The sequence below is a fragment of the Sturnira hondurensis genome, unplaced genomic scaffold (assembly GCF_014824575.4).
Source record: "Sturnira hondurensis isolate 20B ecotype Veracruz unplaced genomic scaffold, ASM1482457v3 Scaffold0009776, whole genome shotgun sequence".
In the NCBI taxonomy this organism is placed as follows: domain Eukaryota; kingdom Metazoa; phylum Chordata; class Mammalia; order Chiroptera; family Phyllostomidae; genus Sturnira; species Sturnira hondurensis.
The window spans coordinates 1-102,279 of record NW_028082407.1 but is presented as its reverse complement, the minus strand read 5'-3'; the positions used below and the strand labels follow the sequence as shown (position 1 = coordinate 102,279).

The 102,279-nt window shown below is 47.8% G+C and overlaps 3 protein-coding genes and 1 non-coding gene across 11 annotated transcripts; 2 read left to right on the top strand and 2 right to left on the bottom strand.

Moving 5' to 3' along the window:
• Positions 1 to 252: 252 nt before the first annotated feature.
• On the top strand, positions 253 to 1,962 carry CBY3 (chibby family member 3). The gene is made up of 2 exons (XM_037058001.1): positions 253 to 266; positions 1,273 to 1,962. Exons 1-2 carry the CDS (start codon positions 253 to 255, stop codon positions 1,937 to 1,939), a joined length of 681 nt encoding a protein of 226 aa, XP_036913896.1. The 3' UTR covers positions 1,940 to 1,962.
• A 19,533-nt stretch (positions 1,963 to 21,495) lies between these two features.
• On the top strand, positions 21,496 to 30,826 carry HNRNPH1 (heterogeneous nuclear ribonucleoprotein H1). Of its 8 annotated transcripts, XM_037058006.1 has the most exons (14): positions 21,497 to 21,603; positions 22,074 to 22,205; positions 23,491 to 23,646; positions 23,849 to 23,992; positions 25,501 to 25,639; positions 26,590 to 26,768; positions 26,848 to 26,919; positions 26,975 to 27,108; positions 27,251 to 27,386; positions 27,971 to 28,030; positions 28,131 to 28,220; positions 28,852 to 28,944; positions 29,392 to 29,441; positions 30,037 to 30,826. In XM_037058006.1, exons 2-13 carry the CDS (start codon positions 22,109 to 22,111, stop codon positions 29,439 to 29,441), a joined length of 1,350 nt encoding a protein of 449 aa, XP_036913901.1. In that variant the 5' UTR covers positions 21,497 to 21,603; positions 22,074 to 22,108; the 3' UTR covers positions 30,037 to 30,826. The 8 variants fall into 8 exon arrangements, with proteins under 8 accessions (XP_036913898.1, XP_036913900.1, XP_036913902.1 ...); XM_037058003.1 differs by lacking the exon at positions 29,392 to 29,441 and having other exon boundaries at positions 21,496 to 21,603; XM_037058004.1 differs by lacking the exons at positions 21,497 to 21,603; positions 29,392 to 29,441 and adding an exon at positions 21,617 to 21,711 and having other exon boundaries at positions 30,037 to 30,155.
• Positions 30,827 to 33,963: 3,137 nt separating this feature from the next.
• RUFY1 (RUN and FYVE domain containing 1) lies at positions 33,964 to 83,929 on the bottom strand. Its single transcript, XM_037058002.1, has 18 exons — positions 83,410 to 83,929; positions 72,946 to 73,119; positions 71,212 to 71,329; positions 68,620 to 68,721; positions 67,216 to 67,339; positions 62,223 to 62,284; positions 59,702 to 59,767; positions 57,159 to 57,228; positions 54,739 to 54,840; positions 53,254 to 53,370; positions 52,293 to 52,460; positions 45,315 to 45,412; positions 43,479 to 43,598; positions 42,570 to 42,699; positions 39,617 to 39,711; positions 37,006 to 37,054; positions 35,430 to 35,507; positions 33,964 to 34,452 (listed from the first exon to the last, which is right to left on the bottom strand). Exons 1-18 carry the CDS (start codon positions 83,681 to 83,683, stop codon positions 34,306 to 34,308), a joined length of 2,094 nt encoding a protein of 697 aa, XP_036913897.1. The 5' UTR covers positions 83,684 to 83,929; the 3' UTR covers positions 33,964 to 34,305.
• LOC118995114 (U6 spliceosomal RNA) lies at positions 77,166 to 77,272 on the bottom strand. Its single transcript, XR_005068203.1, has one exon. It is a non-coding gene; the product is annotated as a U6 spliceosomal RNA (small nuclear RNA).
• Positions 83,930 to 102,279: the final 18,350 nt, after the last annotated feature.

Genomic DNA, 102,279 nt, shown 5'->3' with positions numbered 1-102,279 from the left:
TCCCTGAGGGATATGTCCCTAGAACAGTGCCTCAACCCAGCAGAGCCCAACACTTGGCAGGGCTTGGCAGGAGCACCCCTTCTGTTCTGGGCTGATCTGGCCTGGAGGCATTGTGAGTCGTACTGGGTGGGCATCATGTGAGGGGCTCGTAGACTGGGCCAGGCCTGGGACAGCAGCTTGGCACCTGCAGCACATCCTCCAGGTGAGGGACGACATGCAGCTTGGATTCTCAGGGAAGGGTCCTCTGGGAGGATGCCACCTCAAGGGTGAGCCTGGTTGCACCTCTTGTGTCCTCTGCAGGCTTCCGAAGGTGTGTCCCTGAGACGCACCCAGGGGAGAGCACCACCCAGCTGCTACCCAGCTCTTTGTGAGGAGTAAGTGTATGTGCAAGTAATGAAGGCACAACAAGGGCCCTGCTCCAGGGTTCTTTCCCTTTTCACACTTCATGGGAAGAAGAGGAACTTAAAACAGAGCTCTTAGCCCTCTTCTCACACACAACAGAATCGGCACTCACAGGGGGTGAGCTCCCTGAGGAGCTAAAAGCACAAATTTAGCACAACTCCTGTTACCTCGAGTCCTAAGCAGAGTTCTAGCCCCTAGCATGTGCCCCCAGGATGTCGCTGAGCACACTGGACTATCTGTAGACGCCCCAGTTTCACCGACAGCATCTGGAAGGCAGTCACAGGCTGGGACCCCCCTGCCCAGATCGGGGCTGGCTCGGAGGTGCCAGTTCGAGGTTGTAGAATAAGTGAATGATGAGGGCAACCGTGCTTTTAGTTACACTAGACCGCCTATCGGACACTCTGCAGACCCAGATGCAGCCCTGGCCTTGTAACCCTTCGGCGGTGCCCTTATCCCCCTGTCCGGCTCCCTCTTCTGCTCTTCCCAGCTGAGCCCTAGGTCCCAAGCCCAGCTCAAGGTCCTCCTTGCCTCTAGAACACTTAGCCTTGCCTGGCTTTCCACTCTGCCTGCAGGCTCTCCCTTACCCACACCCAATACACCCAGCAACGTCCTGCGTGTCTTTGAAGGACCTATTTCTACTATTCTTCCATCCTCCCAGCCCCATAACCCCTCCCAGCAGCCGCCCAGTCTTTAGAGAGCAGGGTCTGACCCAGAGTGGTCTTTGGGGAAGGTGGCTTCGGGGGAACTGCTGCTAGTATAACTGACAGGGATGGGTTTCTCAGTGGCCAAGCCCTGCCCACCACCAGGCCTTGTGGTCTGAGGGGACAGCAAGCACTGAGCGAGCTGCTCATCCGGGTCCTTGCTCCCTAGCAGTGCCCCTGGCTCGCTTCCATCATTCAGAACATCAGGGGTCCCAAGGCAAGGGTGCAACTCCAGCCACCAACGTCCTAGAGGCTCCGCTCTGGGCACCCACGCGCCTGCCGGGGCCCACCTGGCCCTCGACCTGGAGGCCTTCCGGTGGCCGGCCGCGTACCAAGCCAGTCGCCTGTGGGAGCAGCTGCGGCAGTTCTGGGCCGACCACTTCTCGCGGCGCTTCACGCCGCGGCGCCCGCCTCTGCGCCGCATCTCCTCCATGTCCACCTTCTACCTCCTGGAGCACAGCGCGCGCCAGGCAGAGCTGGGCCTCAGCTACGACGCGCCGCGCACGCGCCTGGACGACCGGGCGTTCGTGTTCCGCGGCGGCCGCTGGGCCTCGGAGGGCCCGCCGGGGCGCTCCGGGCCGCCGCCGCGCCCACCGACCGCCCGAGGCGGGAAGGCGCAGATCCCGCGCGTCCGCAGCCAGGAACTGCTAGAGGAGAACAACTACCTGCGGCTGCAACAGCAGGTGCTCATGGACATGCTGACCGAGACCACAGCGCGCATGCAGATGCTGGAGGAGGCGCTGGACCACGAGGCCCGCTCGGAGGGCCCGACGCGCGCCCAGCAGGCGCGGAGGCGTGGGCGGCGGGCTCGCGCTGCAGGCTCCGTGACGCAATAAATCCGTGCGGCGCACGCGCGCCTACCTCCGCCCAGTGGTATTGGCGCGATCCGGGGCTCCTCGCGATTGTGGGAGGGCTGCGCGCCGGTGGGGTCCGTCTCCCGTTACCCGGTGTGGGCAGATGACTCGGACGGCAGCGGTCTTGGGTGGGGGCTATAGGGCCGTGGAGGAGGATTTTGCGTGACTCGCTGGGAACGCGCAGTGGCTATCAGGCTTGTAGCGGGCAGTGCGGCAGTGTGGGAGGTAGGGGGAGTGGGGTGGCAGGCGATGACATTCTTGGCCCTGGGGATGCAGGGCGAAGTCCGAGAACTTGGGGCGCTCAGGGGTGGAGGATGTGGTGAGTTGGACGGGGCCGGACATCTTGCACTTGGCAGTCAGCCTCCAGGCTAGTGGGAGAGTTTTCAGTCTGAGTCCCGGCTAAGTGTATTTTACGACCAGGAAACTGTTCCAGTAAAGAAGCTGTCTGAAAACTTGGGGCTCTGCCTCCCCCACTTGGCTGTTTGGTTTTGGGCGAGTTGCTTCTCCGCTGCAGGCCTCCTTTTCTTCTCCTTGGAATGCATTGGAATGCATTCTCCAGGGATAATCTTGTACACAGACAGGATTTGCCCAACCCGCGTTGTTTTACTTACTTATTATTTGTTGATTTGAGAGGAACGGAAAAACATCGATTTGTTGATCCAGTCATTTATGCATTCACTGTTTGCTTCTTGTATGTGCCCTTAAGGGGGATCAAACTTGCAACCTTGGTGTATCCAGAGGGCGCTCTCACCAACTGAGCATCTTGGCCAGGGCCCAACCCACCTTATTTAAAATTTTGCATTAGTTGCCAACATTTAAGAATCTAGAGTTATTTAATAGTTAAAACCCAGATTTCCTGTGTTCCCTGGAAAATCCAGAAGTCCTGGCCGCCCTGGACCTTCATTCTATCCAGGAGCAGGTGGTTGATCTGAATCGTGGCTGTCCTCACCTGATCCATTTCACGCCTCTTTCCTCCTGTGCGCTCTCATTTGGATCACGCTGTAGAGCCGTTCTAGATTGCTGTGCGCTCCCAGGACATGGGGCTGTCCACAACCCCAATACACACTTACACCCAAGGTACAGGTGCCACGTGGAGTGCCTCATACTTGTGAGTGAGTGGTTGCACAGCAAAGGTGATAACACCGGTCCCTGCAATCTGCAACCTTTCTTTTCCCTGGATTGGAGGCAGGCCACTTTGGGTCCCACCGGTAACTTGGGTTGATAGGGCTCAGACCCATTTCCCTAGGGCCATGTGAAACCCGGGAGAGTAGTGGGTGTCCTGTTTTCAGGAGTAGACTAGAGATTACGAAATCCTATATTGTCGGCTGAAGGTCAAAGGTCATTGGTGCCAATTCAACACCAACAGGCACCCCCAATTTGGGGTGCAGTGAAGGGAGAGACTTTATTCAGTGCAAAAAGCTCAATCAGTGAGCAGCACCGCCGTGAAACGCAGGGCGGCTCCTGGGAGGCAGCCCACTGGTAGATTTACAGCCCAGGAGGAGCTCCTTTGTAAGGGTGGGCCCACCTGGCGGGAGCGCAGGGCAGGAGGCGGCTGCTTGGGGCAGCTTTTTCATGAAGTGCAGAGAGCATGGGAAGTCCCTGTTTGGCAACGACTATAGGCAATTTATTTTTTTTTATTTTTTTTTTTTTTTAAATATTTTATTGATTATACCATTACAGTTGTTCTATTCCCCCCTTCAATCCCTTCCACCCGCACCCTCCCTCCCCCACCATTCTGCCCCCCTTAGTTTATAACCGCGTGTCTCAAGTTCTTTGGATTCTATATTTCCCCCACTATTCTCACCCTCCCCACTACCTATTTTCTACCTACCATCTATGCTATTTTCTGTGCCTTCTCCCCCCTTCTCCCCCTCCCACTCCCCTGTTTCTAACCCTCCATGTGTTCTTCATTTCTATGGTTCCACTCCTGATCTAGCTGTCCTCTTGGTTTGCTTTTGTTTTAGGTGTGGTTGTTAATAGCTGTGAGTTTGCTGTCCTTTCACTGTTCATATTTTTCATCTTCTTTTTCTTAAATAAGTCCCTTTAGCATTTCATATAATAAGGGCTTGGTAATAATGAACTCCTTGAACTTGACCTTATCTGAGAAGCACTTTATCTGTCCTTCCATTCTAAATGAAAGTTTTGCTGGATAAAGCATTCTTGGCTGTAGGTCTTTGGATTTCATGACTTGGAATACTTCTTTCCAGCCCCTTCTTGCCTGGAAGGTCTCTTTTGAGAAATCCGCTGACAGTCTGATGGGTACTCCTTTGTAGGTGACTGTCCCCTTATCCCTTGATGCTTCTAGGATTCTCTCCTTCATTTTGGTCTTGGCTAATGTAATTATGATGTGCCTTGGTGTGTTCCTTCTTGGGTCCAACTTCTTTGGCACTCTCTGAGCTTCCTGGATTTCCTGGAAGTCTATTTCCTTTGCCAGACTGGGGAAGTTCTCCTTTATTATTTGTTCAAATATGTTTTCCACTCGTGGTTGTTTCTTTCCCCCTTCTGGTACCCCTATAATTCGGATGTTGGAACGTTTCAAGATGTCCTGGAGGTTCCTAAGCCTCTCCTCATTTTTTTGAATTCTCATTTCTTCATTCCTTTCTGGTGGGATGTTTTGTTCTTCCTTCTGGCCCACCCCCTTGATTTGCGTCCCAGTTTCCTTTCCATCACTATTGGTTTCCTGTGCATCTCCCTTCTTTTCATTTAGTTTAGCCATATATTCCACTAATTTGTGACTTTGTTTCACTAATTTGTGACTTTGTTCCTCTAATTTGTGACTATAATCTACCAGTTCTGTGAGCATCCTGATAAATAGTGTCCTGAATTGTGCTTCTGAGAGGCTGGCAATTTCTTGGTCGCTGAGAGTTATTGGCTCTTGGACTTTGAGTTCTTGTGCCATCTTTCGGGTTGTTCTTGCCTGTTCCATAGCAGGATCAGAGCCCTAAAATGTTCACTAGAACGGGGCAACTAAATCGCTGGTTTGTGTCGTTGTATGTGGGGGCGGAGTCAAAGAGCAACAATGGCTCTCACCGGTATTGCAGGGAAACTAAGTCGCTGGGTTGTGACGCTGTATGTGGGGGCGGGGCCAAAGAGGGACTCTGGCGTCCCGTCTGCCGCCTGCCGCCCCGGCCCTCACGGGTGCCGAAGGGCAACTAAGTCGCTGGGTTGTGACGCTGTATGTGGGGGCGGGGTCAAAGAGGGACTATGGCGTCCTGTCCGCCGCCTGCTGCCACGGCCCTCACCGGTGCCGCAGTTGCTGCCGTCACCTGGCCCACGCGTTTCGTCCCACTGCTCGCGAGTGCGCCACCGCCGTCAGCCCTCGCCCCCTGGGGCCTGCGTGGTCTGTCTCACTGTGCGCGAATATGCGCCCGCGGTCTGCCCCGCACCCCAGCTGGTTCTCGTCCGCCTGCGCGCCTGGGTCGGGGGCCCTGTCCTGCCCGACCCCGCTCACTGCTGGCTCCGCCCCTCTTACCGTCCCCGTTGAACGGTTAGATGTAGTCGGACTTCCGTATAATTCAATTTTCTGTCCTTTGGTTGTGTCTTTGTTTCTCCAATCCTTTGTTTTATTCAAACTTGGTTGTGGGAGAAGGCACAGTGTTTCCACCTATGCCTCCATCTTGGCGGAAGTCCGACTATAGGCAATTTAAAGCTTTCAGCTCAACCCCCAGAAGTCCGTCTTAAAGGGCCCATCATTCCCGGGATCCACACTATAAAAATGCCCTTATTTAGTAAATTAGTAAAACAACACAAAATGTCATTAGACATTACCATAAAAATACTTCTATCGGACAGTGCTCTTTTATATTTTAATTCTGATTCTGCATATTAATATATATTGAATAAAAAAATTAAAATTCTTATAATTGTGAAATAAGATTTCCTTTTATTTATTTATTTATTTATTTATTTTCGGAGAGAGGGGAAGGGTAGGAGAAGGAGGGAGAGAAACGTCAATGTGTGGTTGTCTCTCACCCGTCCCCTACTGGGGACCTGGCCTGCAACCTAGGCATGTGCCCTGACTAGATTTCCTTTTAAAATAACTAAGGAAATAGCCCTGGCTGGTGTGGTTCAGTGGATTGAGCCCCAACTTGTGAACTAAATGGTTGAGGTTTGATTCCCATTCAGGGCACATGCCTGGGTTGAGAGCCAGGTCCCCAGTAGGGGGTGCGTGAGAAGCAACCAACCACCCAGTGATCTTTCCCTCCATCTCTTTCTCCCTCCCTTCCCCTCTCTAGAGATAAATAAATGAAATCTTTTTTAAAAATTAAAGAATAAATAAGAAAATAAAAAATATACTGAAAAGAAAACGGGAAGGGAATCAAAATGGTGCACTAGAAAAACAAAACACAAAAGAAGGCACAAATGGAGCAACTCTATTAAGTGAAAGAAACCAGACACTAAAGATGATCTGTGATTCTGTTTCTATAAAATAAGCACATCCACAGAGAAGACTGGTGGTTACCAAGAGCTGGGGGAAGTGGGGAGAAGTGTTGTACAGGGTTCCTTTTAGGGTGAACCAGCAGTTTTTGGCACTATAGTGGTAATGGTTGAACAGCATCATGGCTGTTCTGAAACCCACTGAATTGTACACTTTAAAATAGTTTTCGGCCCTGAGCTGGGTAGCTCAGGTGGTTAGAGCACCGTCCTGACACCCCAAGGTTGCTGACTGAATCCCCAGTCGGGGCACATACCGAACTCAAACGATGAATGCATAAATAAGTGGAACAACAAGTCGATGTTTTTCTCTCCCTTCCTCTCTCTAAAATAAATAAATAGAAAAATAAATGAAATAGTTTTATGTGAGTTTAACCACAAAACATGTTTTAAAGGAGGAAAGTGCTTTACAGATAAACATGAAGTGAGAACTACGTGTGATATGGAGGCCATCCCAGAACGCCTGGAGTTCAGGGACTGCTGTTTCGGGGACTGGAGTTCAGGGACTGGCCCCAGACCCGCAGCAGGCAGGGGCCTGCAGGTTGATAAAGGCCCCAATACAATGAGGCAGAAGGATATGTTGACATATCTTTGTCCTTTCTGCTCCTGAACGTTACCCCCCGACTGAGTTGACCAAGGAAGGATGTGACAGCAAAAAGAGGAACAAAGGACTGTGACTTTCACTGCCTACAACGCACAACCCTCTGGGGAACACACTTTGCAGAAATATTTTTGGGCCTGAGGAGGGAGGGCAAAAAGGCTTCAGATTTGTCTGCAGTGAGAGGAAAGATGAAGGGAAGCAGGGGCAGAGGTCCAGGTCGGTCTCCCATCTTGGAAAAGCCCTTCTCAACTCTGCATCAGCTTCCAGCTGCTGCCCTATTTCTCTGCTTCCCTTTACAACTAAACTCCAAGAGTTGCTTTTACTCACTTTCTTCAGTTCTTCCCCTCCCTCTTTGCTCTTAATCCCCCTCGGCTTCAGACTTCTCCCCCTCCTCCCACTCTCTTCAGCCTGCTGAATGCCACTGACCCCCAGTGCTGCCAAGTCCCTTGGCCAGTTCTCCAGCCTCATATTGGCCCACCCTCAATGAGCAGCACTGCGTGCAGCTCACTCCTGGAAACGCTGTCTTCACCTGTCTTCTCAGCCCCACACCCTTCTGTTCTGTGTGCCCTCCTCCCTTGGCGGGGCTCCTTCTCAGTGTCTTGCTGATTTTTCTCACTTTCACTTCCTTCTGCTGTCTGCTTAAATGTTACCTTTTCAGTGGCATTTTCCCTGATGACTTTATTTAAAAGAGTATGTCTTTGCCCCACTCCCAACCAGCACAAATTACCCTCCTTCCCTGCTTTGTTTTCTGGCATCTGTCCCTATTTGATGTGCTCTATATTTTATTTATTACCCCCCCCCATGCACACACACACACACTAGGATGTAAACTCCATAGGGCTTTCTGTTCTCTTCTCCATCTCAGTGTAGAAAAGTGCTTAACACTTACTAGGCCCTCTCCAAATATTTCTAGAATGAACAAAGGCCCACAAGAGAAAGTACCTGCATCCCAGAGAGCAGAAAGCGCTTGGCCTTTGGCCTTGCCGCAGATTCCTGATCCGCTGGGCATGGGGAAGGTGTAGCAGGTGCTTTGGAACTTCCAAATTCATCTGATCAGCCCACCTCTGATTTTAGCTATGGCACCGGCTGTGTACACAGTCGGTGCCTCATTTCCAGCCTCTGCTGTGGGGTCTCTGTTTTTCTGCTCCCAGGCTTTCCCCGAAGCTGCAGGGGCTCTCTCCACCCATGGGCATAGCCTGGAAGTGCCTTCTGGGAAGGAAGGGACACAAGTCAAAACCCACTTTGTCGAATTTCACCTCCACCCTTTGTCATTCTCATCTTTCTCTCTCTCTCTCTCTCTCTCTCTCTCTCTCTCTCTCTCTCTCGTTTCCTGGAATCAGCCACCAAATAAAGTGCACCCAAGCTCCAGGCTGAGGCTCTGCTTTCACGAGGATCCAAGGATCCCTGGGAAGACAGCATGAAGTCCCACCTCAGAACCCCAGCCTATGCTGTTCTGAAACAGTTGTGAGGGATCCCATTGCCCACTGCCGAGAAGCATGGCTTCCAATGCCAGAATTAGGTGAAAAGGAAAAATTATTTATTTAAAAGTTATACAGATGTAGACTGTACCACTAAGTCCCGCTCCCTTTAAAACCCCCCATAAACACATGGTCCTGACCCCTTTGCCAAACTGGGCTGGAAGTCCACAGCTCAGCACGCCCAGTCCCAGTTTAACATTCAAGTGTCTCCCCTGAATCCAGCTCGGCTGGGCAGGCCCCACAATTCCCAGAACCATGAGCTGTGCAGCCATGTTCTCCAGCTCTTAATCCCAAACCACACAGCACCTCCTTTCACAATAGATTTCATGGTGGGCCAGTGGGGCTCCTTCTCGGCAGACGCCCTACTCGCTCTCGAACTGCATGGCAGAGAGAGACAGGGAGAGTCTGCGTGGGAGACCACCCGCCTCATGGCAGCCAGGCCTAGTTTAAATCCTGGCCTGGAGCTCCTGGCGCGACGCTATTTTCAATTCTTCCCACAGTGGGTTATATCTCCCTGTTCTTTGTACAGTTCATTTGTTTTCGGCTGCCATTATCAGTCCAGGCAGATATGGCCTGGTGACACAGGTCAAACTGCCTTCCTGCCTCTCGAGCAGGCCCCCTACATCACAAGCCCCGCCCTCCTGCCACCCCCCACCCCCCATAAGTCAAAGTCACACTCATCTGCCTGGCTGCCACAGATATGCGGAGCGCCTGTCAGTGGCTATCCTCTGCTTCCCATCCCCCAAACCAGGTTCCTGGGGGGCATCTAGCTCAGCATCCCATAACAGTAGTGCGAGAAGGCCAGCTGTTGGGGTGGAAGGTGGGAACTAGATGGCCCACTGTTCAGAAGGCAACAGAGGCCTCTCCTCGCTGCTGGGGAGTGAGTGGGGTGGTGAGACTTCCACTGTCCAGAAGCAGGAGACCATCTCCAGTGGGCTGCAATGAGAAGTTGAAGGGAAACCTTGGCTGGTGTGGCTCAGTGCATTGAGCGTGGGCCTGGGAACTGAAAGGTCGCAGGTTCAAACTCCACTCAGGACACATGCCTGGGCTGCCAGCCGGTTCCCCATTTTGGGGTGCACAAGAGGCAACCAATTGATGTATTTCTCTCCCATCAATCTTTCTCCTCCTTTCTCCCTCCTTTCCCCTCTCTCCAAAAATAAATAAAATCGTTTAAAAATAAAATAAATATACATCTTAGCCATTTTAAAGTGCCCAGTTAGGTGGCATCAGGCACATACATACTGCTGTGCAGCCATCCCCACCGTCATCTCCAGAACGCTTCCTCTCCCAAAGCTGAAACTCTGCACCCATCAAACAACAACATCTCATCTCATGCATCCCCGGCCCCTGGTGACCACCACTCTGTTTTCTGTCTCTCTGAATTATGCAAGGGGAATCATACAATATTTGTCTGCAACTGGCTCATTCACTTAGCATAATGTCCTCAAGCTTCATTTGTGTTGCAGGATCTGTCAGAATTTCTGTGTTTTTGAGGATGAATAATAATCCATTGTGTGGCTAGCCCACATTTTATTTATCCAATCATCCATCAGTAGGCTCATAGGCTGCTTTCATCTTTTGACTATTGTGTGTAGTGCTGCTATGAACATGAGTGTGCAAAATTTCTTTGCAAACGTACTTCCAATTCTTTTTTTAAAAGATTTTATTTATCTTTAGAGAAGAAAGGAAGGAGAAGGAGAGAAATATCAATGTATGGTTGCCTCTCGTGGATCCCCTGCTGGGAACTGGCCTGCAACCCAGGCATGTGCCCTGACTGGGAATCGAACCGCGATCCTTTGGTTCGCAGGCCCGTGCTTAATCCACTGAGCTATGCCAGCCAGGGTACTTCCAGTTCTTTAGTGTACATACCTAGAAGTGGAACTGCTGGATCATACATTAAGTTTTTTTCTGGAACCTCCACACTGTGTTCCACGGTGGCTATACCATCTGACATTCCCACTGACAGCGCACCAGGGTTCTAATTTCTCCACACCCTTGTCAATACTTGTTTTTAATTAATTGATTTTAGAGAGAGGAAGGGAGAAACATCAATTTATTGTTCCACTTACTTATGCATTCATTAGTTGATTCTTGAATGTACCTTGACAGGAGATAGAACTGAGTTGATGCTCTGGGCTACAGTTGTGTGTGTGTGTGTTTTTAAAAATCTCATTTATTTTTAGAGAGATGAGAAGGGAGGGAGAAAAAGAGGGAGAGAAACATCGATGCTGGAGAGACACATAAACTGGTTGTCTCTCGAATGCCCACAACTGGAGGCTGGGACTGAAACCCGCAACCTTTCTGTTCATGGCTGGTGCTCAACACCGTGCGCACGGACTTGTTTTTTTTTTTTTTAAAGATTTTATTTATTTGTCTTTAGAAAGGAAGGGAAGGAGAGAAGGAGAGAAATATCAATGTATGGTTGCTTCTTGTGAGTCCCCTGCTGGGAACTGGCCTGCAACCCAGGCATGTGACCTGACTGGGAATCGAACCGCGATCGTGTGGTTCGCGGGCCCGTGCTCAATCCACTGAGCTACACCAGCCAGGCCCGGACTTGTTTTTTTTAATAGTAGTCATACCAATGGGTCTGAGGTGGTATCTCATTGTGACTGTGTTTCCTGTCATTTGCTAATATAGTTAACACTCCATTGAAAATTCTTGTGCATAAGATAGGAGGCTCACTTTTGCTTATAGCAGAAATTCAAATAAAAAGGTACTAAGATGTCATTTCTCAGCTAAAACCTGCAGGTCTGCAGCACACTCTGCTGGTGAGACTGCAGGGAGCTGGCATTCACACACGTGGCAGGGGAAACGCAGATTGGCACAACCTGCTGTTTACGGAGACTGGACAACGTGCAGCAAAGTTGCATGTACCTTCACCTCTAAGCAGGTGATCCCACTTCCCAGAATCCCTCCCAAAGCTTTTTATTGTGGGTCTGCATTTTCCCCCACCCACCCCACCTCCCACCTTCAATCCTTCTCCCCTTTGTCTGTTTCCCTGGGTCCTTTATACATGTTCCTTGATGACCCTTCGCCCTCCTTTCCCCCTTCTCCCGCTTCTCCCTCCCCAAAGCTTACTGTAGTAGAAGCGGCCCTGAAATGAAGAGCGCTGTCTCAGTCATGAATGGTTCCCTAGGTCCCCCGTGTTTCCCCCAGGTCCCTTTCTCAGGGTCAGTGTTCTGAGGTCAGTGTACCTCTTTAGACACCCTTGCTCACCTTTTCTCACTTCTAGTTCCCCCTGGGAGACCATCCTGGGCAGGCTGTGCAACTGGACAGACTCTCCCCTCGGACCTGAGGCCCGTTACAAGGCACATTGCATATAAAGTTCCCCCAAGGGTCCTGGGGACTGTGTGGGAGATCGCCTTGGTAACCGTGGGGGCTGGTGTTGGCTGGCTCTCTTCCACTAGTCACTTACACTACTCACTGTCACCTCCTAAATCAAGTCCCCCCCAGGGTCTGCTTTCAGGGGAAGCAAGGCCAAGTCAGACATACAGTGCCTTCGATCCAGTTAACACAAATTCATAAATTTGTCAATCAGTATGTTTAGAATTTAAAGAGCAGAGTTTAAAACGAAAAGCAAAAATCCTTACCCTGTCCTAGTTCAATTCCACACGGGAATCTGTGATGATAGTTTTCAACCCCAGCCTGAATCACCTCCCCATTTCCGGGCCACACACAGCCTTCTCCTGGCTGGCGTTGTAGGGCCGGCTGGAGCGCCCCCTGCTGGCCATGCGGGCCCGGGCCAAGCTGCGCCTCCTGCGGGGGCTCCACCTTTCCTGAGTGGGGCGGGCTGGCGGGTTGCATTGGTTTGTTCCAATGGGCCGCTGAGGCACTTTGAGAATGTGGGTGACTGCTTTTCCTTGGGTGTCTCGCCAGCCAGAATCCCAGGGCTTCTCCCCTAGATTGTAAATCCTCTAGTGCTCCTTTTGGCCAGGTGCCCTTGGCCATCAAACTGGCTGGATTGGTGAAAAAGGCAATGGATGCAGACATGCCTGCAGTCCACTTTTGCTCTGCCCACTCGCTGGCTTTCTGTGCACGTCTCTGTCTCGTGGAGATGTGGGATTTCTAAGAGGCCCCACTGAGGCAGAAACAGTGAAGTGCCCAGTTTTGAGGTCTGGCCCTGAAACAGCCACTGAGAATGCCTGAACTTGCATACCCTCCCTCCTCTCTTCCTCAATCTGGCTCTGCAGCTTGTGACTGTCCTTCCTTGTGGCCCTGACTGTCACTGTTTGGTTCCTTCGGCTCAGCTGGAAGGTGCCTTCAACGTCTCCCTTCCACACCACTTCCAGGGACTTTGCCCTGCCCTTCAGCCTGACAACTAGCTTTCCTTTATCTGTTGTACTAGTCCAGGGTTATAAACTCATTTGACTCAGTAATAACTCAACTCTGAAATAAATACTGAATTCCAGGACCCAGCACTGGTCTCACCAGACAGCAAGCTCAGTCCTGAGTGGGGAAGCCGGGCGGGAGGTGGGTGGGTGAGTGTGGAAGGTGAGGAGGCCAGGACCCGGTGCAGCAAGGGTGTGGGCCCCGCCTGTCTCTTGACTGGCGGATGGATCGCACAGATCGTGACCGAGGTGAACTGTTCAAAGGCTAAATCAGATGTTGGGGTGCTACCAAGCTGTTTCCTACTTGTCAGCTGTGAGCCCCATTCATATTAAAGGGAAACAATAATCTTGCCCTGTAACAGTGGCAATCTGGATTTAATTTAGCATTTTGGCTAATTCCTCCATCTTCCAAATTTTCTTCTTTTTTCCCTTCTCATTCTGTAGCAGACACTAGGTTCCCTGTGTAACCCTAGTCCTTGCTCCTTTGCCAACAGATCTGTGACTGGGTCCCACCCTCAGAGCTGTCCCCTGTCTGGTTGAGGGATAAATCCAAATCTTAACTTCAGGTATTCTTGGCAGAACCATCTCCCTGGCCTTGGTTGGCTGGGGCTGACCGTGTGACCAAGTTTTGACCCAGGAGACTAGACTTGGGGCTTGTTAAAAGGAAATACAAGTAAAAAAGAAGAAATAGAGGTAAAAAAAAATTGATTTGGGCCCTGGCTGGCGTAGCTCAGTGGATTGAGCACGGGCCTGCGAACCAGAGGATCGAGGTTCGATTCCCAGTCAGGGCACATTCCTGGGTTGCAGGCCGGTCCCCTGCAGGCCAACTCCCAGCAGGGGATGCACGAAAGGCAACCATACATTGATGTTTCTCTCCCTTTCCTTCCCCTCTAAAAATAAATAAATAAATAAATAAAATCTTTAAAAAAAATTTTGATTTGTTACCCACACCTTCCCTCCCGACCCCCCCCCCCAAATCCAGGCCCAGATGGCTTCACTGGTTCATTTCATCAAGCAGAAATACATATCGGTGTCACACAAACACTAGTGGAGAACAGAGGAGGGGGCACACTCCTGGGTCGGTGCCTTTGCAGAGGCCAGCATTGCCTGGGACAGAATGTGGCAAAAATTATTACAAAATCTGGCAGAAGAAAATTGCACACCAACAGCCCTTGTGCATATAGACTTACACATTCTGATAAAACATTAGCAAATCAGATCCAACATTATTGTATGAAAAGATAACACATCACAACTGAGTAGTATTTATTCCAGGAAAGCAAGGCAGCTTAATATTTGAAAATCAGTCAATGGATACTTTTCTCACTTTCTCATGTATCCTTGCCAGGCCTAGAGATCATAGATCTATAAACAATTAAAAAATTTTATTTATGTTTCAGGAGAGGGAAAGGAGGGAGAGAGGGAGAGAAACATGAATGTGAGAGAGAAATATCAATCAGTTGTCTCTCTCACATGCCCCAACCAGGCACCTGCTGTGACTGGGAATAAAATCTTTTGCTTTGTGGGACAATGCCCAACCTCTCCACACTGGTCAGGGCTGGATCTATAAACTCGTGTTCAAAACCCTGCCCTTGCTGGTGTGGCTCCGTTGGTTGGAGCATTGTCTGCTAACCAAAAGGCTGTGGGTTGGATTCCCAGTCGGGGCAAATACCGAGGATGCAGGTTCAATCCCCCATCTGGGCCAGGTGATCCTCAGTCCAGGTGCATACAGGAGGCAACTAATTGATGCTTCTCTTTTGCATCAGTGTTTTTTTTTTTCTCTCTTCCTTCTTCTGTCTCTAAGAACAATGAAAAATGTCCTTGGGTGAGGATTAAAAAAATCATTACAGGTATTCCAGAATGCAGAATTTCCTGGATTTTAGGAAACGCTATGACATGCAGTGGTGTCTGAAGACGCACTGGCCAATTAAACATTCCTTCACAGTTCTACCGGAGAGTATGAGAGCATTCTCCCAAGCAGGATGAGGCAAGACTGCAGATGTCCCCAGACTAGCTCAGGTAAAGTCTTGCTGCTCAATAAATTGGCCTGAAACTTACCAAAGTCCAGACAGCTTTCTAATATTCAGAACTATGAATTTGGGATTGTGGATAAGGGACTATGGACATGAATCATCCTTTATTTTTTCCAAGGTTTTTATTTATTTATTTTTAGAGAGAAGGGAAGGGAGGTAAAAAGGGAGAGAAACAGCAATGTGTGGTTGCCTCTCCCATGCCCGCAAATGGGGACCTGGCTCACAACCCAGGCATGTGCCCTGACTGGGAATCCAATTGGCTACCTTTTGGTTCGAAGGCCAGCGCTCCATCCACTAAGCCACACCAGCCCAGGCTGAATTATCCTTTAATCTTTGTCAATCTTACTACTGCTTTCATTTGCATTTCTCTGAATACTTGTGAGGTTGAACAACTATTCATAAGTTTTAGTCATTTATGTCCTGTTTTCTTACTGGTCTGTTAAATTGGAGGTACCATGGTATCTATTAAAGTTTTTGGCTCTTTTTTCCCCCACATATTTTATAAATATTTTCTCAGCCTATCATTTCCTGATATATTTTCTTGTTATATCTTTTCCTAGAAAAATAAAAAAATTGTGTGTAGTCGAATATATATTTTGGTTTTTAACGTCTTGGCTTCAAGACGTTTGTTTAGGGAGCCCTGGCTGGTGTAGCTCAGTGAATTGAGCGCAGGCCTACAAACCACACAATTGCGGTTCGATTCCCAGTCAGGGCATATGCCTGGGTTGCAGGCCAGTTCTCAGCAGGGGATTCACAAGAGGCAACCATACACTGATACTTTCTTCCCTCCCTCCTTCCCTTCCCCTCTAAAGATAAATAAATAAAAATCTTAAAAAATTTTTTTTTAAATTTAATTTATTTATTTATCTTTAGAGGGGAAGGAGAGAGGGAGAGAAACACCAATGTAAGGTTGCCTTTTGTGCATTCCCTGCTGGGAGTTGGCCTGCAAGGAACCGGCCTGCAACCCAGGCATGTGCCCTGACTGGGAATCGAACTGCAATTGTCTGGTTCGCAGGCCCGCGCTCAATCCACTGAGCTACACCGGCCAGGGCTAAAAAAATTTTTCAAAAAGACTTGCTTAGGGAGGTTTTTCCCCACTTCAAAGTTACATAAATATTCTTTTATTCTTTCCTTTAATATTTAATTTGCTTTATGTTTAAATGTTTATTATGAAATCTTTAACACATTAGAAAGGAATTTCAGTGTTTTATTTAAGAGTAGGGTTTCTCAATCAAAACACTATTGATACTGGGAGCCCAAAATTTTAAAAAATATTTTATTTATTTATTTTCAGATTGAGGGGGAGGGAGAGAGGGAGAGAAACATTGGTGTGTGAGAGAATCCCCCAGTTGTCTCTCTCACACTCCTAGCTGGGAATCAGCCTGCAACCCAGGCATGTGCCCTGACTTGGAATTGAACCAGTGACTTTTTGGTTCTCAGGCTGGCACTCAATCCACTGAACTACACCAACCATAGCAGGGGCAGATGATTTTTTGTTGTGGACGCCAGCTTGTGTATTGTAGGATGTTTAGCAGCACCCCTGGCCTCTACCACCTACATGTCAATAGCATCCCCCTAAAATCAATGAGTGTATCCTCAGAGGACACACACACACACACACACACACACACAGATGGGCAAAAGTACGTTACAGTTGTTTGTATGGAAAATAATACGATAACCAGTAAATAATACAAGAATAAACTTTGTGTTTTGCATACTCAGAACTGCAATACTTTTGCCCCACCCTCTCTATATGTGTTCATATATCTGGAAAAGATGTAATTCAAAATGTTTACAGGGACTTTATCTTTAAATGGTGGGAGCATAGGTAATTAATTTTTTCTTCTCGGTATTTTCAATTATTTCAGTGGCAAACAAACATTACTTGTACATACAAAGCTCCACAATTCTGACCGGTGGGACTGAGAACATCAGGGCGGGACATTCCGTCCCTCCTCCAAGCACCGTGTGAAGCTGCAGGCTGCAAAGAGAGCCTCGGTGGACTAGCGTTAGAGCACGGGGTAGGGTCCCAAGGCCACCGCAGCCCCCTGCGGCGGGGCTGTGTGATCCTGGTAGCGCGAGGAAGAGCCTCCTGAGGGCTCTATAACCATTTAACCAGTCCCTGTTTATTCGGATGCTTTGAGGTTGCGAACAAAGGGCCGCGCCGCTCCGCGCCCAGCAGGCGGCACTTCCTGGCGGAGGGGCGGGCTCTCCCGGAGCGGAGGTTTCGAACCTTCCAGGGACCGGCCCTGGTGCCGCAGGCTTGAGCCAGCGCGCTCTCCTTGGCACGCGTTCAGTAAGTACTGGTGGCTAAATCACTTCGAGTTTTTTTTTTTTATCATGGTAAATAAACATAACATAAAAATCACCATTTTAACCATTTTGAAGTGCACAATTCAGTGGTATTAAGTTCACTTACAGTGTCGGAAATATCGGCACTATCCACCTCCAGAACTTTTTCATCTTCTCCGACTGAACATCTCTACCCAGTAAACAGGAGTTCCCCCCGTCTCTGGTTACCTCTGTTCTACAATCTGTCTCTAGGGATTTGCCTATTCTAGGTCCCTGATATAAGTGGAATTGTACACTATTTGAGCTTTGCTTTTGTGTATGGTTTCTTTTACTTAATGTCTTAGAAGTCTATCCGTGCGGTAGCGTGTGTCAGAATTTCATAGCCTTTAAAGCTGAATGATATTCCGTAGCTTGCACATAACTGGTTTTCCTATTGACAGATAGTTGTGTTGGTTCCGCCTTTTAGCTGCTATCAGTAACACCCCTTTGAACTTCGGGATATAAGCGTGTTTGATTCCCAGCTTTCTATTCTTGCACGCAACCAATGGAGCCACACCACATATTGAAAATTCTCCCCGTTCTGATATGAAATGTTACCTCATTGCACATTGGATTCTCAAATACACCTTGGACCTCTTTCTAGATTTTTCCCCATTTAACGCTCTCTTTCTGAGCTACTGCCACAGTATTTCAATACAATATTAACATAGTTTTACATGGCTGATGCGCCGCTTGTTAGTTTTGTATTCTGCTCTTTTCCCACATAGCATTATATCACAAACTTTTTTCACAACATTAAAAATCTATAAAAACATAATTTTAATGAGCTGTGATGTGTCATCACAAAAATAAATAAAAAAGTAGAATATACTAGTTTCCAAGTCTAAGCTGTCAATTTTAAGATATATCATTATTTTAAGTACCACTATGAAAAAAATTGCTGCCAATTGAACTATCTCCTGCAGTTGGTTTTTAAGACACATCTCTATTTTTTAAAAATATTTATTTATTTATCTTTAGAGGGGAAGGGAAGGAGAGAGAAAGAGAAATATCAATGTATGGTTGCTTCTCGTGCATCCCCTGCTGGGAACTGGCCCCTGCCGGGAACTAGCCTGCAACCCAGGTATATGCCCTGACTGGGAATCGAACCGCAATCCTCTCGTTCGCACACCAGCCAGGGCACACATCTCTATTTTAAAGAGGTTAAAATGAAAAAAAAAAAGGTTTTTACAATTGCTAAAAAAGATCAATGAATAAATGTGCTTCATGTCTGTATGGGAAAGGGCTTTCAAAATTAAAGACAAATACACTAAAAGGAGCCCTGGCTAGTGTGGGTCATAGGACTGAGGGCCGGTATGTGAACCAAAGGCCAAAGGGTGCTGGTTGGATTCCCAGCGGATATGCCGGGTTTCAGGCCAGGTCCCCAGTAGGGGGGCTGTGAGAGGCAACCACACATTGATGTTTCTGTCCTGCCTCCCTTCCTCCCTTCCCGTCTCTAAAATAAATAAAATCTTCAAAAAATAACCTCAAAGGAAAGTATACCTTTCTTTGACTTTCTTAAAATAAAAAAAACTTTAGTGTGTTTAAACATTAAAAAATCAATAACAGCCCTGGCTAGTGTGGCTTAGTGGATTGAGCGAAGGCCTGCGAACTAAAGGGTCACCTGTTCCATTCCCAGTCAGGGCACATGCCTGGGTCCCCAGTAGAGGGGGTGTGAGAGGCAACCACATATTGATGTTTCCTTCTTTCTCCTTCCCTTCCCCTCTGCCTAAAAATAAATAGATAAAATATTTTCAAAAAATCAATAATAATAAAAAGTGAACAGAAAAATGTTTGTGAACAGAACTATGGCCATAGGTGAACAACCTTAGTAAAGACCAAAAGCTCACTAGAGAAAGAAGTCAAACTGACTATACAAGAAAATTGGCTATAAATGTGTAGTATTATTCTATCTCCTCAGTAATCAAACAGATGTAAATTTTCTCAGTATTAAATTAGCAAAGAGTAGAGGAAATTAACAAAGAGTTTAGTTCTAGCAAAACAGGGGTACATGGAAGCCTCGCACGTCAGAGAAGGTTGTTCATACTCTACCCTGTCATTATTGGTAGCCCTAAAGATACTGATAACTTTCACTGAAAAGTTTTACTTCTAGAAATTCATCCTGAGGAAATGATCTAGTTTTTCTATGATGATTCTACACTTACTTTACAGAAAACAACAGAATAAAATTAGGAAGCCCTGGCTGGTGTAGCTCAGTGGATTGAACATGGACCTGTGAATCAAAGGGTCACGGGTTCGGTTCCCAGTCAGGACACATGCCTGGGTTTCTGGCCAGGCCCCCAGTAGGGAACACATGAGAAGCAACCACACACTGATGTTTCTCTCCCACTCTTTCTCCTTCCCTTCCCCTCTCTCTAAAAATAAATAAGTAAAATATATTTAAAAAAAGAAAATTAGGACAAAAAACCCCAGAAGTGTGGCCATGTTATTAAAAGGTAACAACATTTTAATATACTACCAGGAGAACAGGGTTTTTTCCTCATTTAATCAGGAACAGTGTTCCTAGGTCATTTAATAGTACCAGAGCTCTCGAATGCTGTCCCCTATTATGAAGACACCTTCAGGCCTTGGCCTAGTTGGTCGGAGCATCGTTCCTATATGCCAAGGTTGTGGGTTTGATCCCAGGTCAGGGCACATACAAGAAGCAACTAACAATGGATTTCTTTCCCTCTCTCCCTACCTCTCTCTCTCTAAAATCAAATAAATTAAAAAGAGGGAGGGGGAGGAGGAGGAAGAGAAGGAGGAGGAGGAGGATAGAGAAGGAGAAGACGACGACGACGACGACGACGACAGCACCTGCAGGATATATGATGTCCTGGAGAGACAGAACCTAAGAACAAAGAGAGTTCTCCTGGCTTTTGAAGTACCCAGACATCGATCTCCTGTCTGGAACACTTGGGAGTTCCACATCTTGATGACTTCAGCAAAACCGTCTTTCCTCTGGCTCCACTTGCAGCTGAGGGCAAGCAACATTATTCACCCTGCCTCTTCCATTTGCACCCCCCTCACAGTTTGGCTTAAAAACAGCTATCGCTTTCAGCTGAAGACCTGCCCTGCACTTGGAGTTAACGCCTTTGCCATGGCCTTTCAAGATCAGGCCCTGCAACTTCTGGGATCCCATCTGGATCACCCTCTATTTATTCCATGGAGGTCCTCTCCAATTTTCTCAAACCTGTCAACACTGTTTTGGCCTCTAAACCGTGGCATGAGTGGGAACATGCTTCGCTAGCATCTCTCCTTCCCTGTTAGGTACCGCTGTGGCAGTGTCCAACACTGCCTTATGGTGAATTTATTGCCTGTCTCCACCAAGCCTGGGGTGCGGCACACAGCCAGGATCAGACAAGGGGAGGCCTGGGAGACTACGAGCATTGTCCGTTTCTCGCGGTGCCGCTGGAAATCCTCATCGTCATTAGTACCTGCTATATGCGCACAGGGTGACCCCGGGGGCTCGCAGAACTCAGGACCTCCACCCGGTAAACGGACGTAACCGTTTAGATAGCCTTGGGAGCATTCCGAGGGAATCCGTTCGGGACAGCTGAGCTCGGCGCGCACCTGCGGCTCGTCTCGCGGTCGCGCTGCGCGGCGGAACGCGACATCCCGCTGCACCTCGTGGGAGACGTCTGCGGCGCGTTTAGGGCCCGCGGACCCTTGGGCGGGGCAGCGGAGGTCGCAGGGTCGAGTTCGTTAGGGGAAAAGCGGGGTACAGGCCCGAGGCAGGGGCACCGGGACCCTGCGCGGGCCGGGGCCCCAGGCCCATCAGCGGCAGGTAAGGGGAACTGGAGGAACGCTTCCTAGGACTAGCTCCAGGCTCCGCGGGGGTGGCTTTGGGTAAGGAGTTAGCGCAGCTCCGCAGCTCCCTAACGGGAGGCCCTGGGGGTGACAGAGGCTCTGGAAAGAAAAAGGGTACAGGGTGGGGAGCCCCAATCTTTCCGAGTTCGCCAGGACGGCAATTAGCTGGATGAGGGTAGATGTGGAAAGACCGCCATCTCAGCCCCACCCAGAGCCGCGGATTATCTTGCAGCCCCGGGGAACTGACTGCCGCCATTCCCCTCCCCCACTCTGGCGGGTAAAGAGAGAACGGTTTGAAGCAAGACGCATGCGCAGGAAACTGGATCATAAACCGCTGAAGTTCGCTGTTCACTAATCGCAACAAAGCGCAGGCGCAAAGCAGCTCGAAGGGTTTCTGCGGGTGGGAGGTGGGGCGGGAGAAGCTGATGCACGAACGCTCGGGCTTAATAACTTGCTGGCTGGAGCTGGGCGGCTCTTGAAAGTACGCCTGCGTCTGAGCTCTGTGTGACGCAAGGGGGCGGGGCGGTAACGGGCTGCGCCTGCGCAGAGCTCGCTCAAAGGGCCTTATTTAGGTTGCGCAGGCGCCCGCTAGCCATTTCGCTCAGCCACGCTGAAGTCGGGTGATCAGGTAGGTGTTTGTTGCTCGGTGTACGCCGGCCAGGGGCCCCTGAAAGTGCCGCTCTTGTGAAGATCGCCCGCCCCGGATCTCTGTAGAGCTTGGGGGCGCCTTCGCGAGGTACGGGCTGCCGCCGGGAGCGGGGAATGGCGCGTCGAGCGGCGGCAGGGCCGTTGGGCCTGCAGGCCGCGCCGTCTCTATTGTGTGAGATGTCTGAGGAGGCGGAGCGGAAGCGCGGCCGCCATTTCCCTGCCTCCACGCTGGCGCCCGGCCGGGCCCCCTGCGGCCAGAGCCCCGCGTAATTAGCGCCCAGGGCGGCTTGCCCGCCCGCGCGAGAGGGTGTTTGGTGTCAGACTGCCTTCGGCTGTAGTTTGCGCGCGGGTCTGCTCTTTCCGGGGCGCCGCGGACCCGGCGGTCCCCGCGGGCGGCGGGGAGTCCAGTTCGAGCGGTTCCTGGGTCTCACCCTCCCCCACTCCCTGCAGTCTGTGTGGACGACGCCAAGACCCACCGGGAGACGATGATGCTGGGCACCGAAGGCGGGGAGGGGTTCGTGGTGAAGGTCCGAGGCCTGCCGTGGTCTTGCTCGGCGGACGAAGTGCAGCGGTTCTTCTCTGGTGAGTTCGAAAGGGAGGCGGGAGTTCGCGGCCCGGGCCGCGGGGCAGCCGGGCGGCCGCGCGGGGAAACGGCGGGGCGGGGTGGGGCGGGCGGGGGGTGGCCGGGGCGCCCCCTGGCGGGGCGAGGGCGCGCAGCCATTCCCGCCGGGCCGCGAGCTCCCGGGCGGCCGCCGTTGCGCAATGGAAACTGCGGAAGCCCCGCCCTCCCGCCTTCTGGCGCTCGGGGACGGCGCGGCCTCCGCGCACTTTTTCCTTCGCCTACCTGTAGTCACCGGCCCTTGTGTGGATGTCTTCGAGAGGAGGAATTGGGGTTTTCCTTCAGCCTTGAGAAAATTGCCGGTGGTTGGGCAGATAATAGTAATATTTTGGAAAACCTTAAAATACAACAACGTTGCTGTTTTCGCCCTCAAAAGGGGGCGTTTTAGTTGGTAGAGTTAAACTTTCGTTTCTTAATTTCAGACAATTTTCTAATCGAGTTGGGGTATTATTGTTTATCTGGTTGTTGGTATGGCTCACTTGACAGTTGAGGACACGGAAGCCTAGGCGGCTGTACTTGTCTGCTAGTTTTTACCCCTCAGCACGTAGGTTTTCTGAATAACTTATGTGGTAATGTCCTTGTTCCCACTGGTGTAAGACTAGACTGATAAAAGATTGATTTGGAAGAACTCTGCAGGTTTTGGAAGGAAACTTGTAGTATTGACTTACTATCTGAATTTAGTGTTGGTAACGGAAAACGACCTGTAAAACAAGAACCAAATACCCTGGAAGCCACCTTGCAGTGGGCAAGACTGGGTTTGGCTTCAGCTGTGCAACTTGGAGCATTTTAGCTTTGTAACATAGATCCCCTTTCAGGTGAGTATTGGCTATGAAATTTGGGTTGTACTGTTGCTGCTAGTAAAGTAAAATGATCAGCGGTCTCAGACCAAAAGTTGACATTGAGTATTCAGAAAAATGCATTTGAACTACAAGGTCTAAACTTAATGTTACAACTTCTATTAATGGAGAAAAATGGGTTGTGAGAACTTGGGAGATTTTTGTTAAACTGTTTTGAATGTTGGATTTTACTGATGGATGGGGGTTGTATCATTTAGCAAATACAGTTTGATATGGAGAGGATAACGGTCTAATCATTACAGAGAGTCTGGTGTCAGTAATATCTGGGTCAACTTAGTGGCCTTTGCATGGGATGTACTTTACAGTAGGGGCTTGAACAGGCATTTCATCTGTGTCACCCAGAGGTGGTTTTAAGTTTTAAATTCTGTATTAACGGATGTTTTCTTTCCAGACTGCAAAATTCAAAATGGGGCTCAAGGTATTCGTTTCATCTACACCAGAGAAGGCAGACCGAGTGGAGAGGCTTTTGTTGAACTTGAATCAGAAGAGGACGTCAAATTGGCCCTGAAAAAAGACAGAGAAACTATGGGACACAGATATGTTGAAGGTTTGATTTATGTTGCCCTAGTAACAGTAAAAACGTGAAACAGATTTATTTTACCCCTTCTGAATTTTAGGTATTTGACCGCATGGAAATGGTCACCTAAGGGAGTTTGTGGCAGCTCTTCCTAGATTATCTAAAGACCCAGGAAGTCTGAACTTTGTTTTCTAACTTTCCAAAATTGACTAATTCTAAGCACCTCTTTCAGTATTCAAGTCAAACAACGTTGAAATGGATTGGGTGTTGAAGCATACTGGTCCAAATAGTCCTGACACGGCCAATGATGGCTTTGTGCGGCTTAGAGGACTCCCCTTTGGATGTAGCAAGGAAGAAATTGTTCAGTTCTTCTCAGGTATGTAGTCGTGTTTGTTGCTGAGCAGTGAATTTTGGATAGCTCTGGCAACATGATTTAATAGACCTTAAAGTTGAGTAGCTTAGATACTGAAACAGGTTGTGAGTATATGCAGATGAATTAATGTTTTCTTCTTCCTGGAGACCTTCAAATAATTTATGCCCATCTTAATGGTGGAAATTAAGTACTTCCAAAATACTAACTTTGCCTATATTTAGTGTTCTTTATAGTTCAGAGTAGATTTTTGAGGATTGTCCTCAACAGGTTAACTACTTTCCTCACAATGCTGTTCAGCAAAGTACTTCCAGGTAAAGGTAAGATCCCTTAACATTAGATCAGGGTGAGTTAGGTGATGTAGTTCCTGGGAAGTGTCTGTTTTAAGACACGATGAGTCCTAGGACTAGAAATGTCTCTAATGGTCTAATTTTCATACAGAAAAACTGAAGGCAGAATCTGGTTTAGCCAGAGAATTCTAAACTTTATTGAAAGTCAAAGATCAGGTTGGATGTATAGTCTTAGAATCTGAAATACAGAAAGTATTTTTAAGTTGTTCTGGGCCTAAAGTATTTGAATGTTTTTATGCTGAAGAGCTGATAAAATTGTGTGTTTAGTAATGTTCAGTCGTATATCTTAAGTACTGTTACTTGATATTCATAATGTGATAACCTGGAATTAAGAACAAGAAATCCTTTCATGGTTTAGGGCAGTATGTTATTAAAATTCTGTTAGATATGTATCAAGTCCTAATATTTTGCCAGAATTTTTTAAATGAAGTTTGTTTTGATTGTTTTGTCTAAATTGGTGAGAATTTAATGCTGTCAACGTTAAATATGAACATAATTTCATATCTTCTAGGAAAGTGCTTTAAGCCCTTTTTGTAAGCTTGGGAATGTATCCACGGAAAGGATTTTTCATAGACGGAATTTCCAGAAGTGAATCATGCTACTGTTAGAGCATAAGCTGCATGCCTGTGCTGTCTAGAGCAGTTGTTTGTTGCAAGTTTAGATCATGTTTGTCGATGATATCTACTTACTTAAGCAATGTTTCAGTTTGTGTGTAAAATGTTTAAATGTGTAAATTTTAAATTTTTGAAGTTCCACTAACTTTTAAAACATTGAACTATAAATATAAAGTGAGGTGAAAAGGTGTTTCTTGAATTTAGTAAAACTGTTGTATTTAATGCTTAAAACTTTATTAAATTCTTGTATAATTTTCAACATTAAGTTAAATAGATAAAAGTGCTTGTAATTGTTGAATTCTTGATGCATCCTGTGTTCAAGTTTTTTTTTTCTTAAATACTGTGCCATGGGATGTGTTAAGAATTGTTATACTTAGTAATAATGGAACTTCATATTACTGCAATGCATATTTTTAAAAGTACTTGTTGAAAGCATACCGTTCACCTAAAGTTAAAATTCTGGTTTATTTAAAGCTATAAGAAGAATCATTTCTGGGCTTGTGATGTTAATATTGCCCCCCTACTGGGGTTATTTGTCCTTGGGTTGAAGGGTTGGAAATCGTGCCAAATGGGATAACATTGCCGGTGGACTTCCAGGGGAGGAGTACGGGGGAGGCCTTCGTGCAGTTTGCTTCACAGGAAATAGCTGAAAAGGCTCTAAAGAAACACAAGGAAAGAATAGGGCACAGGTGGGGATGGATGGTTGGTTGGATTTGTCACTTTTCTTATGGTAAACCATTAAATCCATATTCTCTCTGCTTAGAAGAAATTAATCTATTTTCTGATCCTAATTAATTGATGTTTGGCCACAATTGTAACACTTTACGTATGTCAAAGTCCCACAATGCAGTCAGAGTACATTTTAGGGTTTGAAATTGTCCTCAGTGAATTTGGTCTACTTCACAATTTTGTATAATTCCTACTTAACCCCAGTCAATTGAGTTGAGAGACTATGGCTTTAAAAAAAATGTAATGCAAATATGGCTTTAGCTGTAATAACACCCACATAGTAAATTAATATTACCATAAGAAAATGTGATACTTTCTGATCTTGTTTTTAAAGTTGAAATGCAACAATCTTTTCTTGCTGTATAAATATTCTGCATATGTATTAATAAGCATAGCTTTCAAGAAATTGTCACAAAAGGTTTTATTCTCTTTGCTTGTGACTATTTTTCATTGAAGCATGCGCTTACCTATGCTGATTCCTACTAAAAGCATAGGCTGGGGTATTTGTTGGCGAAAGGAAATGTGTAGTGTGGGCTAGACTGTTGGCGGAGGCTGACTGTGTAGCCTACTTGCTATACATGCTGCCAAAGGATTTAAAACATGAAATGTTGAAAGTTGAGTGGAATTCTTTCCCTCCTGAAACATTTACAGTACTCCTCTCTACCCCTAAGGGTGGGCTCTCTGCCACAGAGGAGTGAGTTTTCTATAAATATAAAGTTTACATGAAATAATCTTACAATTGAGTGAATTTTTGGTCATTGCCTATGCAAATATAAGAAATCTGGCTTTAAATATTAGTCAGTTTCATGGCTATGACTACATTGTTTTCTTGTGTAACTAAATACCTGTATGAGTGAACTAATGTTTTCTCTCCCCTCCCCATTCCCTTCCCTCGTGAACGATGCTTTAGGTACATTGAAATCTTTAAGAGCAGTCGAGCTGAAGTTAGAACTCATTATGATCCACCACGAAAGCTTATGGCCATGCAGCGGCCAGGTCCCTATGACAGACCTGGGGCTGGCAGAGGGTATAACAGCATTGGCAGAGGAGCTGGCTTTGAAAGGATGAGGCGTGGTGCTTATGGTGGAGGTACGTGAGAATACGCAGGTGTCACGGGGGTGGTTCTTTGTGATTTTTATTTGATTTGATTGTGCTTTTTGTCTTTCAGGTTATGGAGGCTATGATGATTACAATGGCTATAACGATGGCTATGGTTTTGGGTCAGATAGATTTGGAAGAGGTAAGGTAAGAATTGAATTTCCAATTGAAGGATACTTACACTCTTTTTCATCTAGACCTCAATTATTGTTTTTCAGGAATGTCTGACCACAGATACGGGGATGGTGGCTCTACTTTCCAGAGCACAACTGGACACTGTGTACACATGCGGGGATTACCTTACAGAGCTACTGAAAATGATATTTACAACGTAAGTTAACTTAAATTCATAAGCCAGCTATTGGCATGGCAGTAAAAACTGGGTCCTTAACACTGCTCAAGTGAAACAGCATGTTACAAATTTTTATAGCATTAGAAAGTTGACTTGATTCTCTGAAATACCTTGTCTTTAGTTTTTTTCACCGCTCAACCCTGTGAGAGTACATATTGAAATTGGTCCTGATGGCAGAGTAACTGGTGAAGCAGATGTTGAGTTTGCAACTCATGAAGATGCTGTGGCAGCTATGTCGAAAGACAAAGCAAATATGCGTAAGTGTGATTTAAATGTCTTGGGGACTCTAATTTGGATTGAAGAAAGAGACGTCTGTTTGTTATTTGACTATGCATCCAATGGTTGATTCTCATATGTGCCTTGACTGGGGATTGAACTTGCAATCTTGATGTATCAGGACAATGTTCTAACTGAGCTACCCAGCCTGGGCTTTTGGGGACTCTATACAGGTGGTCAAGCGACTAACATTTATGATAGAGGAATAGTAAGGATGTGTGAGAAACGTTTCCTGATAGTAGGTTAGCTCTTGGAGATGTGTTTAAAATTTTTTGATGGATTTTTAAAATTGCTTGACTGAAAAATATTTGTGATACAAACATTGACTTGAAGTACATCCTTAAATTTAAAGCAACTTAACTGACTGCTTAAAACAAAAGGTTACTTTTTGGAAAGCTGCATAGTTAATCACCTGAGTGAAGCAGCTAGAGTTTTTAACAAAAAAAGTATAAAAGTATTTGAAGTTCAGGTCTTGTTTTAAGAATTTAAACAAGAACATTTTAATTATTAAAAGTTGATAATTCTTTCACCAACAAACATTTTCCAACTTTTTTTCTCGTTTCAGAACACAGATATGTAGAGCTCTTCTTGAATTCTACAGCAGGAGCAAGCGGTGGTGCTTACGGTAGCCAAATGCTAGGAGGCATGGGTTTGTGTAAATACCACTTTAGTGTCTTTTTTTTTTTTTCTTAAGCTAACCTTGTATACCTTTTCTCTCATTTCAGAACACAGATATGTAGAACTCTTCTTGAATTCTACAGCAGGAGCAAGCGGTGGTGCTTATGGTAGCCAAATGATGGGAGGCATGGGCTTGTGTAAATATCGTTAGTTTTTTTAAAAACCAAAACATTTGTATAGGTTAATTGTATGTTAATGTATATTAATCAGTTTAGCAAAGAAAAGTTGTGATTTGAATTTTGTGTTAGTTAAATCCTTGAGTTACAGTGAAACTGCTTAGAATAGACAGATAAATTAGTTTTTAAGTACTTTTGGGGGAGGGATTATAGAAAGAAACTAGTGGGATTGTCTACAAAGTATAAATCTAACAGCAAAAAGCACAGAATCTCAAAATAACTTAAATTTCTGGACATAATTGGTTGGGCATAAATTAGGTGTACAGTGATACCTGTTCATTGACATAGCCTTAATATACCAAATTATGGGGAACAACCCCACTAAATCCAGTTAAGTAGTTTCATAAGTTTTTCTCAAAATGCCTCTGTGGAATGTGGATTTAGTCCTGATGTGTATATTGTTAGCCAGTTGGTTTATAAATGTTTGACTAGCTGAAATGATGGATAGAAAGGTAGTCTATTCATAGCAAATAGGCAAAAGTTATAGTGTAAGATTAAGACTGAAAATTACAGATTTAGAATTACAAGCCCGGTACCACCAGGTACCACATTACATAGCAGGTAAGATTCTAATGTTCTCTTAACTTAACAGCAAACCAGTCCAGTTACGGTGGCCCAGCTAGCCAGCAGCTGAGCGGTGGTTATGGAGGCGGCTATGGCGGCCAGAGCAGCATGAGCGGATATGGTAAGTGTGTATCTAATATACTTACATTAAGTTTTAGGTAGATTTCTTTAGTTGGGGGAATATGTAGGCTCTCCTTTTATGGGTGAAATTGGATTAAGCATGTGCTTTTGATCCTATTATAAAATGTTTTTAATAGTTTAATTTTCAGAACCAATCATGGGGGGTGTTCTATAAATTAAATAAGCAACTTGAAATAATGTCAATCTAGAAAACATCTGCCTCCACTTACTAAAACACTAAGTTAACTATTTTGCTTTTTTTTCTTTCCCTTTTGGTTATCATTAAATCCATTTTAGTTGGAGGGAGAATTTAAAAAAGTAAAATGGTGGTTGGGTTTAGGACTGTATTTACTAGTCAGTTAACCTAGGATTGGTTTTATTTTTTTCAATTGGTCTAAAGAATGGTGATTTTGGTATTATAGTCTTACCCTACAAAATCCTTTTGCAGACCAAGTTTTACAGGAAAACTCCAGTGATTTTCAATCAAACATTGCATAGGTAAATATTTTCTCAAAAAATATAATTTAAATTCCCAATAGCAAATACTGATATGTTGTACTAATACTATTTTTATAGCAGTCAATGGCTCTGACTTAACTCCATGGAGGCTGCCATTTTGGGCACAGTGAGTTGCTGTTAGTCCCATGTTGTTGTCTCACTTCCTGCCCACCATGAATAGGAAAAGCAAGAGACTGCCCCGTGCTCCCTATTCATACACATGCCATTTGATGAACACATTGTGAATGTTTATAGTAAATTTTTTTTAAAGTGCCTTGTTTAGCTTTAAAAACATGATGTAATTTTGCAATTTTTGAAAAACACTAGTTTTCCTTTAAACTTAATTTTCCATGTTGATCCTGAAGCATCTGTTCTAAATGGTAGCACAAGAGTCTGGCAAGTTGGTACTACAGAGAGAAGGGATTAATTGAGACTTGTTTGGAGTCGGGAGCCCCCTTGCCCAAACATGCTTCTCGCCACTTGGACAGCAGCCATTTGTACTCGTATACTTTTTACACTTTTTCCTGGAATGCTTTATTTTACTTGACCGATTATGTGATACTTCTCCTGATATGTCAAAATGATCTCTTTGCAGGCAGTCAAGAAGCAGTGAACAGCAGCTACTACAGTAATGGAAGCCGTGCATCTGTGGGAGTGAACGGAATGGGAGGGATGTCTAGCATGTCCAGTATGAGTGGTGGATGGGGAATGTAATCAATCAATCCTTGTCGCTGACTCTTGGTTAATATTAATGAAAAAAAACAACAACAAAAAACAAAAACATGAAACAGGTTTAACAGTTTTGCAATACCAGCTTGTGATTTATGCTTTAAGTGGAAATCAGGATTGTTTTAAACTTAAGGTTCAGTATTTTTGAACACAAATATCATCTAGGATGTAACAACTAAGTTGAGTAAACTATAACTGTTAAACAATTTTTAGCTTTTCTCAAGTTAGTTCTATTGTAGGGTGTACTTAAGCAGTAAGTATATTTAGGTTAAAGCAGTTGAATTATGTTAAATGTTGCTCTTACACGTTACCCTGAACACTGTTTAGGAGCATGTTGGAAGACATGCTTTTTTTTGTAAAACTCAATATAGGAGCTGTCCACAATTAAAAGTGAAACATTTGGCATGTTTGTTAATTCTAGTTTTCATTTAATAACTTCTAAAGCACGTATGGTTAAGCTTTTTTTCTTTTTTCCTTTTTTCTTTAAGTTAATGGGGAAAATTTGAGACGCAATACCAGTACTTTAGGATTTTGGTCTTGGTGTTTGTATGAAATTCCGAGGCCTCGATTTAAGTCTTTCATTGCATTGTGAGTTCCTTTTAGGTGTATTGCGCTAAGTGAAACTTGTCAAATAAATCTTCCTTTTAAAAACTGCACTTTGTCTTGTCTGTGCTTCAGTGTCATGTGGACTGTTTCTTGGTGCTCTAGTCCTGCCTGGGGCATAGGTGACAGTGGCCCAAGTCTCTGGCTGTGGCAGAGAGGCTGTTGTGTAGATGGTCGTCAGACCTACCTCCAATACAACTGCAGGTAATTGTAGCTTTGGGGGGGCCTGGCTACAGCAACCCTGATGAATATGCACTGCCCTGAAGGGGCTAAGCCCTTGCACAAAGCAGAGGTGGATGTGCCCTCACTGCATGCTGCATGTCCAGTGGAGGCATTCCGTCCAGCATGGCTGAGCTGAGCTGAGCAGGGAGCATGGAAGGCTGAGGGTGGCTGGAGCTGCCCTTCCCAGTTGGGTGTCACGTCTGTCAGTTTTTTGCTGGTTTTAGAAAAACACTGATTTGTTGATCCACTTACTGTGTACTTACTGGTTGATTTCTTGCATGTTCCCTGATAGGTCATCAAACCCATAACCTGGGGTGCTCCAACCAGCTGAGCTACCCAGCCAGGGCTTGGATGACATATTTTTGAGTTCTAGTATGAAGTGTGCCCTGGGAGCTAGATTATTTTTTTTTTAAGGGAGGGAGAGGAATAACAAATGAGTGGTTGCCTCTCGAGCACCCCCCTATTGGGGACCTGGCCCACAACCTAGGCATGTGCCCTGACTGGGAATTGAACCAGCAACTTGGGTTTGTAGGCTGGCACTCAATCCACTGGGCCACACCAGCCTGGGCAGATGTTTTTGTATTTTTGCTTCATTCCTAAAAATCCAAGATGATTTAAAAGCAAAACAGTTTCTGAGGTGGAATATCACATACCTCTAAGTAAAAATGATTAAGTCATTAAATGTAATCTAGATTAGGTTTTATATTTGATTCTTTATAGAAAATACCCTAGCATTAAGGAAGCTAAAAGTAGTTCCAGAAAAGTCCTTCCACAGGCACTTGTACTGCAGTGTGAGACCTACCGCTCAGTTACCCTCCCTCTAGATGAGTGGTTTCTGCCTCTTCTCACGGCACACCAAAAAAAAAAAGTTGGTTTACAAGAATAATGGTAATTACCATTTTTGCTCCAAAGTGGCTTAAATCAGGTTGCCTTTGCTTGTACATAAGGATTTCTAGTACCAAGAATGAACCAGTCAGATGCAGACTTACCTGACAGGACCAATAAGATGTACTCTCAATATGACATTCATGGTTCAAGAGAGGGGGTATTCGTATTCAATGCCTGCTGTTTTTTAATTTGACAACCTAAGGAAAAAGAGGTTAGTGCCCTTGATGAATCAAGTATTGCATGTTACAAAATCACCAGTTGGAAATCACTGACTGAGACTTGGGTTGAGAGGAAATTTCAGCAGCACGGTCAGGGCTTGTGCTCTCAGAGGCTTGGTGTGTGCACCCTGCTGTGACAGTGCTGAAAGGTTTCTCTGTCCTGCGCGAGGTTGGTGTGGTGGGGCTACCCCGCTCCCTAGTCTCCATGGTGACACTGTGTGGGGACTGCTGGGCTGCTCCACACTGTCAGGATAGGGCTGTGGGTGCCAGGTGTTGTACTTGGAATGGGTTGTGTTGCTTGTCTGGCGGTTTCGGAGATGAATTAACTTCAGTGCGAGCACTGATGTTCAGCTACAGTCTAACCCTAGTGTGGTGCCTGGGATCATAGCTGAGTTTTTAGACATCTGTGGGTTGGACACACTTGAGAAGTTGAAGGAAGGCTCCTTCCCTGAGTCCTCTGTTAACTTGTTTTACATAGGACCATTTTTGTTGAAAGACGAGGGGGAAGGGAAGGCAAGGAAGGGACTAGAACTAGCAATGTGAAGTAAAGCTAATAAGCAAGCTAACTCAGAACATTCTGGTTCTTAGAAGCCTGTGTTCTGTGGACTAGCACCCTGGGAGCTTGTTAGGGATGACTGGAGCCTCCAGGCACTGTGCCTGCCTTTTAACACCAGCCCCTACCTCAGCCCCAGGTAACAAACCCCTGCACTTACCCTTGAGAAGGAAGTGCTGTCTTAGAGCATCTGCCATCACTGCCCATGATGGGGGAGGGTTGTCTGGTGTGTGAGTACAAATTTCTCTCTTCCATGCAGTTAATCATTGGACACTGGCAGAAGGATTCTTTGTGAATAATGCTTGCTGACCCTTTGTTGCTTGGGAGTGTGGTTGGGGGAGGAAATAGGTGTGATAAAGGGAAGAACTCCGAGTGTGGCACACTGGTGGGCAAGCCATATACACTCCGCTGAGCCTTGAGAGCAGTGCTGAGTGCTTTCTTTTGTAAGTGCAGAAGAGAGCTGAGGCGCAGAAGGGCAGTGACTTGCCTAAGGGTCCCCACGAGCTGAGTCTAAATGGGTGCAGTGAAGACCAAAGGTACATGTGTCTAATGCCAGGCGACCAGTTCAGGACAGTGCAGCAAATGCTCAGGAGGGTTGGTCCCTGATAGGCGTTGAAAACCTGCAGCTTGGAGGAAACACGGTTTTGGAGCTTGGCTGCACAGGTCCTGGGACCTAACCTCATGGTCCTCCCATCTCCCACCCATAACAAACATGTATTTAAAGGAGCAGCTGATGTGGAACCTGAGCCAGGCTGTGGGTGAGCCTTTTGCAGGGAGGGCCCTCCTGGGAAGAAAGCCAGGGCCTCCAGCAGGGGCTGGCCAGTGGAGAGCAGTTGGGAGGGGCTGGTGGAGGTGGCAGGCAGGCAGTGAGTAGAGTAGGTGAGTCCACCAAGGGTTGAGGGAATGGACGGGGTGGCTCTGGCAATCACTGTTAGAACATCTGAGCCAGTACCGCTGCATGCGCTCCGAGGACAGCTGTGAGCTCGCTGTCACAGCTCATACTCTGTCCTGCCTGCCCCTGGAATTCAAAGCACCAGGTGCCTTCAACTGTCCTTACCTGTATGTAAGGGGAACAACCTCTAAGCTTTGCAGAGAAGCTTGCGTAAGATCACTTCCTGTGCCCCACTAATGAACTTAGCTCAGCCAGGCAGAGCACAGCCTGTATCCCAGAACGCAGCAGGCTTCTGGGCGGTCACCCCAAAGGCCAGCCCAGAAGGGTTGAAGCCACCAAAAGGCCCTTTTGTCCTGGAATGGGGGTCGATCTGAGGCACCTTCCAAAGGCCAACTCAAGCTGACACAAGTTCCTTCATTTTCTGCACGCGGGTGAAAAAACAGTGACTTTATTGCAGGGCCAATAGGGACACTCCCAAGGGTGTGAAATGGCCCATTTCTTGACTCAAGCAGGGAAGGCACATGGGGCAGTGGGAGAGGAACCAAATGCTCACTAGACTGGTATGACTGCTGCAAAATAGTTTAGTTTTTGGGAAAGTGAAAAATGACAGTAGCAAAACCACAAAGTTAACCCAACCCTCAACCAGTGATACAGCCCAGTGCGAGGGAAGTCTGGATCCAGAGTTCATACCGTCCAGCTCTGGAGGGGACGGTGCCCTCTGTCCCAGAGCCGGTGGCCACTTGGGCAGGATCCGGGGCCTCAGGAGCCAGTGGAGGAGGAGCAGCGCTGCAGGAGCAGGGTATGGCAGCTGTCGCACACACGCACCGGCTTGGGGTAGGAGGGCAGAGCCAGCTCGTTGCTGGAGCAGGTGCTACAGAAGATGTGGCCACAGTTCCGGCAGTGGTGCTGGGGGACAGACGGGAGCCATGGGGTGCGCTGCCTCTTGCACTACTTGCTCCCTGGCTGCACCCCCACTGAGACTCCCAGCCTCTGAGTTCACTCACTGTTTCTAGAGAAACGGACCAATCTGGACCTTGAGTTTCACGAGTGTGGGCCTAGGGGTGTGCACTCTGCACGAGGTTCTCTGTGAGGCTGTTTTACCAGGCCACTGTCGCAACCCTGGTGTTCTCTGTAAACACAGCTGCCTGCCCCTCGTGGCCCTACAGCACTTGTGCTGACTGGCCCAGCCCATCAGGCTAGGAGGTGGGCCCCAACCTGGGGCACAGAGGGCCTGGCCTGTGGAGCCCTGCTCTCTAGCAGCAGCCTCAGGGTGGCTGGTCAGAGGGCTTCAAAGTGCACCCACATGGCAGCAAGGAAAGGGGGAGGTGCCAGTGTGGCAGGCATCCCACTAAGGACTCCCAATTGTGGGTGGAGTCTGTACCCCGTGCCTGTCCTGTCCAGCTGGTTGTTGATGGTACTGTCAATCCTGGACCAGTTTCTTAGAACCTGGAGGCAGGGCCCCAGCAGAGGAGCAGGTTAGCTGGGGGCAGCCCCCCAGGGGGCAAGTGCCCTGCCCATGCTACTAGGATACCTGCCCTGAGACCTGCTGCCATCGTTTCCCCATAGATCTTGTTTCTTACTAACTTGGCCAGACTTCGGTCCTGTTGGTTACAAAGAATTCTCAATGATGCACTCATGACTAGTTCATGCAAGCAACCCAGCTCCCAAAGGGACCTGCCAGTACTGAAAGGACTGCTGGGGACAAGGCCTATGACTGACTGGCAGGGCGTCCCTAGCACGGGCAGCCTGTACAGTCCGGCACACCAGTGAGCGAGCCCACAGTGCAATGGGCCTAGTCCCAAGCACTCTTCCCAGAACCAGAGGGCAGTCCCCACAGGGCACAACTCAGCCCCTTGGCCTGTGCTGCAGGCCCACCCACGTACCTTCCTCCGAGAAATGGAGAACTCCTTCTCACACTGCTTGCAGCATGTGGCTTCGTCGTCTTTCAGCCACGTGTGGCCCTAGGAGGAAAGAACACGGATGGCCGGCTCCTGATGGACCTGGAGCTCTCTTCCAGCTGCCCAATGTCCTTTCGAGAGACCGGCTACAGCTAGAACCCTGCTGCCGACCTGGCCTGCCCTCGGGCTCTGGCTTCCCGCCCTTTGCATGCAGCCCCTGGGCTTCTAGCCCAATTATTCTCCAGCCTGTTGACCTCCTTTTGGCTGACGCCCCCTGGCTTGGGGTCTGGTGCTGGCGACCCCAGCCCCGGCTGAAGCCCTCTGAGCCAGCAGATGGGAGAGGACCAACACTGTCAGCCAAACAAATTGGCCACAGTGATAGGAAGTGGGACCCCCCACATGCCCCGCAACCCCAATGAGTACACCACAGTGGAGACAGACATCTCTATTCTGCAGAGGCAGCACCTGAGGCTTTGAAATAGGCTCTTGGGTCCCAAGTCATCATTTTTATCCCCTTTCTGGTGCTTAGCTTGAATGCAGTGTGGGGGACAGACAGCTGCAGCAGTTACGTGCAAGGAGCTTTCATTGTACGAGGGAGGATAAAATAAATGGACGATGGCTCTAAGTCCAGGTGCCGTGACCCTTTGCCACCTCTGACCTGTGTGCCCTGGAGCCGAGATGCCCAGGCTTCAGGCTTTTGCAGTGGACAGCAGATGGCTCCTTGGGCAGGCTGCCAATGGGCTGCCCCTTCTGCTCTGAACTGCCCTGGGATGGGGAGGCAGTGGAAGTGTCTGCCCTCCTTTCTCCCTGTCCCCATGCCAGTATGCCAGCCTGACACCTGCACTGGGTCACCTGGTCCACACCCTCCTGTTCAAGGGGTGTGTCATTCTGCCCTCCCCCAGAATGGTCCAGACACTTGCCCTAGGCAGGATTTCAGTGGTCCCCAGACATGGTGGGCACTGCAGGGGTGCAGGGTGGCCTCTGGCCCCTCACTTGGAGGAAAAGGTTTCACTGTCACTATCAAAAAACCAACCAACCAGAAACCCCTGGCCCTGGCTGGGTGGCTTGCTTGGTTGGAGCACCGTCGCCTGCACCACAGGTTGCAGGTTTGCTGGCCAGTCGGCGCACACTGAGGTGGTGGGTCCCATCCCCAGTCAGGACATGTAGGTACAGGAGGCAATGGATCGATGTTCCTCCCTTTCTCCTTCCCAATCCCCTCTCTAAATATCAAAAAACATATCCTCAGGTGAGAATTAAAGAAAAAATCCCTGGACCTCTCTCGGTTCTTTCCCTTCCTTCATCAGGGCACCTGTGAGGTGTAGGCTGACTGTCACGCACAGCTGGTGTCAGAGGGACAGAAACTGCTGGCCTCAGTTCCAACCAGGGCCTGCAGCTGCTCAGCACAGCCGCCTCGGTGGAGCAGCCTGGCTCTGAGCAGCATCTGCTCTTTAGTAACTGAGTGACAGCCGCCTGGCCACACACTTCTCACCGGCTGTTGGGGGAAAGCCCAGGAGCATGCAGTGTGAGCTAAGAGTCACAGGGGTGGCTCTCATGCTAGTACCTTCAGTGCCTTATTCACTTCTTTGATGTCTTCCATCTTCAGCTTGGACCTGAAAAAAAGGAGAGATGATTCATAGAAGTGAGAGGCTCTGAAACGAATAAAGCAAACTCACAGGGTCTGGCTTTGTGAGGGTGACGGCTCAGGAGTATAGTAACATGAGTTGTTCAAAAACACATTCCACCTTCCTTTTAAAAAATTTTTCTCTTTCCACCTTCCTACAGTCCTGGAGACACCTCACTCCTGGCTCACACGTATCGAGGTCTGAGGCTGAGTCTGTGCCCCAAAACAGACCATTGAGCTGCAAGGGTTGAAAATGAGTTTGAAATAATTGCAGTCACTTAAAAATGGAAAAGTATCCCACAGAAGCCCACGTTTCTGGCTTCTCTGGGCAAATATTTTCCCACATGTGTCTGGGGTGTGTGAGGGGGTGCTCCTCTACCAGGTGGGGCTCCCTCCAGCCCCAGGAGCCCACATCTGCAGGGCTCTCCCTGGCCTCTTCCTTGCTGCCTGCAGGTTTATAGGGCACTCATTTGTTCTTGCTCCATTCTTGTTAAAGAACAATTCTTAGATGTCCCCATAAAAGACACAACTGAAGATAGTCTAAAGTGAAACTAGAAAAAACAAAACACTATACGTTTTGTTAAAGAACAATTCTTAGATGTCCCCATAAAAGACACAACTGAAGATAGTCTAAAGTGAAACTAGAAAAAACAAAACACTATACTTTGGGGAAACTATCTGAGCCCTTTCTTATAAGCTGAAATTAGCGTAAACCAGTGGTTTCTAACTTATGCACTGCAAGAATTTTTAAGGGGCAGGGGCTCAGGGCAGTCCTGAGAGATGCCAGTGTTGGACATCCCGGTCAAGATGGCAGCCTGAGCACTGAGCCCAGGAGGGCTTCCCTGGGAAATACAACTCAGGAAGAATGCAGATGTCCCCGAAGCAAATGGGCAACTGTGTCTGTAGTAGGTAGAGGGTCTAAGGACCAGCTCTCCCTGGTGTGGGCTTGCAACAAGAAAAAAGGGAGGAGACAGCACATGCCCTGCTCCTGCCGCAAGGCCCGGCTGCTGGCCAGGCAGGAGCCGTGTGAGGCTGCCGAGTGCAGGGCTTTGCTGCCCATCCAGATCAGGGCCCATCCACGGGTCTGAGGCCTGAAAGCCCTTCGAATAGGAGGGTGCTCTCTGATTGCTTATGGTCTGTCCAATGTGAAGAGGGCAGGCAGAGAGAGGAGGGCACTAGCCATCTGAGAAGGGGGTGCACAGGGGCACAGCAGGCTGCACCCAAGCTGTCCTTCCCACCCGCTCTCTGAACACCAAGGAGCCAGCTGTAAACCAGCCTCCACATCTGGTGCTTGTTAGTCTCCTGGACACCCTCAGAGCTGCCTGTGCACCAAGTGCAGGGTGGACACCAGTGTTGCCCACTGCCCAGGAGCCCCCTCAGGGTGGATGGGGCAAGTACTGGCCAGAAGAGAGCAGTGCAGGGCACTCCATGAAGAGGCGGCAGGCAGGCCTCTGGGTGGAAGGGGTGATCAGCTGCCCTGAGCTGGTCTAGAAAAACAGGACAAGCAAGGCAGAATCTGCACCCCACATTCCCGCCAGAGCCATAACATTTCCTTCCTCATTTTTCTTTATGCTATTGTGGGCCAGCCCAGAGCAACACCTCACACAGACTTGGCAACTTTCTAGACTGAGAAAACCCTAGGAGGGTGCACGTCTGCGTCCTGCTTCAGTGTGTTTACAGTTCATTCTCATGTTGGTCCCACCTCTGGAGCTGTGTGGTCACAGCGTATCACTGGGAGTGGTCAGCGTGGTCACTGGGCCTGAGCCTGGGGGGTGCTGGTCACAAGAGGCCCCATCTCTTTGGTGACTGTGCTTGTGTGAGGACTCAGGTGGGAACAGTGAGTCGACCTGGGGTCTCTGTGGGAATGCTGGAGGGGGAGGGACTGGGCCTCAGTCTGCCCCAGTGGGCACCAGATGACCTGTGAGGTAAGCGACAGGACAGCAGAGGTGGGAGGCAGAGACTGATTCCTGATGGCCTTTTTTGCTTAAGCCAGTCTGAGTTGGATTTGTCACTTGCAACTGAGTCCTGATTCGTAAGGGGACTCAGGGATCCATAAAGCTGTCCCCTTGGGTTTGGAAATATAAATGATCGCACAAGTGGACAAGCCCCACGGTTTGCTGTGTGAGCCATCAGACTGCCCCACAGGAAGGGACACCAGGGGCAAGGGGCAAGTCCAAGGGGAGACAGAATCCCCAGGCCCTGCCCTCTGGCGGCTTCGCCCAGCGGGAACAGAGGGGCTCTGGCGGGTGTGAGGGTTCCCCCTGGGGAAAGCAGTGCAGCGAGGCGGGCTGGGATTCTCTACTCCCAGGGCTCCTCAGGGTCTGACTGCGGCTGTGCGAACAGCCCTCTTAGCACCCCTCAGGCTCCCTGGGGACACAGATGCTGAGTTAGTAAACATGAGGGTTCTGTGCCACCCCCCATCCCGCAGCCTGACTTCTGGGGCCCTCCTTGACCGTCTCTGCCTCTTCTGACAACAGGACACAGGTTTGGGACTCAGCCCTGTAGTGGGCAGTCTGGGTGACTCTTCGTGGGGGGAGGGGCGGGCTCTTACTGGCTCAGGTGCAGCCCCATTTCCTGGAGGGCTTGTTCTTGCTCTTCGCAAACCTTGCGGAGCTCCGCCTTCTCGTCCTGGAGCTCCCGCATCTCCTGAAACAAAGGAAGCAGACGCCTGGCGGAGTTCAAACACTGTTTGTGAGGGTTAGTCATCACAGCAGCAAGCAGATCAGAATGGTCTTCAAGAGTAAAAGGTGCTTTTGTTGTGCTAACCTCACTCAAATTGAGGTGATTTATGGGTTACCCCTCATTGGCCTACTTCTCCAAACTGGCAAATGGAAGACGAGGAGCCAGCTCCTTGTCCATAGCGGGGACAGTGACCTGGGGCAGGAAGCAGCTCCGTTCTTAAGGCACATTCAAAACAGTCACCCTCACAGGGCAAATAAGGCTTTGCCTACCTCAGTTTCTACTAAAAGACTTTAAAAATTTCACAACTACCTCAGAAGATACACGGATAAACTTTGTACAAAATTATAGGAATACTGCAGTAGTGAACGCACATTTGAACAAACTCTTTTTGGAAAGTATTGGTCCAATTTCCTGACAATAAATAAGGCTGACGAAGGCCGAGCTCTGGAGTCTCTTCATGGCTGGAGCACAGGTAGACCTCTGGGGACCCCGAAACTCCGTGCAGGAGCTATGCGCGTGGGGGTGTGGCTTGCGCAGGGACAGTTTTGATGAAGTGTCATTTGGGGCCAGTGCGCCTGGATGACACAAGCTAATGAGGGCCAAAGGTCCAGAAAAGTAACTCGGGGCCAGGGTGGCCCATGGGCCACCGCGGGGCTTATGTCTGAGCCTGGGTATGACCCTGCAGCCCTCCCTGGGCCTTCAGCCCCAGAGCCTGGGGACATGGGCTTGCTGGCAGTGCCAGACACATCATTTGGTTTCTCTGTGTGTGTGTGTGGTGGTGGTGGTGGGGGGGTGTGTGTGTGTGTGCAATTTAAAACTTTAAAAGTATTTTGAAGCCCTGGCTGGTGTAGCTCAGTGCATTGAGCGTGGGCCTGCAAACCACACGATCACGGTTCGATTCCCAGTCAGGGCACATGCCTGAGTTGCAGGCCAGTTCCCAGTGGGGGACTCAGGAGAGGCAACCATACATTGATATTTCTCTCCTTCCCCTCTAAAGATGGATAAATAAACTCTTTTTAAAAAAAAGTATTTTGAAGTGGAGTGAAAGAGGTATGTTCCATGACACAGAACTTTCTAGAAGTCCTATTCTGCCCTCTGTTATCTCTCTTCCCTGCTCTGAGTGGCTCTTGAAGAACCTCTCCCCTCCCTAGTAATTCCCACCCCCGGCTTGATGGGCTCTGTCACAAGTGGGTCTAAGCCAGGGGTGTTGAACTCATTTTCACTGGGGGCTCGCAGTTGCCTTCAAAGGGCTGAATGTAATTTTAGGGTTAGGACTGTATAAATGTAACTACCATATTTTGTAGGATTATAAAACGTAGGTAGGTTTTAGAGGAGGAAAATAAGAAATTTTGAAGCAAAGAAATGTGGTAAAATATTTAATAACCTGTGACCCCACTCTACCACTGCCCCCCAACAGTGAACCAGGTAAGCTACATTCGGACTATAAGACACACCCCCGATTTCTTCCCAAATTTGCGGAGGGTAGGGGAAGGGAAAAAAATGCATCTTATAGTCCAAAAAATACGGTACTCCTTAATGGTTAGCCAAGAGCTTGGCGCTGCCACTGGATAGAAACAAGGTGCCGGGCTGGATAAAACAAGGTGGAGGGGTGGGTTGGCCCGCAGGCCTTGTTTCCCACCTGTGGTCTAGACACTTTGAACAGAAATTGAAAGGGCTTTTCTTGGCTCCAGTGGTCCAGCAGTACCCATTACCGTGAAGCTGCCCCAGTCCCAAGGACCCTCCTCCAGAGAAGGTGGGGCACAGGAAGGCCGCCCAAGGCTTGGCAGTGCTGAGCCTGGCACCAGCCTTGGCAGAAGCCCTGGAGGTGTGCCCAGCTCCCAGGTGGCAGCCAGCTCTGCCCAGGACTTCCAGGCCCCTTCTGCCTTCCTGGGAGACACATGGTGACTGCGGAGTAGGGAAAGCCTGCACACTGCCTGAGTTTCAGGGGTCCCGTTCCACAACCAGACAACAGTGCCAGTGGCCCCTACTCCTCTGGTCTCTGGGCCGTCCCCACACCTTTGGGTGAGGCGAGACCCCCAGAGGAAGATGAAGACTCAGGGGCAGACTGGACTCGGGTCTGGTCAGGGGAAGTGTTAGGGTGCTGGTTCAGTCAGCTTCCTGGGGAATGGCCAAGGACCTGTGACACCTGAACCTGGGCAGAGTGGCCAACCCACCTCTGGGGGTGAAGGTGCGGACTGGCATTTGCTGAAAATGTTTACTGGTTAGTTTTCTCTCTTGCAAGCTTACTACCCATTCTTCATGCAGTCACTGGTGATAGTCTTAAAACGAAATGGATTATGCCCCTCCAACAGCTTCTTAGTGTGCTCAGAATAAAACCCAAATTCATTTACACAGCTCTGAGTGCCCCCCACCTGCCCCCAGGCCTCAGCTCAAGGGCTCCCTGCCCCTCTCATCCCCCCTCAGCCACACTACTGTCTTTCCACTTCTCTATGTCACACCCTCACACTGTCCTATTCTTGTCTTTCAAGTCTCTGGTTACCTGTCATTCTTTCCCCAGACCACCCAGCCCCACTGTGGGGGGTTTCCTGTTATATTCTCTTCCCAGCACTCATCGCTGAGTCCCTGGCTGGCTCACTGGCTTTCAAACTGTTTGGTCCTTTCCTCACAGGGCAGAGGGCCTGCGGTTCGGGGACAGTGCCTCCCAGACTCGAGACCACTGGCATGTAGGGGCCCTGCTCTGCAGTAGCGGGGGGTCGTGCAGGGGTCACGCGGTGCTGGCAGGCGCTTTGGCAGGAGTTTCTGGAGATGCTAACAGCTCCTTTCCTACTAGCTCCTTTCCTCCCGAGGGCCATCCACCTTACCTTTTTTAACCCTTCCATTTGTTGTAGCTCTGCTCGGAGGAGGGAGGAGGAGTCCTTCTCACACTGTAATTCTCGCTGAAGAGCTTGCCTTTGCTCCTTTTCTGATTTCAACTCTTTCTCTAGACTTGAGCTGTTTTCCCAAAATGAATGTGAGTTAGTCTCAGTGGGAGATTTTCATAGAAAATCCACAATCCAACCCAAGACACCACATAGGAAACAGAATTCAACAGGAAAATGAGTTGCCTCATGAGCCTCTACGCCCTTCAACCCAGAGTAGAGACAAGCTCCACCTCCCCCAGGGCCACCTGCACACTCTGCGAGACACACTGGGAACAAGCGGGAGGAAGCAGGTGGGCACCCTCGACAGTTTGTGGATGGAGGACAGGGGAGGAGTGACCAGCAGAACCTGCGACAGAGCCCTGGCTGGTGTGGCTCAATGGACTGAGTGCCAGGCTACAAACCAAAGGGTCGCTGGTTAGATCCCCAGTCTAGGGCACAGGCCTGGGTTGCAGGCCAGGTCCCCCCATAGGAGTGCACTGGAGGTGACCACATGTTGATGTTTCTCTCCCTCTCTTTCTCCCTCCCTTCCCCTCTCTCTACAAAGAAATAAAATCTTAAAAAGGAAAAGAAAAAGAACCCACAACCCGGATGGAGACAGGATTTTGCTTCTTCCACCCAGAGCCAGCTGCCCACAGAGGCTACTGGGGGGTTGGGGGTCGGGGGAAGCTGTGGAGGGTCAGGAGTGTGCCTCATTTGCAGCCTCAGGGAGGCGTTTTCTCACTGGCCTTCAAACTTTTCCTCCGCATACCTGTTCCCATCCCAATTCCAGGCTTGCAGGGGTAAACCCTGAAGTGGGATACTGTCCACCCGAGCAGGAGCACCTGCCCTCGCCACCCGCTGGGCACCCACCACTGGCTGAGCAGCTGGGAAAGCCGCTCCTGCAGCGCTTCGGTCCTGCGGCCCAGATCCTGCTGCAGCTGCTGGCCCCGGCCCTCAGCATCCTGCCGCGCCTGCTCAGAGCGCTGCAACCTGCACAAAGGAACCACAGCTGCGTGAGGCAAGGGTCAGAGCTTTGATCTGATGTTGGAAGTGTTCATAGTCTTGCTGGCTTGAAGTTTTCCTTTCATTTTAAATTAATATGCAGTGAAATTGACTTATGGGTCCGTCCAACAGGCACTTGTCAAGACCATGGATCCACCAAGACCACTAGGACACAGGATGGTTCCAGGCCCCAGGCTCTCTAGCGTGGCCCCCTGAAGCCACATTGCCTCTTCCTACGCGACCCCTGGCAAAGCTGCGCTGACACCGGCTGTCTCTTTGGTAATGTCGTAGCAACGCAATCATACATCACGCAACCTTCCGAGGCCGACTTCATTCTCTCCGCCTAACATCTCTGAGGTCAGCGCAAGTTCCTGCGCAGCAGCCGCTCATTCCTCCCACGGCCAACTAGTGTCTCGGTGCACAGGGTGCTGGTTTGGTCTTCCACCCCCGGCGGACAGACATCTGGGTTGCTCCTAGTGTTTGGCAATTAGGAACAGAGCTGCTATACATTTGTGTACAAGCTTTGTAGGAACATAAGTTTTTATTCCTCTTGGGCAAGTAGCCAGGAGTGGGACTTGAGTGTTGTGCGGTAAGAGAATGTTCAGTTTTATGTACAAAACTGTTTTCCAAGTTGGCTGGCTGTACGACTGTGCCTTCCCACTGGTCATGTACGAGAGTTCCAGCCGCTCCACGGCCTCACCAGACACGGGGTGTGGTCATTAGTATATGGCTGTTCTAACAGGTGTGTAAGGGCACCTCTGCGTGATTTAACACGCACTTCCCTAGGTGCACCTTTGCCGTCTATATCGCGCTTTGCTGAAGTCCTGTTCATCTTTTGTCCTTTTAAGAATAGGATTGTTTGTTGAGTTTTGGGAGTTTTTAAATATATACTGGATACCACTGTTCTGTGAGATACAGGGGGGACAAAAGTAGGCTTACAGTTGTGAGCACATGAAATGCAGAGTTTATTCTTGCATTTTATCTATTATTGTGTTATTTTCCATATGAACAAATTGTATGCGATGTACAAATTTTCTCTCAATCTATAACTTGTCCCTTTATTCTCTTAGCCGCATCTTTTACAGAACGAAAATTTTTAACTTTGATAAAGTACAATTTACCAAGTTTCTCCTTCATGGACCACGCTTTAATGTCACGTCGAAGATCTCTTTGTCCAACCCAAGGCCACAAGGACTTTCTGCATATTCTTCGAAAAGTTTTACAGTTTCAAGTTCCATATTTAGGTGTATGATCCATTTTGAGTTAATTTTTACATAAAGGTGTCAAGTACAGACTGAGGTTATTTTTTGCTTATGAACGTCTGTTTCAACATCATTTATCAAAAAGGTGGAAAGCCAGGATACACTACCACTAAACTGCCTTTGCACCTTTGTGAAAACTCAGTTGTGCATATTTGTGTGAGTCTTCTTTCAGCCTCCATTCTCGTCCACTACTGACCTGATGTTTAAACGTGACGGTGATAAGAAGCACCCCAGAAAGTCCTGGCCCCTCCCTGAGAGGACGATGTGCTTCAATAGCCAAAGGCTGACTGAGCAGACACATTGCCCCCCCGCCCTTGCTAGGCAGGACTATGGACGTGAAGGGCAGCCACCCCAACTAATCTCTGTTTCTGAGAGGGTGAGTCCCCAGGCTTAGCGGGGGCCCAGCACCTTCTAGGGACTATCTGCCAGGGCGCGTGATTACCTCTCTTCCATCTGTTTCATGCTGGACATAACTTGATTGATATTCTCTTCAAAAGACGTGATGGCTTCATTCTTCTGCTGTAAACTGCTCTCTGTATCCTACCAAAGCAAGGCCAGGAGGTCAGACTCTGCCTGTCCCTCACCCCTAGTCCAGCAGGGTTTGACTGTGCACTTGGTGCTTTCATAACACTTTCAAGAGCATTTCATTCATAGCCGCTCTTCTCCAGAGCCCTGGAAGGCAAGCTGCGCCAAGGCTCCCAGCGTTACCAACAGGAAGAGAGGCCAAGAGGGAGAGGCCAAAGCTCTGATCGGGATACAATGAAGAATCAACCAATGAATGCACAGATAAGTGGAATAACAAATCAAGCTTCTCTCTTCAATCAATCAATCAATAAAAAGTCCTACAACTAAGTATATATAAAGAAGCCACCACACCAAAACTGGTAAGAGGGGCAGAGATGTGGAATAGGCTGGTCCCACACACGTGTGGCAGATAAAAATTGAGAGGGAACTCTCAGTCGTAGAGGTTTCCCTTGAGGAGTAAGGGGCCCCGGCTCCACATCATGGGTCCCAGCCCAGGGCTCCAGAGTCAGGAAGAGAAGGCCCCACAACTTCTGGCTGTGAGAATCACAGGCATTGAGGCTGAGTGAGATGGGGGCGGGGCGGGGCGGGGGCGCGGCTGCTGCAGTCCCAGGAAGTTACTCTTAAAGGGCCAACAAGACTTATCAGGACACTCCGTCTGAGCTCCGGCAGTGTGCTAGCAGTGCAAAAAGTGCCAGGGACATGTGGGGAGGAAGGGAATTGTCAGACACCAGGGTAAGAGCTGGTGGGGCAGCTTTCTCCTAGGCAGGAATGCTGGCAGAGGCCACTATTCCTTTTTTGAGTCCTCCCACCACAGAGCCAGCTGGCGGGTGACTCACCTGAGCCTCCCTCAGTCTGGCTAATGCTGCTCACCCCACTCTGATGATTCCATGAGACCCCACCCCATCAAATTACATGCCCGTCCCAGCTGTTCACCGTGGCTCTCCGATACAAAGGGTGCATCGTAGCTTACATTTCCGATGTCCCCAAAGTCTCTCACACAAGCAGCATCTGGCCTCAGCGTGCCCTGCACCTCTTGCTAAGTGGCCCTAAGCCTGGCACTAGCAGCAGGCCTTAGTTCACAGCCTGGCCTCTCCTGGGCAACTCTACGCCCAGCACAGGTAATAGCCATCTGTAGGTTGCTTTGTAGCTCAGGCAGGGTGGTCCTGGGTAGAACACAGGTGGTGACTGGCCTCGGCCTGCACCTCCTAGGAGGCCCTGGAGCCAGTGTACCCAGTGGACAGCTTCAGACCACACTGAAGTACCATTTAAGGGGCAGACTCCACACGTGACACACTCAAGGGGTGGACTCAGTGGGCACCAGAGCCCCCATGAAGTAAGTCCTGCTCTGTGGGGTCAACCCTGCACAGCTGATCCTCCACTGTGGCCAGTGGTTGCAGTCAGTCCTTAGAGCTGATCAGTCTGGGAGTAAACCCTCCTACTGATGTGCCAACAGCAATCAAGGCCCAACTACAAGAGAAGGGTATATTCCACCCCCATGGGGCCAGGGGGTGGGGCACCTGGAATGTCCAGCTTGGGTGATCAGAGAGGCTGAGCCCCTGGGCCCTACAGGACACTGGATACATTAGGCCACACTACCAAGCCAGGGAGATGCAGCAGCTCTAATATAGAAACAAACATAGCGAGGCTTCCAAAATGAGGAGACAAAGAGACATGTCCCAAATGAAGGAACAGAACAAAATGCTAGACAAAGAACTAAACCAAAAGGAGACAGGCAATCTACTAGATGCAGAGTTCAAAATACTGGTTATAAGGATGCTCAAGGAACTTAGTGAGAATGTCAACAATATAAAACAGGACCAGTAAGAAATGAAGGAGACACTAACTGAAATGAAGAATAATTTACAGGAAATCAACAGTAGAGTAGATGAAGCAGAGGATTAAATCAGAGATTTGTAAGATAAAGAAGCAGAAAACAACAAATCAGAATAAGAAGAAAAAAGAATCCAAAAATATGAGGACAGTGTAAAAAGCCTCTGGGTCAACTTCAAGTGTAACAACATTTGCATCACAGGAGTGCCAGCAGGAGAAGAGAGAGCAAGAAATTCAAAACCTACTTGAACAACTAATAACAGAGAACTTCCCTAACTTGTCAAAGGAAATAGACATACAAGTCCAGGAAGAACAGAGGGTCCCAAACAAGATGAACCAAAGAGGCCCACTCCAAGACACATCATAATTATAAAGCAAAAGGTTAAAGACAAAGAATCTTAAAAGCTGCAAGAGAAAAGCAGTTAGTTACCTACAGGGAATTTCTAGTAAGACTGTCAGCTGATTTCTCAACAGAAACTTTGCAGGCTAGAAGGGATTGGCAAGAAACAAAGTGATGAAAAGCAGGGACCTAGAACCAAGATTACTGTATGCAGCAAAGCTATCATTTAGAATCGAAGGGCAGATAAAGAGCTTCCCAGACAAGAAAAAGATAAAGGAGTTCATCACTACCAAACCAGTATTATATGAAATGTTAAAGGGACTTATTTAAGAAGAAAAAAGAGATAAAAATATGAATAATATGTGGCAATAAAGACATATCTATCAATAATTAGATCTAAAAAACAAAATAGATGAACAGGCAGAACAGAAAAAAAATTCATGCCCTCAAAATGGTACATGATTTAGTGTGACAAATACAAACATTTGGAATGTTAGCGTAGCGGAAAGAGGACAGAAGGGAGGGGATAAAAGGAAATAAGAACACCAGAGAGGTATCTAATTGCAGTGTGTCCTGAACTGAGCCCTGTGCGTCTGCACCCAGAGTGGGGGTAGGGTGGCAAGTGAAAATGGCCACCAGAGGACATGGGGTGGTGTTGCTGCGGGAGATCCAGCGCCTGCAGTGTCACCTCAGCAGTCAGGGGTCTGCCATGTGAAGCAGGTATTTCTAGCCGGAGAGCGGTGACCCTTGTTAGTCGTGGCAAACAGGTAGTGAAACTGTCATTGGCCCAAACTTGGAACACGGGCCCCTGCCAGCCGTGCCACAGCTCCTGGGGAAGGGGCTGGAAAGAGCCAGGGTGCAAGCAGGCACGGGCGGGCGGGCACGGCAGGGTCTGAACCGGCACTGTGGAAAGGGGTTTGTCCAGAGATGGTGGGAGCAGAGACGCCAAAGGCAGAGAGGGGCCTCGTGGGCTAGAAAAGCCAGATGCTTCTGACCGATGTGAGTGAGAGGAGACTGAAGACTGTGCAGCAGAAGCCCTGGAACTCCCCACAGGAAGGGTGAGGTTAGGGGCCTCCCTCGCCAGTCGGCAGCTGCTTCAGAGGGCTGGCCATTAACAAGAGAGCGGGAGACACCAAAAGAGCAAAGAAATGAAGCAGGCACAGGAAGGGTGTCAATGAATAAATCAACAAGCTGGTCACTGACACCCAGACTGAGGGGAGATGACAGAGCAGACGCTGTGGCTGCACACACCTCCTTGTCAAAGCGCCCAGGAGTCAGGCCTGAAGAGTAGCTGCAGCTGATCCCCAACACGACGTCCAGGGCAGCACGCTGAGCCCACAGGCTGGCCAGGAAAGCTGGTGGCTGCCTGGTGGGGACACCCACATCCACCAATACCTGTCCTCCTTGTCATGTACCTTGTAGCTAAGACTCAGCAGCCCCGGGCGCCCCTGTGGCCAAGTGGCCTTGCTGAGCAGTCTTTTTCTAGGTCTTTGCATGGAAGGATATCTGCCGCTTGTGTCTCAGGCTTGAGAGGAAACCGAGTGCTGGACTTTGCCTTTTCCCCTACCTTCCACTGGCAAGAACAGTGACCTCTACAGTGGCCTCGAGAGCTGGAGCTGCCACCAGCCTGGGCCCCTGAGTGACTGTGCTGAGCAGAGCTGCTAGTCTGAGAGGTTCTCCTCAGAAATAACTGTATGTGAGAGACACCCAAACTTCCACATTTTTACGCCACTCTGCTTTAGGGCCTGCTAAATCACTGCAGTGGTTTACACAGGCTGCACTAGAGCTCCACGCTCCCCCAAACCAGGTGGAAATAGCCCTGGCTGGGTGGCTCAGGAGACTGGAGCATCATCCCATACACCAAAAGGTTGCAAGTTCAATTCCTGGTCAGGGCACATCCTTCTCTCTCTCTAAAATCAATGGAAGAAAAATATATCATTGGGTGAGGACTAAGAGAAAAAAGAAAAAGTTAAAATATGGACAACTTGTTAGGAGTGTGAAATTCTTTTTCCCCTTTTCATTGTTCACTGTTGCTATTACAATGATGATGCTGTGATAGTTTTAAAAAGACAGGACACAATCACAGTTTCTCTGCACTGTCTGCTCTCATACTGTCTTTCATAAGTGAGCCTGAAACTGCATCCATGAGAAAGCATGTGGGGCTGCTTAGGCAATAAAACAGGGAACAGGAGGCTACAAGGAAAAGCATGGAGAAGGACCACAGAATAGAATCCTTCCCAAGAGCTCTGGGCAAGGGGGCATAAAGAATTCAGACTCCGGGACTTCTAGCCAAGATGCAGGCATAGGTGAAAACACTGTACCTTCTCACACAACCAAATTTAAGGACAACAAAGATATAGAAACAAAAACACAACCAGACAGAAAAGTAAACTGTACTGAAGTCTGATAACAGTGAACCATTCATTCAGAGCTGTAAAAGGGGCGGAGTCGACAGCTGGCAGAGACGGGTCACAGGAGGAAAAAACAGTGGTTAGTGGACCCAGGCTCAGGGAAGAAACTAGCAAACCCAGTAAGACGCGCAAAGTGGTTGGCTGACCGCAGACACACATTCGTGTGCAGATAAACCAGGCAAAAAACGGGCAGTGAGACAGACTGTGCAACCCAGGGCCCCAGCGATGGGAAATAAAGTCTAAAAGCACCAAATGAAAAAACTCCCAGTGGTTGAGGTGCCGGGAGAAACTCCTAGCCTCACAGGAGAGTTTGGTGGAGAGACCCACAGGGTCCCAGAATACACACAAGCCCACCCACCCAGGAACCAGCACCAGAAGGGCCCAATTTGCTTGTGGGAAGCAGCAGAGGGGACCAAAACCCGAGACAGAGCAGAACAAGCACCACTGCTCCCTCTCTGACCCCGCCCACACATATAGCGTCACAACCGTTACTGAGTTGCCCCACCCTGGTGAACACCTAAGGCTCTGCCCCTTATACATAACAGGTGCAAACAGACCAAAACATTATGGCTCAAGCAGAAGAACAACTCAAAGCCCCAGAGCCAATACTTCTAAGTGACCAAGAGATAGCCAGCCTAGCAGTTGCACACTTCAAAACACTGGTGATCAGGATGCTCACAGAACTGGTTGATTCTGGTCACAAATTAGATGAAAAAATGAAGGCTAAACTAATTGAAATGAAGCAAAATGCACAGGGAACCAATAGTGATGGGAAGAACTCTGGGACTCAAATCAATGGAGTGGGCCTGAAGGAAGAAAGAAACAACCAAACAGAAAAGAATGAAGAAACAAAAATTCAAAAAATGAGGAGAGGCTTAGGAACCTCCAGGACATCTTTAAACATTCCAACATCTGAATTATAGGGGTACCAGCAGGGGAAGAGGAAGAGCAAGAAATTGAAAACTTATTTGAACAAATAATAAAGAAGAACTTCCCCAATCTGGCAAAGGAAATAGACTTCCAGGAAGTCCAGGAAGCTCAGAGAGTCCCAAAGAAGGTGGACCCAAGAAGGAATACACCAAGGCACATCATTATTACATTAGCCAAAATTAAAATGAAGGAGAGAATTCTAGAAGCAGCAAGAGATAAGGGGACAGTCACCTACAAAGGAGTGCCCATCAGACTGTCAGCGGATTTCTCAAAAGAGACCTTACAGGCAAGAAGGGGCTGGAAAGAAGTATTCTAAGTCATGAAATGCAAGGACCTACATTCAAGATTGCTCTATCCAGCAAAGCTTTCATTTAGAATGGAAGGACAGATAAAGTGCTTCTCAGATAAGGTCAAGTTCAAAGAGTTCATCATCACCAAGCCCTTATTATATGAAATGCTAAAGGGACTTATATAAGAAAAAGAAGATGAAAAATGTGAACAGTGAAAGGACAGCAAACTCACAGTTATTAACAACCACACCTAAAACAAAAGAAAACTAAGCAGCCAGCTAGATCAGGAGCGGAGCCCCAGAAATGCAGATCACATGGAGGGTTAGCAACAGGGGAGTGGGAGGAGGAGGTAGGGGGGAGAAGGTACAGAGAATAAGTAGCATAGACGGTGGGGAGAAAATAGATAGGGGGAGGGCAAGAGTAGTGTGGGAAAAGTAGAAGCTAAAGAACTTGTGACACATGGACATAAGTGTCCATGTTTATGTCCATGGGGAATGTGGGGGGAGGGGGTGTGCGGGGTAGAGGGGAATGAAGGGGGAAAATGGGTCAAATATAATGGCATAATCAATAAAATATATTTTAAAAAAGGAATTGGAAAAAAAAACTTTAGAATCTCCCCGTCAGTCTGGTCTGACAGGTTCTCTCTATCACCCTGAAGTGACAGGAGAGGCAGGCAGCTCGTGATATGGCCTGGAGACTCACCGAGCTTTGAAAAGACAGCACTGGCTTCTGTCCTGAGCCAGCGTTCCCAACAATTAGCCATGGAAGCAGGAGGAGACAGACAGCAGGGGACAGTGAGGGAGCAGCTGCACAGTTCAGGTGTCAGCTCTGCTACGGGGAAGGGGGCAAGGGACTCAGTCACTCCCTTCTGTCTTGTCACTGACATTTCCCCCATTTTATCGACTTTTCCCAGGGATCGCTGGGACTCAAACAAGGTAAATGCAGTTTAGGGAACAGGGCCCAGGACCCAACTGGCACATCCCAGGAGCTGGCAGATGCGGCTGCTGCCTCCCAGTATAGGACAGGGGATGGACAGGCTGCGTGCAGACAGCAGCAGGAGACCGGGCCATGGTGCGGACCCCGCCAGCTCCCACCTGAACTCTGTGGAACATCTGCAGATTGATGGCTTTGACTTCTTCCAGCTGCTGGCGCAGGGCGACCAGGGTGTCCTGCTTCTCGTGGGTATCCTTTTCCAACAGCTTCATTGCAATTTCCATTTCAGTTTTCATGCCAATTTGTAATTCCAGTTCTTTCTCTAGTTCCTTAAGAGGACAGTAACAAGGAAAAGATTGATACAGAAGATGGATACAGAAATAAACTTAACTGAGGTTGTATCTTGGGCAATACATAAAATACAAACTTAAGGTCAGAATAGGTTAGGGAGATTTAGGAAAAGTCTGTCTGGAGCATAACTAGGTTACGTTTCCCCTTTTCCCATTTGACGATGAAAACCGGCTCTGCAAGTCCCCAGAAAGCTGACAGGTGGCAATATTCACTTAGAGTTCTAGCAACCATGTTCTTTAAACCCTAAGATCAGTACATAGGGTCTGAAAGATTGTCCCGTGTTTCAGTGCTAAATTAACTCAGTGTTGCCATGTTAGAACTTCCGGAATGATTTGCCAGTTTATGGCAACACAGGCGAATCCATTTTGAAGTGGCCTAGTCCAGGGTAACTCAGGACACGCGTTCTCTACATCCGTGCAAAGCAGCAAAGAAACAAAGTGTAGCAGCAGCGGGAACGATGTTTAATAAAGAATCAGCAGCCACCGTCATCTAGATGAGATGGAAACAGACAGACTAGAGGCTCTGACTGAAGGGAATGCATGGCAAAGAATCCACATGTCTGGTTTCACAGCAATCCCTGAGAAAGTTTACAAAATTAGAAAATGGAAGTAACGATGCAGAGCTGGGTGGTAAATGCACCCTTTTTTTCCCCAGGGGCAATTTTGGACTGTCTGTGGGTGTCAGCAGGGTGTGCACACATGTGCAAAGTGCTGAAGAAACCACTCGCTGGGCCTCTGGGCCTTTCTGAAGACCCTCGGGCTCCCAACTCACCAAACGGACTCGCTTCTCCTCCTTCAGCTGCTTCCACACGTCACTGTACATCTCGTCCAGCCCCTGCCGAGTCTGCCTGTAAGTCTCCAGCTCAACTTTTATGTCCTGTTTTGTTATCTGCACCCAACAAGAATATGGAGAGGAAAGAAAGGTTTGTTTACAGGAAGCCAGCCAAATACAAAGTATTTAGAAATATACCATAATTTTTAAAAGATTTTATTTCTTTACCTCTAGAGGGGAAGGAAAGGACAGAGGAAGACAAATATCAATGTATGGTTGCTTCTCGTGTGTCCCTTGCTGGGAACTGGCCTGCGACCCAGGCATGTGTCCTGACTGGGAATCAAACCGTGATCCTTTGGTTTGGAGGCCCGTGCTCAATCCACTGAGCTACACCAGAATATACCATAATCTTTAAAAAAAATTTTTTTTAAGATTTTATTTCCCTGGATAATGTAACTCAGTGGATTGAGCACGGGCTGCAAACCAAAGGGTTGCCAGTTCGATTCCCAGTCAGGGCGCATAACAGGGTTGCAGGACCAGCGACCAGCTGGAGATGTGTGAGAGGCAACCGATCAATGTTTCTCTCGCATATTGGTGTTTTTCTCCCTCATTTTTCCTCTCTCTAAAAATAAATAAAAACAAAATCTTTTTAAAAATGTTAAAGCTATTTGAAATATCTAGATTTGAGGATAAGAACAAACCAAGAGATTTTTAACTTTTAAAAAAAATCCTCACCGAAGGACATGTTTTTATTGATTTTACTGAGAGAAGAAGAGAGAGAGGAAAAAAAAACATCGATGAGTGAGAGAGAAATATTGACTGCTGTCTCTCACATGCACCCAGACTGGGAATCAAACCACAGCCCAGGCATGTGTCCGACCAGGAATCAAATCCCCACCTTTTTGGTGAACAGGACGATGCTCCAACTAACTGACCCATCTGGCCAGGGTAAACCAGTAGATTTTTAAAAAATAAAATTTAGGTTCAGAAAACAAGTTAACTTTACTTTTCTTTAAAACAGAACAATTGTTCTTAGTGGGCAAGGCCCCAGTCAACCCCCCATTCAGCATTCATCGGGCACGTTTTTAGCACTGGAAGAATTCTGATATGAGTCAGACATGGTCTCTACCTTCAGATTGTCAGACGAGCAAGCCAGAGATTCCACAAAACAGCAAATACGGGTGGGAGGTGCAAAGAGCTGTGGGGACATGGAGGAGGCCGGGGCCCACAGACAGGCGCAGGGCATGGTGTCCCAGAAGAGCCCGAGTGGGAGCAGGAGTGCAAGAGGAAACAGGAGTGTCTGTGTGCAGAGTCCCAGAGGTGAGGGAGCAGGTGCTCAGGAAACCCCTTGTGGCCCACAGGCCTGAGGGCACCAGGGAGGCGAAGCCGCAGGAGGTTCCCTGAGGGCAGGCTGTGGTTACACCGTGAGCGAGAGCTGTGAGGGATCTGCCTGAGTGTGGAACGGCCATGAGGCCAAGCTCTTACCTCTACGCTCTTCTCGCTTCTTTCACGGATTAATTCATTTTGTTCTCGTAATCGCTGCTGTTCCTCTTGAAGTGAACAAATTCGGTCTGTTGCCGCTGAAAGCTGATTAAGAAAGATTTTCATATTTCTTAGTATCAGCATGAATTGTAAACTTCAAATTAAAGTCTAACAGTTGGCATCTTCACAATCAACAATTCACTTTCACATACTTGATATTGTAATTTTAAAAAGATTTTATTTATTTTTAGGAAGAGGGGAGGGAGGGAGGGAGAGAGGCAGAGAAACATCAATGTGCAAGAAAAACAATCAGTTGCCTCTCACTCGCCCCCACACTGGGGACCTGGCCCACAACCCAAGCATGTGCCCTGACCAGGAATTGAACCAGCAACCTTGTAGTTCGCAGGCTGGCACTCAATCCACTGAGCCATGCCAGCCAGGGCTGATATTTTATTTTTAATTTTATTTCCTGTTTTGAATAGATATTATATTCACAGGGTACAATCAAAGATGTAACCGTACGTAATAAAATCTGTCCCACTCCCACCCCTAGCCATCTCTGCCCTCCCCCATTTTTCTCCTTTTATAGAAGTGATAGCACACTACATAATGTAGGCAAAGATTTATGGATGCAAGACATTAGAAACAGCCTGACCATCCAATGGTAGAGAAATGGTTTACTAAATTACAGTGGAAGTGTAAAATAGGAATATGTAATAATTTGAGAACAGACTTATAATACCAATATGAAAATAAAATAGGTTATATTGTATTTTCTCACTCCTATTTAAAAAAAATTCAACTATATTAAAAGTGCTTAAGAGAAGATGAGGGCTATAAACACCACGTGGTACAAGAGTTATTACTTGGCCAAGGGATTATGAGCTTTTTCCTGATTCTTTATTCTTGTTTTTCCAACCAATGAGCAAAAGGATATTTTATCATGAGAGGAAGAATAAAAGCATTCTGGGGCAGGAATCACAACCTCACCATTAAAGACGGGCGGAGGAAGGCACCTTCTCCTCCCTGAATGAGCTGTCGCAGTTTGGAGAAAAAGGGACAGAAGCAGGACACATTCACAGCCCACGGAGAGGCAAGGGGGAGAGGCAAGAGAAAGGGGCAGGGGTGGGGTGAGGGTGGGCAAGCACAGCAGCCGAGCCTTGTACTCCACGGCCCCCCCGCCGTGCTCCTGACACCGCTCATTAAGGGGCCTTGAATTGCCAAGCCCTCCTGCCTTCTCTCAGTCCGGAGAAGCCGAGTCCAGGCAGACCCGGAGCCCAGAACGAGGTTCTTAATGGCACTGCCACCGCCAGGCAGGAAGGCTATGGCATTATGGGAGGGACAAGTCGCAGCAACGGAAGGCACAGGCAGAAGCACAAGCTGACCACCTTTCAGTCTCTGAAAATAAACAGCGCGCACCAGGGACAGACGTCTACTTTCTCTGAATGACACATCTACCACGATACAGTGGTTTCCTCCGAAGAAAGAACAAGCCAGTCGTTTAGTCTCACAAGCTGAATTAGACGTTCCTTCGAAGCGCCGCCGCCTCCTCGGGAGAACAGAGTGAACCTGCTCGTCCGACAAGCAGCGCCCCCCCCCCCCCCCCCCCCCCCCCCCCCCCCCCCCCCCCCCCCCCNCCCCCCCCCCCCCCCCCCCGCCTGAGCGCCCGCCACACGCCCACTGTCGCACGGGGCGCCGTTCTGCGAGGCCAATCGAATGCAGTCTTTATTCCCATCAGGATGGCATCAATTAGAGTTTAAGGTGTACATCATCTTCCACTTCGTAGATGAGAACTCAAGCACCTGCCACCTGTGCTGAGGCCCCCGAGGCCGCCCACCCGAAGCGATGGCGAGCTCTTCACCAGTCCGGGTTCCCACAGGGGCCAGGGCTCTGCCGGGACGTGCAGCGAAGGACCCAGCCCATGAACAGCCCCTCCTCCCATAGGCCTGAGCCCGTCTCCCAGCTCCTAGACGCCCAGGGTTGGCCCCGCATGAGAGCACAGTGGGTCCCAGCACCCTCAGACTGGGCCCCGCCCAGAGGCGCAGTTGCGCCTCTCCCAGCCCTCGGCCTCCCTCAGGGGCTCACGGGATGCGGGTAGGCCGAGGGGCGCGACCGACCGCTGGACCGCTCGGGCAGTGAGATGTGCTCCCGCTCTCGGCGGGCCTTTACCCTGTCCTTGCGTGTTCGCTCCCCCTAGTGCGAAAGCAGAGGAAACTGGGCTGCCGAAGGGCGCCAGGACCCTGGAGAGGCAGGGCTGTCGCAGCAGAACTGGCGTTCAGAGCCAAGATGTGGGAGCACACCCGTCCCCTGCGCAACTCCAGGCCGCTGATCAACGCCTCCAGCCGGCAGCCACTCCTAGGGACGCCTGCGACACCGCTGCTCTCAACCGTGGGCTGCTCTAAGAGTTTCAATAAGTTACAAACCTCTTCTTGAAGCTTCGAATTGGTCTTTTCCAAGCCATCTATCTTGGTTTGAAGATCCCCAACTGTGCAGCTATAGAAAATACAATATTAAGTAAACGTGAATGAAAGGGCTGCTTTCCGGACCCATGACCATGAGCTACCGATTCCGAGACCTCCTGCGGGAAACGCAGTCAGAGGGTCTCCAGTGAACTCCCCAGACGGTTCTATAAACATATGTGCGTTTACCTTCATTGAACAGCTTCCAGGGTTTTCTCCCCAAAATACACTAACCATATTTTCTCCAGTCCACTGGTAAGAAAATAGTTTTTCTCCCCAACACAATAAATGGAAAACGAAATGTGTTGGTAGTCATACACCTAAAGTAATATTCATATCAACATACTGGTGCTTTTGGGTAGTAGGATCAAAGGTAACTTATAAATCTTTTTATGCTCTGCCCCATTTTCCAAATATTCTTCAAATAACACGCACTCCTGCCCTGGCTGGCACAGCTCAGTGGATTGAGCGCGAGCCTGCAAACCACATGATCACGGTTTGATTCCCAGTCAGGGCACATGCCTGGGGTGCAGGCCAGTTCTCAGCAGGGGACTCATGAGAGGCAACCATACATTGATATTTTTCTCCCTCTCTCCTTCCCTTCCCCTCTAAAGATAAATAAATAAATAAAAATATTTAAAAAAATAACACGCACTCCTTTCACACTGAAAGCCATGTGGCCTGCTGGAGCAGACTGGGTGAGCAGCAGGGCGTGGCTTTCTCTCTGGGCCACGTGCCAGGCCCCTTTGCTCTGAGCCCTTTCAGGGCATGTGATGCTCGCACAACTCTGGGAGGTGGGTTGTATCACCTATTTTACAGACAAGAGCCCCGTAACTTTGTATTAAAAATCTCACTCACGTTCACACCCCTAGGTGGGACAGCCTGGCTGACCTGGTGCTGTGGCCCCAGAGCCTGTACTTTTGGGTGAGGGGCCCTCCTGCCCACCCAGAAGCCCTGCGCCTGCGAGGGGCAGAGACGGACACCTGGCCAGGCCAGAAGTCGGCCGGACAGTGAGAGATCTTCTCTGCCACAGGGAAGCTAGGGAGGCCCCAGCCGGGCCAAGGTGGGTCCTTCCAGTGCCCCGACCCTCCCTTGAGTCCCCCTCAATGAAATGGCTCGATTCACTTCACTCCCCAAAAAACTGGGTGGAAGAAAAATAAAAATCCAAAGGCATAAAATGAAAAAGAGAACAAAACAAAAGCTATGGAGGAAACTAAAAGTTCAAGAGTCTACAGTTGTCCCTTCTATACCAACTATACAACTTAGAAAACAGTAACAAAACTTACATTTTCTTAGAAAACATAAATGACCAGAAAAGGCGGATTTTCCAGAAAAGAAGATGGAGATGAACTAACAACTGAGAAACACCGACGCACTGGCCAGATTCCGCCTCCATGCACGCTGAGCCTCAAACCAGATGGGCAGAGGGTGCTCCCAGGCCCAGAGGAGGCCAGGCCTCTCAGCTCCCTGGGGAGGCTCAAGAGCCCTGCCGCCAAGGCCGCTGGGGAAGGACTCCAGGATGGTCAGGTCACGCCCCATGTTAAGAGAACAATTAAATTACTAAAAGTAGGATCAAGCAGAGTTGGTTCCCATGATTCAGGAGAGCCTCGGTGTGAAGAAGTCCATTCACGAACTAGATCACATCAGCAGGTTAATGGAGAAAAGTCACCATCACCTTATGGGGATGCTAAAAGGCTTTGATAAAATCCAACATCCATTCCTTATAGAAACTCTCAATAAACTAGGAACTGATCAATAAACTGTTATTTTGAAGAACCTCTTTCAAAATAACAGCCAACACGGCACTTGCGGAGAGCTGGAGCCACACTTCCCTCGGTCCGAGGTCCGTGCTGAGGGGAGTGCAGGCTCCTTCACCTGCCTCCCCAGCTCCCGGGGCCAGAGGGGCGGCTCTTGGGAGGCACTGCTACTGTGCACCACACATTCTCCGAGGGGGTTCAGGCAGAGAACAACGTCACCCGAGGACAGGACACAGAGACTCTGCCCTCTCCCACCAATGTCTCCAGTGCCTCGTGTTTCATGAGACACAGAAGCAGTGGCTTTCCAATGAAAATGAGAAAACAAGAGAAGGATGTCGCCTACGGCTACTGAACGCTCTTGGAGCTCTAGCCCCGTGGCTCGCCCCTTCCTTTCCCTGCCCCAACATGCTGGAGGGACGTGTGCTGATTCCCAGCAGCAACGGTGCTGCCCGTGGCAGTGACTTCCAGCCCAGTGGTTGTGGGGTGAGGGCTGGAGAGGTGATGTTTTATTTATGGGCTCTCTAAATTGTGTAACTGCACAGAGCAAAGAACCGAAGAATTCCCAAAAGCTCTTCTTCATCAAGGGATCTGGCTTCCCCAGTCTGCTCATGGGAACCTGGCACAAATACTCTTTTTTCTTGGTTGGGAAAAAATTTAGTTATAAATACATGGCAACTGCAACAAGTCCCATGAAACAACTTTCAGGCACTGAGAATGAACTGCAACACTGGAGAAAGGAGGGAGCCCTACCTTAAGTGCCGGTTCAGTTCTTCCACATAATTTTTTTGATCAAGGACATCAGTAATTCTTTCATGCCTTTAAAAAAGAGCATAAAAAGAAGTTCTTTTCACTAAGAATTAACACTTTGTAACTTACCCCAGCCTTCCAATCACCTTGTAGGAGTACAAAAGTCATCAGGAAACCAAGAGACCAGGCTTAGGAAAGTCTGCAGGCCCCTGAGAGAAGAGATGGTGAGGCTGGTGGGCAGATGTGGAAACACGTGCTCTGGGGAGTGGGCGCCCTGTGCAGCTGGCTGGCTGGCGGGGAAAAGGAGAGCCGTGGCATGCAAGGTGGGGACACCAACCCCCACGCGCAAGTGGCTCCCAGGGCAGATGAAGATGCCCTTGCTATACCGAAGGAGGGAGGCTGGCTGAGAAAAGGAGACTGTGACGCTTGGAAACACAAAGCCGATCAGTCTGCATTAAAAAAAGACTTTACATTTTAAAGTTAGCCGCCCCCCATTTCTTTATACACACATGCACATAGCCACATAAATAGGACCATTCCACCTAGGTTCACACCACGGTGCTGCACCTGTTTCTCAGTGAGGTCACTTTTCCCCTTTTGTCTGTTCTGCCCTTTACCTCATTCTCCCAGGTAACCCACATAACAGCCTGTTGAGCTGTTATGCACATATATCCTATGTGCATATAACCATCACATCTATTTATCTACCTTGTGTGTATGTGTACCATGCAATTAAAACAGAAAACAAATGCCAAGGGTTTTTTGAGTTTGTGTATAAAATGGGATATACATGTATGTACTTCCAGTATCATACTTTTCTCACTTAGTAATACCTTGTGGAAATCTCTCTACATCAACTATACCAATAGCCAAATCTATTCTGTATTTACTTATTTATTTTTGGATTTTTTAAAAGATTTTATTTATCTATCTTTAGAGGGGAAGGGAAGGAGAGAAGGAGAGAAACATCAATGTATGGTTGCCTCTCATGCGTCCCTTGCTTGGAACTGGCCTGCAACCCAGGCATGTGCCCTGACTGGGAATCGAACCACGATTGTGTGGTTTGCAGGCCCGCGCTCAATCCACTGAGCTACATCAGCCAGGCTATTTTTGGATTTCTTTTTGAGAGGGAGAGGAAGAAAGAAAGGGAGAGAAATATCAGCGTGAGAGAGAAGCATCAATCGGTTGACTTCTGCATGTGTCCCCACTGGGGACTAAACTTGCAACTCAGGCATATGCCCTGACTGGGAATTGAACCAGAGACCTTTAAGTTTGTGGGATGATATCCAACCCACTGAGCCACATTCGTCAGGGCAAATCTGTTCAGTTTTTAGCTCTTCATAATATATCAGAGTGGAATATTATGGATGTTCTGTAATTTATTCAATTATTCCCTAGTGAAGGATAATCCATTTATTTCCTTTTTACTATAAAGAACATATTTTGTTTAAGCTTAAAGGAGGGTATGTAAAGCATTAATGAGGTTCCCACTGGTCCCAAGGCGCTGAGACGGGGGCTCCTCGTGGGGAAGATGTTTGGATGACATGTAGTACAACGGTCTGGTGCGGCCCCCGGTGAGGATTTCCAGAGCCACTGCCTCCCGCCGCCAACTCCCCCCCACCCCCGGCAGCGCCGTGATCAGGTCTGTGTGCCACTCCACACGCAGCCCATGAGTGTGGAAGCACAGCATACAAATAGGGGTGTGCGTTGTTATCAGAACATAAACGGTACCAGGTTTTACACACTGTTTGCTTTCTTTCTCTTTTCTTTATTTGTTCCAGGATAATTTTTTTTTAATCCTGTAATGAAATGCTTTTTTTTGGTGGCAGTGGCCGTGGGATGGAGACGAGGGGACAGCGTGAACGGAGACATCTCACTTGTACTCTGCATTCTGTGAAGCTTAATTCCTCATGCAACGGGAAAGTTAATATATCACCTCTGTTATTAAAAATAGAGAGCCCTGCCCTGGCTGGTGTAGCTCAGTGGATTGAGCACGGGCCTGCGAACCAGACAATCATGGTTCGATTCCCAGTCAGGGCACATGCCTGGGTTGCAGGCCAGTTCCCAGCAGGGGACACATGGGAGGCAACCATACATTGATATTTCTCTCCCTCTCTCCTTCCCTTCCCCTCTAAAGATAAATAAATAAAATCTTTAAAAAAAAAAGATGAGCCTTAAAAAAAAATAGAGAGCCCTGGCTGGTGTGGCTCAGTAGATAGAGCACCAGCATGTGAACCAAAGTGTCGCTGGTTCAATTCCTAGTCAGGGCTCATGCCTGGGTTGTAGGCCAAGTCCCTGGTGTGGGGGCCCATGAGGGGCAAGCACACATTGATGTTTCTCTCCCTCTCTTTCTCCCTCTTTTCCCCTCTCTCTAGAAATAAATAAATAAAATCTTTAAAAATTTTTTTAAATAAAAAAAAAGATAAATAAAAGCTAAAATTTCAAACAAAGCTAAAACAAATGCAGCATTCCTTGCTAGAATGTCATTAAAAACCCGAAGAACAGCATGCATTGCAGTACTCACTCTTTGCCACCATCAAGATCCTGCACATCCTTAAGGTAGAGGGAAAAATCGATCACTCCAACCTAATCAAAATAACATGCACAGGTTTAAATACAGAATCACTGTCCTGCTTTCCACATAGACCTTACAGTCTTAAAATTCTGGGTATTTATATTCCTGTCTCTTTTCTACAAATACTTATGTAGTTAGGTTAACCACCTCTACAGAACAGCAATCAATCAAACAAATACGATGGCAGAGGATTTAAGTGGAAACTACACTAACCTCCTCCCAGGACGAATCTGGAATTACAACTGAACTGCAGAGAAAGCATCCTGAGTAGCCAATGAACACGAGCTGGAGAGAAGCCTTATAACCACAGACAGACAGAGGAAACCACCTCACCACAACGTGACTGGTCTGGAGTGTGGAGGAGGCGACAGAGGGCTGGCCTGGCTCCCAGGGGCAGAAGCTGAAGTGCCAGAGGGATCTTTCAGCGGGCTGGTGGGTCCCCCTGAGAAGTGTGGGATCTAACCCGCAAGCTGGACTCCCCAGTCTATAGCACCAGAGCCAGAAAGGAGCCCACATCGAATCCAGCTGTGAAAAGGAGCAGGGTTTCTGTCTGCCAGAGAGAAATGGCTGGAGATGCAGAATGCCTCTTAAAGGGTGAATGCACAGAACTCCACTTAGAGACACTCACCCTGTGCCCCAGCAGAGGGAAGGCAGAGTGGACTAGAGATGCTTAAGCAGAGTCAGAGAGAACGGAAGGAAGAGCTGCGGGGATCCCTGTGCTGGGTCATCCCCACACTGCAGAGCCATCTTTCTCAGGCAGAGCTCTCCCCTCCAAGCGGCATCAGCCTGACGGGCAGCAACAGCCCCAGCTACAGGAATCACTCTGCCCCACCCTGTGGAGTTGCAGTGTGACTGCTGAGCACAGCTTGATTAGACTAACAACGGATCTGTTTGAAGGCTGATTAGTTTAACATCTAAGGTGGGAAAGACAAAGAAGCACCCCAAATGGGAAGACAAAGAGAAAGACCCTAAATGAAAGAACAAGACAATTCTCCAGAAGAACTAGGTGAAATGGAGGAAAACAATTTATCAGACAGAGAGTTTAGAATAATGATTTAAGGATACTTAATAGCATGAAAAAAAGACATAGAAACTATAAAAAAGGACCAGCCAGAAATAAAGAATACAATATCTGAGATAAATAATACACTGGAAGGAATAAACAGTAGGTTAGATGAAGCAGAGGATCAAACCAGTATTTTGGAAAACAAGGTAGAAAAAAAAACCCAAGCAGAGCAGCAAAAGGGAAAAAGCATTTAAAAACTTGAGACAAGCTGAAGAAACACTTTGGACAACATGAAGTATAACAATATCTGCATCATGGGAATACCAGGAGGAGAAGAGAGTGAGCAAGGGATCAAGAATCTATTTGAAGAAATAATAACTGAAAATTTTCCTAATCTGGTGAAGGAAAAAAAATCACACAAGTCCAGGAAGCTTAGAGTCCTACACAACTTGGACCCAAAGAGGCCTATACCAAGACACATCATAATTAAAATGACAAGGCTTAAACACAAGGAGAGGATCCTAAAAGCGGCAAGAGAAAAGGAGGTAGTTACATACAAGGGAGCACCAATCAGACTGTCACCTGATTACTTAGGAGAAGTGTTTCAGGCCAGAAGAAAGTTGCATGAAATACTCAAGGTGATCAAAAGCAAGGACCTACAACCAAGGCTACTTTACCCAGCAAGACTATCATTTAAAACTGAAGGAGAAATAAGGAGCTTCCAGACAAGAAAAAGCCAAACCAGTACTGCAACAAATGTTAAAGGGCCTGCTTTAAGAAGAAGGAGAAGTGACTTCTGGCCAAGAAGGAGGCATAGGTACATACACTGCATCCCTTCGCACAACCAAAATAAGGACAACAACAACTTAAAAACAAAAAACCAACCAGAACTGACAGAAAATCAAACTGTATGGAAGTCCGACAACCAAGGAGTTAAGGAAGACACATTCATCCAGACGGGAGGAGGGGCGGAGACAGGCAGCCTGGAGAGGGCTCCAGAGAGGACTCGTGGCAAAGCGGCAGCTGGACCCAGAAAGGCTGTGGACTGTGGAGCGGGCAAGGCCCCACATGCAAGGCAGCTGCCAGACCCGGCAGTCCTACATTCGCATGCAGATAAACCAGGCGAAACTGGGGAGTGAGACAGACCCCACAACCCAAGAGTCCCGGCAGGGAAATAAAGCCTCAAAACACTGATCAAAAACACCTTTGGGGGCTGAGGTGCTGGGAGAGACTCCCAGGCTCATAGGAGAGTTTGCTGGAGAGACCCACAGGGTCCTAGAACGTACACAAGCCCACCCACCCGGGAATTGGCACCAGAAGGGCCCAATTTGCTTGTGGGAAGCAGGGAAGTAACTGAAATCCGGCAGAGAGTGGAGCAGGCGCCATTGTTTTCTCAGACCCCTGCCCCACCTATAGCGTCACAAAGCAGAGAAGTGGGTTGCCCCACCCAGGGGAACACCTAAGGCTCCGCCCCTTACTACATAACAGGAGCACTGAGGAAAAAAATGGCCCAAATGAAAGAACAGATCAAAGCTCCAGAAAAAATACAATTAAGTGATGAAGAGATAGCCAACCTATCAGATGCACAGTTCAAAATACTGGTGATCAGGACGCTCACAGAATTGGCTGAAATTGGTCACAAATTGGAGGAAAAAATTAAGGCTACGCTAAGTGAAATAAAGGAAAATGTATAGGGAACCAACAGTGAAGGAAAGGAAACTGGGACTCAAATCAATAGTGTGGACCAGAAGGAAGAAAGAAACATCCAACCAGAACAGAATGAAGAAACAAGAATTCAAAAAAATGAGGAGAGGCTTAGGAACCTCCAGGACAACTTTAAATGTTCCAACATCCAACTCTGAGGGGTGCCACAAGGAGAAGAGGAAGAGCAAGAAATTGAAAACTTATTTGAACAAATAATGAAGGAGAACTTCCCCAATCTGGTAGAGGAAATAGAATTCCAGGAAGTCCAGGAAGCTCAGAGAGTCCCAAAGAAGTTGGACCCAAGGAGGAACACACCAAGGCACATCATAATTACATTACCCAAGATTAAAAAAAAAGGAGAGAGCCCTGGCTGGTGTAGCTCAGTGGATTGAGCACAGGCCTATGAAGCAGAGGTCACCGGTTCGATTCCCAGTAAGGGCACATGTCTGGGTCACAGGCCAGTTCCCCAGTGGGGGACACACGAGAAGCAACCACACACTGATGTTTCTCTCCCTTTCTTTCTCCCTAAAAATAAATAAATAAATAAATAAATTTTAAAAATCAAACAAATAAAAATAAGGAGAATCTTAGAAGCAACAAGAAAAAAGGAGACAGTTACCTACAAAGAAGTTCCCATAAAACTGTCAGCTGATTTCTCTAAAAAGACCTTATAGGCAAGAAGGGGCTGGAAAGAAGTATTCAACATCATGAAAGGCAAGGACCTACATCCAAGATTGCTCTATCCAGCAAAGCTCTCATTTAGAATGGAAGGGCGGATACGTGTTTCCCAGATAAGGTCAAGTTAAAGGAGTTCATCATCACCAAGCCCTTATTATATGAAATGTTAAAGGGACTTATCTAAGAAAAAAAAGATAAAAACTATGAACAGTAAAATGAGAACAAACTCACAACTATCAACAACTGAACATAAAAAAACAAAAACAAACTAAGCAAACAACTAGAACAGGAACAGAATCACAGGAATGGAGATCACACGGAGGGTTATCAGTGGGGGAGTGGGAGGGGAAGAGAAGGGGAAAAGGTACAGAGAATAAGCAGCATGGATGGTAGGTACAAAATAGTCAGGGGGAGGGTAAGAATAGTATAGGAAATGGAGAAGCCAAAGAACTTAAATGTATGACTGGTGGACCTCAACTAAGGTGGGGGAATGCTGGTGGGAGGGGGGCATGCAGGGCAGAGGAGAATAAAGGAAGAAAAAAGTGGGACAACTGTAATAGCATAATCAATAACATATATTTAAATAAATAAATCATATTTTGGTTTAAAAAACGCCTCCAAACACATCTCTCTAAAGCACACACACACACACACACACACACACACCCTGCTCACTCATGTGCTGGAAGGGTATATGCCACCACGTAACACTGAATTAGTTGTCTCTGAGTCATGTGATTCTGTGTGAGATTTAGTTTCATTTTTAAAATACACCTCTGTATTTAAATTGTTTTTCAAAATGCAAAAACAACAAAACTGTTGGAGAAAATAAAACCTGACCTGGGCAGAGGGATTGGGGAAACTATAGACTCTTCAGGTCCAAACGCATGGCAGGCAGAAGACTGGGCAGTGGCCGGGCCAGATACAGATGCCCTTCTCACCCTGAGGAGGGGTCAGAGTGACTGTCCCCCGGGGCACACTGGGAGTCTAGGCCACCTGCTCCCACTGGAAGAGGGCTGTGCTCTCCTCCGTACCTTTCCACTTTCATTTGTGCCCTGTTTTACCACCTGACTTCCCAAATCTCTCCTGACTCTATCTCCCCAAACCCCATCCAACCTGTTGGGACTTCTAGACACATCTGTTCAATGTTTGTGCTGTGTCCATTCTTGGCCCCTTCTAACTCATGATCTGGATTGATCATATGTGAACCCTGGCCCAAACATTTCATGTACTGCTTAAAAACCTCCAAGAGCTTCTCAAAGATCAACAGACAACACAGAACCCTTGAGCATGGCACCAGCGGCCCAGCGTCTGAGCCTAGCCTTCACCTCCCCTCCCCTGTGGAGCTTCCTGTGTTCCAGCCACCAGCTGCTTCCTGTCCCCTCTGTGTGCCCTCTGTGTGCCCTCTGTGTGCCTCTGTCCAGGCCTTTTCTTTGCCCTTCCCCAGCTGCTTCCCCTTCTGTCCCTGTCTGGGGTTTGGCACTGTCTACAGACCCTAGGTAAAATCTCTGGCCTAGAGAAGTCATTCTGCCCGGAGCCAAGTCCCCACTTTACCTGAGAATCCAAGTCTTCTCCTTTTAAGCAAAGATTGGCATCAAGAACGTTGAGTCCCACCAGGAGTCCAACGATCACTGTCCCCTCTTCCTCCATCATTAAGGCCTCTGGCTCGTAGAACTCACTGCAAGAGACAAGTGGTCGCGGAGTGGCTCGGGAAGGCTCTCACCAGCTGCTTCTCCCTGCTGCGCCCATCTGGCCACCTCCTGCTCGTGGCCTGGCTGCCAGAAGCTCCCTTGGGTGAATTTCCTCCCACCTTTCATTTCCCTCTCCAGCTACAAGTGCTCCTGTGTCTCCTCTGGCCTCTCCTCTCTTCCTGTGGCTCAGAGAGGGCTCCTCCCACCTCTAGTCTATGGTGACCTCTGCCATTGGAACCTCAGACCCCAGCCCTTCTCATCTCGCTTTGGCTCCTGCATTCCCGACCCTCACTCTGCCCCTCCTGGCCCCACAGGCTCCTTCTTCCACGCTGCTGCGAACACCTCCCACAGCGCGCCCCACCTGCAAGAATCAAATTCTTCCCTCTTCTGCGTGCCCCATGGGGCAACACTGGCTGCTTTTACTTCCTTATGCCGTCACCTCGGCCACTTGCAGGGGGCTTCACGCCCTTTCCGACTGCTTCTGGTCACACTGATCTGCTAACACATCACTCTGTGTGTGTGTGTGTGTGCACGAGAACTCACTATCTTTAGGGTCAGTGTCTCAGGCAAAACCTGCCCCTCAAAGCTGGTGCGACCAGCTTGGAGCACAAAGGACACAGCATGTTTGGGATCAGTGTTCGCCATGTAAGGCATGTTCAACAACACGCCAGGATTTGAAAACCACAGAAAACTGAGGGTGGCGGGCCATACTGTAAAATGTATTTTTGTCTCAATTAGATTAAAAGTAACTCTAGAGAGATTCTTCCCTTATGAATCCTCATATTCTAGAGAAAGTTCCTTTTGTAATTACTATTTTTGCTTATAGTTATATAAATATCAAATATGAACCAGTCATAATTTCAGTGCTAGCCAGTTAGCCTTTACTGACGCTAAGAGAATAAATCTTTACAAACTGGACACAGAACCCTAAAGTAGGTAATATATTACAAAAGCATCTAGTCCTTAAGTCATTTTTTTCTGTTATCACCCAATTTAATAAATACAATTTTGTTGAAATTTAATGGAATATACTGTCAGCTACCTAATCTTAGATATTTTTGAAGAACGATCTTTTTATAAATAAAATGTAATATAAATCTTCATTCATTCATACCAGCTTTCAGATCCAGTGCTCAAGAAAATGAAATAGCACTATTTTAAATCTAAGCCATAGAATATTTATGATTAATAATCATTTTAATAAGCGCTCTATACATTATAGACTCCCGTTTGAACTGCAAAAGACAAGTGCAAACAAGTGAGATACCTTAACGTGTGTTTATTGTCTATCAGCACCTTCAGATAGTCTGCCAGTTTCTTTTGCATGAGGGCGAGATAAAGCCAAGCTCGGCCTCTTCCCACAGCTGTCCTGAATGTAAACAGAGAATCAAACTGTTACAGCTGAACAGTAACAACGAAAGACAAAACAGCAAGACAAAAGAGTCAGCCCAAGGGATACACACATTTGCTCTCTGAGTGCGGAGGACACCCCAGGAACGGCTGCTTCGGGGGCTGGGGGAGAGCACTGCTTGGGAAGGCAGTCGGTCGCTGCATACCTCTGGGTACTGTTTGAATTGTTATCAAGGGCACATGGGGTGTTTTTTTAATTTTGATAAAAGATGAAAATGTCTTAAGTCACAAAAATATGATTCCTGGAACAAATACAATCAGATAAAACAGCATATATTAATATAATTTCACAGGGAGCCAAGAAATATTAGGTTAGCTTTGTGTAGGGATACATATTCTCTCAAAGATCACTAGTGCCTGTCAAAGTGTTGAAGTCTCAAGGTTTCTGAGGCATTAGCTCAAAGGTGCAATTTTTTTAAAAACTGTGAAAAAAACACCTTAACGAAATTCACCTTTTAAGTGTATTGCTTAGTAGGTGTTCACTGCATTACGCTGTTATGCAACCAGTCTCAAAGGCGCAAATGTGAAAAGGCCTGCTTTAAACATACGAGAAGAAAAGCCTCCCAACCACAGACCTCATACTGTTGAAGGAAAACAAGCAGTTAAGTGCGTTTGCAACGGAGGTCTGAGTGGAGAGGCACTGCTGTACTCAGCGTCTGCACCAGAGGGCGCCCTCACAGCCACACAAGCTGGCACCCCGGACCTCAGAGCCAGACCCACAGGGTTCATCTAACTTCACTAACACAAAAGGCTCCACTAACACCACCGCCCACCACTACAAATGATGGGGGTGAAAAACACAGTGAAAAGGAAAGGAAGTAAAGTTGGGAAAAAAAGGTAGTGAATGTTGGCGTGAGGTGGGAAATGACAACGGAAAGGGGCTGCTCAGTGGGGTGCAAGTGGCACAGCTGCCCGAGCAGGCAGCTTGGTGACTGCCTGCCGGCTCTCCACGGCCTACATCCAGGAGGAGGACATTGGAAGGACATGATTGGGACGCACAGGAGGCACGTTTGGGGACAGTCACCACTGCACTGCTTGCAGATGGAAGGTCGGAAGACAAGTCCAGAGCCCCAAGGGCGTCACACAAACCAGCTGGAGGACAGGCGGCTGTGGAGGAGCACGTGATGCGGAAAGAAGTCTAACCTGATATGAAGGGAGAAAGGCTAAGGAGCAGTGCGTCGGGTTCAATAGTTAATCCCCACCCCCATTTCCCTGTACATTAATATAGGTACACTGCTTTTAGTTTAGGCTTATTTCCAAAACACTTTTATACACATGGGAACAAATATAAATCCCATTTTTCTCCTCTTTTTTATTAAAAAAGAGAGAATGTGTTATACATGCTGTCCCCTCAACCTGCTTATTCCACAGGGCTCTGCAGTGACAGGGCTTGGTGGGGTTTAGAGCAGGGGTGTCAAACTCATTTTCACCAGCGGCCACATCAGCCTGAGGTTGCCTGCAAGCAGCCAGATGTAATTTTAGGACTGTATAAATGTAACTACTTCTTAACACTTAAGCAAGAGCTCAGCTCAGCTGTGGGATGGAAACAAGGTGCCAGGCTGGATAGAACCAGGTGGAGGGCCGTGGGCCTTGTGTTTGCCACCTGTGGACTAGACAGTTGCAGTAAAACAGGCCTGTGCTCTCTTTCTGGTTGCCACTCACTTCTTGTCAAGGGACCTTGGGCAAGTTGGTCGCTCGCTCTGAGTCTCAATTTCCATGCCTGTCACTGAGGATACCAGCTGCTCTCCTACAGCTTGTTGTGGAGGATTAAATGAGGTAAGGAAATGTTCTTAGCACCAGGCCTCACACGTGGCACCCCCTTAGTAAAGCGTGGCTGTTACTACTGCCTGAAAATGGAGCAGGCCAGCTCCCCAGGAAGAGGGTCAGACAGCCGACAGATGCTGCCGGGGCTCTTTCACATCAGCCCAAGGATCTCTGGTGCCTCTTCTAATTAGATTCCATGACGACACCTTGTTTGTGTTCTGTCCAGTTTTTAATTTTGAGCCTATGATAGGAACCTCGAGGGCAAACCCCGACTCAGCAAATGATTTGTTAGTCCCTGCCTTTTCACAAATATCCCTTGTCCTGGGACCTAAAATCTGACCTGAGCTGTATTATTAGAAAACTGCCCAGATGCACCTGAAGCCGTGACTCCAGGGGTGTGACAATGACTCCTTCCCCTTCTGCCACCTCACCCTGTTCAAGCTTGTCTGACAAGCAGGAGTCACTGTCCCCAATTTAAGAAGGAAATTGAGGCTTAGGAAGGGGTAGATCTTGATCAAGATCATGCAGAGAATGAGCAGCAGAGCTGGGACTAAAGTCTCACTGTGGCTCATGCAATTTGTTCTAAATTGTTCTAATACTATTTTATCAGCAAGGAATTGAGAAATGGGGAAACACAAGGGAGTTTTTTTTAAACATCAAATCAGTGTAACAACTTCGTACTCACTTTAATTCTGGCAGATTTCTGACACTAGTGGCTATATCTGATGCTTCTGGGCAAAGCTTCTCCACCAGCTCCAAAGGACCAAAGAAAGATTTATTTTGGCCAATAAAACTCTTCTTGACTAAAAGGGAAAACAAAAGTGTTATTCATAAGAACAGGCTACAAAATGTCTTCAGGGTACACAGTGTCTCTTCCAAAAGCTGAATAAATGCTTCAGATTTAATCCATCCATTTAGTTCTTCAGATTCAGCCTGGGGACCTGGAGAGGTCAGGTAACAAATGAGCTCTCCCTTCGGAAGACATGGATTCTCTGATGTTCCTACCATGCTCTTTCTCCAAGTATTTGCTGCCTGTGAAATAAAACAGTGCCTCACAGGCTCACCTGTGAAATCCTTCCCTTTCCTTAAAGCCTGACTGCAGACAGACATCACCGCCATCCCGACCTGAGCCGCCTGTTCTCCCCTTGCTTAAAATCCTCCAAATACTCTGAGAACAAAATCCAATTCTTCTCCTGACCTATAAATATAAAGGCTTACATGTCCCTGCCCTTCCCACCTCCTTCCCCTCCGCACCCCTCAGTTACCTGGTGTCCTCCTTAAACCAAGGGTGAGCCCACTCAGGGCCTGTACACCTGTTTTTTTTGTTTGTTTGTTTGTGATTTGGCTTTCCCCAAATTTTCATGTGACTGACTCCTTCTCCTGTATGTCTCAGCTCACACCTCGCCTCCCCAGAACCACCTTCCCCTTTCACCCTGGCTAAACGGTCTTCTTACTCTGGCTGGTGTGCCTCGGGGGATGGAGTGCCGGCCTGCAGACTGAAAGGTTGCTGGTTCAACTCGCAATCAGGGCACTGCCTGGGTCATGCCAGAACCCCAACTGGGGGTGTGCAAGAGGTATCCAGTCAACGTTTCTCTCCCTCTCTTCCCCTCTCTCCAAAACTTAGTTAATTAATTTTAAAAAGTAAAAGGTTTTTTCCTTGATTTTCTATCATTTAGCATATTTTGCTTCCTTGAATTTGTAGCATTTTGCAATTATATTAGTATGTTTCTGCCCTTATTGTCTATATGTTCTTCTCTACAACTGTGCTGTCCAAGGTAGTCACTAGCCTCATGTGCTACTGAGCACTTGAAAGACAGCCAGTACAACTGAGACATGCTGTAAAAGCAAAACACAGCGGACATTTAAGCCTTAGTATAAAAAAGAATGCAAACTATCTCATTAATAGGGCTTTTTAATAATGATTATGAATTAAAATCACAATACTGTATTTTGGATATATTCAATACAATAAGATATATCTTTTAAACTAATTTCACTTTTTTTAAACGCGGCTACTAGAACATTAAAAATTGTACATGTGGCCCTGGGGCGGGGGGTGGCCCAATGGCTGAGCGCCAGCCTGTGAAACAGAGGGTTGCCAGGTGGATTCCCAGTCTAGGGCACATGCCTGGATTGTGGGCCAGATACCCAGTGAGGGGCGATCGAAAGGCAACTACACAGTGACGTTTCTCTCCCTCTCTTTATCCCTCCCTTCTCCCCCCCCCCAAAAAATAAATTTAAAACATTTTTTAAAAATTGCACATATGGCTTGCATGGCAATTTCTCTTGGACAACGCTGCTGAAAAAACTACAGGTCTTGCGGGCAGGAGGTCGAGTTCTGTACCTTGGTGTTACCACAGCAACCAGAACGATGGCAGCACTGAGGAATGCACGCCGAGCCCCGGACGCCCAGACTCACCTTTCAGCCCGTGTTTAAGGCAGTGCTCCAACACCACGAAGAACTGCTGCAAGGGGGCGTGGTCCGCATCCAGGCTGCGGCCCAGGCTCAGGGCGGATTGCAGCAAGACCTTGATGCTAAGTTTCATCATGTGCATCAGGTTGGTACGCTCCTCCATCATCTGGCACTTGGAAGCTGCGGGGGCAGAAGTAAGGACAGCTTCGTCAGTGGACTGACCGTGCTCCCGGGCGAGGAGCTTGGACACGGGGCCACCGGCGCAAGACCTGTCAGGCGGGAGGCAGGCGGTCTGCTCAGAGCGCAGACTCGTGGAGAACTGGGGTCCGCGTGAGATCCCAGGCCTCTCCCATGTGGCTCTGCGCGCTGCTAAGGCGACGGCCCACGACTCGCACCACCTGCCTCCTCCAGCATTCCATTTTCCGCCTACCGAAGGGAGTAAACCACGGGGAGCCCCGCCCCCAGGCATTTCTATTGGGCGAGCCCAGAGGTCGCGCTCCTAGGAGGGACAGGAACCTTTCGGACCTTGGTCCTTGAGCTTTTCCGGAATCCCCCTTCACCGAGAGGGATTCCGGAACCTGCTCTACGGTGTGACGGTGACATCTGAGTTCCTTCGGGGAAGCCCAGACACTCGGTTCCAGACTCACATTCTCATTGTTGCCAACCGTTCGTCCACAATAAGTTGACAATTACGAATTATACACTTTTTTGATAAGTAAAGCCGTCAGAATAAAAACTCAGCTGTCTTTCCATTTCAGCTCCATTCACCTTGTCGCTCTCAGGGTAGAGTGTGTTCAACCAGCATTATATAGCCATGCCAAATGCTTGCCAAATGTGTCCTCACACCCAGGAGACTCACTGCAGAAACTTGGTAAAAATGTCCAGCCTCAACTCGAACAGTCTGGCCGGGAAACTGCCTCAAGGCCAGGAGGGTCCCCAGAGTGCTGGCTCCGGCCAACCAATCACCGAATCACGGCCCTCCACCTTTCTAAGGGTCGGCTGGAGGGGGGCTGGCTTGTTTCATTTTGCAGGTTAGTACCCGGCTTAATCGTCAGGTTCATAGTCTTCTAGTCTGAATTGCTTGTTAAATCTTCTCTCGGATTGATCTACATATTTCGGATGTTAGTCCTTTGTTTGCCTGTTTTTATTTTATGAGCCTTACTATGGACACATAAATAGAAGAGCATATGTGTGCGTAGCTAAATTGAAAAGAACAATGTTATGACTGAATTTATAATAAAGATATTAGGCAAGCAAATATTACTGAGACTTGAGACAGCCTGGGTAGGGCTAAATATTCTGGACTGGCTCAGCAAAACCTCACACTAGCTGCTAGGAAACGAACACCGGCCTAAACATTTTGTCTTGGTTGTGAGAGAGAACAATGACTTAAGTAAAGCGTTTGAGTCAGGGGTGGTTTAATTATTTTTAAATTTTGAGAGAGTCCTATCTATTACATTTATAAATTTGAAAACTTTTAATGAATTGGATGATGGGCAAAGGAAAAAAATTGTAAAACCTCCTCAAGAGGAAGGTGTAGCCCTGAATAGACCAATAACCACAGAAGCAAAGATCGTAAGGATTTAACCTTAAAGAAGGCAGTGGTCTTCCAGTAGCAATACATATCCAGGCAGTCTTGCAGAGGGCTGGGCAGGCCCAGGTGGCTTAAGGCAGTGACTCCCAGGCCTTCCTGTTCCACAGGTACGCTTTCTTCTCCCCTTCCCTGGAAGAATGTCACTTCACTCCCTGCCTCCTTATCTTCCTCTTGATGTGGTGGCCTAGGGTACAGAAAGTCCCACATGTGTCCTAACAGGAAGAGCTTCTAGTCCCTCATTTACTGAAGTTAGTTCAGGAAAACTGGTCTGCAGGAGGGGAATGGCTTTTAGCTCTCTGCTGGGTATCCTAAATTTAGAACGTAAAAAAAAAAATCACCCCCACTGCTACCAAATTAAGACATAATCATTTTCAGCCAGTCTCAATACTCAGTACTCTAGAATGCGTATTAACTTGATGGACATATTCCATAAATTAAATGAGCCAAATTGTAGCTCCAAGTTTTTGATGAAAATGGATTTGAAATACACATAATCTAAGTCTTTTTGTCAAAAAGATACTGTATCAGCAAAGGTGTAATGAAATAAGCAATATTTAGATGTCCTCAGCCATTCTGAGTGTCCTGGGTTAAACAAGGTAATTAAGTAAAAGAATTACAAGCATAATTACCACTCGATAAGTCTTAGTAGGGCCTTTTTTTGGGAAATTTCCCAGGGAAATTTCTCTTAAAGATTTTATTTATTTTTTTAGAGAGAAGGGAAGGGAGGGAGAAAGAGTGGGAGAGAAACACCCATCAGTTGCCTCTGCTACTCACAGGGGACTGAATCCGAAACCCAGGCACGTGCCCTGACTGGGAGATGAACTGGCAAACTTTTGAGGGGTAATGCCCAATCAACTAACCCATGCTGGTCAGAAGTGAAATTTCTTTAATATGACTAGGCTACATCCTTTCTTGCAAGTCAGGTAATTTTCATTCACTTTGAACAAAAAATTTTTTTCTAAGATTTTGTTTATTTATTTTTAGAGAGAAGGGAAGGGAAGGAGAAGGGGAAGGAGAGAAACATCAATGTGTGGTTGCCTCTCACGTGCCCCTACTGGGGACCTGGCCTGCAACCCCGGCAAGTGCCCTGACTGGGAATCGAACTGGCAACCATTTGGTTCCCAGCCCACGCTCAATCCACTGAGCTACACCAGCCAAGGCATGAACAAAAATTTTTTAAAAATTACTGACAATAGATCTATGTGATTTTGGACACATAACTTAGGTATTCAAAGACTTGAGCAACAACTGCTCTCACGAAACTGTCCTTGTATTTCTTATTTATATGAGCCAGGTTTTCCTCAGGGATGACATCTATAAACAACCAAAACAAGTGGAATAAAATTGATGCTGAGACCTATCACATTTTATCAGCAAATCATATTCACACATCTATAGACATGTGCTCAACAAAAAAACCAAGACCATTTAGCTCCTCTCAGAGCAATTCCATGAAATATTTATGTATAATTATGTATGAAATTATATTTAAATTCCTTTTATCGACTTAGCATCACTAATAATTTTAACAGTAATTCATTCCAGAAAAAAATTTTATACACTTAGAGTGTTAGCCACAATAAAAGTTTATTAAATTTTTATTTACATAGTTTTGTCTCAGACATATGATAGGATGACCAATAAAAATTATAGGACAAATGGAATGGAAATTCAAATTCAAGGAATTAAAGAAAGGAAAAATGTAAATTTTTTAAATATAAAATAATTTATTTATTTCAAATCCTGAAGGCATTTACATACTACTTCATACACTTACTAGTGATATAACAGTTTTATTTCAAAAACTCAATATTTAAGCCCTGACCAGGTAGCTCAGCTGGTTAGAGTGTTGTTCCAATATGCCAAAGTTCCAGGTTTGATCTCCCGTCAGGGCCCATCCAAGAAGCAACCAAAGGCCCTGGCTGGTGTGGCTCAGTGAATTGAGTCCTGGCCTGCAAACCAGTTCCCAGTCAGGGCACATGCCTGGGTTACCGGCCAGGTTCCCAGTTGGGGGCACATGAGAGGCAACCACACATTGATGTTTCTCTCCCTCTGTTTCTGCCTCCCTTCCCACCCCTCTAAAAATAAATAAATAAATGAAATCTTTTAAAAAAGCAACCAATGAATGCATAAATAAGTGGAACAACAAATTGATGTTTCTCTTTCTCAACAAATCAACAAAAAAAAGAATAAAGTCAATATTTCAGTGAGCCAGAAAATGTAATCTAAACTTTAAAATTATGACAAAAAATTTTACATGTCAACTTTATTTTTTTTAATTTATTTAATTATTTTTCAAGTACAGTTTTCTGTCTATTACTCCCATCCCATCCAGCCCCCGTGCTCCCCCCTCCCTCCCATTTCCACCCTTCTCAGTTGTTGTCCATGTATCCTTTATATATGTTCTTCTAAATCCCTCCCCTATTTCCCCTGAAATTCCCTCCCCTCTTCCCTCTGGTTACTGTCAGCCTGTTCTCTATTTCAGTGTCTTTGGTTATATTTTGCTTGCTTGTTTGTTTTGTTGTTTAGCTTCCTGGTAAAGGTGAGATCCTATGGTATTTGTCCTTCAACACCTGTCTTATTTCGCTCAGTGTAATGCTTTCCAGTTCCATCCAAAAATATGGAACGCTTCACGAATTTGCGTGTCATCCTTGCACAGCGGGCCATCCTTGCACAGGGGCCATGCTAATCTTCTCTGTATCGTTCCAATTTTGGTACATGTGCTGCCAAAGCGAGCACTACATGTCAACTTTAAAAGCTTAAATTTTCTTAGGGGGTTATGTGAGCCAAAAATGTGAAGACTGGTGTTTCAGGTGGTCAGCGCTGGGGGTGGCAGGGGCTCTCACCACTGACCCTCCCTCCTAAGGGGCCGTGCCCTGCAGCCATCTCATCCACCACCCCCTGCCCCGCCAGTCACCTATTCCCATTCGTGCTCAATGGAGATGTACGGAAAGTTTGGGCTGGGAGGATCTTTAAGCCAGTTCATCTCTCTATTTTACTGTGGTCAGCAGTTAGAGAGACAAGAGCAGAGCAAGGACGGTAGGCCAGATACAGAAGGTCACCAGGATGGAAAGCCCGGGGTGCCTAGCAATGGGCAAAACTGGGAAAGCACATACCTGGCCCCCAGGGTGGCCTTTCCCCCCTAGCATATTGCTGAGGCAGGAGACAGTTTGGAAGGCGGAAACCCCAGAGGACACAGATCCTGTTCTAAGACCGGTTGTTCCTGCTTTCTGGAAAAGCGCTGAATCCTGGTGACTCGTGAATCCACCTGTGCAGAAGATGCTACATGACCCCTGCTTCATTATAATAGCATCATAATAAATTAACATTGTTCGACCCCCTTCCCTGGTGGCCAATCAAGGAAAATCATGGGAGACCACATGGGCAGCAGCTTTAAAATAATATAACTACTTGTACACGCACAACAAAAGCCCACTGAAACTACCCAGGAAGGATGCACCCTGCAAGAATAGAATCCCTCCAGCCCCTGAGGTCAGTCCCTACTCGGAGTTGGCCTGCTCCCATGTTCTGTGGATGCACTGTCGCTTAGTAAGTCTGCTCTGTGCGGGTTTGGTTCAACTCTTTGTCCGCAGTCACCAAGAACCTGGTTTCCTGTGCCCACCTGTGACATCCCTGGTCCTGCCGTTTACATCTCCTAACCTTTCATATTGCTGATCACATGGTTCAGACCCTCCCCTGAGCTCTCCTCCCCTGGCATGTCCCCGGACATGCCGGTCAGACCCCTTAGATGGGCACACGCAAGGAGGCTGGAGAACAGCCCTACAGCAGTGAGGCCCCAGGACAGTGAGGTCCTGAACTGCATCAAACGCATCCAGGTCTGGGTTGTGTTTCAGCTCCAGGCCCAGAAAAGCAGGAAACCAGACAAGTGACACCATGGCCACCTCAGGACCCCCTGCCCTGGCACCCGCCAGTCAGTGGACATGAGGATGCTGAAAGGACACACCTGGACACTGATGACTGTTGTACTGTCATCCTCCCCGGGACCTCCCCTAAAATCTCCACCCTTAAAAGCCCTGAGGATGGGGCACCCAGTGCTCCCAGGAGAGTAACAGGGTGCTGAGCTGGAGGTCCCCAAAACCTCCAGTAACATGGCTGGGGGGAGGGGAAGCAGAACAGGGCAGAGTTACTTTGCATGTCTAAAGAACGTGGCCAGTGTTTCAGTAACGTTGATAGGTGTGCCTGCCTCCCTGGAAGCTAGGGAGATCAGTGTGGTGGTGGGGAGTGGTTCCTCGGTGGCTGCCCCTGGGAGCGGCTGGGAGTCGGTTCCTACCTCACGGGAAAAGCCTGCCCAGATTAACAATGGCAGCCAAGAAAGGCAGAAGAAACCAGAGTGCTGGCAGGTGTAACCCTTCATGGGAGGAGTCAGAAATGGAGTTCCGGAGGAAGATAGTGCTGGGATTTAAACCCAAGTGCAGGGCAACCCTGCTCTCTTAGAGATACAGTGGTCTCAGCCCCACAGCTTACAAAGGAGCAGAAAAGCATGATGTAGCAGCCATGCAGGGGTCTTGGACACGTGGTTTGCAGAGGATCCCCTGACTCACCATGGGGAGGGGCCGTGAGGTTTGGGAATAAGAGGGGAGCCCAGCCAAGCACAGATGACTGGGAGAAGCTGAACAGGAACCTGTCCAGCTGAGCTACAGACTTCAATTTCTTTTCCTGAGAGTCATCACCCCTGACTGGCACCGGGAAGGCAGGGCTGTGTGTGTGTCTCTGGGCATTTTACGGGAATGGGGCTTAATGGAAAAGTTCCACCATTATTTTTTAAATCTGTATAAGTTTTAAATAAATAGTTCCTTTCCTTTTCATGAGACTCTGGCTTTGGGAGTCATGGGTTTTTTTCCAGCAGCCCGCAGTAGAACCTAGAGTGGTTCCGTTTCAGGAGCACGTCCGTCTGTACCTCCCCAACCCCAGGCATGTCACCATTACCTTCCTCTCTCCTACGCGCTAAAGGCCTTTTGTTTCCTGGGTCCATTCCTCCCACCGCTCACTCCTTCTACCTCTGTGACTTTCTACAGAAACTTTCTCTTACAGTTTGAGGCGTGGCTCTGAATTCTTTCCCAGCCAGAACTCAGGTACTGAGGTTGGTGGACTCAGGTCCAGTCTGACTCAACTGGTCTAACACCTGGTGCTGTTCTCACCTCCACCAAGATTACTGGTTATGTGAACTTGGATCCCTAAGGTTCACTAGTCATAGTTCAACAAAACACACAGTGTCACAAAATTCTACACTTATGAAAGTGGTAAATAAATGGTCTGTCAGTGATCTCGACCTTGACCCTGTTAGGGGGCAGGGGCTTAACTCCCAGGAGCATGGCACAGACAGGCAGAGTTGCAGATAACATGCAGCCACCACCTTCTTGCTGGAATAATGTTGTCAATAGTTTTCAGAAGCTATTGATGATTTGAGTGTTTATGTAACACCTGCTAATTGCCTAAATTTTTTAAAAATGCTTTTATACTTGCAAGATAGAAAAATGCAACTACCAGCCACAATCAGCTCAAAGGGCTGCTAGTTTGTTGTAACATCTAGTAGAGAGAGTAAGTATTCAGGAGGGGGCATGGAATGCACAGGGGTTTTTGTTGGGTTCTGAATTACACAGAAGTGACTGGATTCTTAGTAGATTTAAGTTTTAGATTTGAGTAGCTCTTTGATTTCTTGGAAGATTTTATCATACAGTATGGTGTCATCCTATACTGACAAGGAGGAAAACCGCACTGGGAGGTGAGAGAAGTTACCGGGCTTCCTTTTGGAAGGAGTCCCGCCACACGATAAACTTTGCTGTGGAAGAGGACAGAGGAAGGCATACCCACCACCTGCCTAACGGCACGTGCGGAATCAGAGTGCCTTCTTCAGTGAGTGCCCAGGCATGAGAAATCGTGCTGGGCACGGGGAACACCTGTGTTCTGCTACTGCTCCTTTACTCGGAGGCAGCACGTGACAGTGTGGGTGTGGAAGCATGTGTGCACGCGTCCTGTGCGCAGAGACTGCCGAGATGAAAGGACGTGCTACAGGCACAGACCTCTCAGGACGGGTGGGACAGTTTCTGGGATGGAGGACTTCTACACTGAGTCTTCTTTTGCAGGTGGTGTTTGGTTTGGTTTCACCATGCACTTAATTACCCTAAAAAAGAAAACACCTAAAACAAGGCAGCCCTGAATGCAATCGAGGTGACAGCACTGCAAAACACACGCTCAGAGCATTCCACAACATTCTGCGGCACTTCCTTTTAGCCTCTATTACCCAAAACGTTTTATCTGGCAAGAGTGCAGCTCACACTGGCTCTCTGCTCCTTCACCACTTCCTCTGAGAAAGCTCTGTCCACAGCTGTAGAAGCAGATCAAGGGGAAAGAGGAATGAACAGGCCTTGGCTGAAGGGTGGGGGTTGGTGGCTGTCTTTTCCTAACCTGCTTTTCTTTTTCTTTTTCTTTTTCTATCAATGTGTGGTTGCCTCTCGCACTTCCCACACAGGGGACCTGACCCGCAACCCACACATATGCCCTGACTGGGAATCGAACTGGTGACTCTTTGGTTCACAGTCTGGTGCTCAATCCACAGAGCCACACCAGCCAGGGCCTAACCTGCTTTTCCTGTCCTACTGGCTGGCTTCAAATCCAGGCCACATGTGGGAACCAGCCTCCCAGCTCATCCTAGATGCCCCCGAGTTTCAGCCCTTGGTGAGACATATTCAGTTTTTGACAGGTCTGAGTGGCAGTTATTCACTGGATATTTTCTATAAATTGTCCAATTAAAAATCCATGTGTACATCTTATGGCATTTTGCTTATAAAATCAGAGGCATCAAGGCATCAAGGCGTCGTGACTGAGCAAGGCCTCGAGAGGCAAATGTTTCTGTTCCACTGCTGCCTCTGCCATTTCTAAATAACTGGGTCAAGTTACTTCTCTTGAATTCAGTTTCCTTCTGTATAAAGCGGGGGGGGGGGGGGGGGAATGAATGTACCTATTACAGGGGGCTGGCTACTTGGGAGGAAGCAAGGAAGTCAATCTCCCCTTCACAGGCCCTAAGACATCACTCCTTCCTGCAGAGATGCAGAGGTTATCTGGTCCAGGTTGGGGACAGGTCCCTGCCCAGCTGCCTGCTAGTGTGCTGTGGTGACTGTTCTGCCCTGGGGCTCACCAGGTGTGACCCCCAACCCTCCCTGAGCCAGCAGTAGTCATACAGTCGGGTCAGGAAGGGGTATGGAGAAGCCCCAGGGCAAGCCTAGTGGGCCAGGGAAGCCCAGAATTTGTTCCGAGGAGGCAGTGGAAGGTGGGACCACAGGCCACGCTCCAAGAGCCCTCCTTCCCTAAATGCTCCTTTGTTCCACTGGACTTCACGTACAAAACAAAGACTCGGGGATATAATTACTAAACAATTCCTAGTTGTAGGGCACTTCTCAGTGCCTGGCCATGGGTGACCACATTGATTACACAGTGACTACACACAAAGAAGCCCATCCTGCTATTCCATAGTATTTTGAAGGTCCAACGAATTAATGTTGGAGACCTAAGACTAACATCTGGCACAATGTAAGTGTTGGCTATTATTCACAGCACTACCATAAATGAAAAACAAGTATTTTTCAAATACAGGGTGGGGTACAAGTAGGTTTACAGCTGTATGTGAAAGTTTATTCATGCATTACTTATTAATTATTGTGTTACTTTCCATATGAACAACTGTAAACCTACGTTTCCCCCACTCCTGTATGCATTTGTGTGCTAGGCACTGTTCTAGGCACTGGCACATTTTATTTATCAGTGAATAAGCACATTTATTATTTGCTTACTATGTGCCATGAACTATCTGAGAGACCTCCTGAAGACCCTGGGTCCTGGCTCTCAGGACTGACTGCCAGCGGGTTGGTGCACAGACACTGGGTGACACATACACATGTGGCAAGCTTGTGGGAACCAGGTATCTGGATTGAACAGGAGCTCTCATTACCTTCTGGACCGACTTTTTATTGCCAGAACCTCAAAAGAAGTTAGATTTCAAAATTTACTCCATTTTTTTTAACCACTGAAATTTTCAGTTCATTATTCTGGTGTCCATGCTGACTTCTACAACAAATTTACCAGTGGACAAGATAGAAGCAAGAAACCTTCGAGGCACACTAAAGCTTCTTAGGGGGGCACTGCCATCTTCGGTCAGCTCTGCTCTGCAGCACTTTCTATGAAGAAGAAAATGCTCTCACTGCACTATGCAATAGGTAGCTTACATCTAAGATAGAAAGTCACACATTTTACGATTCCATTCTTCTCACAAATGTGCTGAAACTCTTGCTAGATGGCAAAGGGCTGTAAAGGACTGGAAGACATCATCGGGTCAATCAAACAATACCGCCACTTTGCAGGCAGGGCGAAGTGTGGTGCTGGGTTCAGCACACAGCGAGATGGGTGGTGGCGCCGCTCCGGAGCTCAGGCCTCACACCTGCACCCGCACCTCCTGCCTTCCACTTTGGTGCGGCGAATCCTCCGGGACTGTAGAGGCACTATCACACCCGCAGGTGTCAGGAGGGCTGGCATTTTGGGATTTACAACAGAGGACACTCCTGAATTCACTTAAGTATTTTTAAAACTTATACAGATAACCTAAGCTCAAATGCGTACATTTTCCTAAAGTTCACCAATGAAAATAAGAACGCTGTCCGGGGTACGAAAGTGGGAGTCAACCCCCCCAAGCCCACGTGCTCATCGGGGCGTGGCCACAGGGGGTACAGAAAAGAGAGGGCAAACCAGGCGTCGGAACACGTTGGTTTTTTACAGCTCGCCTAACAGGGTCCCACCGCCCGGCTTCCACAGTCAAGGGCCACGAGTTCCGCTGGGAGCATCCCGAGCGCGCACGCCGGACCTACCTGTGCGCGTCGCGCCCTCCGTCCCGTCCGCGCCGCCGAGCGCCGCGGCTGCGCGCAGCGCGCTCCCGCAGCTGGCCGACAGGTTCCCCGTGGCCCTGCGCGCCAGGGTGAGGATGGGCGCGGACCAGCCCTCCGCCGCTGCCCGCCGCCTGGCCGCATTCTGCAGGTCCGCCGGGCCAGGCAGCTGGCTCCGGTCCACGATCTCAAACTCTTCTCCCGGCTCCTGCCCGGGCCCGCGCCCGGCCGGGCAGCCGTCGCCCCCGTCGGCGGCCATTTTGGCCACGTCACGTGGCCCTGGCGACAGCGAGCTCGCGCCGGCGGCCGTCGCGCTGCGCGCTCGCGGTCACACTTTCCTGCTGCTGGGTCCTTCTCTGTTCTCCACTCTCCTTTCCCTCTTTCCTTGCACCTAGTGGGGTTTGGGAAGGCACAGTCAGAACCCAAGCGGCGGGTTTCAGGGCGTCACCCTGGGCTTGCCTGCGCCCCCCTTTCAGGCGCGCCCAGCCCAGCCTGGAACGGAGCCCCGCGGCTCTTTCTGTGTCACTAGTTCCTTTTTTTAATTTCCATTTCCTATTTTACTTTTTCTTTTTCGTCATTTCTCTGCGGCAGTTTTCAGGACAAGCCCAAAAAAGGGCAGGAAAGGAAATTCTGAGACAGGAGAGGCAGGAAAGAATAGTTTTTAAAAATTAACTGAATAACAGCAGTTTAGCAGGAAAGAGCACGCAGCAGAGGACTGGAAACCAGAAGGCCTGGATTCTTGCTCTTGAAACCGGGAAAGGGGCGCTGGGGCGCTGGGCTGCCTGTCACCTACCAGACTGAATACGCAGAGACAGGATTGAATTTTTTAAAAATATTTTATTTATTTATTTATCTTTAGAGGGGAAGGAGAGAGGGAGAGAAACATCAATGTATGGTTGCCTTTTGTGCATCCCCTGCTGGGAACTGGCCTGCAGGGTACTGGCCTGCAACCCAGGCACGTGCCCTGACTGGGAATCAAACCGCGATCCTCTGGTTCGCAGGCCTGTGCTCTATCCACTGAGCTACACCCGCCAGGAGGATTGAATTTTTTTTAAAGATTTTATTTATTCTTAGAAGGGAAGGGAGGGAGAGAGGGAGAGAAACATTAATGAGTGGTTGCCTCTCAAGCGCCCCCTACTGGGGACCTGGCCCATAACCTTGGTTTGCAGGCCAGCACTCAAGCCACTAAGCCACAGCAGCCACGGCTCAAGCCAGCCTTTTTATAAGAGGGCAAAGGTGTAGGTGAGGGATTTGGAATCCAGGAAGGAGGTTAGTCAGATGAAAGCTGCAGTCCGGCACCTTCCCTAATATGCTTTCACTCAGTCACTGGTCGTTTTCTTCATCTGTGTCCTGTGTCCTGGGTGGTGGACAGTCTCTCCCTGAACACAGTGGTTGGGATCCCACCTTGATGGCTTCTGGTCTCTTCTGGAGCACAAAGGTCAATTGCTTGTGGTCTCCTGGAGTCAGGGGTGGGTGCCATACCTGCAGTTCCTGAAACAATAGCTTTTCACATGCATTAACTACTAGGCTTATTAACTACGACTAAAGCTAAAACTTTCCCACTCTTCGATCTCCCATCATTATTAATTAGTTAAATGTGACAGTCATAGAACTTACCTCCTCATTCAACAAGGTTTCGCAGTGAGGAGCACAGGGCAGACGTTAGCAACTGATGACTGCTACCCAGCCGTGCCAAGGCACTCTGCACTTGTGAGGAGTTACTGCCTCCTTCTGACACTTGGGAAAGAAGGGGATTTGACAAGGTAGAAACCCAAACATCGCGGCACTTGACACTTCGTTCGCAAAGTACTGCATGTGGGCCTCATCAAACCAGAACTGTTTGGTTTGACTCCCAGAATGTTTAAATTTTAAATTCAGATTTTTTAGTTGTTGGGAGATACTGAGAAATCAAAAATATTTTGCATAAAACTCTGGACTTTGGCCTTCTCTTGAAACATCAGATTTGGCAACTCAGTGTTCCTGAGGGCAACAAACTGGTGGAGTGGACAATGGCTTCCCCTTTGGAAGTCCAGGCACCTTGGTCTAGCCCCCTTCTCTGGTTTTCATGATCTGTCTGGTCCCAGAAGGCCAGTTGTTTTGGGTGGGGTGGGGAGTGAGTGAATAGAGAATGAGGAGTGGGGGGCGGGGACTGGGGTGTGAGGTTGTCTGTAAGAGACAGGCTCCTTCAGGACTCTCCACGACAGTCACATAAAGGAAAGCTTGTTTGTAATGATCAGAGCCTGGAGCCTAATTCCATTCTGCATAAAAACAAACTCTTTTGGGGGTAACAGTTTTTAAAGACTTTATTTATTTATTTATTTTTAGAGGGGAAGGAGAGAGGGAGAGAAACATCAATGTATGGTTGCCTTTTGTGCATCCCCTGCTGGTAGTTAGCCTGCAAGGAACCGGCTTGCAACCCAAGCATGTGCTCTGACTGGGAATCGAACCGCGATCGTCTGGTTCGCAGGCCCGCACTCAATCCACTGAGCTACGCCAGCCAGGGCAGTGGGGGTAACAGTTTTAATGTGGTACCAGGCTATGCTTCAGGAACAACCACAAATCTCAGCAGCTTAACATAACAGGAGTTTGTTTCTCTCCGTACTTGACTTGCGTACCTGGGCTTGTGCAGGTCCCATCTCTGGGAGCAGAGTTTTACATCAACACTAAATGACCCAGCCCTGAAGTGACAGACGCCACTCACATACATTTCATTGGCCAAAGCAAGTCACCTGCCACCTCTAAGGTCAAGGGAGTTAGAAAGTTCAGTCTTACTAGGATCTGGGAAAAGAAGTGGGAATATTGGTGAGCAGGATATTGACTACCATAAACGTACCTTGAATTTTACCAGAATGCAACTAAATTGATTTGTTCAGAAACTAAGAGTTATTCACCATTTCAGAACATCGCATCACCCACAACAGTGTTGCTTTTGGTATCTGAGAGATTAAGACAATGCCTGTGCTGTCACAGTCACAGGTGTTTTACACAAAGGTGCCAATGTTTAGTTACAGTATCTGTGTTGGTTGTTGCACCTCACTGATACACTGAAATTTATACAATAGACTCCTTTCTCTCATACTACAGTTAGGACACTAGTTGTTTGAAATTTTAAGTGTCGGTAGGCTGAGTGTCTATGAATTTAATTTCAAATTGTAAATGGGGCATTATGAAATATGTATTCCTGATAGGGTAGGCAATTGAGTGTGCTGGTCATGATCATAATTTTCCTAGCAACAAACACAGCAGTTTTAAGTGCTTTCAATTTTTACTTTACATGAGGTCAACTCTGGAGCAAACTTGGTAAGAGGGGTTTTGAGGGAAGAGGATGTGTGCGATTAAGTCAAAATAGTAACATTTAGAACACATCCTAACATATTTGTTATAATGTAAAGTTCCTCTCTGCAAACATGTGACCCAATTCTCCCTCCCTGACCCCACCCCAACCCCCACCTTTTCTTTTTTTTTTTATTTTATTTATTTATCTTTAGAGAGGAAGGGAAGGAGAGAGGGAGAGAAATATCAGTGTAGGTTGCCTCTCATGTGTCCCCTGCTGGGAACTGGCCTGCAACCCAGGCATGTGCCCTGACTGGGAATCGAACCTCGATCGTGTTGTTCATAGGCCCGCGCTCAATCCACTGAGCTACACCAGCCAGGCCCCCCACCTTTTCTTTAATACCATTGCCCTCTGTGTGGTTTGTCCCCTAGCTCTGCTCTCCTCTCTGCTCGGGCCCTGTGTTTTGTGCCTTTTTCATCTGCCTGCCGCCTTCTCCTGAGTGTGAGCCCACCCTCAGCCCATCGTCACTCTCACTTTTCTTTCCAGTCTTGTGGTGGGCTCTCACCACATTTGGACCCTGTCTCTCAAATCTGGCTCTGTCCTTCTAGTCCCAGCTGCCCACGTGGATTCTCACCTGCGTTTTGCAGTCCCCCTCCAGGATGTCTTCTTGTGTCTTGGGGCTTTATCTCCTCTGCTTTGGACACCATAGCCCTTGGACTTCCTAAGGCTCAGGGCTGATCCTTGAACCCTTCTGCTTACAAATCTCCCTTTGCTGTCCCTTTGCAGGAGGCTTCTTGTCTGCCTGCTGCAGCTGCAGACTGCTCACCGGCTGCTCCGTGTGGACTAGCAATGGAGTTACACAGCACCTTGGGCTGGTTTACTGATTTGCCTGAGCACAAAGCAATTCCCAAAGAGATCCTCCTGGCCTTGTTGGTTCTGTGCGTTGGCCCATTGGCTGAGAGTCCCTGGGGCCTTCCTAATTTCTTCTCACATGTACGAAGTGTACATTTTGGTTGGCATTTGTAATCTAGGAGATCCTTACAGTCTGGACATAGTTGCTACTCTGGTGCCAGGAATGGTCATTTAAAGTCAAATCCTTTTTCTGAACAGTGCAATATAAAGCCTAAACCCGGCCACAAGTGCTGCCTGATAGACCCTCAGAGGTGATGGAAGGTCCTAGGTTCGTGGACTGTATGGGGGCCACCGGCCAGAGGTGGCCACTGAGCACTTGCAGTGTGACTCATGACACTGAGAAAAAGAACATTTACTTTAATTAATTTAAATTAAAAGAGCTCTATGTGGCCGGTGACTATTGTACTGCACAACACAGGTGTGGATCCAACTGCAAGGTTAGAGGGAACATAGTGAAGAAAGGAAGGGGGGAAACTACAAGACTCTGCCAGAAGGGGCAGTGTCCCTGGGGCCTGGCTGAAGACGCAACCCCAGGATACCAGACTCACCTGCTGGGAAAGGTGGGTGTTTGCCAGTTGGTGAGCTCTGAATGTGGACCAGATACTAGGTATTATGGAATTACCATGTTAAGTATGATCATGGATTGTGGACGTGTAGGAGAGGCCTTTATTTTTTAGAGCTGCATTAGAGTATCAAGTGGTAACCTGTTGTGATATCTGTACCTTATTTTAAAATAAGCTTCAGCCCTGGCCAGTGTGGCTCGATGAATTCAGCGCTGGCCTGCCAACCAAGGGGTCACTGGTTTGATTCGCAGTCAGGGCACATGCCTGGACTGCAGGGCTGAGCCCCAGTGGGTGTGTGTGTGAAAGGCAATCATACATTGCTGTTTTTCTTCCTCTCTTTAAAAAAAAGGAGAGGAAAAAAACTTCAGCAAAAGAAAATGGATGATGAAAATGTGCCAAGAGTTTGACAGTTCTGAAGTCTAGTAACAAATGTTATTACAGATTACTTCTACTTTTCTGAATGTATTTTCATAAGAGAATACATTGAAAAGTGAAAATACATTGAAAAGTGAATCCATATGCAACAGGAGCCAATGTTTCACAAAGAGTAAAAAAATCCCCACAAAAGGTTTGAGATTTTTTGAAAAATGAAAACAAAAATTAAAATGCATTGATTGTAGGTATATTTAACAAAATTTAGAATGTGTTCACAAACGTGCAGACTTTCAGAATGAAGAATGAACACATGCTGATTTTTTGCACATTTCTTTCTGAAAAATTACATAGTAAGATAATGGCATCATCATTCGTGTGCCACCTGATGGATGGTAGGATCAGAAAGAAGGTCCAGACTATTTAGGCTTCCTCTTATTTCTCAAGACCACTTCAGTCCTTTGATAGACAAACGATACCCATTTTTTTTTGGTGGCCATTTCAACTGTATCACTTTGTATGTAGTTAGTTCTCAAGCTAATTGGCCCCAAGTAGTGAAGTAATCACCCCATGCTTCACGCTGCTCACCCTTCAGGGTGCTTTTATGGGGTGTCTGACAGGGAGACACAGCCACTTCACTGTGCTGTTACTGTCTGTGCTTTGTCCCTGTCCAAGCTCACTGCTCACCTCTGACACGCTGTAACTTCATTACTTTCTCAGCCATTGTTTCTGAAGCTCCTATGGGATCATCGGTGCTGACATTCTTTCCTGCTGACCTCACGTATCCGTGGCTTTGCATGGGAATTAAGTGGGACCTGAGCAGCATTCTCGTTTACTCGGGAAACTTTGCGTCCTGTGTGAGGTTGACAGTTTCACTGTACAATTAATTTGCAAAGTAGACATCTGACAGTTGGAGTGACCGGCTGGCCTTTGGTGCAGTATGCAAGGAATGGTGCTTTGGGTCAGCAAACATTAGCTTTGAGTAGGGACTGATTTTATGGGTGGCAATAGATCTTATAGGGGGAGTCATACTAATATATTCACTGGTGAATATTTTAACATTGTGAAGACTTGCTTCTCTGCATGGCCTTGTAATGGCAGGGACTTGGGTAAAACAGCTGCAGATGAGGACGCCCTGTTTGCAGTTTAGAGCTGAGAGCTCGTGGTGGCTGTAACTGAACCAGATGCAGGTGCTGGTGCTGAGATGACATCAAAGCTCAGCAGTTTGCAGGGTGGTCAGCTATAGGGAAAACCTTCCCTGCTTGCCATGCTCCTGGCTGATTGTCCAGAGTGGATGCACTCGGCCCCTACTCCCACAGGCTGCCCGCACTCCAACCCCGACTTCAGAGGCTCATCACTAGTCTGGGCCACTGGTACTTCCAACCAACAGGCTATCAGGGATTCCCATGACCCCCTCCTCTGGCTCAGTAATTTGCTAGAATGACTACATGAGTCTGGAAAGCATCTTACCTACTATCACTGTTTATGACAAAGAATACACCTCAGGAACAACCAAATGGAAAAGATGTGTGGGGCACGTATTGTGGGTAGGGATGCAGAGCTTCCACACCCTCTCTGGGCGAGCCACTCTCCCAGCACCTTGATGTGTTGAGCAACCTGGAAGATCTCTGAACCCCGTCATTGAGGATTTTTATGGAGCTTCTGTAACCTGAGCGTGATTGATGAAATAATTGGTCACGGGCAGTTGAACTTGTCTCCAGCCCCTGCTCCTCCCTGGAGGTCCGGTGCTGGGGATGAAAGTTCCAAACCTCTGATCACTTGCTCTTGGATCCTGTAGCAACCAGCCCTCGTCCTCTCAGAGGCACTTTGTTAGCATAAACTCAGGTGTGGTGCAAAGGCTACTTCCAGAGAGAACCAACCTTTCTTTCCAGTTGCTCGAGAAAGTACCTGGGTTTTAGGAGAACCGAGAGCAAAAACCAAACACTATTTCTTCTCCTGTTCCTTTTTCTTCCTATTCTGTACTTCATTTCTTTATTAACAGGTCACACCACACATATTGGGTTACTGTTTTTTATCTGGTTATGGAGCTAACAGAATTTGCATCTGTTAGAGCAGTGTCAGCAAATTTTACTAGAAAGATATTCTGTATCTGGACCAAAGGCCTGGAACATGCTTTGGAAATCTAATGACTAAGAAGGCACAACCGGCAACGAGGGTGAAAGCATACAAGAAGATTTGGGGGTGCTTTCTATGCCTTTGATAATAAGCCACTCTCTAGAAGGAGTCCTACATTAAGAAAGGAGTGATGTTGCTGGAGAAGGGATAGTGTAGAAAAGCACAGGAAATTCAGCCAGTACAGAAGGAGCAGAGGGTCCATGAAAATTTATGGAGTTGAAAACAGGCACTGGAGATCCAGCTCGCTGGAGGGATGCTGCCCTGACATAAGGCAACCGTGCTGGCTGTGGTTGGAGGGTCCTCTGGGCACTTCATTTGGAGAAATCATATTAGTCATTTAAAAAGGGGGTTTTATTTAAAATAGACGTAACTTAGGGAGAGAAAGGGAAGAAGTGCTGGGAAAGCATCAACTCCTTGAGGACCCAAAAAGTATTTAGGAAGCCAAATAAAGCAAAGGAAAGTATAAAGTTTAGATGAAAATGTTAACAGGAGAAACCTGGTTTTTCTTGCCAACACAGTAAGGAATTACAGATCAGCAAGCCCATTAACGTGCAGGTAAAGTTTATTAGTGCTAAGTTCTAATGGGAGAGCAAAAGCAAGGGTGGCCAGAGGACAGGTGGGCAAAAGAGGGAGTGTCCAGAGGCCAACTGGCCAGGGCCCCCTGTGTGGCAAAGGGTGAAACTGGAAAAGCCAGTGTTTGGGCTGCCTGTCACCTACCAGGCCCAATAAGTAGAGACAGGGGTCGGGTCTTTATGGGTGCTTTATTCAGATGGCCAGTGACCTGAGAACACGGTGGGTTTGTACCCTCACGGACAGTCCTCTCTTCCTGTGAAGCCAGGCTGTCTTATAAGGGGGCAAAAGTGTAGGTAAGGGGTTTGGGACGCAGGAAAGAGATTAATAAGATAAAAGCTATAGTCCAGCAATCTCCTAACATTCTTTCATCTTCGACCTGAGTGGGGATTTTCTCCATCTGTGTCCTGGGTGGCAGCCTGTCTTTCCCTGGAACACAATGGCTTGGATATCACCTTGATTCCTTCTGCTCTCTTCTGGAGCATTGGAATCAGAGGGGCCATACCTGCAGTTCCTGAAACAATAGCTTTTTACATGCATTAACTACTAGGTTTGTTAACTATGACCTTATACTAAAATTTTCCCACTCTTTAGTCCCCCATCAAAGGGACGAGAGAGACAAGAGAGTGAATCCTGTTTTCTGAGAACTTAGGTAGTTAGTGGGATGGTGGTGAGGGAGTTACATATTGATTGACAGGTCAAGGTGGTGCCAACTTTCCCAGGGAGACATAAGGATCCAAACATAGGTATATGTGGGGGTCTATTACCCCAGATCCTTATCTTGCTCTAGACTCTATTTGTTCATTTTGCATATGTGACAGGAGGTGGGCAATTAATCAAAGTTGTTTTATGGTCTTTTCATTGGGCACCTCCCCTTCTCTCTTCCAGGCCTTGGGATGAATACACAGTTTCAAGGTTTTCCTTTTCCCAGCTAGTAGAGATGATGCACACAGACTTTCAAGTCCCCCCAGCACTGTCACAGTTTAGCTGTGTTGTTTGGAATGCCTGGCAGCCTTATTGGACCAGTCTCAGGACAACTGCGTCGAAGGGTGAGGCGTGTTTTCCTGTGACTGTATCCTCCTGTATTAAGTTCTTTGTTAGTTTGCAATGGTGAACGCCCTGCTTTTAGTTCCCCCCTGGCTGTTCATCTCTTGCTGCTACCTAAGTGCTAAAAGGTGTTGCCTGGCAACCAGGATGCTAGCCACTGGCCAGCAACTGAAGCGCAGTCTCAGAGCTCTTCCTATGCTATCTCCTGCATCAAAAATGTTTCTCTAACAAGAGTTCTGGCCAACATGGTCATGTAGGTAGATATGTTTCACTTCCTTGCACAACCAAAAGAAGGATAACAACAAATTTAAAAAGAAAAAACAACAAGAACTTCCAGAAAACTGAATTGTATGGAAGTCTGACAACCAAGAAGTTAAAGAAGAGACATTCATCCAGATTTGTAGGAGGGGTGCAGACAGGCTACCAGGGCAACAATGACACGTGGCAAGGCCAAGGCTGGTGGGCTGGGTAGTCCCACATTCGAGTGCAGATAAACCAGAGAATACAAATAAGCATTTAACTGGAACAGGATTAAAACAAGAATACAAAAAAATGAGGAGAGGATTAGGAACCTGTGGGACAACCTAAATTTTCCAACATCTGAATTATAGGGGTGCCAGAAGGAGAAGGGGAAGAGCAAGAAACTGAAAACTTATTTGAACAAATAATAAAGGAGAACTTCCCCAGTCTGGCAAAGGAAATAGACTTCCAGGAAATCCAGGAAGCTCAGAGTCCCAAAGAAGTTGGACCCAAGAAGGAACACACCAAGGCACATCATAATTACATTAGCCAAGATTAAAAATGAGGAGAGAATCTTAAAAGCAGCAAGAGAACAGAACAAAACAAAAAGAAGCAAAAGTAAAGGAGATAATAATTACCTACAATGGAGTTCCCATTAGATTGTCAGCTGATTTCTCAAAAGAAAATTTGCAGATAAGAAGAAGGGCCTGGAAAGAAGCATTCAACCTCAGGAAAGGCAAGGACCTACATCTGAGATTACTCTATCCAGCAAAGCTCTCATTTAGGATGGAAGGGAAGATAAAGTGCTTCCCAGATAAGGTCAAGTTAAAGGAGTTCATCATCACCAAGCCCTTATAATATGAAATGTTGGACTTCCGCCAAGATGGAGGCATAGGTGGAAACACTGTGCCTTCTCCCACAACTAAGTTTGAATACAACAAAGGTTTAGAGAACAAAGACGCAGCCAAAGAACAGAAAATTGAACTACACGGAAGTCCAACAACAACTAACCGTTCTATCCAACCGGTAAGGGGGGCGGAGCCAGCAGCAGAACAGGGTCGAGCAGGAAAGATCCCACGACCCCAGGCGCCCAGGCATCCGGGGTATAGCGTCAGGCGGACCTAGTGAGGGCTCGGGATGGCGGGAGTGAGCAGTGAGACGGACCACGCAGCCCCCAGCAATGAACCCAGCATCGGCTGACCGGGGTCGTACATACGAGAGCAGTGGGACAAATCGCATGGCCCGCAGTGGCGGCGGGAGGCAGCAAAGGGTGCCCGCCATTGCTTTCCTTTGGCCCCGCCCCCACATACAGCGTCAAAACCCAGCGACTGGGTCGCCCTTCCCTGGTGAACACCTAAGGCTCTGCTCCTCATACGTAACAGGCACGAACAGTCCAAAATATGGCTCAAGAAGAACTCAAAGCCCCAGAGCCAATACACCTAAGTGACCAGGAAATAGCAAACCTCTCAGATGCACAATTCAAGACACTGGTGATCAGGATGCTCACAGAACTGGTTGATTTTAGCCACAAATCAGAGGAACATATGAAGGCTAAACTAATTGAAATGAAGGGAAATGCGCAGGAAACCAATAGTGATGGAAAGGAAACTGGAACTCAAATCAAGGGGGTGGACCAGAAGGAAGAAAGAAATGACCAAACAGAAAAGAATGAAGAAACAAGAATTCAAAAAAATGAGGAGAGGATTAGGAACCTTCAGGACATCTTTAAACGTTCCAACATCTGAATTACAGGGGTACCAGAAGGGGAAAAGAAACAGCCACTAGTGGAAAACTTATTTGAACAAATAATAAAGGAGAACTTCCCCAGTCTGGCAAAGGAAATAGACTTCCAGGAAATCCAGGAAGCTCAGAGAGTCCCAAAGAAGTTGGACCCAAGAAGGAACACACCAAGGCACATCATAATTACATTAGCCAAGATTAAAATGAAGGAGAGAACCCTAGAAGCAGCAAGAGAGAAGGGGACAGTCACCTACAAAGGAGTTCCCATCAGACTGTCAGCGGATTTCTCAAAAGGGACCTTAGAGGCAATAAGGGGCCGGAAGGAAGTATTCCAAGTCATGAAATCCAAAAACCAACATCCAAGATTGCTCTATCCAGCAAAGCTTTCATTTAGAATGGAAGGACAGACTAAGTGCTTCTCAGATAAGATCAAATTCAAGGAGTTCATCATCACCAAGCCCTTATTATATGAAATGTTAAAGGGACTTATCTAAGAAAAAGAAGATGAAAAATATGAACAGTGAAAGGACAGCAAACTCACAGCTACTAACAACACCTAAAACAAAAGAAAACCAAGAGGATAGCTAGATCAGGAGCGGAACCATAGAAATGAACAACACATGGAGGGTTAGCAACAAGGGAGTGGGAGGAGGAGAAGGGGGAAGAAGATACAGAAAATAAGTAGCATAGACAGTAGGTAAAAAATAGATAGGGGAAGGACAAGAATAGTAGGGGAAATATAGAATCTAAAGAACTTGAGACACGTGGTCATAAACTAAAGGGGGGGTGGTGGGGGAGGGGATGTGCAGGGTGGAGGGGAATGAAGGGGGGAATAGAACAACTGTATTGGTATAATCAATAAAATATATTTTAAAAAATTAAAAAATGAAATGTTAAATGGACTTATCTAAGAAAAAGAAAATGATAAAAAATATGAACAGTAAAATGACAGCAAACTCACAACTATCAACAGCCAAACCTAAAATAAAACAAAAAAAAAACTAAGCAAACAGCTAGAACAGGAACAGAATCACAGAAATGGAGATCATATGGAGCATTATCAGCAGGGAGGAGGAGGGTGGAGAATGGGGGTAAAGGTGCAGGGCATAAGAAGCATAATTGGCAGGTAGAAAATAGGCAGGGGGAGGTTAAGAATGGTATAGAAAATGGAGAAGTCAAAGAACTTACATGTATGGCCCGTGGACATGAACTAAAGGGGGGAATGCTGGTGGGAGGGGGATATGCAGGTCAGAAGAGAATAAAAGAAGAAAAAAATGGGACAACTGTAATAGCATAATCAATCAAATATGTTTAAAAATAATTTGTTAATGGATACACAATATAAAACATAAATAGTGACATCAAAAACATAAAATAGAGGACTTTCGGCCAAGATGGAGGCGTAGGTGGAAATACTGTGCCTCCTCGCACAACCAAATTTAAGGACAACAAAGATTTAGAAACAAAAACACAACCAGAACAGACATAAAATTGAACTGTACAGAAGTCCGACAACAACAAACCATTCATCCAGACCTGTAAGAGGGGCGGAGTCGGCGGCCAAGCAGAGAGGGGTCAGGGCAGGAAAAAGTGTCACTTGGCAGACCCCAGGCATGGGGGGGAAATGAACAGACCCAGTGAGGCACCCAAGGCTGCTGGCTGACTGTGGTCACACATCCAAGGGGAGATAAACCAGTCAAAAATGGGCGGTGGGACAGACCACGCTACCAAGGGTCCCAGCAAAGGGAAATAAAGCCTAAAAGCATTGACTGAAAAAACTTACAGGGCTTTAGGTGCTGGGAGAGACTCCAATCCTCACAGGAGAGTTTGTTGGAGAGACCCATAGGGTCCTAGAATGTACACAAGCCCACCCACCCAGGGACCAGCACCAGAAGGGCCCAATTTGCTTGTGGGAAGCGGCAGAGGGGACTGAAATCCAAGAGAAAGAGGGGAGCAAGCACCATTGTTCCCTCTCTGACCTCACCCCACATATAACATCATAACCCAGTGACTGGGTTTCCCCGCCCTGATGAAAACCCTAGAGATCCGCCCCTCATATGTGACAGGCGAGACCAGATCAAAAAATTATGGCTCAAATGGAAGAAGAAATCAAAGCCCCAGAGCCAATACTTTTAAGTGACCAAGAAATAGCCAACCTATCATATGCACAGTTCAAAGCACTAGTGATCAGGATGAGCACAAAACTGGTTGACGTTGGTTGCAAATTAGATGAAAAAATAAAGGCTACACTAAGTGAAATGAATGAAAATGCACAGGCAACCAATAGTGATGGAAAGAAAACTGGGACTCAAATCAATGGAGTGGACCTGAAGGAAGAAAGAAACAACCAAATGGAAAAGGAGGAAGAAACAAGAATTCAAAAAATGAGGAGAGGCTTAGGAACCTCCAGGACATCTTTAAACATTTCAAAATTCGAATTATAGGGGTACCAGAAGGGGAAGGGGAACAGCAACAAGTGGAAAACTTATTTGAACAAATAACGAAGGAGAACTTCCCCAATCTGGTGAAGAAAATAGACTTCCAGGAAGTCCAGGAAGCTCAGAGAGTCCCAAAGAAGGTGGACCCGAGGAAGAACCCACCAAGGCACATCATAATTACATTACCCAAAATTAAAATGAAGGAGAGAATCCCAGAAGCAGCAAGAGATAAGGGGACAGTCACCTACAAAGGAGGTATCAGACTGTCAGACTGTCAGTGGATTTCTCAAAAGAGACGTTACAGGCAAGAAGGGGCTGGAAAAAAGTATTCCAGGTCCTGAAATGCAAGGACCTACATTCAAGATTGGTCTATCCAGCAAAGCTTTCATTTAGAATGGAAGGGCAGCCCTGGCTGGTGTAGCTGAGTGGATTGAGCGCGGGCCTGTGAACTACATGATCTCAGTTCAATTCCCAGTCAGGGCACATGCCTGGGTTGCAGGCCAGTTCCCAGTTCAAGGTTCCTGGCAGGGAACAAATGAGAGGCAACCATACATTGATATTTCTCTCTCTCTCTCTCTCTCTCTCTCTCCTTCCCTTCCCCTCTAAGATAAATAAATAAAAATCTTAAAAAAAAAAGAATGGAAGGGCAGACAAAGTGCTTGTCAGATAAGGTCAAGTTCAAAGAGTTCGTCATCACCAAGCCCTTATTATATGAAATGTTAAAGGGACTTACCTAAGAAAAAGAAGATAAAAAATATGAACAGTGAAAGGACAGCAAACTCACAGTTACTAACAACCACACCTAAAACAAAAGCAAACCAATCAGACAGCTAGATCAGGAGCAGAGCCATAGAAATGAAGATCACATGGAAGTTTAGCAACAAGGGAGTGGGAAGAGGAGAGGAGGGGATAATGTACAGAGAATAAATAGCATAGGTGGAGGGGAGAAAATAGATTGGGGGAGGGCAAGAATAGTATGGGAAATATAGAATCTAAAGAATTTGTGACACATGGACAGGAACTAAAGGAGGGGATGTGAGGGAAGGGGGAGTGCAGGGTGGAGGAGAATGAAGCGGAGGAAATGGGACAACTGTAATGGCATAATCAATAAAATATGTTTTAAAAAATTGTTAATACAAAAAAAAGAGACAAGCCACAGGTTAGGACACATGACCAGTTTTAACAAATTCAAGAAGATTCAAATCCTATCATGTACCTGCTCTGACCACAGTGGAATGACACTGGAAATTAACTGCAATGAATACACTAAAAATCACTCAAACACACGGAGGCAATGACATGTTATTAAACAATGAATTCACTAACAATGAGATCAAGAAAGAAATCAACAGGTACCTGGAATAAGTGAAAATGAAAATGAACTCATAACAACCTGATGTCTATGGGACACAGCAAAAGCAGTCCTGAGAGGGCAGTTCATAGCATGACAGGCCTACCACAAGAAGCAAGAAAAATTTCAAACAATTTAACCCTGTGCCTAAAAGAACTAAAAAAAGAACAGCACTCCTTTATCTTGCACTGACCCCCGGCCCCCGCCACTGCCAGCAGCTCCTATACCAGCAAACATGCCCACTTTCTAGGGTACCGAGTTGACTTTCTTCTCATTGGCCAGGAGAGGTCACGAGGGGGCTGGCAGGCAGCGTCCTCATGACCTTGACCCAGGGCCACCTTGGTCTCTCTCCCTTTGCCTCCCTCTTAGATAGTCTGAGGGAAACTCTCAGGCACTCACTGCACCAGCACTCAAAGGTGAAGGTTGAACCCACTGTCACTGGGTCCACTCACTTGTAGATTAAAATAGATTAAGTATACCTTATTGATTATGCTATTACAGTTCTCCCATTTTTTCTGCCCTTAATCCCCCTCCATCAAGCACCCCCTCCCTCCACCATTCCCACCTCCTCACCTATGATTCATATCCATGAATCATACATATAAGTTCTTTGGCTTCTTCATTTACTATATTATTCTTAACATCCCCCTCTCTATTTTTAGCTAATATTTATGCTTCTTGTTCCCTGTACCTTCCCCCGTCCTTCTCTCACCCCTCTTTGCTGATAACCCTCCATGTGAGCTCCATTTCTGTGATTCTGTTCCTTTTGTAGTTGTTTTCTTAGTTTATTTTTGTTTTTGCTCTTTAAGATTTAGTTGTTGATAGTTGTGAGTTTGTTCTCATTTTACTATTCATAGTTTTGATCTTCTCAGATAAGTCCCTATAACATGTCATATAATAAGGGCTTGGTGATGATGAACTCCTTTAACTTCATCTTATCTGGGAAGCACTTTACCTGCTCTTCCATCCTAAGTGAGAGCTTTGCTGGATAGAGCAATCTTGGATGTAGGTCCTTGCCTTTCATGACTTGGAATACTTCTTTCCAGCCTCCTCTTGCCTGTAAGGTCTCTTTTGAGAGATCGGCTGACAGTCTGATGGGAATTCCTTTGTAGGTGACTGTCCCCTTATCTCTTGCTGCTTCTAGAATTCTCTCCTTCATTTTAATCTTGGGTAATGTAATTATGATGTGCCTTGGTGTGTTCCTCCTTGGGTCCAACTTCTTTGGGACTCTGAGCTTCCTGGACTTCCTGGTAATCTATTTCCTTCACCAGACTGGGGAAGTTCTTTATTTTTTTTCAAATAAGTTTTCAATTTCTTGCTCTTCCTCTTCTCTGGCACCCCTATGATTCATATGTTGGAAAGTTCCAAGTTGTCCTCGAGGTTCCTAAGCCTCTCCTCATTTTTTAAAATTCTAGTTTTTTCATTCTGTTCTGGTTGAATGTTTATTTCTTCCTTTTGTTCCAAATCATTGATTTGAGTCACAGTTTTCTTCCCTTCATTGTTGGTTTCCTGTATATTTTCCTTTATTTCACTTTACATAGCCTTCATTTTTTCCTCTCTTTTCTGATCATACTCGACCATTTCTGTGAGCATCCTGATTACCAGTGGTTTGAACTGTGCATCGGATAGATTGGCTATTTCTTCATCACTTAGTTCTTATTCTGGAGCTTTGGTCTGTTCTTTCATTTGGGCCACATTTCTTTGTCTCCACACACCTGTTATGTTGTAAGGGGTGGAGCCTGAGGTATTCACCAGGGTGGGACAACCCACCTTGCTGTGTTGTGATGCTGTACATGGGGGAGGGGTCCAAGAGGGAACAATGGTTCTTGCTCCATTTTCTGCCAGTTTTCAGTCACTCTCGCCACCTCACAAACCCACAAGGAAATTGGGCCATTCTGGTGCTAATTCCTGGGTGGGTGGCTTTGTGTACCTTCAAGGATCCTGTGGGTCCCTCTAATGGACTCTCCTGTGGGACTGGGAGTCTCTCCCACCACTGCAACCCCCATGGGATTTTAAGCCAGAGGTTCTGAGACTTTACTTCCCTGCACTGGAGCCCTGGGTTGTGAGTCTGTCTCACTCTCTAGTTGTTTCTCCCGGTTTATCCACACTCTAATGTGGGATCTCCTGGTCCTCCAGCCGCTTTTCCGCCTCCTCTCCACCCAGCTTCCCGGCCCCGCCGCTGGGACCAGCCTGGATGAGTGTTTCTTGTGGAACTGCTTGGGTGTCTGACTCCCATGCAGTTCGACTTTCTTCTGGCAGTACTGGGTTTTTGTTTTGTTTTGTTTTTAAATTGGTTGTTGTCCTTGTTTCGGTTGTGTGAGGAGTCAAAGCATATCTATCTGTGTCTCATTTTGGCCCGAGATCTCAAATAGGTTTTCTTAGGGCGCCCTCTGGGAGGAACTGTCGGGGGCGTGGAGCCCACGGAAGTCTGTGCGGCCGCGGGAGGAGCAGGACAGGAGAGCTGCTCGCTCACGGAACTGCGGTCAGTGCGCAGCCCGGTGCAGGTGCCTGTGCCGGTTAATACCGTCCCTTCCTGGGAAACGAGGGCGGGGCAGGGATGGAGAGCGGTGGGTCTCCAGACCGCTCTAACCCCGATCCCCCGTCCCTGCACCCCGCCCCCCACATCCAGAGACCAGAGGATTGAGCCCAGAGCAGGACCTCCAAGCACTCAGCTCCGAAAAGAGACAGGCCTCCCTCCAGCTTCTGCGAGGACAGTGGGGCCGCCCTGGCGACAAGGTCACAGAAGAGAGGGGGAGAAAGTGTGGAGCAAGTTCTGTGGCTGGGGCAGGGTCCGGGATCTCCGCGCCTTTGCTCAGCCCCGGGGCTCCAGCGTGGGCCCCTCCAGCTCCACACTTGGCCGCACAGGGAGCTGGCCTGCTTTCCCTGCAGACGAGAGGATGCTTTGGGGGCGAGCTCTCAACTGGGGTTCCTGTCAGCAGACCGCACCCCCTTCCCCTCTGCGGTACCAGCCCGGATCCCTCACCCACTTCGAGGGGGAAAAACAGGAAACGGGGAGGGGGGCGGGGGGGGGCAGACCTGAGGGTGTCAGTTCTTCTTTTGAGTCCAGGATCCTCGTGCCCGGGTCTGTGCCTCTCTCCTCGCCAGTCTCGGCCCAGCACAGCAGCAGTGACTCCCAGGTCCTGCCCTGAGCACCCGTGGTCCTCAGACAGGACCCATGCAGAGCCCCGACCCAGACCCCATGCAGCCCCAAAGTGCCCACCGCCCTGTGCTCACTCAGAACATCAGCACCTGGGACAGGGCCACCACCAGTGGCAGTTGGAGGAAGGAGCCTCGCTGCCTGACTCCAACCCCATCCTGCCGCTGCCCTGGGCTTACCCAGCCTGCTTCATCTGCCCTGGTGTTACCAGGAGAGAAGGGGATGTGTGAGGCAGTAGGTGCGTCAAATCAGGGGGGCCTTCCAGGAGGAGGTATCTCTGCAGCTGGGTTTCTCTTTCTCTGCACTCTTGACACTGGGGCTGACTGAGTCCTCCTGGGGGCCCTCCTGTGCCTTGTGGGTCCCTTGCAGCTTCCCTGGCCTCTGCTCTCCAGTGACGAGCAGCACCCCCCTTCCTTCCACCCAGTAGTGACAGACAAATGTCTGCAGATGTGGGGAGATGCCCCTGAGGGGCAGACGCGCCTCAGTTGGGAAGCACTGCTGGGAAGCTCGCTCTGAAGACGAGGAGCAGGTGCTGCTTCAGGCTGCACCTGTCACCGCCTCTCTGTGCCCTCCTGCCTCTCCACCAGCTGGGGGCAGATCACCTCTTTGCTCTTCCACTCCCTCAACCTGTCACTGACCACCTACTGTGTGCCCGGCTCTGGGGAGGAGCCAAAGTCCCCGCTGTCAGAGGGAGGAAGACAGAGCCTGGTCTTCACCATAGTGAGATATGTATAAGGTAGAACCACCATCTTGACTGTCCTCTGTGGCACCAAGTGCATTGCTGCGTCTCCAGCTCGTGCTCGCCTTCCCAGGTGGAAACTCTGTCTCTCAAACACTACCCCCCACCCCCTCCCTCAGCCCCTGCACCCTCCTTTCTGTCTCTGGGGGTCTGACCCCTCCAGGGACCTGCTGCGAGCAGACTCCCACCAGGTGTGTCCTGTGGTGGCCAGGTTGTTCTGCCCAGCACAGCGTCCTCAGGTCCACGCAGGCTGCAGCACAGGAGTGAGAGCTAAAGCCCGCACAGCCACAGGACAAGGGTGGGTGGTGGAGGGAAG

Excerpts from the sequence above, each read along its gene's own strand:
- RUFY1 (XM_037058002.1), bottom strand. The coding sequence starts at position 83,683 with ATGGCCGCCGACGGGGGCGACGGCTGCCCGGCCGGGCGCGGGCCCGGG. Across the intron at positions 53,371-54,738 it reads GAAGCGAGAAGAGCGTAGAG|ATAACAAAACAGGACATAAA; the intron begins GTAAGAGCTTGG and ends TGTTGGGTGCAG. Across the intron at positions 37,055-39,616 it reads ATGGGGCTGCACCTGAGCCA|GTCCAAGCTGAAGATGGAAG; the intron begins GTAAGAGCCCGC and ends CCTTTTTTTCAG.
- HNRNPH1 (XM_037058003.1), top strand. The coding sequence starts at position 22,109 with ATGATGCTGGGCACCGAAGGCGGGGAGGGGTTCGTGGTGAAGGTCCGA. Across the intron at positions 27,109-27,250 it reads CTGAAAATGATATTTACAAC|TTTTTTTCACCGCTCAACCC; the intron begins GTAAGTTAACTT and ends CCTTGTCTTTAG. Across the intron at positions 28,945-30,036 it reads GAGCAGCATGAGCGGATATG|GCAGTCAAGAAGCAGTGAAC; the intron begins GTAAGTGTGTAT and ends ATCTCTTTGCAG.